The sequence below is a fragment of the Pecten maximus genome, chromosome 5 (genome assembly GCF_902652985.1).
Source record: "Pecten maximus chromosome 5, xPecMax1.1, whole genome shotgun sequence".
NCBI classification, from domain to species: Eukaryota; Metazoa; Mollusca; class Bivalvia; order Pectinida; family Pectinidae; genus Pecten; species Pecten maximus.
Genome location: NC_047019.1, coordinates 33756766 through 33900944, shown reverse-complemented (window position 1 = coordinate 33900944; position 144179 = coordinate 33756766). Strand labels below are relative to the sequence as shown.

At 38.2% G+C, this 144179-nt stretch overlaps 1 protein-coding gene and 1 long non-coding RNA gene across 2 annotated transcripts; one reads left to right on the top strand and one right to left on the bottom strand.

Moving 5' to 3' along the window:
• Nucleotides 1-32515: 32515 nt before the first annotated feature.
• On the bottom strand, nucleotides 32516-137576 carry LOC117327854 (metabotropic glutamate receptor 1-like). The gene is made up of 8 exons (XM_033885058.1): nucleotides 135592-137576; nucleotides 60652-60901; nucleotides 59626-59864; nucleotides 58530-58773; nucleotides 57642-57831; nucleotides 57266-57389; nucleotides 54105-54996; nucleotides 32516-34540 (listed from the first exon to the last, which is right to left on the bottom strand). The coding sequence occupies exons 1-8, from the start codon at nucleotides 136271-136273 to the stop codon at nucleotides 33127-33129; spliced, it is 4035 nt and encodes a 1344-aa protein (XP_033740949.1). The 5' UTR covers nucleotides 136274-137576; the 3' UTR covers nucleotides 32516-33126.
• Nucleotides 43617-49439, top strand: LOC117327855. Its single transcript, XR_004532741.1, has 2 exons — nucleotides 43617-43736; nucleotides 49026-49439. It is a non-coding gene; the product is annotated as an uncharacterized LOC117327855 (long non-coding RNA).
• Nucleotides 137577-144179: the final 6603 nt, after the last annotated feature.

Here is a 144179-nt window from a genome sequence, read left to right as displayed (position 1 = left end):
CCAATAATACTGTATGAAATTCATTGAAATTGTGCGTATCTGGTGTCATTCCAAAGTTGATGGATTTGAAAAGAATGCAGACAATTCATCAAATGCTACATACGATTAATGTGCAACCTTCGTTAATCACGTTACGCTGCATACTTTTGAAAAATACTGACAGGCAGACAGAGGAAATTCAAAATAATAGATTAATAGCACCGAACTTTAGTAAATGATTGAAATTCCCATCCTGGTAAACGTACAATGGCTTTAATATACGATGAACATTGTATTAACATGCATTTTAGTGCGGAATGTTAACGACTCATTAATGCAATCATTTTCAACACGATAGATGAAAAAAGGAAGGAAATGTGGTAGAAAGAGGATAGAAAGAAAGATATCAATTCTGTCTAGGACCATAACATAGCCTTAAGAACTACTTAAAGAATGTGTTACTTAACACAATTCTTTGTTAGATATATTATGTAGCCAGATATATTATGTAGCCAAGACGAAATGCAGCGAGAACCAATATGCTTCTCCCCGTAACATTGTATGGCGATAGATTAACTAAACCTTTCAGTCCTGTGCGATGAAGACAGTTTAACCTAAAACCCAAGGTTTTTACAGCGAATCTTTAACACGTGCGGGATAAGTAATCTACCTGTTGTATTGGGAATTAGAATATATCAAACCGATATGGTTAATAACTATATACAATGTATATTGAACCCCTGTCTCCCACTTTTTCAACTTATCTTTGATAAAATGCCTTTCCTACTGGCGATGCAGTTACCAAACTAGAACATATCCTTCTCGTAACAGGACACGAGCGTCTTCCATGTAGAAGTGCAAGTACATGCGTTAAGGTGTGCTGGCGACTGTTTTAAGTGTAATCACAAGGCAGGTGGGCTCCTCTCGGTTAACGTACGGGGGAAACCAATTACAGCAATATGCTAACGGTAAACATACGAGCGTGTTTATTCGGGAAACGTGACGATAAAGAAAGAATCAAGGCAGTGTTCTTTTAACTAAATTCACTACAAACACTGCCGGTCTGTATCCTTAGCAGTTTCATGTTCATTAGATTCTGTTTGTTACATTCGTTGGCTGACTAGGATACTAGGACCTAACTTTGTGTTTTCAATCGATTTGCTCTACTGATGTTTATACAATTGACTAGATCTTAAATGGAGCCCTGCTTTCCTAAAATAGATCCACGCACCTGTTTATGAGATCACGAATACTATAAAGTGCCCGGATTGAAATAACCCCAAACGTACCTAAATAAATCAGCCATGTTGTCATATCTGCCAATCAATTTTGAAAAATAGGATCCTATTTACGCACTTCATGTAGTAAATATTGTTTTGAATTGCTGTTTTATTTCAGAGAAGCTATTAGGAATTATTTAATGTCATAGTCCATTGTGTTTTGTCCTCTTGTAATCATATAACTATCATTTTAATTGATTTATATGTAAAACAAAAACATTATAATAATTACACATTGCATTTTTTTGATGAATTTAGTGGTAACGGTCGACAGATCGATTGACGTTGATAACAATCACTGTCCACGATTCCTAGCGTTACATTGCTGTTAACATTATCAGGCGCGTTTGCAAATTCTAATGAAATGCTTTGACTATGATTCAATATTCATGCCAACTCTACAGAATATGTTGGTTTCTGATTCAAGGAAGAATGCTTCTCGCACTGCCTATACTCTGTACAAAGTATGTTTTTGTATAATCATATAAGATATGGTAATAATAGATTTTTTTTAAATATCAACACCTATAATGACATAGTTATTGTGTTCAAATATTGAATTAAAATGATAGATCGAATGATAAAGTGAGCAGTTTCAATTCATGATAGACCTTTATGAAAGACGTTTCTGAAAAGAGTCTTTCTGGCTTAACAGAGTCAGTCTTCCTTTATCACCTGTGCTGATATCATTAGGTAGGTTATAAGATACTTATACTCAATGTGGATTCTATAAGATCTGATACTATAATTATTAAAGTATGTACATTGACTGGTCCAATTTACTATCGTACTATGTAATGAAGTTGTCTCTATGTGTAAAATCGTTTCAGGCGTACATTTTTCTCTATGGCCTTTATCTGATTTGATAATATTTTCATTAATGTAAAACTTTAAATAAGCAAGGAACAAATCATCGGTAGGGTTATTCGGGATTCAAATAACTTGTTGATGGATTTGTTGCCTATATAAATCATTTGATTTCCTCATGAATTTATATTACAGCTATTAAAATTTTTGATACTGAAATTGTGATGTTCAGAGCATGCTTATTACAACAAAATGGTGTTAAATTATAAGATTACACTAAATATACACACATGCAGTAAAAGAAGATACCTCTTCATCATCTTTATTACATTCCAGTGATTGGCCATGACCGATAACAACACCTCATCCTCTTCACTACATTCCAGTGATCGGCCATGACCGGTATAACCACCTCATCCTCTAAACTACATTCCAGTGATCGGCCATGACCGGTAACACCACCTCATTCTCTTCACTACATTCCAGTGATTGGCCATGACCGGTATAACCACCTCATCCTCTTCACTACATTCCAGTGTTTGGCCATGACCGGTAACAACACCTCATCCTATTCACTACATTCCAGTGATCGGCCATGACCGGTAACACCTCCTTTTCTTTTCCACTACATTCCAGTGATTGGCCATTTTGTATTTCAGGATCCATGTAATATGGCGTCACATAGGACAACGTTCTGTTTTGGATAAAAAATAAAACTGAAAAAAAGAGCAATACGATATATTGTAACGGTATATCCACGATTCTTTTTAGCGTCCTTGACCTTGATATTATTGCTTTGAATTGCTACACCCCTATTTCGTGTATCATCACGAAAGAGGTAGGGTCAACCCCGGTGGGGAATTAACATCAGACTTTGGCTCCGCTTAGAGTTTCAAAATAAGACAGATTCTGGGTGATATGGGTATGAGGGTCATAATCAGAAATAATTAATTTGGTAACTATTTCCCTGGTAAGTGAGGCCTCATTGGTAACGTCTATATGTTAAATGTAAATTGAAGATGCGAAAGTAGTTCCTATTTTTTTTTATCTAAATGCCAAACTTTGCTGCCACCAGCGTGTCAATTGCATTCCAAAATACTGCTTTGATACTAAATATAACACCTACGGAAGAAACTTATTGAATGCCTTATAAAGTAAATGGCGTTAAATCATTACAAATGTGAGTGATATATAGATAATCTACGTTATATTTGCTTAAAATGGGAAAATGAAAACTGGTTATTTAATTATTCAATAATTCTAATGAAAGCAATGGAATGGGCATTGTTTATTCCTGCTTTTGGGCTAAGTTTATTTCTCGAAAACCGAAACAACCCTTGTCTTGATATTAGATTGTTAAACTAATATTGATTTGACTTTTGAAATTATGTATTTGACGAGAATGATTTTATAGGTTGTGAGTCTCATATTGAAGGGTTTGAATTTTTTGTCGGACATATTATATTTTTTGTCAACATAATCCCCTTCAGTATCTATATACTTTTGCCAGCGGTGTTTAAGGGCCTCCATGCCACTTTTATAGAACTCCTTTTCTTAGCTGTTCAGAAAGTCATCCACTGCTCGTAGGGGTAGGGTTAGGGTGCCTGAAATAGCTGTTTTCAGTTTTGGAAATAGATGAAAGTCTGATTGAGCGAGAGGAGGTGAATAAGACGGATGCTCAATCAGTTTAAAGCCACAATCGTGGTCTTTCACCCTAACCCTACCCCTAGCCGATTTTGTCCATTTTGTAAAAGCTGCTTGTCTTGTTTACTTTAGAGTGCTACCTCGTCGAAATAAACTAACCAAATGAGACCAGTCCTTAGGTACACGGCCCTATATAGTCAAGGAATATTAGGACTTAGAAAGAGCATCCTTGAGTACCTCCTTCAATACGAAGCTTACAACTTATCAATCAGCCCTCGTATTCGTGTCTTGATAGAGGGATGGCTTGCATCGAAAATTCAACAAATTATTTCATTGATCATGTATCAATCTAATACGTATCAAGCGAACGTCTATTTGTTCTTGTTCGGACACAGTACCCCATAGTGGATGATCTAGTATCTATAAAAGAAGATCCAGTACAAAAGTACTTATAGTGGATTCAGTTCCTAAAATGGAGGATCAAGAACGTATAGTGAAGGATCTAGTACCTCTAGTGGAGGATCCAGTACCTATATTAGAGGATCATGTACATATAGTGGAGGATACAGTACCTATATTAGAGGATCATGTACATATAGTGGAGGATACAGTACCATATTAGAGGGTCATGTACATATAATGGAGGATCCAATATATATAAAGGAGGATCCAGTACCTTAAGTTGAGGATCTAGTACCTATAGTGGAGGATCCAGTACCTATATTAGATGATCCAGTACCTATATTAGATGATCCAGTTCCTATATTAGAGGATCCAGTACCTATATTAGAGGATCCAGTACCTATATTAGATGATCCAGTACCTATATTAGAGGATTCAGTACCTATATTAGATGTTCCAGTACCTAGAGTGGATGCTCCAGTTCCTACAGTGGAGGGTCCAGCACCTGTATTAGAGGATCCTGTACCTGTAGTGGAGAATACAGTTTATCCCATAACTACACTTGTTTCACAACTGATACGGCACGTGATAACATAGGTAACAGTGTGTTATTGTTTTTGTTTACACACCGCAGTGTGTTACCACTTTCTAAGCCTTCGATTGGTCATTTGTGACCCCCAACAAATCTGATTGGCTAACCTCTGGTGTTTGACAACAGACTATTTTTACTACTCTCACTTAGTCTTTTATTCTTTTTTTTTTTTTTTTTTGTCGCCTGTCTTCCAAAAGATCAACATTACATGGACACGTTTTGTGGATTTGTCGGTACTCAACATAACTGGGTGAGAAGGATGTCCTCATGTAAATGTCGATTAATCTGGGGTTTGAGTCGTACGAAATATAATTTGATGATGGTAAAATAGACGACGCACGGAGCGAGATATAACTTAGGCCTAGCGAACAAAAAATGACCTCCCCCTTGATTCTAGATATGCAGTGGACCCCGATAGTCATGAATGAGTTATCAAAACAATGAACAAATGTAATACAAATTGGTTAAATCGCTGTCTCTAATCGCAGTCACTTGGATGCCTAAGCCTAGAGCTTCCCTTTTAGTTTGGTGGCATTCGGTACGGATATTGTACCAACAGAAACAAAATCAACGAATAAACACTTTCTTATCATTCCACTTACCTTTATTACGAATATATTTATCCCAAACACAAAAATGTAAAAATCATCTTGGAACATTTGTCTCATATCAGTAAACTGGTGACATTTCGTGAAAACACACCGACCAACGTAAAATACATTATACATATTGCTCAAACCTCAAGCTCGGTTTCTGAAATATTTGTTGAAATGCACGATGTCTTGAATGAATAAAACTCAGAATGAACATTTACCATCGCAAAAGCCAGTGATAGCATACCTACGAAATCCAGGATAGGAACGATAATTGAATCTGACAATGATTAGTCTAATATATTCAGCGGTGACGTTCGACTTCGCGATGACGGTGTCGTCTTCGAATATTTTGAGCGGAGTCATTTCAACAAGTTACCCATTAATAAATCATACAGACACAAGGATTGTCAAACTAATATTTCGTTTTGTAAAACAATATAATTTACAAATATAGTACAGAAGATATGAGTCGTGCATCTAAAGATAATTGATAAGCTTTCGTTCATAACGACCTTTATTTTGTCGCATAGTGATTTGGTTCACGGAATTTAGTTGCTATGTTGGGAGAATTTGAACTTGACAAGCTTACATTTGTAAGTAAAGAAGTTGTGGGATAAACAAGTCCCCCTACTCGTGACGAATGTTTATCATTTTTATCCAACCTGAGTTAGTTAATTTTCTAATTTTGAAAAGACACTCGCTAAAGCTCGTGTCTTTTCAAATTTAGAAAATTAACTAACTCGAGTTGGATAAAACTGATAAACAATCTCCACTCGTTGGGGAACCACAATATCTATAATGGAGGATCCAGTACTTAAAGTGGATGATGCAGTACATGTTCTAGAGGATCCAGTACATAAAGTGAAGGATCCAGTTTCTTTAGTGGAGGATCCAGTACATAAAGTGAAGGATCCAGTACCTATATTGGAGGATCCAATACCTAAAGTGGAGGGTCCAGCACCTGTGCTTAAGGTCTAGTACCTATATTAGAGGATTCAGTACCTATATTGGAGGATCAAGTACAAACGTTAGAACATTAGGAAAAAACTACCACTCTATGATCTTGTAGATTTATGGATAAAATTAGGTGGTGAAGATTACATGTATATAAAATATAAGAAAAAAAATGATTTGCGGAAGAAACAATATCAAAATAAACATGGGGAAACGGCACTATCAAATAAAACACAGAGAAACATGAACATCAAAACAGGCACAGGGACACAACAATATCAAAATAAACATGGGGGAACAACAGTATCAAAATAAAGACAGGGAAAATCAATATCCAAATAAAAACAGGGAAACGACAATATCAAAATAAACATTGGGAATCAACAATATAAAAAAAACATTTGGAATCAACAATATCAAAATAAACACAGGAAAACATCAATTTCAAAATAAACATGGGGAAACAACAATATCAAAATAAACATGGGGAAACAACAATATCAAAATTAGCATTGGAAAACAACACTATTCATATCAAAATGGGGAAAAACAATATACAAATAAACATGGAGAAACATCAATAAAAAAAACATAGGGAAACAACAATATAAAAAACGGGGGAACAACAATAGCTTAATAAACATGGAGAAACAGCAATATCTTAATAAACACGGAGAAACAGCAATATCTTAATAAACATGGAGAAACAGCAATATCTTAATAAACATTGGGAACCACAAATTTCAAAATAAACATGGGGAAACAACAATATAAAAAACATAGGGAAACAACAACATCAAAATATACATGGGTAAATGACAATATCAAAATAAACATGGGGAAACAATAATACCAAAATAAACACGGGGAAATAATAATACCAAAAACTAACACGTGGAAACAATAATATAAAAAACATAGGTAAACAATAATATAAAAAACATAGGGAAACAATAATATAAAAAACATAGGTAAACAACATCAAAATATACATGGGGAAATGACAATATCAAAATAAACATGGGGAAACAATAATACCAAAGGAAACACGGAGAAACAACGATACCAAAATAAACATGGGAAACAACAACATAAAAAAACAGGGGGAAACAATAATATCAATTCAAACATGCAGAACCAACAAGTTATAAATAAACATGGAGAAACAACAATATCAAAATAAAAATGGAGAAATAACACTACCAAAATTAACACAGGTAGACTAAATATCAGTTAAAGTTATGCCAGAGGAACTGAGGACATGTATAAATAATGGACTGAAGAAACAAAAGTTAAGAAAGACATTAACATGAACCGCGTTTACATTAACATATTATAATAATTGAGACAAAATAACAGACACAATAATCTTTATTTGGGATTTTAAAGTAAGTTGGTTGAAAGTTTCTGTAAAAGGCTATTGAAAGAAGGAATTTGACACAACATATTCTATTACTACCAACAATATATTGAAGTCTATATGCCATATCGAAGATGATAGGTACATTTTCAGTTTGAAGATTTTTCTTAAAGATATACTGTTTATTTTAAGTTGTTAATCATTTTAATCGCTCAATTAGATATTGTCTATACAGATGGTATCCATGTGAAAACTGACCTGAACGTGCTATATAATGGCTACGAAAATGTACCTATCTAAACTTCTCATTTAGGAATAAATACAAAAACAAAAAGCAAAAACTATATATGAAATTGTCTTTGAGTATAAAACAGTAAAACAGTAAAAAGAGAGATCATCGACATGGAAACTTAAATTCAAAGTTGTTCAAACGAGGCAAACTTTTTAGGTGCAAACTTCACTCATTTTACAATAATTACGCATACATATACCAACTTAGATAAATCACTCTTGTCTGTCCGGATGGATGAAAGCTAGATTAACAATGAGAAGAATATTAGGTCTTCCTCCAGAATGTAAAGCAGCTTCGGCTTCATCAAGGCACCAATAATGTAATCCATAGAATATCCAGGTGATGCCAAAATCCCAAAATAAGAACCGGCACAAGAACAAGCATCAGATACCTTGTGGAGTCTTGATACCGCTGATAAAACTTTGTCTCCATTAACCGGTATCTCTCGATTGTACAAAAGATAATATAATATACAAGATATCAAACCATTTCAAAACAATTACAAATGAAGATACAGTCGAACAAAAAAAAAACTGCATAGATGTCTCGTCCTTTTTTGTCATCAGTCAACATCCACAACGCAGATCGTGATGTTGATAAGAAGACTTGATATACCCAATCATAAGGTTTTGTTAGCATTGAAGACTGTTATTAAAGGACTTGTGCAAGAGAAAGAAATGTATTATATTCATTGACATGCTAATAGTCTGGTAGAAGATCTGTCAAACTCAAAATGTTATGTTAAGCAGATCACGATACCATCATTGTCGGGATACCCCACATCAGCAATAGTTATATGTTTAGTTTCGAATAGGATTATCATTTAAAAGGAGATTGTTCTTATTCCAGTTGAACTATTAACTTATCGTTTCAACTGCATGAATACGCAAAAGTATTCTGCATGTATATTCTAGATTGAGATATTGACCCCACCTTCAGAAACGCTTAATTATGAGGAATTTCTCAAAACGAATCTATAAACAGAAATCATTTGGTACCTTAGCAATTTTTTTAACGCCAACCAACAAACGAACCCTATTTGATACTGTGCAAGATTGGCACTGACATCAGGGCAGTAAACAGTTACAACACTTGATGCCAATGGTACATGTATGTACTTACGTTTTATATATCCCATTTAAACAGTCAAATCACTAATTCACACTAAGTTAATAATTGTTTGCTACAAAACACTTTGCTACATCCTCCTATCGCTTCATTATCTATTTCGAGCAAAGCGGCTAAGGTTGCTAACAATGCGGAATGTACACCAAGCGGAAAAAATAACAAGTAAGAGGAAAATAGCGTTTCATTTGTTTTTGCGTTATATTCCTCTTTTTGTATTTATTAGACCGCCATTTTCAATCCAATGTTTACCTGATTAAGCCCAGAGATGTAAGTAATCGCGATTTTGTCTCTCAGATTGTTACTTATGTCGATTTTATCATAGATTTGTGAAAAAGAACTAATAACAAGACACTTTTGAATTTAACATGATGAAATTCCAAACTTAAAAAAAAAATGACAGTCTGTGTAGTGTTAATCCGACATAGGAAGTTAGAGTTGCAAGGCGCCCGTAGTAAGTTTCTCGCCGTGTAATCCTCTAACATTTTAGGAGCAATTTATTTGCTGCAATGTCAACTCATTATTGTTCTGATTTTGCTATTTCAATTCGCCATCCTGTAGTTTATTGCGTAATCATTATGTCGTGTTTATTTTTCATAATCATACTTTTGAGAATATAAGATCATTTGGTAGTTATTTTTAAACCTACCGAATGTGTTGTCTCAAAGGTTGCTACAAATAACACTTGGTTTTGCTCACATTGGTTTGCGGGTAAAATCCCATTGTTCTTGTATAAGGTCTCGTTTTCTCTAATAGTGTATTACGACAATATATAACTATATACAATATGCTAGATGTTTGCTGTGTGTCCCATGACAAAGGGAAAAATCACTACTCTCTTCCAAGATACCATTTTCAATGTGTAAGATACCATAAATGCTGCGAGCTTTGTTTGCTTCATGCACAGATAACAATGACACAGAATTATGGCACAATACTTGGGCTCACCTCTGTGGGTGACCTTAAGTATTCTTTATTAAAATGAACATAAAAACGCATAAATACCAATATACAAAGCGAAGGTGAGCGGCACAATTGCGTCAAAATGTTTGCTTGTTTTTCGTTTTTTAAAACAGTCAATTTAGTTAATTTTTTTCAAAAAATGTACTAATCAAAATTTTAAAGATGGCGACTGTGACATTTTTTTCTGATGAAGATATGGGCTCTAATAACCAATCAGGTTTAACCTTTAACCGCATACCCGTATGTTTTACCAAATAAGGGAATGTGGGCGGAGCCAAAGCTATGTATCCGAAAAATTAGTAACGCGAGCAAAAATGTGCCTGTAAACAAACTTTTATATTATATACATAGCTTAATAACAAAGGCATAACGAAAAGATTCCTTAAAATCTTTTTTCGAGCCCTTCTAAATCCCCATTCCCCAAATTTAAGCTATGCCTTGCGTTGTCATAAATGGAAATATAACAAGGCGTTTAATAAAGGTTTGGTTAAGCTACACACTGATAGGTAAACTGTAAATGGCATTACCAATAAATTACTGTATAATTGCATTCGTACTTGTATATATGTAGTGTTTATCATTCAGACTGGTTCGCTTTAATATTGCCATATGACTTATTAAGCTGTACATGCATTTTTCCATGCATGACATTTAGCTGATATGGAATTAATGCTCCCCAGGCTTCCTGAGCAGGGCTCGTTTTGGCTGTGACGTCTGCAAGACGTCTTCATATTCTGATAAAACTGCGTGCAGTAGAAATCACAACATGCACATCCAATGTATAGTGTATAAGGACAGCACAATCTAGATAGAATGAAGAAACGGGGTTGAATATTTTAAAGTGCAGAAACCTTTGGTTGATAAAAACTTTTGCATTTAGTGTGATGAACGTCAAAGTTTCAATTGAATCAAGCCTGGAATTTAATGGAAGATTGTGATTTTAATTGAACTAACTAAATCTCAAATGTATAATCCAATGTATTCAACATCACAAGATACGCGCGAGGAGTACTCGGAGCTGGTGTTCTGGTACGCGTACTGTATGCAATAAAATACATTGCCACAAGGTTTTCAATTTTGTAAAATAAAATAAACATATTGAGCAATTCAAAAACTATCCAAATATCAAATCCTAGAAAACGGCACCTGAATGATGCACATTTTATCCTTTGGTTACATTGTTTACGCATTGTTTAAAACAAAGTGACAAGTTATATACCAATCATTTGGTTCTCCTCTTATTTCATTTACAAAAGATGTTGTTATATCGTACTTCATCATTTATAATAAGACTCATGAAATAAAAACAAACATAGATTGATATAGCTGATATCAAAACAGACCATACGGAATGGGAAATGAAGGACGTCAACTGTACATACTGCACGTAAATTACATATGTATTTTTTTCTGTGAAGCTGTCAAACAGATGAAAAAATATTGACTGGATACTGGTCTAAAATATTTCTGTTTCATGACTGGTTTAAGAGTTCGATGTTAATTACTGGTCTATACGATTTCTATGTTAATAACTTGTCTGTATGGTTTCGATGTTAATTAATATATATACATATAATCAAATTTCCAGTAACTGAACAATGACCATGCTTACTTTGTTGTTGAATGATAAACGATATGTTAGGTGAAGGACGAAATATCAGTCAAGTGAAGGACGAAACATCTGTTTGGTGAAGGACGAAATATCAGTCAAGTGAAGGACGAACCAACTCTTTGGTGAAGGACGAACCAATTAGGTGAAGGACGAACTATGATGAACGAACCAAATGATTGGTGAAGGACGAACCAACTGTTAAATGAAGGACGAACCATCTGTTTGGTGAAGGACGAAACACATGTTAGGTGAAAGACTGGCCTTCTGTTAAGTGAAGGACAAAACATACGTCAGGTGAAGGACGAAACATGTTAGGTGAAGACTGGCCTTCTGTTAAGTGAAGGACGAAACATTTGCTAGGTACATAGAGATTACTCAACAAGTGGTTATTGTATACGATATATTTTTCTATCGAGTTAGTCATTTTTCAAAAAATACGAAAATCACGAGCTTTGTTATTTTCGAAAAAATAACTACCGAGTAAAAAATAAATCCATATAAACAGACCATGAGCTTCTTTGATCTGTTTCTGCCATAATAGAAAAGCTATTTTGAGTATGAATGACCTAAAGGTCCGTCGTCCGTCCGTAAACAATTTACATTTTCGACTTCTTCTCCAAAACCGCTTAACCAAATTCAATGAAATTGATCAGAAAACTTCTATGGCTGAGGGTAAACCAAAAATGTAAATTATATGGTTCCCATCCCCAGGGGCCTGAGGGGTGGCGCTAAAAAGGGTCAATTGACTAAAATTTCAAAAATCTTCTTCTCTACTCTCAGATATGGTAGATTCAAACACTCTTCATAGATGGAAGGGTCTTATATGGTGCTTTACCAAAATTGTGAATTTCATGTATGACCCTGTGGTCTCATGTTTGCCCCTGGGGAGGGGGTAAACTTTACTATAGTTTATATAGGGAAATCACATTTTTGACTATCATTTGTTGGATTTGTATTGGAATTCATTCTAACTTGGTTAACATTATCAGCATGTGATAACAGTTTGATGGTATACACATGTTGGCCCTGACAGACCCCCAGGGGCTGATTGGCGGGGCTAAAAAGGGTCAAATTGACTGAAATTTCAAATATCTTCTTCTCAATACCCATTTAAGATAGAATAAAATACTTTTCACAGATGGAAGGGTCTTATGGTGCTTTACCAAAATGTGAATTTCATGACCCTGGGATCTCACGTTTGCCCCTGGGGAGGAGGTAAACTTTACTATAGTTTATATAGGGAAATCACATTTTTGACTAATTAATATGCAAAACTGACAATTTCGAAGATGTGTGGAAATATTACAAATTATAACAAGCAATAAGCAAGTTACTGGTTTATTTTTAAAGCAATTAATTGATAAAAAGCTATATCTTTTTTAACAATCCCGGTCAAATATCCAACAGAGAATTTTTACTTTTTTTCTTATTCATTCTCATTGAATTACCTTATTCGACTTATCAAATGTTCAGCATGCGTTTTCATATGTTTTGGAGGCAAACACTGCCTATGACGTCAAAATTATAGGTGGCGTTGAACATGGGACTACCATTTCGGCTAATGGTAGTATGGCAAAAACAATGTTAAAATGATAATGATTGAGAACGTATGTTAAATTTACATATATCTGTATTAAAATGTATCGTATTCTTCTCTCACTTCCATAACAAAGAGTTTTGAACCATAAATGCCCTGCAAATCTCCGCACACGATGCAAATATTTTGACATGGTGTGCAATAGAGATTTAATTGCAAGTTTTAATCGGAATTTCGAAGTCACTTCTGTGGCCTATAGAAATATTACATGAGAGAAGCTTGATATTACAGATCTTAATCGACAAAAATATAATTTTCTTCATTGTAAAGAACGCAATATTTATGAAGAAGCAATTACAGATTTTAATCGGCAGAAAGCAGAAAATATGATTTTTTACATTCAAAAAGGGCACAATAGAAATTAGATCTTTACAAAACACAAGAACGATTAATTCCTCTGTTCATTTCATTTCTAACTTAAACTACATCATTAACTTTGCATAAAGACAAGAAAATATTAAAACTGAATTTTCAATTTGTCCACTTTAAAAAAGGTGTCGTATAACCTTAGAGTAGATTATGCTGATGCTGATGCTATGTTGTTGTTTTTTTTTTTTTTTTTTTTTAAATTGCGTCATTATTGTCATTCCTCTAAATTTCCGCTTTAAACAAGAAATAATGATACAGTAAATAACAAAAAGTGTCATGATTTTCCACTGCGCAAGGAAAGGAGATAAGCTTGTCTTCTCACACAAGTACACATACAATATAATTAGTAGGTGGAATCAGAGGTATGAGTTTTGTTGCCTTAAGCACAATCAGTGGTGCACTGATCACCCAGCTAATTATATGATCCGTCTATTAAGATAGCAGCCGCCTGTTAAAATACGTCTCATCAAACCCCTATTAATTGGTATCCATGAGGCAAATTTAAAATTACCAGGTTATATTAAGTGCACAGCAATGCGGTGACGCACTTTGATCCGACAAGATATTCCACAAATCCAATGATGTGAAATGCAAACTGGTTTTCTGACAGTGATACTGTTCTCTGTGTCATACTGGTAGCTTAATAATTCTGGATATTTTCTAATGATAACGAGTAATGATACCAACTTAACAATGCCTGACGTCACGTCAACATGTGTGACAGGGATAATATCATACAAAAATTATTAGATCGTCCTATCTACGGGGTAAGGTGGGTATTCCCATTGTCGGGGAGGGGTTTAATGTTACCAAACACTCGGGAATATACTTGCTTGCTTAGAATCTCCCATTCGAGTTGACAGCCCGTATTCTCATCACCTCCTCCCTAAGGGGTGACCGGTTTCATCAATCTTAAACTGGTAGTCAACTTTCCAAAACACGTCCTTAATATAGAGAATATATGACCTAGGCTGGCCACGCAAGGCATTTTAGTCTTTCCTTAGTAAAGTATATTAGCCCGGGTATTCGGTATATCTTCCTTCCTACGGTATGATTGCCCCTCTGTTGTATTTAATAACGTTGTTTTGTGTAGCAGAGTTTTTTGTTTTTACTTTTGATATCCCTAGCATGTCACTAAAAGACCTTAACTCTTGTCACAGCTTCAAGACCTTCACACGTGGCAAATGTGGACACGGTCGTATAATGACTCGCTATTGGTAAATTTAGGTTTGTATAAAATTTGCTTATTATTGAGCACATGTCGAAATGAATGAATAATCGTCAGTGGAATGGCAATTCACGTAATAATTTGTTTATCCTATATTTTCAAAAATATTCGTGAGAACAACATGTTCTGTAAAATATCTGCATTTTTTTCAGTTCTTTTGCATCGTCACAGTGATGTGATAATTACAACGTCTGTAGTGACAGTTCAGTCGGGTGTAATTATTATAACGTGTGTAGTGACAACTCAGTCAGGTGTAATCATTACAACGTCTGTAGTGACAACTCAGTCAGGTGTAATCATTACAACGTCTGTAGTGACAACTCAGTCGGGTGTAATCATTACAACGTCTGTAGTGACAACTCAGTCGGGTGTAATCATTACAACGTGTGTAGTGACAACTCAGTCGGGTGTAATCATTACAACGTCTGTAGTGACAACTCAGTCAGGTGTAATCATTACAACGTCTGTAGTGACAACTCAGTCAGGTGTAATCATTACAACGTCTGTAGTGACAACTCAGTCGGGTGTAATCATTACAACGTCTGTAGTGACAACTCGGTCGGGTGTAATTATTACAACGTCTGTAGTGACAACTCAGTCAAGTGTAATCATTATAACGTCTGTAGTGACAACTCAGTCAAGTGTAATCATTATAACGTCTGTAGTGACAACTCAGTCAAGTGTCCTATAACGCGTATCTTTAACACTTCTATATCAAAGAGTTATTATTTTTGGTTAAAATCTTGATTTAAATCTAAGATCAAAAGTTACATTTGGTGTTGGCAATGATAATAGATATTACAACCCAAGCACTCACTTATTGTCTGTATTTCTAGGTCGGCAATAGTTTAAACTGCTCTGGCTTGGACAGACTTTTACTCTACACACTTTTCACTGAGTATTCCTATCATCTCATTGGTGGTCACATTAACAACATAATACGTGTAAAATAGTTTGAAGGACAGCCGAAGACTTGTTACTTGTTATAACATTTGAATACTGAAGTCAACAACGTGACGTCATGCTCAAGTCAATGTTGCAGAGAATTCTAGATGTCATAAGGAAATTTACTAAATAAGGGTTTCAGAAATAGTGATATAATATGCATAAAAACAATGCAATTTAGACTGATTGTAGGAACCAAGTTCCTACAAGCATTAGAATCTAGTTATAAATTAGTATTACTAAACAACTGGTCACCACGGTGAATTCCAGTTTCCAGTCTACCATTGGACTAAATGGATCACGACAAGACCTCCTAATCACTGCATCGCTATCAAACCTCCATTCGGACTTCCTTGTAACCGGAACAATGACATTAACTCCCATCAATCAATCAGATATACACAGTTGCTAATGGGGTATTTGACTTGTAGTGTGTACTATACCACGATCTAGTGTTTTGACAGTTTTTTCGTGATTTTGTCGGTTCGTTCGTACGACGTCTTCGCTATAGTGTCTCTTCTGCTACCAGCTAGTGGACTTGTCCACGTTCCTTACTTTATATAATGATTGATAAACCCTTATACTGACTTCATTTCCACCGAAAAACATGTTAACATCCTCAAATACATACCTGTCTCGTGATGTAGATTCAGAGATTCAGACCCTTTCATTAAAATGTACAATATTCCTGTACATCCATGAACTTCACAGAGATGGCTGAGAATTCTCGATACTTGGATAGATAAGGAACAGGAAACTACCTAAGTCATTGTTTTGGCTACATCATGTGAAATCTGTCATGTTTTATTTTTGTAACGCCAAACCTTTTGTTCTCCGTGGCTGTGTGGAGGTTCAAAATACGTAGTTGTGTCCTTATTGCCTGTGATTGTGATGGAATGAACACGTAACTATTATAAGATTAAAGAATGAGGAATATACAATTACAACATCAGTGTATTATTGCCTCCTATGTCGGCCGATCGTTCACCTTTACCAATACCTAGTTACAATTTGACTTTTCTGGTTAGTACACATTTCTGTCCCAGTGACAGAAGTCTTTTGTTTAGTGGAATCCCAGGAGTATGGTAAAATGAGTATTATTGAATCCCCACGACGTTATGTTTCGTTGTGTGTATTTTTCTAATTTAATCACTGTGTTAGTTATGTTCTAGATCCTGAGATTGTCATTATGTAATTACCGCTATATGTAGTAGAAACATATTATTTATTATCGAAATGTTTCAACTCATCCTCGATTTCTTGTTATGAATCTTGATTTTCAAAAGGGCTTGAGATTTGCATTGGGTTCTTGATATATACATTTTGCACCGAATGATCGATCCTCCAGTCTGGTTTGTCAGGGAAAAGGAGTCGGTATTAATAAGATTTCATTGTTAAATAATAGAAAATATTGATATTTAATTTTTTGTCATTACGGGTTTAATCTTTTGAAAGGCACAATCTAACTTTCAACGTGAATCCGATACACTGAATCCTTACTACTGAGCACATTCTTACACGCAATAGCGTATGAGCAGAGACAACTCTACGCACATCCCGATTGGCGTGTGTGCTGTACTCGGAAGTGTGTTTGTAGTAAAACAACATTAAAGCGACGATTTATGTAACGTACCGTGATATAAATCAACACTATTACAGCAGTGTCTTTAGGGAGGATCTCTGTCCTTTTACCGAAGGTCGCGTGACCATTTCTTGTCACCATGGGCATATGTGTGCCTCATGAATGCGTGCCCGTCTCTGCCCCTTGTCTGATCCTCGTTGATATTATGAGACCCAGTGGGTCCATAAATATACTTCCATTTTGATGGAGTCCGTTGATTATAAAATGCCGTGCGACCGTAGATCGTATATCAGAAGATTTCAACACGGTTACCAACATATTTTAACATCTGTATAAGCATGCGGGAGTTTGTTATATGACAATTTTGCTATGTGTATAAATATGATGTATGCATGCCGGGAAATCATTACTGCTTTCAAAGATAAAATTGTATCTACACTTTTAAATAAAAGATTGCGTATTTTGTTGAAACATAAAGCGGTGTTTGTAAATATATGCATTTACTCTCGTTGTATATTATAAGGTACTGCCTCAGACACTCCTATGATAGTTGTTAGAGTACAAAAGGCGTTTGATTAATGGCCTTTTGGATAATTCCTCCTTAAATGATATACATATACATCATCTATCATCGGAACTTTTACGTAATTCCTCACTAAAGTACATGTTCTACATCAATTTTCTTAAATTATTGATTGTGGATATGAAATGGTATGTTTTCCACGTGTTTTGTTCATCATCGCCAATCATATCGAATGTGTATATGGTGTTACATTACCCACTATGTTCATCACAAATCGAGACTTCTCGGTATGTTACGTAATGTACTTTTACAAAAAGTAATTTGATTCACCGCATAGGAACACCTTGCTAGTATTTAAATGTGTCACAATCGTATGAACGATAAGTAAACATGATGTCTTCAGTGCAGGGTTGCCTTACTACAAAGCCCGAGGGTTCTATGTGTCTTCAGTGCAGGGTTGCCTTACTACAAAGCCCGAGGGTTCTATGTGTCTTCAGTGTAGGATGGTCTTACTACAAAACCCGAGGGTTCTATGTGTCTTCAGTGTAGGGTGGTCTTATTACAAAGCCCGAGGGTTCTATGTGTCTTCAGTATAAGGTTGTCTTACTACAAAACCCGAGGGTTCTAAGTGTCTTCAGTATAAGGTTGTCTTACTATAAAACCCGAGGGTTCTAAGTGTCTTCAGTGTAGGGTGGTCTTACTACAAAGCCCGAGGGTTCTATGTGTCTTCAGTGTAGGGTGGTCTTACTACAAAGCCCGAGGGTTCTAAGTGTCTTCAGTGTAGGGTGGTCTTACTACAAAGCCCGAGGGTTCTATGTGTCTTCAGTGTAGGTTGTCTTACTACAAAACCCGAGGGTTCTAAGTGTCTTCAGTGTAGGGTTGTCTTACTACAAAACCCGAGGGTTCTAAGTGTCTTCAGTGTAGGGTGGTCTTACTACAAAGCCCGAGGGTTCTATGTGTCTTCAGTGTAGGGTGGTCTTACTACAAAGCCCGAGGGTTCTAAGTGTCTTCAGTGTAAGGTGGTCTTACTACAAAGCCCGAGGGTTCTAAGTGTCTTCAGTGTAAGGTGGTCTTATTACAAAACCCCAGGGTTCTAAGTGTCTTCAGTGTAGGGTGGTCTTACTACAAAGCCCGAGGGTTCTAAGTGTCTTCAGTGTAAGGTGGTCTTACTACAAAGCCCGAGGGTTCTAAGTGTCTTCAGTGTAAGGTGGTCTTACTACAAAGCCCGAGGGTTCTAAGTGTCTTCAGTGTAGGGTGGTCTTACTACAAAACCCGAGGGTTCTAAGTGTCTTCAGTGTAGGGTGTCTTACTACAAAAGCCCGAGGGTTCTAAGTGTCTTCAGTGTAGGGTGGTCTTACTACAAAGCCCGAGGGTTCTAAGTGTCTTCAGTGTAAGGGTGGTCTTACTACAAAAGCCCGAGGGTTCTAAGTGTCTTCAGTGTAAGGTGGTCTTACTACAAACCCGAGGGTTCTAAGTGTCTTCAGTGTAAGGTGGCCTTACTACAAAGCCCGAGGGTTCTAAGTGTCTTCAGTGTAAGGTGGTCTTACTACAAAACCCGAGGGTTCTAAGTGTCTTCAGTGTAAGGTGGTCTTACTACAAAACCCGAGGGTTCTAAGTGTCTTCAGTGTAGGGTGGTCTTACTACAAAACCCGAGGGTTCTAAGTGTCTTCAGTGTAAGGTGGTCTTACTACAAACCCGAGGGTTCTAAGTGTCTTCAGTGTAAGGGTGTCTTACTACAAAGCCCGAGGGTTCTAAGTGTCTTCAGTGTAGGTGGTCTTACTACAAAAGCCCGAGGGTTCTAAGTGTCTTCAGTGTAAGGGTGGTCTTACTACAAAGCCCGAGGGTTCTAAGTGTCTTCAGTGTAGGGTGTCTTACTACAAAGCCCGAGGGTTCTAAGTGTCTTCAGTGTAAGGTGGTCTTACTACAAAGCCGAGGGTTCTAAGTGTCTTCAGTGTAAGGGTGGTCTTACTACAAAGCCCGAGGGTTCTAAGTGTCTTCAGTGTAGGGTGGTCTTACTACAAAGCCCGAGGGTTCTAAGTGTCTTCAGTGTAAGGTGGTCTTACTACAAAGCCCGAGGGTTCTAAGTGTCTTCAGTGTAAGGTGGTCTTACTACAAAACCCCAGGGTTCTAAGTGTCTTCAGTGTAGGGTGGTCTTACTACAAAGCCCGAGGGTTCTAATGTGTCTTCAGTGTAAGGTGGTCTTACTACAAAGCCCGAGGGTTCTAAGTGTCTTCAGTGTAGGGTGGTCTTACTACAAAGCCCGAGGGTTCTAAGTGTCTTCAGTGTAAGGGTGGTCTTACTACAAAACCCGAGGGTTCTAAGTGTCTTCAGTGTAGGGTGGTCTTACTTACAAAGCCCGAGGGTTCTAAGTGTCTTCAGTGTAGGGTGGTCTTACTACAAAACCCGAGGGTTCTAATGTGTCTTCAGTGTAGGGTGGTCCTTACTACAAAAGCCCGAGGGTTCTAAGTGTCTTCAGTGTAAGGGTTGTCTTACTACAAAACCCGAGGGTTCTAAGTGTCTTCAGTGTAGGGTTGTCTTACTACAAAACCCGAGGGTTCTAAGTGTCTTCAGTGTAGGGTGGTCTTACTACAAAACCCGAGGGTTCTAAGTGTCTTCAGTGTAAGGTGGTCTTACTACGAAACCCGAGGGTTCTAAGTGTCTTCAGTGTAAGGTGGCCTTACTACAAAGCCCGAGGGTTCTAAGTGTCTTCAGTGTAAGGTGGTCTTACTACAAAGCCCGAGGGTTCTAAGTGTCTTCAGTGTAAGGTGGTCTTACTACAAAGCCCGAGGGTTCTAAGTGTCTTCAGTGTAGGGTGGTCTTACTTACAAAGCCCGAGGGTTCTAAGTGTCTTCAGTGTAAGGTGGTCTTACTACAAAACCCGAGGGTTCTAAGTGTCTTCAGTGTAAGGTGGCCTTACTACAAAGCCCGAGGGTTCTAAGTGTCTTCAGTGTAGGGTGGTCTTACTACAAAGCCCGAGGGTTCTAAGTGTCTTCAGTGTAAGGTGGTCTTACTACAAAGCCTGAGGGTTCTAAGTGTCCTCAGTGTAGGGTGGTCTTACTACAAAGCCCGAGGGTTCTAAGTGTCTTCAATGTAAGGTTGTCTTACTACAAAGCCCGAGGGTTCTAAGTGTCTTCAGTGTAGGTTGGTCTTATTACAAAACCCGAGGGTTCTAAGTGTCTTCAGTGTAGGATGGTCTTACTACAAAGCCCGAGGGTTCTAAGTGTCTTCAGTGTAGGTGGTCTTACTACAAAAGCCCGAGGGTTCTATGTGTCTTCAGTGTAGGGTGGTCTTACTACAAAGCCCGAGGGTTCTAAGTGTCTTCAGTGTAGGGTGGTCTTACTACAAAACCCGAGGGTTCTAAGTGTCTTCAGTGTAGGTTGGTCTTACTACAAAACCCGAGGGTTCTAAGTGTCTTCAGTGTAGGTTGTCTTACTACAAAGCCCGAGGGTTCTAAGTGTCTTCAGTGTAGGGTGGTCTTATTACAAAACCCGAGGGTTCTAAGTGTCTTCAGTGTAGGGTGGTCTTACTACAAAACCCGAGGGTTCTAAGTGTCTTCAGTGTAGGGTGGTCTTACTACAAAACCCGAGGGTTCTAAGTGTCTTCAGTGTAGGGGGTCTTACTACAAAACCCGAGGGTTCTAAAGTGTCTTCAGTGTAGGGTGGTCTTACTACAAAACCCGAGGGTTCTAAGTGTCTTCAGTGTAAGGTGGTCTTACTACAAAGCCCGAGGGTTCTAAGTGTCTTCAGTGTAGGGTGGTCTTACTACAAAGCCCGAGGGTTCTAAGTGTCTTCAGTGTAGGGTGGTCTTACTACAAAACCCGAGGGTTCTAAGTGTCTTCAGTGTAGGGTGGTCTTACTACAAAGCCCGAGGGTTCTAAGTGTCTTCAGTGTAGGGTGGTCTTACTACAAAACCCGAGGGTTCTAAGTGTCTTCAGTGTAGGGTGGTCTTACTACAAAGCCCGAGGGTTCTAAGTGTCTTCAGTGTAAGGTGGTCTTACTACAAAGCCCGAGGGTTCTAAGTGTCTTCAGTGTAAGGTGGTCTTACTACAAAACCCCAGGGTTCTAAGTGTCTTCAGTGTAGGTGGTCTTACTACAAAAGCCCGAGGGTTCTAAGTGTCTTCAGTGTAGGTGGTCTTACTACAAAGCCCGAGGGTTCTAAGTGTCTTCAGTGTAGGTTGGTCTTACTACAAAGCCCGAGGGTTCTAAGTGTCTTCAGTGTAGGTGGTCTTACTACAAAGCCCGAGGGTTCTAAGTGTCTTCAGTGTAGGGTGGTCTTACTACAAAACCCGAGGGTTCTAAGTGTCTTCAGTGTAGGGTGGTCTTACTACAAAACCCGAGGGTTCTAAGTGTCTTCAGTGTAGAGTGATCTTACTACAAAGCCCGAGGGTTCTAAGTGTCTTCAGTGTAGGGTGATCTTACTACAAAACCCGAGGGTTCTAAGTGTCTTCAGTGTAGGGTGGTCTTACTACAAAGCCCGAGGGTTCTAAGTGTCTTCAGTGTAGGGTGGTCTTACTACAAAACCCGAGGGTTCTAAGTGTCTTCAGTGTAGGGTGGTCTTACTACAAAGCCCGAGGGTTCTAAGTGTCTTCAGTGTAGGGTGGTCTTACTACAAAGCCCGAGGGTTCTAAGTGTCTTCAGTGTAGGGTTGGTCTTACTACAAAGCCCGAGGGTTCTAAGTGTCTTCAGTGTAGGGTGGTCTTACTACAAAGCCCGAGGGTTCTAAGTGTCTTCAGTGTAGGGTGGTCTTACTACAAAAGCCCGAGAGTTCTAAGTGTCCTTCAGTGTAGGGTGGTCTTACTACAAAGCCCGAGGGTTCTAAGTGTCTTCAGTGTAAGGTTGGTCTTACTACAAAGCCCGAGGGTTCTAAGTGTCTTCAGTGTAGGGTGTCTTACTACAAAAGCCCGAGGGTTCTAAGTGTCTTCAGTGTAGGGTGGTCTTACTACAAAACCCCAGGGTTCTAAGTGTCTTCAGCGTAGGGTGGTCTTACTACAAAGCCCGAGGGTTCTAAGTGTCTTCAGTGTAGGGTGGTCTTACTACAAAACCCCGAGGGTTCTAAGTGTCTTCAGTGTAGGGTGGTCTTACTACAAAAGCCCGAGGGTTCTAAGTGTCTTCAGTGTAAGGTTGTCTTACTACAAAGCCCGAGGGTTCTAAGTGTCTTCAGTGTAGGGTGGTCTTACTACAAAACCCGAGGGTTCTAAGTGTCTTCAGTGTAGGGTGGTCTTACTACAAAGCCCGAGGGTTCTAAGTGTCTTCAGTGTAGGGTTGTCTTACTACAAAACCCGAGGGTTCTAAGTGTCTTCAGTGTAAGGTGGTCTTACTACAAAACCCGAGGGTTCTAAGTGTCTTCAGTGTAAGGTTGTCTTACTACAAAACCCGAGGGTTCTAAGTGTCTTCAGTGTAGGGTGGTCTTACTACAAAGCCCGAGGGTTCTAAGTGTCTTCAGTGTAGGGTGGTCTTACTACAAAGCCCGAGGGTTCTAAGTGTCTTCAGTGTAAGGTGGTCTTACTACAAAGCCCGAGGGTTCTAAGTGTCTTCAGTGTAGGGTTGTCTTACTACAAAGCCCGAGGGTTCTAAGTGTCTTCAGTGTAGGGTGGTCTTACTACAAAGCCCGAGGGTTCTAAGTGTCTTCAGTGTAAGGTTGTCTTACTACAAAACCCGAGGGTTCTAAGTGTCTTCAGTGTAAGGTGGTCTTACTACAAAGCCCGAAGGTTCTAAGTGTCTTCAGTGTAGGGTGGTCTTACCTACAAACCCGAGGGTTCTAAGTGTCTTCAGTGTAGGGTGGTCTTACTACAAAGCCCGAGGGTTCTAAGTGTCTTCAGTGTAAGGTGGTCTTATTACAAAACCCGAGGGTTCTAAGTGTCTTCAGTGTAGGGTTGTCTTACTACAAAGCCCGAGTGTTCTAAGTGTCTTCAGTGTAGGTGGCCTTACTACAAAGCCCGAGGGTTCTAAGTGTCTTCAGTGTAGGTTGGTCTTATTACAAAACCCGAGCGGTTCTAAGTGTCTTCAGTGTAGGATGGTCTTACTACAAAGCCCGAGGGTTCTAAGTGTCTTCAGTGTAGGATGGTCTTATTACAAAACCCGAGGGATCTACGTGTCTTCAGTGTAAGGTTGGTCTTACTACAAAACCCGAGGGTTCTATGTGTCTTCAGTGTAAGGTGGCCTTACTACAAAACCCGAGGGTTCTAAGTGTCTTCAGTGTAGGGTGGTCTTACTACACAGCCCGAGGGTTCTAAGTGTCTTCAGTGTAGGGTGGTCTTATTACAAAACCCGAGGGTTCTAAGTGTCTTCAGTGTATAGTGGTCTTACTTACAAAGCCCGAGGGTTCTAAGTGTCTTCAGTGTAGGGTTGTCTTACTACAAAGCCCGAGGGTTCTAAGTGTCTTCAGTGTAGGGTTGTCTTACTACAAAGCCCGAGGGTTCTAAGTGTCTTCAGTGTAGGGTTGTCTTACTACAAAGCTCGAGTGTTCTAAGTGTCTTCAGTGTAGGGTGTGTCTTACTACAAAGCCCGAGGGTTCTAAGTGTCTTCAGTGTAGGGTGGTCTTGCTACAAAGCCCGAGGGATCTAATGTCTTCAGTGTAAGGGTGGTCTTATTACAAAATCCGAGGGTTCTAAGTGTCTTCAGTGTAAGGTGGCTTTACTACAAAGCCCAAGGGTTCTAAGTGTCTTCAGTGTATGGTGGTCTTACTACAAAACCCGAGGGTTCTAAGTGCCTTCAGTGTAGGGTGGTCTTATTACAAAGCCCGAGGGTTCTAAGTGTCTTCAGTATAAGGTTGTCTTACTACAAAGCCCGAGGGTTCTAAGTGTCTTCAGTGTAGGGTGGTCTTACTACAAAGCCCGAGGGTTCTAAGTGTCTTCAGTGTAGGGTGGTCTTACTACAAAGCCCGAGGGTTCTAAGTGTCTTCAGTGTAAGGTGGTCTTACTACAAAGCCCGAGGGTTCTAAGTGTCTTCAGCGTAGGGTGGTCTTACTACAAATCCCGAGGGTTCTAAGTGTCTTCAGTGTAGGGAGGTCTTACTACAAAACCCGAGGGTTCTAAGTGTATTCAGTGTAAGGTGGTCTTATTACAAAACCCGAGGGTTCTAAGTGTCTTCAGTGTAAGGTTGTCTTACTACAAAGCCCGAGGGTTCTAAGTGTCTTCAGTGTAGGGTGGTCTTACTACAAAACCCGAGGGTTCTAGTGTCTTCAGTGTAGGGTTGTCTTACTACAAAGCCCGAGGGTTCTAAGTGTCTTTCAGTGTAGGGTGGTCTTACTACAAAACCCGAGGGTTCTAAGTGTCTTCAGTGTAAGGTTGCCTTACTACAAAGCCCGAGGGTTCTAAGTGTCTTCAGTATAGGGTGGTCTTACTACAAAGCCCGAGGGTTCTAAGTGCCTTCAGTGTAAGATTGTCTTACTACAAAGCCCGATGGTTCTAAGTGTCTTCAGTGTAAGGTTGTCTTACTACAAAGCCCGAGGGTTCTAAGTGTCTTCAGTGTAGGGTGGTCTTACTACAAAACCCGAGGGTTCTATGTGTCTTCAGTGTAGGGTGGTCCTTACTACAAAACCCGAGGGTTCTAAGTGTCTTCAGTGTAGGGTGGTCTTACTACAAAACCCGAGGGTTCTAAGTGTCTTCAGTGTAGGGTGATCTTACTACAAAACCCGAGGGTTCTAAGTGTCTTCAGTGTAGGGTGGTCTTACTACACAGCCCGAAGGTTCTAAGTGTCTTCAGTGTAGGGTGGTCTTATTACAAAACCCGAGGGTTCTAAGTGTCTTCAGTGTAGGGTGGTCTTACTACAAAGCCCGAGGGTTCTAAGTGTCTTCAGTGTAGGGTTGTCTTACTACAAAGCCCGAGGGTTCTAAGTGTCTTCAGTGTAGGGTTGTCTTACTACAAAGCCCGAGGGTTCTAAGTGTCTTCAGTGTAGGGTGGTCTTACTACAAAGCCCGAGGGTTCTAAGTGTCTTCAGTGTAGGGTGGTCTTACTACAAAACCCGAGAGTTCTAAGTGCCTTCAGTGTAGGGTGGTCTTACTACAAAGCCCGAGGGTTCTAAGTGTCTTCAGTGTAGGGTTGTCTTACTACAAAGCCCGAGGGTTCTAAGTGTCTTCGGTGTAGGGTGGTCTTACTACAAAACCCCAGGGTTCTAAGTGTCTTCAGCGTAGGGTGGTCTTACTACAAAGCCCGAGGGTTCTAAGTGTCTTCGGCGTAGGGTGGTCTTACTACAAAACCCCAGGGTTCTAAGTGTCTTCAGCGTAGGGTGGTCTTACTAAAAAGCCCGAGGGTTCTAAGTGTCTTCAGTATAAGGTTGTCTTACTACAAAGCCCGAGGGTTCTAAGTGTCTTCAGTGTAAGGTGGTCTTACTACAAAGCCCGAGGGTTCTAAGTGTCTTCAGCGTAGGGTGGTCTTACTACAAAGCCCGAGGGTTCTAAGTGTCTTCAGTGTAGGGAGGTCTTACTACAAAACCCGAGGGTTCTAAGTGTATTCAGTGTAAGGTGGTCTTACTACAAAACCCGAGGGTTCTAAGTGTCTTCAGTGTAAGGTTGTCTTACTACAAAGCCCGAGGGTTCTAAGTGTCTTCAGTGTAGGGTGGTCTTACTACAAAGCCCGAGGGTTCTAAGTGTCTTCAGTGTAGGGTGGTCTTACTACAAAGCTCGAGGGTTCTAAGTGTCTTCAGTGTAAGGTGGTCTTACTACAAAGCCCGAGGGTTCTAAGTGTCTTCAGTGTATGGTTGTCTTACTACAAAGCCCGAGGGTTCTAAGTGTCTTCAGTGTAGGGTGGTCTTACTACAAAGCCCTAGGGTTCTAAGTGCATTTAGTGTAAGGTTGTCTTACTACAAAACCCGAGGGTTCTAAGTGTCTTCAGTGTAAGGTTGTCTTACTACAAAACCCGAAGGTTCTAAGTGTCTTCAGTGTAGGGTGGTCTTACCACAAAACCCGAGGGTTCTAAGTGTCTTCAGTGTAGTGTGGTCTTACTACAAAGCCCGAGGGGTCTAAGTGTCTTCAGTGTAAGGTGGTCTTATTACAAAACCCGAGGGTTCTAAGTGTCCTCAGTGTAGGGTTGTCTTACTACAAAGCCCGAGTGTTCTAAGTGTCTTCAATGTAAGGTGGCCTTACTACAAAGCCCGAGGGTTCTAAGTGTCTTCAGTGTAGGTTGGTCTTATTACAAAACCCGAGGGTTCTAAGTGTCTTCAGTGTAGGATGGTCTTACTACAAAGCCCGAGGGTTCTAAGTGTCTTCAGTGTAGGATGGTCTTATTACAAAACCCGAGGGTTCTACGTGTCTTCAGTGTAGGGTGGTCTTACTACAAAACCCGAGGGTTCTATGTGTCTTCAGTGTAAGGTGGCCTTACTACAAAACCCGAGGGTTCTAAGTGTCTTCAGTGTAGGGTGGTCTTACTACACAGCCCGAAGGTTCTAAGTGTCTTCAGTGTAGGGTGGTCTTATTACAAAACCCGAGGGTTCTAAGTGTCTTCAGTGTATAGTGGTCTTACTACAAAGCCCGAGGGTTCTAAGTGTCTTCAGTGTAGGGTTGTCTTACTACAAAGCCCGAGGGTTCTAAGTGTCTTCAGTGTAGGGTTGTCTTACTACAAAGCCCGAGGGTTCTAAGTGTCTTCAGTGTAGGGTGGTCTTACTACAAAGCTCGAGTGTTCTAAGTGTCTTCAGTGTAGGGTGGTCTTACTACAAAGCCCGAGGGTTCTAAGTGTCTTCAGTGTAGGGTGGTCTTGCTACAAAGCCCGAGGGATCTAAATGTCTTCAGTGTAAGGTGGTCTTATTACAAAATCCGAGGGTTCTAAGTGTCTTCAGTGTAAGGTGGCTTTACTACAAAGCCCAAGGGTTCTAAGTGTCTTCAGTGTATGGTGGTCTTACTACAAAACCCGAGGGTTCTAAGTGCCTTCAGTGTAGGGTGGTCTTACTACAAAGCCCGAGGGTTCTAAGTGTCTTCAGTATAAGGTTGTCTTACTACAAAGCCCGAGGGTTCTAAGTGTCTTCAGTGTAAGGTGGTCTTACTACAAAGCCCGAGGGTTCTAAGTGTCTTCAGCGTAGGGTGGTCTTACTACAAATCCCGAGGGTTCTAAGTGTCTTCAGTGTAGGGAGGTCTTACTACAAAACCCGAGGGTTCTAAGTGTATTCAGTGTAAGGTGGTCTTATTACAAAACCCGAGGGTTCTAAGTGTCTTCAGTGTAAGGTTGTCTTACTACAAAGCCCGAGGGTTCTAAGTGTCTTCAGTGTAGGGTGGTCTTACTACAAAACCCGAGGGTTCTAAGTGTCTTCAGTGTAGGGTTGTCTTACTACAAAGCCCGAGGGTTCTAAGTGCCTTTAGTGTAAGGTTGTCTTACTACAAAACCCGAGGGTTCTAAGTGTCTTCAGTGTAAGGTTGTCTTACTACAAAGCCCGAGGGTTCTAAGTGTCTTCAGTATAGGGTTGTCTTACTACAAAGCCCGAGGGTTCTAAGTGCCTTCAGTGTAAGATTGTCTTACTACAAAGCCCGATGGTTCTAAGTGTCTTCAGTGTAAGGTTGTCTTACTACAAAGCCCGAGGGTTCTAAGTGTCTTCAGTGTAAGGTTGTCTTACTACAAAGCCCGAGGGTTCTAAGTGTCTTCAGTGTAGGGTTGTCTTACTACAAAACCCGAGGGTTCTAAGTGTCTTCAGTGTAGGGTTGTCTTACTACAAAGCCCGAGGGTTCTAAGTGTCTTCAGTGTAAGGTGGTCTTATTACAAAACCCGAGGGTTCTAAGTGTCCTCAGTGTAGGGTGGTCTTACTACAAAGCCCTAGGGTTCTAAGTGCCTTTAGTGTAAGGTTGTCTTACTACAAAACCCGAAGGTTCTAAGTGTCTTCAGTGTAGGGTGGTCTTACCACAAAACCCGAGGGTTCCAAGTGTCTTCAGCGTAGGGTGGTCTTACTACAAAGCCCGAGGGTTCTAAGTGTCTTCAGCGTAGGGTGGTCTTACCACAAAACCCGAGGGGTCTAAGTGTCTTCAGTGTAGGGTTGTCTTACTACAAAGCCCGAGGGTTCTAAGTGTCTTCAGCGTAGGGTGGTCTTACTACAAAACCCGAGGGTTCTAAGTGTCTTCAGTGTAGGGTGGTCTTATTACAAAACCCGAGGGTTCTAAGTGTCCTCAGTGTAGGGTTGTCTTACTACAAAGCCCGAGGATTCTAAGTGTCTTCAATGTAAGGTGGCCTTACTACAAAGCCCGAGGGTTCTTAGTGTCTTCAGTGTAGGTTGGTCTTATTACAAAGCCAGAGGGTTCTAAGTGTCTTCAGTGTAGGATGGTCTTACTACAAAGCCCGAGGGTTCTAAGTGTCTTCAGTGTAGGATGGTCTTATTACAAAACCCGAGGGTTCTACGTGTCTTCAGTGTAGGGTGGTCTTACTACAAAACCCGAGGGTTCTATGTGTCTTCAGTGTAAGGTGGCCTTACTACAAAACCCGAGGTTTCTAAGTGTCTTCAGTGTAGGGTGGTCTTACTTCACAGCCCGAAGGTTCTAAGTGTCTTCAGTGTAGGGTTGTCTTACTACAAAGCCCGAGGGTTCTAAGTGTCTTCAGTGTAGGGTGGTCTTACTACAAAGCCCGAGGGTTCTAAGTGTCTTCAGTGTAGGGTGGTCTTACTACAAAGCCCGAGGGATCTAAATGTCTTCAGTGTAAGGTGGTCTTATTACAAAATCCGAGGGTTCTAAGTGTCTTCAGTGTAAGGTGGCTTTACTACAAAGCCCAAGGGTTCTAAGTGTCTTCAGTGTATGGTGGTCTTATTACAAAGCCCGAGGGTTCTAAGTGTCTTCGGTGTAGGGTGGTCTTACTACAAAACCCGAGGGTTCTAAGTGCCTTCAGTGTAGGGTGGTCTTACTACAAAGCCCAAGGGTTCTAAGTGTCTTCAGTATAAGGTTGTCTTACTACAAAGCCTGAGGGTTCTACGTGTCTTCAGTGTAAGGTGGTCTTACTACAAAGCCCGAGGGTTCTAAGTGTCTTCAGCGTAGGGTGGTCTTACTACAAAGCCCGAGGGTTCTAAGTGTCTTCAGTGTAAGGTGGTCTTATTACAAAACCCGAGGGTTCTAAGTGTCTTCAGTGTAAGGTTGTCTTACTACAAAGCCCGAGGGTTCTAAGTGTCTTCAGTGTAGGGTGGTCTTACTACAAAGCTCGAGGGTTCTAAGTGTCTTCAGTGTAAGGTGGTCTTACTACAAAGCCCGAGGGTTCTAAGTGTCTTCAGTGTATGGTTGTCTTACTACAAAGCCCGAGGGTTCTAAGTGTCTTCAGTGTAGGGTTGTCTTACTATAAAGCCCTAGGGTTCTAAGTGCCTTTAGTGTAAGGTTGTCTTACTACAAAACCCTAGGGTTCTAAGTGTCTTCAGTGTAAGGTTGTCTTACTACAAAGCCCGAGGGTTCTAAGTGTCTTCAGTGTAAGGTTGTCTTACTACAAAGCCCGATGGTTCTAAGTGTCTTCAGTGTAAGGTGGTCTTACTACAAAGCCCGAGGGTTCTAAGTGTCTTCAGTGTAAGGTTGTCTTACTACAAAACCCGAGGGTTCTAAGTGTCTTCAGTGTAGGGTTGTCTTACTACAAAGCCCGAGGGTTCTAAGTGCCTTCAGTGTAAGGTTGTCTTACTACAAAGCCCGATGGTTCTAAGTGTCTTCAGTGTAAGGTTGTCTTACTACAAAGCCCGAGGGTTCTAAGTGTCTTCAGTGTAAGGTTGTCTTACTACAAAACCCGAGGGTTCTAAGTGTCTTCAGTGTAGGGTTGTCTTACTACAAAACCCGAGGGTTCTAAGTGTCTTCAGTGTAGGCTGGTCTTATTACAAAGCCGGATGGTTATAAGTTTGCAGCTTGCTCTGGTCAGTATTCATTATCTTATACAGATGTATCGTTTTTTGAATGTCCGCCCTGCAAGTACACGCTGTACATGCTACCCAAATTGATCGTAAGAGGCGTCTAAATATGGGATCTTATATATTCTCTTCTGTCTAAACATCTTTCTTCATCCTGATATCTCTCTTCACAATGCCTAACGTTTGACCTTTGGCGGAGTGTTTGCCACTGTGTGGAAGGCTTTGGGTCCTGTCCCCTGGCCGAGACATGTGTGGAAGGCTTTGGGTTCTGTCCCCTGGGGCCGAGACATACCAGAGTCTGAAGCATGGTAGTTGCTACTTTAGTCCCTCCCCCACCCCCCCCCCCCCCCCCCCCCCCTCCCCTTCCACCCACTAATCCCCAACTAAACAAAGAAAGAAAAAAATACATTTGGCGCATGCATCTCTGATTCTCTGATACAGGGGGAAGGCCGTCATTTTCAATGAGATTTTCAATAAAAACACGGGTTACCGCCACAGAATCATGCCTGTTTTGTTCAAAATTTGCTCATAATGTTTTAAATATGCAAAATTTACAATCAAAATAAATTTATAATTATCTATTAAACGATCCTATAAAGCGTCTTATTTGACAGTAGATTGGGCATAAAGCATTCGTGTCAAGTCCTTGTGTGTCGAAATGACGTCTTCTTCATAATCCATGTATACAAGGAAGTTCAATCGATCAAAAAGAACTAAACAATCGATAAAAAAAGCTTCACCTTTTCATCAGTTTAGAGCTCGTATCAAGGTCGGTCACATCCAACTCTGTAAAATACTTCGTAAATATAGCCGTTCACTTCGAATCGAAGCGGGAGACAACCGGATAATAGTCTAAGAATGTTTCTTCCGCACAGCTGGCTGACAAGTCGATATTTTAATCAAATAATGCTGTTTTTTTTATCAATATTGTTTTACGGCAAATGTGTTGCATAATCGTATTTTTGTCTTATTAATACTGTTTGGTCTTTTTAACACCAATCAGTAGACTTACACTAGTTCTAGTAAGTTAAGACCTATTGTACTTCTTCGCTTGCTAAGGGGAAATGCGAGTAAATTTAAATATAAAGATTTAATGCTGCTTTAGTCGATTTCATTGGGTGATGAATTGAGTTGCTCTTGAGACAAGTTCAACATTAACTGCTTCGCAACTCAATTAATCACCCCATGATATCGACCAAAGCAACAGCCAATCATTAACTATTTGTGGTTTGTTTTATTCATATGTGTCAGGACATCATATTTTGATCTTTAAACCGTTTTTTGTTGTTTGGCTTCCTGATATAGATGCTCTACAACTTGACCTAAATACTTTATCAGTACCAATGTACTCGGCTGAAATCCCTGCTACCATGAATACCTGCATATTTGTTGTAGTAGAAAACTTAGTTTTATTACAAAGCACTTGTTCCATGAGACTGATTGGCGCTCATGTTACTAGAGATTATTTTAAAATTATATCCGAACGATATCACAGGACGCCATAAACAGTAATCGTTATGTCCCAAAAGTCCAATAAAACGCTTTAGGACAAAATGGCTGATTACGAGGATCAGTGGAACGTCAAAGACTTTTTATTTCAAAGTAGCATGTCATTATCAATAAAATTGTGTTATATTCACTGCGTTATTATTCATTAATTAGTGTTAATACATTAAGTTAAGAAAAGACTGGTTCTGATTTTAGTTTTCTGTTTTCTGTATGTAACATATAACTACATAATCTTCGTATGCTTCAATAGTTTCTCGGATTGTTTATCACACCGATACATAATAAAAGGCGCTAAACGTGAATTTCAATCATATTTAGTGCAATATTTATAAATATAAAAAAAAACTACATTTAGGCACCACCAAGCAAACAATGACTTAAATGAAAAGGAAATACATTTTAATGGCACATTAAATTGATCACGACAACAAAAGGTATCGTTCACTACATACAAACAGGGAAGGCTTTCACATCCAGTCCTACAGCAACCTGCTTTACACTTAATAATCCGCTCATATTCTTTTGATTAAAACATTTGGATAATTGTAACGGGGAATCAATAAATACCAATGCACGCGTTCTCCTTCATTCAAGAAATGTGACTTTTTCTTGGAAATTAAACGAATGGGATTTTTTCCACGCGTTTCCTGTAAATCAATTTGTTACATTAAATCCCAGAATTTCTCCATCAACCTTGTTCTTGTCTCCTGAGGATTTGTAGAAATTCAGAAGTACTGTTTACAGTTGTTCTTTGTGACGTCACGAGCTAAAGTCTGTTCATGATACAAACCAGATTATTATCATTATATATTTCAATGTTTCTGGGTTCTGAAATGTGTTGAACAATAACTGGTACCCTGCTTTAGAAACTTATTGTTTCTCTCAGATAGACTACTTGTTAACTTTTAGATTTCGACAGAAAATCATCGTTAATTATCAACAAACAGAGAATCAGAAAATATCGAGAAAATTCAACTTCGTTACGAATTCATACGTCACTCGACTGTACCGAAGACATATCTAAGTCCACTCCGCGACTTTTTAGGTATGAATGAAATGATATCATGGAAACTTCCTCCTCCTCTAGTTTACTTAAACCTGTTGACATGGTACTATCGGGGGACTGGGAGGTATTTATGGGCCCACAGGAGTTCAAACTAGGTGCCCCTAGAGGGGTCTGAGTAAAGGCACTAGCTGGAACATGTTTTTCTGGTGGCAATGTGATGAGATCTGCATTACCGTCTGGGGTTAGAAGTCTACTATCTCTTAAACAGTCAACATGAGAAAAATAAACAGGAGAAGAATTGGAAATGTCTGAGGAGTGCCGTTCTAACAGTGGCTCACGAGCCTCGATCTGTGATCGGTCACACTTTGGAGCTGACCGACGGTTCGGTGTCGTGTTCCGCCTTTGTGACATGGGGACAACCGTGTCCGGGTTACTGATCTTAATCAGGGCACTGTTGTCACTATGACGACGTCCGTACAGGGAACTTTCATCCGGTTTCAGCTGATAGGTAGACCCTAAGGGTGCAGACACAGTTGCTGTTAAGAAAGGTCCATTTGAAAAACGTGGTTGGAATACTGGATCAGTGTAGTCCCTAACAGCTTTAGGGCTGGGATGAAGAAATGCGTTAGTGCTGCATTCAATGTGATGATCGTGTTTGGAATGTGCATTGTCATATAGTGTACTGTAAGGGCTAACACTTTTAACCCGCGGCGGTACATCTTGCCTTTGATACTCGGACATGATGGTGTGGCCGTACGGTTCTAGTGTCGCCACAAAACTGTTTCCGTAACATTTATCCGGAGTTTCGCTATCATTCAGAAGCGGACTCCTGTCGCCGTGGATTGGAGATGTTTTGTACATCCCGCGTCTCTCGTGAGCGTTATTGGGAGGCAGTGACAGAAAGATCTCATCACTATTTATAGAGCTGTCTGACCCACATCGTTGAGCTCCTTCAGAATTTTTCCCGGTCGATGCACGACTTCGGATTGAACTTCCGACCCTGTCGCTGCGAGAGCGCGCTAGGTATTCCTCAAACATGACATTATCGGTCTGACATTGCGAATCTTGTTTTTTGTTATTTCCACTTGCGGCGACACCCGATTTACGCCTGTCACTGCCATGGCTGTGTGACTCCTCCTTAGAACTGATGGTGCTTAGTCTGTCATCAGCGTCCTCTGAAGGAGAACGATCCTTAGTAGTCCACGGAAACTTCTGGTTGGAGTTGGATTTGGATTCAGAGGCTTGTACGTGCGTAGAGTTCTGACGGTTGAGGCGGATGTTTGGTGGCAAGGACATACTCTGATGACGGACCATGCTCTCTTTCGGTTTCTGTCGATTCTTTCCAAACAGAGATCGGCGTCGATAGGCATTTTTACCATCCATAGTTTTCTTATCCCTGAAGAGATACAAAATATGGACACTGTGTTATACATTGTGAGTACGCATATCTTAATAGAATGGTCATAGATATTAAATGTCAACCCTTCAAATGATAGTAGAGAAGTAGATCTGTTGGAAATTTACACAGCAAATGTGTTTTTTCCTGATTATTATTGACGTTCATTTTAACCATGCTTTGGAAGGATGAAATGCAACTTCAACTGAAAATAATTGTGACGTTTGGAACAAAAAAAAACTGGAGAATAAGCAATTTTCACAAATAACTGTTGAGATAGACATTACTTGCGTTGTTCTCCAATACATATCACTAGGGAATCATGATAACAGAAATATTTTACCAAATATGGGCATTTTTATTTCAGTCTCTTGGTGATATTGAAACCTCCGCGTCTTCTATTTTAATTTAGATATAAATCTTCTGTATATGCTTTCAGTTCTGAAATATATGGATGCGTATAAAACGCCTGCCAATGTTTGCGCCAAATACCATACGTCATAAACTGTTAGCTGTATTGTACTGCAGTTTTTTGCACGGTTAAAACCATTAACGCCTCCAGCATATCTCGACGACGACCATTGCCGCTACGTGTCCGTGGGAAACGCCATTGCGTTATCCAGTTTCTTTATCTTTCTCATCTTAATGGAGACAATGTCTATGTTGTTTTTTATCTATGTTTAGAATAATTAATAACATTACATATGGGATGAATATTAATACAGACAGAAAGCATTATCATGTTCCACCGGGACTCGCTTTAAATGAGTATTAATTCCTCTTTTTTCTGTTACGTCACACTCCCGCAAGTTCCCTACGTAAATGGACATATTTCATATTTCTAAAGTGCATTTGTCACTCCAGGAAATATTTTCTCAAATTCTTTGAAAACTTTAATTTTGTTTGGAAAACGATATGGCAAAAAAATATTACAACAAAACCAATTTTCATTTCTTCACGTCCTTTCCACATCGATGCTGAAATCGAAGAGATGTCTTCCTTATGACCAGTCCCTTTGTCATATAGATGTCAGTAAAATGTTTTTGAAATTGAAATTAGATTATTGATAGTTTTCAATTTATTAACATTTTTCTACCCGTATTTTCATTTCTAACAACTATAAGTATTACAGCTAGGCAGTTCTGTTATATATCCCCTCAACATTCTCATTCCTTGTGTAGATTCCATTTTAACTACATTGAGTGATGGATGTATTACTAACAGTGTAATTTTTAAGATAGAACAGACTTTTTGACGGTTAACTTTCTAACAAGTATACAGTCATTTAGATCACACTACTTCCTAGTTTGTTTATATTGTGGCTCGATGGATGCTCAGCCACACACTTAACGTGGGCTGTATGAAGGAAGACATTAAGAAGGAAAGACAAATTTAGAAAAGAGAGGAGAGATAAAGATCCCAGATTTAGTCGCCCCTTTAGAATTATACAATACAACTCTTACACCCTACCGGAGGGGAATAGAAATGGCAATACTTGGGCTATTGTATTCTTCCAAGACATTCAAATTCAAGTTACATTTTGAGTGTGTATCTATGCTATGATAAGAAATACAATTACATCTTTGTCTAATTCAGCGCCTATCAGAAAACATGACATAGATTATATCACTTTTGTGACGGCTACCTTGTCTTAAAATTACAAATAAGTCACTGTCATAGCTGATGCTTATGATATCTTAAGTTGAATCAATTGCTTGTTTAATTTGAAACTTTCATATGAAAAAAAATATCCACATAAGCACACATGCAACTTTTCACATTTTAACACAACACCTGCTGTTACTCGTTGTATGCGTGTTAGAGGCGACAAATGTGGAACCCCTGAAGAATTCGGGATTTTGCCAATGTGTCTTCTACTTAAGGACAAGATCAAGCGAGGAAGTCTGCATGTGTTGGCACCTGACCGAGCCATGCCTATGTCTATCGGTACTTGTTGTTCTCTGACTGACAGTAATTAAAATGGGTTGGTTGTAAGGACTGATAAGCCAATGTAAATTTAAAGTGATCGGTTGTGGGGACATTTCAGTTTGACGACACTATAAAACGTCCTTGGGTGGGCTTTCCATCCGTGGATACCGCCTTACATGTATATGACAGCAATGACCTAAACTCTGGAACAAACAAAAAGCAACAGGAGGAGGCCTTCAGAAGAGCGTGAACAGAGCATGGTTTGGTAGAAAGTAATACATGTTACTAATAACCAATGGAACGTGTCGAAACATCGGTCAAATTGTGCATTATGGCTATTGTTTTGTATCGTTTTGTCAAACCAGTATACTTTTATTTACATTTTAATAGAAATAAGAAAAAAATATCCAGTAAATGAGCTGAGAATGAGGTCAGGAACGAAGATAACACTGGACAAACCCCGTGACGAATTACTTCTGTACAGAGTAACTTTCCCCAGAGACGATACTAGCCAGACCTCAATCAAGACTCCATTGAAAACCTCTTATTACTTGGGAGGAATTCGAATCAGGCCATACTTTAAGCCCCTTGATGGGGATATTGGAGCTTCAATCTACTATCAATCTCATAACACAATTACGGAAATGACAACGACGATTTATCTTGTCTTCCGGGGGCAAGATTAAAACATCGGAATATTTCGACATAAAAATTACTCACGATTTCTAGCGAATAATTACATGATCTTGTATTGGGGTACACAACTGTTTGTAATTACATATCATCAACATTACAGGCCGAACGCTAGTAATTTACTTGTGAAAATGGACGTGATTTCTCAGCAATTTCAATCCAAAAATGGTACTTAAAACAATTGTTAGGAGACATTCAATTAAAGAGCGCCCGCCGTGGGGACAGAGGTATTAGTCTACTTGGAGATACCCCGCAACACGTGACAAGTTGACAGTCTGAGCCATCCTATTATTAAATCAAACCTAACCTATTATATTTTGTGTTACTGGAGCGAAATTAAACTCACGCGCGCTTTGTCGGACCCGGAAACAAAGCGACTACTCTATAAAATATCTAACGGTACGGGAATCCGGCGGCACTCGACTTTGCTTTGCCCTATCTTAAATTACAGCCCACATACAATTATCGTAACCAGATTACTTTGACTGAAAATGAAATTTATTTACACTCAATGAAAATCAAACACATACATTCATGTTATCGCTAGAAATAGAGCGATGCGACCGAATATTAAGGAGAACAACATGAAGACGCTTATCAGTTGTCTTTGCTGGCAACTTAATGATACTGCAGCGATCAATTCAAAATAGTGCTAACAATATTCACTCCCGACATAAATTTTCATTATCTCGAAACATGCAGTTATTTAAGTTTTGAAACACATGTTTAAAATTGTCCACAAGACTAATATAATTGTGCTGATATGACCATGGACATCGTCAAATGGAATGGTTAGTTCATCAGATAAATGTGTAAAATTAGTCTGCTAGACAGAGTTTTTCATTTATCTCCGTATAGTCATGTCGGCAAAGACGGTAATGGTGCCGAGAGAAGTTGAATGGGTTATTTAGATCATAGTCGAATTGTGATCATGGTTTTGTAAGATATTAAACCGATATGTTGTACATAGTAAACGGTCTGAAAAACCATGATATGGAAAATCTTTCTATTAACCCATATGCTATTCAAACCACTCGTGTTATCGTATACCAAATTAACAGAACATTTAGCGATAGTACCAACATACTATCAGAGCAAGAACAGTCCACTTTGGCCCATTACTCACTGTGAGGATAGGCCACACACGTCCGTTATATAGTGCAACTGCTAGGAGATGCCACGTTATGTCAGGAACTGTGTGGAAATAACGCACACGATAATGTGGAAATAGCGAACTCGATAATGTGGAATTCTACCATGTTTGCTATGTAACGCCGGTTTTGATTGGTTTAAAACCATGTATTATTTTCCAATAACCCTCGCTCGTGCCAATAATACACGGTCGTGAGTCACGGCTATCACAATTTTAAATATCTAATATTCACCCGTTTCATAAAAGGTTACTATAGCCGAGTGGGCTAATGGGTTAGTCTTTCAATATATTTTTATCACGACGCGAGTTCGAATCCTACGGAGGCCCCCCTTTTTTTCTTTTTCTTTTTTTTTTTTTTCTTTTTTCTTTTTTTTTTTTTTTTGCAAAATCAATGCCATATAATAGATGCTCTTGATCGTAGTACTGTATTGCCTGTATATTTCATCAACAAATAATACAATACTCAAGAAATAAGGTTTTCCCGGGGTTTCTTTGTTGTTTTTCTATTAGAAAGAGGTCGATCTCAGAACTAAACAGTACATGGTAGAATAGAAATAATCAACTTTGACTCGTGTATTGTTGCAGGATATACAACTCGGACTCGGATATTTTGCAATTTTAATTAATAACTCAGGCCTGCGGCCTTCGTTATTAATTTAATTGCAAAATATCCTCGTCCTCGTTGTATATCCTGCAATAATACACGAATCATCGTTAATTATTTCTTAAATAACGCATTCGATAATGTGGAAAAAGCGAACATGATAATGTTGAAATAGCGAACTCGATAATGTGGAAATAGCGACCTCGATAATGCGGAAATAACGAAGTCGATAATTGCGAAATAGCGCAATTTATAATGTGGAAAAAGCGCACTTGTTCACTCGAAAATGTGAGAATACCGCACTCAACAAGGCACCTTATCGTGAGACTACCGCACTCAACAAGGTACCTCATCGTGAGAATACTGCACTCAACAATGCACCTTATCGTGAGAATACTGCACTCAACAAGGCACCTTATCGTGAGAATACTGCACTCAACAAGGCACCTTATCGTGAGAATACCGCACTCAACAAGGCAACTTATCATGAGAATACCGTACACAACAAGGCACCTTATCGTGAGAATACCGCACTCAACAAGGCATCTTATCATGACAATACCGCACTCAACAAGGCACCTTACTGTGAGAATACCGCACTCAACCAGGCACCTTATCGTGAGAATACCGCACTCAACAAGGCACCGTATCGTGAAAATACCTCACTCAACAAGGCACCGTATCGTGAGAATACTGCACTCAACAAGGCACCTTACTGTGAGAATACCGCACTCAACCAGGCACCTTTATCGTGAAAATACCTCACTCAACAAGACACCTTATCATGAGAATACTGCACTCAACAAGGTACCTTATCGTGAGAATACCGCACTCAACAAGGCACCTTATCCTGAGAATACCGCACTCAATAAGGCACCTTATCGTGAGAATACTGCACTCAACAAGGTACCTTATCGTGAGAATACCGCACTCAACCAGGCACCTTATCGTGAGAATACCGCACTCAACAAGGCACCTTATCGTGAGAATACCGCACTCAATAAGGCACCTTATCGTGAGAATACTGCACTCAACAATGCACCTTATCGTGAGAATACCGCACTCAACAAGGCACCTTATCGTGAGAATACTGCACTCAACAAGGCACCTTATCGTGAGAATACCGCACTCAACAAGGCAACTTATCATGAGAATACCGTACACAACAAGGCACCTTATCGTGAGAATACCGCACTCAACAAGGCATCTTATCATGACAATACCGCACTCAACAAGGCACCTTACTGTGAGAATACCGCACTCAACCAGGCACCTTATCGTGAGAATACCGCACTCAACAAGGCACCGTATCGTGAAAATACCTCACTCAACAAGGCACCGTATCGTGAGAATACTGCACTCAACAAGGCACCTTACTGTGAGAATACCGCACTCAACCAGGCACCTTTATCGTGAAAATACCTCACTCAACAAGACACCTTATCATGAGAATACTGCACTCAACAAGGTACCTTATCGTGAGAATACCGCACTCAACAAGGCACCTTATCATGAGAATACCGCACTCAATAAGGCACCTTATCGTGAGAATACTGCACTCAACAAGGTACCTTATCGTGAGAATACCGCACTCAACCAGGCACCTTATCGTGAGAATACCGCACTCAACAAGGCACCTTATCGTGAGAATACCGCACTCAATAAGGCACCTTATCGTGAGAATACTGCACTCAACAAGGTACCTTATCGTGAGAATACCGCACTCAACAAAGCCTTATCTTGAGAATTCCGCACTTAACAAGGCACCTGATCATGAGAATACCGCACTCAACAAGGCACCTTATCGTGAGAATACCGCACTCAACAAGGCACCTTATCATGAGAATACCGCACTTAACAAGGCACCTTATCGTGAGAATACCGCACTCAACAAGGCACCTTACTGTGGGAATACCGCACTCAACAAGGCACCTTATCGTGAGAATATCGCACTTAACAAGGGACCGTATCGTGAGAATACCGCACTCAACAAGGCACCTTATCGTGAGAATACCGCACTCAACAAGGTACCTTATCGTGAGAATACCGCACTCAACAAGGGACCTTATCGTGAGAATACCGCACTCAACAAGGCACCTTATCGTGAGAATATCGCACTTAACAAGGGACCGTATCGTGAGAATACCGCACTCAACAAGGCACCTAATCGTGAGAATATCGCACTCAACAAGGTACCTTATCGTGAGAATACCGCACTCAACCAGGCACCTTATCGTGAGAATACCGCACTCAACAAGGCACCTTATCGTGAGAATACCGCACTCAATAAGGCACCTTATCGTGAGAATACTGCACTCAACAAGGTACCTTATCGTGAGAATACCGCACTCAACAAAGCCTTATCTTGAGAATTCCGCACTTAACAAGGCACCTGATCATGAGAATACCGCACTCAACAAGGCACCTTATCGTGAGAATACCGCACTCAACAAGGCACCTTATCATGAGAATACCGCACTTAACAAGGCACCTTATCGTGAGAATACCGCACTCAACAAGGCACCTTACTGTGGGAATACCGCACTCAACAAGGCACCTTATCGTGAGAATATCGCACTTAACAAGGGACCGTATCGTGAGAATACCGCACTCAACAAGGCACCTTATCGTGAGAATACCGCACTCAACAAGGTACCTTATCGTGAGAATACCGCACTCAACAAGGTACATTATCGTGAGAATACCGCACTCAACAAGGCACCTAATCGTGAGAATACCGCACTCAACAAGGCACCTTATCGTGAGAATACCGCACACAACAAGGTACATTATCGTGAGAATACCGCACTCAACAAGGCACCTTATCGTGAGAAGAAACCTGCAGAAACAGACGTGTTTCGGTGGATGATACCATAGGCGGTTAGACGACTTGGTATCAGCACAGAACAAATTGGTTATCACCAGATGATTGGTACCGAAGAACGTGAGAGTACAGCGGTCATAGCTTCCCGTCCAATTACATCCGTGTTGGAATAAAAACGTCACGCGGCCTAGCATCTCTTATGATATATGGCGGTGACGTAAATTATTTTTTGTCATAAATCTTTGGCCATTATTGACTTTCGCTGCCGACGACAGGCAGCATGTCGAATGGTTATAGTCTGGCCTACTGCAATATCTCCTACTTTTGCTGTTTTTACTTTATTCTAGTAATTAGACAGAGCACGCCAGCGTTCGCATTAGATGTTAACACAAAACAGCATGTCGTATACAGCAGGTATTACATACTATATATAGTGGCGACACCGATATAAACCCTGTATAATAATTATACGAGGCGGTTCCAACGTAGATACAGTGCTACTTACTCAAGAAATTAATTTTGTCGCAAAATCATTTTATATAACGTGTGACACGTTAGTTCAATAAAAACGGCCAGGTTCGTTATCTTTATTTGGTTAGATCGTTCATGTACTGTAATATCACGACGTTGGTTTTTTTTCAGATTTAAAAAGACATGTTTCAATGCGAGTATATTTTATTTGTCTCATCCCTCAGAAATTTAGAAATTCCCTGAACGTGGTAAAGTTTCAATATAACATGTATACAATTTATCACAGTTTCGCGATAATATTGAATTTGCCAGTTCTTACACGTCAGCTATATGTAACAATATTTATCTCAGTTTACTGATTATGTGTTGTTTACACGCGCATGTTTTCTAATAGAACATACACGTGCAACACTCTTCCTATTGCTATACACAGATATATTTCCCACAATTTTGGTAACCCTCCATAGACAGAATCCCGAGATGTGATTGGCGACAACACCAATTTCTAGACTAATCGAAGAATGTCAATCTTCATTCCATCGACCATCCACATTACTAGCGCATGCGCCGTAATCAAATAGAGGTTGACCAGGAGGTAATAGGCGTATAAACGAGATTCACTGGCGCGTGTGATCATTCTATCCAGATACGTCACATAATCAGCCGGAATTGGAGACTAATGTCTCAATTGTTAGCTACGTCCTGACCTATTAGATACGCTCGTCCGACAAGGTATCACTCGGGGGTATATATACAGACACAACGTTCTGTATAGCCAACGAAATCTTCTATCTTACATGTAGTTACTTATAGAATGATGGATGGTCTTACACAATTGTAATTCTAATATGGAAATTTAAACCGAGTTAAATAATCGATATGTTGATATATTGATAGTGGATATGTAGCATGCCTTTAACGGGGTCAAATAAGGATACACTGGCACCTGTGTGATGTTGTATCAATTATGTAAAGGTAAAATAAGCTTGCAATGACGCGAGTGTGATGTTGTATCAATTATGTAAAGGTAAAATAAGGATACACTGGCACCTGTGTGATGTTGTATCAATTATGTAAAGGTAAAATAAGGATACACTGGCACCTGTGTGATGTTGTATCAATTATGTAAAGGTAAAATAAGGATACACTGGCACCTATGTGATGTTGTATCAATTATGTAACGGTAAAATAAGCTTGCGCTCACGCGAGTGTGATGTTTTATCAATTATATAAAGGTAACATAAGCTTACACATACACGTGTGTGATGTATTAATTATATAAAGGTAACATAAGCTTGTAATGATGCGAGTGCGATGTTTTATCCATTATATAAACGTACATGTAAAATACGCGAAAAGTATCAACATTATTTTCCTATTTTTTTTTTATTCCTATGGCGTCTGCTCTATCTTTCAGTTGGTCTCTGTCTGCTTATGCATGTGGCCACAGGGGATACGTGCACATGTAGTTAAGTACGGCCATCATTTAAGAAAGGACTGATTTCACAGCGGAAGTTCTCAGGTATGATGTATTTACATGATGTACAAAGGTGTCACGTCAAAATTTCATCACATTTTACTATTGTTGGAATTTCGGTATTTTAATTAAGATTTTTTATATTGTAGAGTTACAAGGTGTACAGAACAGCAGGCGTGTCACTAATACATCACGAGCCCTATTTTTGGAGTTCCGGTATCTTTTTTTTTAATCTTGTACACAAGGCTCGACCTTCACAGCTGAACATGGAATTAAATGTTTCAAACATGTTTTTGTAGTGGAAACGCTCGAATACTGCGTCTGTGTGCTATGTAATAAATTGAACTAGTGTATTTTTAACTGTTCTGATATAAAAGGAAACACGATATCTTACCCGTATATACGCCAAAGTCTATTCGTGTATAATTACTTTTAGATGTCAAAGTGTTCACCTTGGCATTTAACAATGCTTATTTTTAGAAATAATCAATGACAATGTATTAAATTAGAAACTAGTATACTTTAAAGTCAGTTTAGGCATTCAAACCAAATGAAGATGCATATTTATACCTTTATCTTTAAAAATTCCAAATTGAAGGAGTTGATACTTTGACAGAACGTTTCTTTTGATAAAGAACACGTGATGATGTACAGACTACCAATCACGACTCACCTGTCTCGGAGTTCACTCTGCCAGTTTTCTGTCGAGAGACTTATTGTTTCTTTGTGTCGAGAGACTTATTGTTTCTTTGTGTCGAGAGACTTATTGTTTCTTTGTGTCGATAGACTTATTGTTTCTTTGTGTCGAGAGACTTATTGTTTTTTGTGTCGATAGACTTATTGTTTCTTTCTGTCGAGAGACTTATTGTTTCTTTGTGTCGACAGACTTATTGTTTCTATCTGTCGAGAGACTTATTGTTTTTTTCTGTCGAGACGCTTATTGTTTCTTTCTGTCGGGAGACTTATTGTTTCTTTCTGTCGAGAGACTTATTGTTTCTTTCTGTCGAGAGACTTATTGTTTCTTTCTGTCGAGAGACTTATTGTTTCTTTCTGTCGAGAGACTTATTGTTTCTTTGTGTCGATAGACTTATTGTTTCTTTGTGTGGATAGACTTATTGTTTCTTTCTGTCGAGAGACTTATTGTTTCTTTGTGTCGATAGACTTATTGTTTCTTTCTGTCGAGAAACTTATTGTTTCTTTGTGTCGACAGACTTATTGTTTCTATCTGTCGACAGACTTATTGTTTTTTTCTGTCGAGACGCTTATTGTTTCTTTCTGTTGAGAGACTTATTGTTTCTTTCTGTCGAGAGGCTTATTGCTTCTTTGTGTCGAGAGACGTTTTGTTTCTTTCTGTCGACAGACTTATTGTTTCTTTGTGTCGAGAGACTTATTGTTTCTTTCTGTCAAGATACTTATTGTTTCTTTGTGTCGAGAGACTTATTGTTTTTTTCTGTCAAGATACTTATTGTTTCTTTGTGTCGAGAGACTTATTGTTTCTTTCTGTCGAGAGACTTATTGTTTCTTTCTGTCGAGAGACTATTGTTTCTTTCTGTCAAGACGCTTATTGTTTCTTTGTGTCGATACACTTATTGTTTCTTTGTGTCGAGAGACTTATTGCTTCTTTCTGTCAAGATACTTATTGTTTCTTTGTGTCGATACACTTATTGTTTCTTTGTGTCGATACACTTATTGTTTCTTTGTGTCGAGAGAATTATGGTTTCTTTGTGTCGAGAGACTTATTGTTTCTTTCTGTCGAGAGACTTATTGTTTCTTTCTGTCAAGACGCTTATTGTTTCTTTGTGTCGATACACTTATTGTTTCTTTGTGTCGATACACTTATTGTTTCTTTGTGTCGAGAGACGTATTGTTTCTTTGTGTCGACAGATTTATTGTTTCTTTGTGTCGAGAGACTTATTGTTTCTTTCTGTCGAGAGACTTATTGTTTCTTTCTGTCAAGACGCTTATTGTTTCTTTCTGTCGGGAGACTTATTGTTTCTTTCTGTCGAGAGGCTTATTGTTTCTTTCTGTGGAGACGCTTATTGTTTCTTTCTGTCGGGAGACTTATTGCTTCTTTCTGTCGAGAGACTTATTGTTTCTTTCTGTCGAGACGCTTATTGCTTCTTTCTGTTGAGAGACTTATTGTTTCTTTGTGTCGAGAGACTTATTGTTTCTTTCTGTCGGAAGACTTATTGTTTCTCTCTGTCGAGAGACCTATTGTTTCTTTCTGCCGAGAGACTTATTGTTTCTTTCTGTCGAGAGACTTATTGTTTCTTTCTGTCGAGAGACTTATTGTTTCTTTCTGTCGAGAGACTTATTGTTTCTTTCTGTCGAGAAACTTATTGTTTCTTTGTGTCGAGAGACTTATTGTTTCTTTGTGTCGAGAGACTTATTGTTTCTTTGTGTCGAGAGACTTATTGTTTCTTTGTGTCGAGAGACTTATTGTTTCTTTGTGTCGAGAGACTTATTGTTTCTTTCTGTCGAGATACTTATTGTTTCTTTGTGTCGGGAGACTTATTGTTTCTCAAAAGTTAAATGATAACATAACTAGGCGAAATTAGAAATATAATCTTTTTTTTGATGCCATCTGACCTAGACATCTAGCGAAGTTTATTTTTTATTGTTGTTCTATACGCCAGTGCGAGGTCATGTACGCAAATACCGAGGTTATGTACGGACCAGTACCGAGGTTCTGTACGGACCAGTACCGATGTTCTGTACGGACCAGTACCGAAGTTCTGTAAGGACCAGTACCGTGGCTCTGTACGGACCAGTACCTAGGTTCTGTACGGACCAGTACCGATGTTCTGTACGGACCAGTACCGAGGTTCTGTACGGACTTGTACCGAGGTTCTGTACGGACCAGTACAGAAGTTCTGTACGGACCAGTACCGTGGCTCTGTACGGACCAGTACCGAGATTCTGTACGGACCAGTGCCGAGGTTCTGTACGGACTTGTACCGAGGTTCTGTACGAAACAGTGCCGAGGTTCTGTACGGACCAGTATCGAGGTTCTGTACGGACCAGTACCGAGGTTCTGTACGGACCAGTACCGAGGTTCTGTACGGACTAGTAACGAGGTTCTGTACGGACCAGTACCGAGGTTCTGTACGGACCAGTACCGAGGTTCTGTACGGACCAGTACCGATGTTCTGTACGGACTAGTACCAAGGTTCTGTACGGACCAGTACCGATGTTCTGTACGGACCAGTATCGAGGTTCTGTACGGACCAGTACCGAGGTTCTGTACGGACCAGTACCGAGGTTCTGTACGGACCAGTATCGTGGTTCTGTACGAAACGGTGCTGAGGTTATGTACGGACCAGTACCGAGGTTCTGTACGAAACAGTACCGAGGTTCTGTACGGACCAGTACCGAGGTTCTGTACGGACCAGTACCGAGGTTCTGTACGGACCAGTACCGAGGTTCTGTACGGACCAGTACCAAAGTTTGGTAAATGCTTTTACGCGATTGAATTGTAATATGGAATTCGTTAAACAAGTAAATAATTGATATATTGATATACTGATAGTTGATATGTCAAATAAGTATACACTGACATTAGTGTGATGTCAAATAAGTATACACTGACATTAGTGTGATGTCAAATAAGTATACACTGACATAAGTGTGATGTCAAATAAGTATACATTGACATTAGTGTGATGTCTTATTAAGTTTATATTACTATTTACGACAATGCTGTACAAAGCTATGATAACCTTCAGCTCTGTACGACAGACGAATGTCTGACGGTCGTGAGAGGATGGTAGGCAGGCTATTAATACCCGTTCTATGTTGTACACAGTTCTGAGGCGATAATATGATGGTGGCACGTATGCTAGCTTTGTATTTTTTTATCTTTTTTTTTAATTTTTTTTTTAATGAATTTTCAAATCTAAACCACTAACAACTCTTTTTATGAAATAAACTCAGATCTCGCTTGCAATATAATGCACAAAACGATACGGTATTAGGACTTCATTATCGGCGTATGCGGCCGACACAACTCTTCGTGAGTTATACTGTTTCCATTCAGAAGAAAATAGACAAACACGAATTTGACATTAAATCCCGTTCCTAAGCAACTGAAAATCGCTGCAGTATCTCACTAACGGCTGAGTGAAACAAAAATAAAATAGAGAGAAATCATATTTTTTCAAGGACAGATTGCCGGCGAGACAGTCACTTTTGAGAGGTGTTGTAAAACGTGACAATAAATGTTGTCACTGGGACGATACTAAATTGGTTCAGTGCCATGGCGACGTAAGGTAGGGCTTTATGATGTATTGTGGGACTCGTCAATCGAAAGTTCAATGTAGTTGTTCGGATTTACAAATTAGATAGATGTGTAAAGGTTCCCTTATATACATGTACATTTGTAGATATAAACATCATACATTGTATATACATGTAATTATATAAAACCTTATCTGTTTGTAGTCTAATAGATATTTATATATATATATATATATATATAATAAAAAAAAACCTCTATGTACATGTTGATAAATAAAACCCTATTAATACAATGTATGTAAATATATATGTATAAACACCTATATACAGGTAAAATTGTCAAGTTGTAATAACGACAGTACAGACAAGTATATATATATAAAACTCTATCTACATGTAGATATATAAAAGGTCATATAAACGTAGTGATTTAAAACCCTATATCTATATGAAGATGTATAAATCCTATATATCTGTATGGTTCGCCAAATGACCAATACTGGCATTTAAATTGAATGGATACATATGTGGACATACAAAATCCCTAGACTAGACAGGATTATACGTTTGCACAATGCTTATTAAAGTTAAACATAGACTATGTTTTCACTTTTATAATATAGAGGCGTGTGTTGGAATGGAAGCATCGCCGAACTAATTTAAGATGTTTATATATGTATTTTGAATCCAACATGTTTATTCATTTATATGACTTGTGAGGTCCAGCGCACTTTTTTTTTTTTTTTTTTTTTTTTGTTATAAGGATTTCATTGTTATTCCATTTATTCCGTCACTAAAAAAAGTATGATGAATTGTGGGGAAACACAAATTTGCATGAAACTCCTATAGGAGACGAACTTATTTGCACGGAATGAATCGCGAATTGACCCCACAAGTACATCTGCGTAAGTACAGACGGAAGGACATCGTGACTTCAACAGGCCACCCGCCATACGAGGTCAAAATTAAGCCTCGCCACACTGAAAACAAAACCTACAGAAACAAACAGATAGGCAAAATAAATAAATATATAGATACAAAATAAATAAATAAGAGTAAGCAAAAATTGATCTGTTAAACCCTCATTTTTATTTTCAGATCTTCTCAGAGAGAGAGTTATATCCCATAGGCCACAATGATTCCGGAAATACATTTGCTTAAGAAGGTTACACCAATTTCCTATGATGAATGGCCCCACTGGACACCGAGGAATAAGGTGGAATCGAACGCTATTTTGTTTGGTGGCAGATCCCATAATGGAATCAAGAATTACATTTATATGAGCTAACCACGGGGGACGGACATGTTCGCCGCTCCACACAGACCGATCAGGGCATCACCGGATCAAGGACTGTACGTATGACGTCACGCATTGATTGGGAAGCTATTTGCGGAGCTGGCGATCATGTGGTCATTTCCTCATAGACAGGGACGTATATTACTGGTGGTATCGGAGAGAACGATGCCACGATAGGTATTATTTTGGAAGTAAAGATGCTCTCATCACCATAACATTTCTTGGAATATTATTCCCATTACGAAACAAAGCCGGTTATTTGTGTCTATCTCACCAAGCCGGCCTACTCTCCCTGATTACTCAGACACTCTCCATCTGTTTTTCCCACAAGAGTACACGTGATATAGGAGCTGTCCGCTAATTTTAGACATCAATTCATATCATACAAAGATTCATATAGACATGTCATACAGAAAAAAATCTACAAACTCGACATATACACAAAGTTATATAAAACAACAGCCTACAAACATGACATATACACAAAGTCATTTAAAACAACAGTCGACAAACATGACATATACACAAAGTCATTTAAAACAACAGTCTACAAACTCGACATATACACAAAGTCATTTAAAACAACAGTCTACAAACTCGACATATACACAAAGTCATTTAAAACAACAGTCTACAAACTCGATATATACACAAAGTCATTTAAAACAACAGTCTACAAACTCGACATATACACAAAGTCATATAAAACAACAGTCTACAAACTCGACATACACACAACGTCATTTAAAACAACAGTCTACAAACTCGACATATACACAAAGTCATTTAAAACAACAGTCTACAAACTCGATATATACACAAAGTCATTTAAAACAACAGTCTACAGACTCGACATATACACAAAGTCATATAAAACAACAGTCTACAAACTCGACATACACACAAAGTCATATAAAACAACAGTCTACAAACTCGACATATGCACAAAGTCATATAAAACAACAGTCTACAAACTCGACATATACACAAAGTCATATAAAATACTATTTTTCAAACTCATCATATACTGTACACATTGAGTCATATGAAAATAGTCTACGTACTCAACACATACAAATGAACTAATTTGATAAAAAAAAAAAAAGCAATAATCAAAAAACAAAAAATAACAAGGACATAGTCGTCAAGATCCCCTGTCCATGCAAATATTGAATAACATGAAATTAAGACGGCAACATGCATAACACATGAAACACATGACATGGCATTTAGAATCATTACATGCATTTGTGTTCCTGTGAAAGTAATCAACATAATTAGTAACAAGTCTACCAAGCAACTTTCATCAAAATCCTATCATTCCTTCAAAAGATATCGTGCGGAAAGCAATCAGCCAATCAGATCGCAGTAGCCTCAAATCTAGCTGCAATATACCGCTCGGCTAGAGAAATCTCTTTAGCTCGATTGGTTAAAAGTAAGACTAGTAAGCCAGAGGTCCCGGGTTCGATCCCGAGCGGAGGCAGTGATTTAAATTTAAGCAATCATGCGCTCTGTTACGTTGGCTCCCATGCAGGGAGTCGGGAATGATGCTGCTTGCAAAGGCATCGCTGTTACCCATAGAAAACCCGAGGACGAGTTCTTTCCTGGAGGAGGAGTATATAAAAGATATCATGCGGAAAGCAATCAACCAACCAGATCACAGCAGCCTCATTAAATATGCGTTGAATATGACGATAATCGAGCTTGAGTGAGGGGTTTAGGTAATAAGTCTACCAAGCAAACTTCATCGAAATCCGATCATTCCTTCAAAAGATATCGTGCTGAAAGCAATCAGTCAACCAGATCACAGCAGCCTCATTAAATATGCGTGGAATATGCCGATAATCGAGCTTGAGCGAGGGGTTTAGGAAATTAAGTCTATCAAGCAAGTTTAATCAAATCATATCATTCCTTTAAAAAATATCATGTGGAAAGAGAATCCGAACGGACGGAAGACCGGACGGAAGCCATTTGTAAAACTTCGTTGGTCGGGGGATAAAACAAAAAACAAACAATCAATAGTCTATACACACCCAACATAGACACTTAAGTTATATCAAATAATGGTCTTCACATTCGACATATATAACTAAAACAATCACCTACAAACTCGACAAATACTGAAGGTCATGTATGAAATCATCATATGCAAACCTATAGTCTACAAACTCGACATAGACACAAAGTAATACAAATCCATAGTCTACAAACTCGACATAGACACAAAGTAATACAAATCCATAGTCTACAAACTCGATATTAGTATATCGTATAGATCAATGATGTTAGTTATATAGTTCTAGCAATGTTCATTAACAATTCTGGTGTTGTCTGAAACACACATAAAGGGTTGCAAAGAAAAGCAACTAAAACAAAACAATATGTAATTAGAAGTTAGCGAGGAAATTCCGGACAAATATGAAACAGGATGTTCTTGACATTACGACAAGCCGATACAAATGCTAACAACAAGAGTTACCGACAATGCAAATACTGGTGTCTGGTTTTAGTCCAAAACGGAAAGGTCAACAAGCAGTGTCATTTACATTGTGATAATTACTGACAAGCCAATTACAGAAAAAGTTACCAAGACAAATTACAAGAATACGGAAATCTTGATGCCCGTCAATTATAAATGCTTGGTACCAAATTCTGCTAACATTGTAACACACAGGTTACATGCACTGGCAGGTTTGAGACACCACAAAGCTGTACGGTACAAACACTGTTACTATGATGTTCATGTTCAGTGACAATACGAGGAGATGTGACCTAACAATGTAGTGCCTAATGACATTGTCTAACAAATGATGATTCATTTTAACAATGAAACTGATAACCTCTTACACTAAACTTGATTTCTATTGAAAAATAGACTTCCTTTACAACTGAATTAAGAAAGCGCGAAATCGACAACATAAAGCAAATACATCATGTGGGGGCCGGGTTTTTCAATTTACTACGAAGGCGAAATTTATTTAATAATCAATTGCTTTTTCTGTACTGTTTGAACGTTATCCTCGAAGTCTAGTGAGGGCATTCCGTGTATTTTGTAATGTGCCCTGAAAGTCAACTAAATCATCCGGGAAAACAGTTCAGACGAATAATGACGACATTGACCTGGCTCATCTTATACTGAAGAAAATGGTCCTGTCTATACATTCATCGTCACTAATGCGGTTTCCGAGAGAAATTCGTTAGGGCTACGACGAATAGATACTTCCCAAATATCTTCGAATTATTACTAATTCAAAGGCGTCAATCTGTCAGGTTAGGTGAGGTGTCCTGACTAACAAGTCGTTAATTGGCGAGTTAAGGATACTATCACTGCGTAAATTAAGAATCAATATCTAAGGCCATAGAGAGGCGTAGTAAATCGACGTTAATCGTTGTTTACATTTAAGGGTGAGCTTGGTTGGTAAAATCTGACAGTTCTTTATTGATCTGTCGTCGCGGTGTACTTAGTTGGTGTAAATCGACACATCCCATCGATCCCACCATCATATTGTCTCACTGTACTCAGAGTAATGGCACCAATAAATCAGTAAGAAATCCGATCAAGTAGCTCAATTTTGCAGTTGAAGAAAATTACTCTATAAGCACTCGGTATTACAGCGATTTAAACGTTAGCAATGACATGTTGTTTTTAAAATTGATTCTTCATGATTTATCAAAGAATTCCGATCGTCATCGCAGAACCATATATAACCGATAACAAATATTTCTGGTACGCCTTAATACTTCATCACATTTACCGGATTCACTGTCAATACATGCTTATATTGTTTTGTTTTCACTATATACGTATTATATATGAATTGACAATTACCTAATTTATACTAAAGCAGAATTAGAAATTCCAATAATAAATGTTACTCTACAGAAAAGAACAGGTTTCCTCTTAAAAACGTTTTTGAAAAAGATGTCTCGAACTATTGACGGAAATATATAGAAAGACGTCCTAAATAAATCTCTCGACAGTCCTGTTATGATAAACTGTGAGTGATGGAGCGATTGATCCCAGTATATGACCCATACCGTCCCCAGACCATCACGATGTATGGCTGCCATCACAAGAATAACACCTGTTACTCCCAGGGGACGTAGTCATCTTCTTACAACGGCCCCTGTCTTACAGTGTTTGGCGAAGAATTTATCTAACTTATCCAGACTAAGCTGAACTACATGTAGTACCAACTTGTGGAATTTTTTTTACTTGAACTTAATCTAGTGAATCATAAAACTGACATCCTGAACATTTTTTTTGTTTTCCAATGCTAATTCACATTTATTGAATGGTCAAAATTGCTGTTTTCACGAAGCAGGTAAAGCATGAAGAGGGCGAAAAGTATGCTGACATTCTAATCTACAGATATATAATTGGCGTCTAAGGTTTTCAAAGCTAAAAACGTGTCGTTGACACGTGCAAATGCATGCACAGCCAAAAAACCACACTGTGCCAACAATGGGTACAGAATAGAAGACTACGTACAATGGAGGCGAAACTAGGAGGTGTTATTGCCCACTTCCTCTTCCCCCGTCCCTCTAGAAAAGTAATAAATGACTAGTTTACAAATGTGTCGCAATGTTTGACGCGAACTTTTAGCAAATCAACTTGGATTCTGATTCTATTCCAAACACTTAGTTCGTGGAGCAATTATCATATTGCAATACAGGTGTAAGCAAACTGTTGAGTATTTATAGATACTATTGAAATAGTAGCTGAAATTGAAACATACACAAAAATGGTTTCAGAACGTCAACTATGGTGTGGTCTTCACTTAAAAACTAGTTGTTTCACAGAAAAGTGCAAGAGTAGGATGAAAAGTTCCCCGAACTTTTCTAGATGTACCACTTATGATGGTTGACTGCTGACTTACCTCATCATATCCACACTCTCTCCGGAGTGGAAGGAGATAGAGCCGATATGACATCGGACATCTTTGGATGTGGTGAAGGCGCTTCGTGTATTCTTCTCTGGAGCCCAGACGATCACGTAAATCTTGGGAAAGAACAACAGTACTAGGGAGACAGAGGCGCTAAGACTGATAGAAATAGACATCGTTAGCACCCTTGACTCACTGCCGAAATAAATGGCGAAAAATCCCAGCCATATTACACAGGTCGTGTACATGGTAAAACCTATAAACTTGGCCTCATTAAAGTTCTCCGGTAGGTTTCGGGTCTTGACAGCATACAGTGTACACATTAGGATTAGCACAAGATCAAACCCAAATGGGACCACGATCCCGAGAGGTGACGTGTTGCACACGAGTCGCACCCGTTTGTTTGTCGGGTAGTCCAGTTCAGAATCCGCTGGCTCTATGATTAACATTACCGTTATGATTGCGCACTCTATCCCAACTATGATGCAAGTGATGATGACTTGTGCGGATGCACTCATAAACCGCGGCTTCTTAGTGATAATCTTCTTGGTTCCTTCCAGAATCCGGGCAATTCTATTTGTCTTAGTTACTAAAGCTCCATATATCAATGAAAAAGACAATCCGGGCAGGATTCTAGTAAAATAGCAAGAGACGATAGTAGGTTTTGATACAAGGACAAAGTTGCAACAGAAGGCGGTGATTATCCCGAACATGATGATGTAGCTAAGTTCTCTTGTAGATGCCTTTACAACGGGTGTGTTATGATGGCGGATGAATATAACAGTGATCCAAAGTGTAACAAAGATTCCAACACACGCCAAGGAGATTGCTACAACGGCCTCGGTATCGAACCAGCTCAGATATTCTGTCTCTATCATCTTGCATGCTGGAAAAATAAGAAAACCAACGGATTTAGTCAAACCAATCATAGCATAAGATACGTAGGTTCACAAAGCTGTTTATTGGTCCATAATGCATCCGTGCAGACACTGTAGCTATTTGTGATTCGACATCGGATACTCTCCTTGAAATTTATATTTGGCATGGTTCACCTTACATATTTTGACTTCCTTTTGACTTTTTAAATTCCTAGGAAAACGTAATATTACTTTGTTTTTTAAGGCCATAAGGGACACCTGCTTTCTTTTCTGAATTATTAATAACAATAAAGAAAAACTTACAAACGTGCAAAGGTTGGTGAACTGTTCAAGATTAAAAGATAGGTTTGCGTAGAGTAGAGTGTTCTTTTCATAGACGGCTTAAAACTGCTTTCATTAAGTGATTAGCAATGTTTGACATCATTATTTTTTTATTTGTTAGTATTAATGAGTAATCGGTAATATATGTTTAAGTTCATTAGACTAACGAGTGGATATACTTAATTAAGTTAAACTATCCAATAATAGGAAACCCTAATAAAACGACCAAGTCGACTGGCGGCATTTGATTGGATGATGAGTAATCCGGGATACATTAATTATGCACTTGCTGTGATATGTACTATAAACTTGCATCTGCCTAGAACAACACGAGCTATAATGAGTATTATTGTGATCAAACATTTTATTGCATTTCTTTTCTGTTTCGTATAAAAGTTGCACGCAGCATACCAATTCAACAATGCAATTAATTCGCTCACATCTGATCCCATCCATATAAACAATTACTTCTGATTTTGTTGGTTTGTCAAAAGAAAATGAAATTATTATTCTGACAAGTCAAATGGATTTTGATTTGGCCCACATGTCACGGTTCCTCACCCCCACACATCGCAGCACACAAACAATCATAGCAGTGTACTTTACGATTTTAATTGGCATTTTTAATTGTAATTTATTAGTTTTCCATATATAGAACTCTGCAGTAAATTATGATTATAAACACCAGGTTTCTCCTATGAGTTTTACTGGATTCTTCAGACTACTCAAAATACCATCAATATGGTGGACTCACACGTTCTATTAGCGTTGTTGTGTCACCAGCCAACTGTGTTTGATATCATTCATTCACAATACTATGAAATGTTGATAACGCGTCTAATGTACGGTACAGATACTAGGGGAGATAACCCTATTGAAAACACTTAATGCGGTTAACTTTGTCTGCATATCACATGTAAGGGCATTTTCACTCGTGGGATCAATTATGACATTGGGATGACATGGACATATTAATTATAAATTTAATTAAACTGTACCAGATAGATTAAAGTTGTGTGTATACTTTAAAACACTATAATATTAGCCCTAAGACAAGAAACACCTGCCTCGCCCTAAACTAACTATTTTTTTCTCTAGATTGGTAGTTTGTCCAATTGAAATCATCACTACTAGGTGTTACGTCTACCACCGCGCGTGTACCAAATCTTGAAACTCCCTTTGGCTATATTAGAGAATTTCTCCGAACTGCTAAAATTACTCCACGTAGCTCCCCTGTTTATGATTTGCTAGGAAATGTGAAGCCGAGAATTGAATTATAGGTATGAAATGTGCTGACGAAAATTCAATTATCGATATTAAGTATCTTTTAATCAATTTCAAGTATTCTCGAAGGGCAAGCTAGAAATATAAGCTGCATTGTCATTGCTTGGGAACGTTTTAGCACACCGGGGGTCATTAGCTTTCATTAGGAATTTGTCCCAGTGTTAACAGTCCATCAGCCTGCTGTAACTCCAAACTCCGGGACAGAACCACCAATACTATCACGGGAAGTGCCACTTTAAGTGACATTCATATCAGTTAGGCATCGGTCCTTGACATAAATATGGCTTCCAACATTGTAAAATATAATCGCTCCTGGTACCATCATTTTAGGGAGTCCTGTTTAACAAGGCGGTGGATGCTCTTACTGTAGTCTTGTCTGGTGCTGACATAGACAGTTCAACAGAATCTTGACATATCAGAGAGCATTGGATGTTACTGGTAATGACATGTTGGAAGAGGGATGATGAATAGATATTATAAATATATATATATATCCACGGATCGGTTTTAAGGATGCATTCATCATTATTGAAAAGTCTCGAATCCAACAATACACATCACTGACAAACCTATTTCTGTAACAAATGATGATTAAGGGAAAATTTCTTCCACATTGAATTGGGCTACAACATCACACAATAACTTTATTAAGACCAATATATTGATAACTACCTGTCAGGTCCTCGTTTGGCCACCATCCTTTGCTGCATTCTTTACAAGTCTCCTCATCCATCATAAACTCATTTTCCTCACATGGGATGCAGGTCCAGCAACAACGGGTATTTCCCTCTATATTCTAAAGGAAAGTTTAATGATTTGATTCGGATAACAAATAAACTGATTCTTCTCGTTAGCAATGTGGAATTGTTTTCCTTCAACTATAATTTTAGAATGCCTTTCTGATATGATACTGAAAATAAAAAAAAGATAAATATTTTCTAATTGAGCCCTCAAAAACAAAATATGATTATTTAATACCCGTAGATATCAAACAACTATTATATTTATCTGTAAAATGAAAATATATGTTGGTATTAAATAAATCTACCTTTATGTTGCCCATTGGGCACGGCTGACTGCACACTGACATCGTATGTGTTTCTCCGCTTAAGCGATTTAGCCAGTAGATTTTGGAGTCATTCATGTCCAGTTGGCCTGTATTCCATTCACCAACTTTCACGTACCCATAAGTTACATTAGCACCTTCCCCAAACTTCTGGAAGTTCATTATGTCGTACCTGAAATAGAACAAATGTATCAACAACAACAACAAAATAAAATTAAAAAAAATACGCAAAAAACAAAAATGGAATTTTTTTTTTACAATAGACCAATAATTCAATCAACTTATTTTATTTTCAACGTCAAACACATGGTTATACTATGAACTATGTATGTTACTGCAAACGTCGGCCAAGTCCACCAACAGTGTATATCACCTGTTATCTCATAGGATTGTACAAAAGACATACAATATATCATAACCATTCATATAATTGAGGGTAAGATACTGTGAATTCAAAATCAATTAAATTGTATCATATCGTATGTTTAGGTCTCGTCAATAATGCTTCAGTAATCATATTAAGGAAACAACTGAGGAAACACGAAATAGGGAAAGGTATTGTCAAAATCTTTACTTGTGTGGGGGCGTAAGAGCCGAGTTATTGGATAAACGCATTTCATAATAATATTGGATTCAAAAGGAAGTCAATTACATGCATATATTCTGACCATGCTGAACTAAAACATGACATGCAGGTTACAGCATATGTTGGTGAATTAAGTCCCTTAGCTGTGCCTTCCAAAAAAAATGCTGTTGAACTTTATTTGACTATGTTTTTCATACATACAATATTCCAATAAATCGAATGGAAACTAGCCTTCTTAAGCTATATCATACAAAAGTGTGGATATTTTGGCACCGAGATTATACCTTGCTGGTGGATCGCCATTTTTGTCGAAGTGGAGATCGTCATTACTGTATGTTGTCAATGACACGTTGAGAAGGTATTCCTTGTATAAACGACCTTCTACGGGGATCATTTCCGGACAGAGGCCGGGATAATCCCCACAGATATCCTGATGCATGTTGTGGAGGGCTGTAGCCATCGTGTACATGGCATTCACAACGAATCCAAGCTTGGAATCCTGTACAAAGTCCCGGTGGATCTCTTTACCTAAACAGTAAAATGAGGATGAGGTCAATATTGTTAGTGTCATATTCCAGGTAAAAAATGAGCCATACTTGACTTACAATATCTGATCATGTTGTGGATACCTATCCGTCAAACACTATGTCGCATTCTGTTACATAATGTTCATGTATTCAGTGGAGTATGATTAATTACACAACCTTTATTTGGTTTAGTTTGATATTCCTTTACCTCATTTTAAACACAATGGGGTCATAACGACAATACCCACTAGTGTATTCACATTGAAACGCCGCGACACCTGGATTCGGTGGACTGATATCCCACAAGGTATCAGAAAATGGACCAACTAGCTCGTCAAACCGAGAATAATTCAAAACATATTGTTATTTTCTACAAAAGGGTACAGAACTTATAACCTTCAGCACAGAAGTGAAAACACTCACTAAAGGCTAAAGACACTTATCTATCATTGAGCCATTAAAAAGAAAAAGAAAATGTTTAGAACGAAGAAAAAAATATAATTCGTCGCTGCGAACGAATCATTTAAAAAGGAACAACGTGTATAGTTCTTATGGGATATGCAGTCCGCAGTAATGTAAATGTAATCTAAAATTCATTTCACAATAATTACAAGTTATACCATCTTATATTAATCACTTTTGTGCACGAGTTGTTTTAACAATGGGAGGTAACTAGCGTGCCCGAAGAAAACCGATGTGGTCGGGCAGGTGACTCATACTTTTGCACGTCAGATCGGTGAATCTCCGAGGTAAAGGGCAAAAGTGTAACTACTGTGCTACCCGACCACTCATAGAAACTCCCATTGTTAGAATATATCATATAACTGGTCTTTATGGAGTAAAGCCAGTTTACCTGTACATGTATTATTAACGAATTCTGGGTTAGCATCTTCGTCTCCTTGAATTGTACAACTAAATTTCTCCTGCCAGAATTCTTTGAACCACGGATTCCTCTCGTTGAAGAACGGATTCAAAGCTTTGAATTTCTTATCGAACGTTGGGATGATCGGGGAATGGAGCTTCATGGACAAGCCTCCTGCCGCAGCTTCTTCTATGGACTGCACCACATCAGGCCTGTCTGCCCATCCGTCACTGTTGACAGACGCAAAGGTTAATGTAATCTAATTTCGGTGTAATAGAATAGCATTGGCATATTTTATACCCTTAAAGTGCATTTAATTTTTTCTAATCTCTTTTGTCTAAAAACTTTTCACGTTTCTAATGCAACCTAAAATAATACATTCGTATTTGCTTTATAAACACGGCAACGTGAATAATTTTTTTTAGACTTTTTCGAATTTCACAAAAAAAAAAGTATGTTGGCGTCACAAAAATACGTTGCTTCGTTCTGTCCTAGTGATTCTATACATCAATTGCCTAGTAATAAACATAAAAAAGAGCGTTTTAGTCACAGTGCATTGTCAGTACGACATTGGGTTGAAGTATATATTTATGGTAAAATGATCGTGCCTTAGATACCTGTTTTGATTTCAGGCTCTAGACCATTCAGAAATCATTAACATTTGCCATACAGTGTGTCACATAGGAACATGTGGACATTAAGATAAGAGGGATACCTTTACATTTCATCGAACGGAATGTATAAAAAGTAAAGCATCGAAGAGGACAATGTTCCCTGATCGTCTAGCTCTATAACGACTTTTGAACATACGAATTATTGCCTTACATCAACGTATTAATGTGACATACATTCGATTTGATCTTTGCGCTGCCGCTTGATGTGTTGATATTGATATAAGAATGACGCCGATATGTTATACTTTGATAAGTGCACGTGATAAGTACACGTGATCGTGTGTTTCTACTAAATTACAAAAACATTGATTCTAAAATACAATATGGTAACATATGATTGTACCTTCCCAGAATAAGAAAATGTCCTTGTGCGCCCTTTACTCTTCTGGTGGCGTTGTACAGGGACGTGACAGTGGCGCCTTCACAAAAACAGACGATAACTCTGGCATTTGGTGTAATGAGCATGCGTCGAATCAGTCCATCAAACAAATGTGGATCTTGGCGTGAGGGGGCACTTTCAGAATTGGCGATGCAAACACTACTATTTCTGGCCAGATTCTTAAACTCCATAATCCCACGAGCTCCATAGTTACCTGTTAATATACAAATGTTGATAATGTTAAGGTCCCCAGTGCCATTGTATACCATCACTGTCGGCTGGTGCATGACGTAAAGATTTTAATGTTAATTTCTCTGGACATTTTTAAGAATACATTTTTACGTATTAGGTGAATATATTAGTTGCCCCAGAAGTGCATTTGTCATGATATATAATTATACTGTAATGTTTCTTCAAATCCCGTTGGTAATTGCGAATGGGAATCCCGGCAAAAAAGTCAATATTGCAAAAAACGAATTCTAAACTAATTAAGAAATGGTTAATGTCACATACATTGCCAGGTTTACATTTATTTAGACATGTGTGGTATCCTATTCACTCATCATTTCCCTTTTTGCCGGTTTATTTACTTCGCATGAACAAAATGTACAAAAATAGCAGTAAAATTCTTAATCCGATGCTCGTGTCCTGCTACCTAGCAAATTTGAACAAATAATATCTATCTAATGCTGGACGCTTTATGGACTAGACTCCCCGAAATAACCGCAATATGGTGTCTATATTAAGCGCCTCTGCCATCAGTGTCTTTGAATGGTAAATGTCTCGAGGTGTCCTGTAATGAAACCTTTCTTCAGGTTCCTATAAATAATGCCGAAATCACAGGAGACATAAAACACAATTTCTGGACAAGCTTCACTTTATATTGACGTTTACGCTTTTAATCTTTAACGATTTTGGTCGTTCATCTTGTCCATTCTATCATGGCGGTTTGCCATGTCAAAGGAACATGCAGCGACCGTTTCAGAGACGTGACTTTTATCTTGCCGGAGAAAAACATTTTGATATAAAACGGACTCTTGCCAGAGATAAACATTTGATATAAAACGGACTACGTCTACAGACTTGCCTAATCAATTCTTTATCACGAAAATACTCAACCAAAGAGAAAACGCCGTTTGTTACCGTAACAATACCTTACTGAAACATGGATCCTTGACTCCGACACTAATATAAAAACGTCATTATTTAGACTTTGGAAAAATTTGAAAGATTAAAAAGATGATGTAATAATAAAATCAGTTTTTGCTATTGGATATATGTACCATACTGAAGTGAAGACCTAGGCATATACACTTCAATCTAGCACAAGTGAAACATGGACTACATGTACTACCATAATTTGTAAACAGCCTCTACTCATGTTGACGAGGATTCTGTTGTATTAAGCTGACGGATCTTCTTGAATTTTGTCCGAAGAGACATGCACGCGCGTCCCATGGTATATATGCTTATTAGTAAATGATAAGTATAGTATGACGTATGTATTGGATTACAGATTACGATTCCACAGCATGCTTATATAGAGCCATAGTGCACTGGCTAGGATGAAAGCTTCATATATCAACTCCCGTTAAGGGTTATACATGAATTGCAGACCAACAATCAATAGCTAAATCGACACACTCGTACACGATAGGTAATAAGCGGTTGGGTGGTCAATAGTAAGACAATACATTCAGCAAGTGTAAGATAATTCCTTTTTTAGGCGTCATAAATCTTATAATTAAAATGAAATATTATAAGTGGACACACAAAATAAAAAAACAAACAAAAAACAAAAACGAAAAACAAAGAAAACAACAAATGTCAATTTGTTATTCAATATATGATTTATATCCCGGCTTTAGAACTTAAACAATCGAAAAACATTATATGAACGAATGAAAATAACAATTAATAACATGAAGATAAAACATCATATACTCACAACTTGTATTATAAATTTCGGAACCAATATACCATATATACAAGTAATAGGGTAGGATCATTGCTATATACCATGTCCAAAAAAAGTTTGTTTGTGGCTTGTTTTTAAGCGGTTGTTTTCATGATTATATTTTTTTAATTGTTAGTCTTAGTATTTACATTATGCCCGGAGTTACCGTCCTTGTCTTGGATTATCTAGGCTTTCTTGTAACTATAAATACATTATTATATTATCAATCGACTTATTGATGTAATTTGATATATTTCTTTTGTGAAAACCATTGTCAACACAAAATTGCTTGGTGGAAGTACAGTCTTTTCTTACTATATAATATAGGACATTACAAGGAGTATGTACAAATGCATTCAATGGTCACCCAGGCAAATAACGTCCGGCTCTTTTATCATCAACTAACATATTCAGAAGCCTTATATATAGTCCTATTAATACAATGACATCAGCGCCATTTTGAATTCCCTCTTTGTCCTCAGTTATGTATAGTATCACGTTTGTCACAAGGTCAACATTTTGCTAACGTTCGGTAGTCTCACAAAAGAATTGTTGTTATTGCGTAGTAAAGTACAGCGATTGACGAGTATTAAGTACGGGTCAATTCAATGTGTGTAAAATGCTATCGAATGGACAATATCAATATAACTGATAAGCGTCTTAACCGGCATTTTTAGAAAAACATGTTTCTATCTCCCCCTAATTATTAGCAAAATGTACTATATAATCGTTTCTATTACCTCATGGTTTTTTCAATCATACAGACAGGCGATTTCTAAAAACCTGTACCCAGTTTCCGTTTTATTATTTAATGTATTTGATGCAAATAAAATTCAAATAAAAGAAATCGAAACAACACTGTGCTCTTAGTAACGTATTGCTTCGACACACCAACATAAGGGTTCCGATGCCAATAGATTCAATGGAGTTGACGACTCCCAGCGGAACTCCTAAGATTTACAATGATGGAACCTGTAATTAACCCTGGTTTATCCCACCATGATATACTCAAGTGAATCAGATCCTGTATTGTTTGTGGCACACTTGGATCTAAAATGCCATCATCTTGTAATAAAGACTTAGTTTCTCACAGCATATAAAAATTGAGATCTTGGTGTTGAGGTACATGTATTCTATCTCGTCAATCACAAAATAAGATCAACGCTACATCTCCACAAACACAAAGTAAAATTAGCATGTCTACAAACACAAGGTAACACTAGTATGTCTACAAACACAAGGTAACACTGGTATGTCTACAAACACAAGGTAACACTAGTATGTCTGCAAACACAATGTAACACTAGTATGTCTACAAACACAAGGTAAAACTAGTATGTCTACAAACACAGAGTAACATTAATATTTCTACAAACACAAGATTACACTAGTATGTATACAAACACAGAGTAACATTAGTATGTCTACAAACACAAGGTAACACTAGTATGTCTACAAACACAAGGTAACACTAGTATGTCTACAAACACAAGGTAACACTAGTATGTCTACAAATAAAAAGTAAAACTAGTATATCTACAAACACAAGATAACACTAGTTTGTCTACAAACACAAAGTAACACTAGTATGTCTACAAACACAAGATAACACTAGTATGTCTACAAACACAAGGTAACACTAGTATGTCTACAAACACAAGGTAACATTAGTATGTCTACAAACACAAGATAACACGAGTATGTCTACAAACACAAAGTAAAACTAGTATGTCTACAAACACAAAGTAAAACTAGTATGTCTACAAACACAATGTAAAACTAGTATGTCTACAAACACAAGGTAAGATTAGTATGTCTACAAACACAAGATAACACTAGTATGTCTACAAACACAAAGTAACACTAGTATGTCTACAAACACAAAGTAAAACTAGTATGTCTACAAACACAAAGTAAAACTAGTATGTCTACAAACACAATTTAAAACTAGTATGTCTACAAACACAAGATAACACTAGTATGTCTACAAACACAAAGTAAAACTAGTACATGTATGTCTACAAACACAATGTAACACTAGTACGTCTACAAACACAAGGTAACACTAGTATGTCTACAAACACAAGGTAACACTAGTATGTCTTCAAACACAAGATAACACTAGTATGTCTACAAATACAAAGTATCACTGGTATGTCTACAAATACAATGTAACACTAGTATGTCTACAAACACAAGATAACACTAGTATGACTACAAACACAATGTAACACTAGTATGTATACAAACACAAAGTATCACTGGTATGTCTACAAACACAAGGTAACACTAGTATGTCTACAAACACAAGGTAACACTAGTATGTCTACAAACACAAAGTAAAACTAGTATGTCTACAAATACAAAGTAAAACTAGTATGTCTACAAACACAATGTAACACTAGTATGTCTACAAACACAAAGTAAAACTAGTATGTCTACAAACACAAGGTAACACTAGTATGTCTACAAACACTAGGTACCACTAGTATGTCTACAAACACAAGATAACACTAGTATGTCTACAAACACAAGGTAACACTAGCATGTCTACAAACACAAAGTATCACTGGTATGTCTTCAAACACAAAGTAACACTAGTATGTCTACAAACACAAAGTAACACTAGTATGTCTACAAACACAAAGTAACACTAGTATGTCTACAAACACAAGGTAACACTAGTATGTCTACAAACACAAAGTAAAACTAGTATGTCTACAAACACAAAGTAAAACTAGTATGTCTACAAACACAAAGTAACACTAGTATGTCCACAAACACAAGGTAACACTGGTATGTCCACAAACACAAGGTAAAACACTGTAAGTTACAAACCCGTGTTAGGCATCAAAAATAGTTACAAATATAATGTTTCTATGTATCGTAACTATTATTTACAACAGTAGAACCATACGATTGCTTGAGTTAGAAATGTTACGAGTCTCCAAAGCTGCTTTTCTTCTAAGCATACTGTTACGATATTTTCAAACAATTATTTATTGCCTTATGTTGTGTCGATTGCAATGTGGAGAACACTTAATCAAATATCTTGCACACATTTATTTCTTTTCATGCTGTATTTTGGAATATCAACATGAAATAGCTATGATAGACTGATAAAAATCGCTGGTAAAACATCTGCCCTCACTGGTACAAGGCATGAAATGTGCCCTATACCAGAATATGCAAACTGCATAATTTGTGCCATTATGCAAAGAAATGGGTAGTTATTTTGTTAAAATTCATGTTTATTGTTTTAAATATGATACCCGGGAGGTGTTTGTTTTATTTGGAAATCGCAAATAATCAAGCGATGTTCATCGTCATATAGCATGCTTCAAACAATGGATTATCGACATGTTCTAAAGCACATGGTAAACGCTAATTCTAATAAAACGTTTAAGGGCTGATCATGGACGTTCTTCTGCGTTTCTGTTGACTAAAATATATTTCTGAAAGTGTCAACTTACTATTCATCCATAGTCAAAGTATTTTAAGGAAATGAAAACCAATAATCAAAAGGTAAAGCAGTCTTATAAACAGACTCTTGTATTCGCCCTGATGCATACAAATCTACATATCTCCACCCAAAGTAAATGCAAAAACCGACGTCTTCTGTTAACACGTGTTCTCATAGATATCTAAAAATTTTCCTTCTATAATGAAGTTGAAGATAGATTGTGCCAACGCCCTGTATTGAATCACCGACCAGGATAATAGTAATGGCACACAAGATAAAAGAACCTTTCGAAACAAATAGAGAGTTAGATGCAGTAGGACCACCTTGAATTAAACTGCATCATGCAGTTGTTTCGTCCTTCGGCAGTTATCTAACTTGTTTTCAAGTATAGCACAGCAACGAGTTCAAACATCCCCGGTATTGGGTGATTACGTAATTAATTGTTAATATCATTATCATTTCAAAGTATTTTGAATTCCCAGAAACCCTACGTATAAAATATTGAAATAATAAGGTAAGTTGAATGTTAAGAGATGAAAAGTGGTAGAACTATCTCTCGGCGTGAATGACTGTTGTTGTTGTCGCCATAGGATGTCTGTTTTAACACCAATTATTTATTGATTATATTGTGTGCCTTGTTTTTTCCAGTTTTAATAGCATATGGATCCCGTAAGGGTACTCTGTACTTCTTATATATATCGATCCGATTGCCGCCATGGATAACAGTTTATGATATTAATACGTTCTTAATGATTTATTAGTTATCACTAAAATAACGTCAGATATACTGTAAAAGTGCATTTAAAAATAGAAGTGCGAAGATGGATTAGTAGAGTCACGGTATTTGTCATAGGAAACATTCAAAGCCATAATTAACACAGTGACAATTAAACACAGAAAACGGATAAATACTTTTTAAAAAGTTGTGTTCTTTTAATCGGAAATGTAAGATAAATAACACATACTTTTTTTTGTTTTTGCTGGACATGGACGACAGAGAAAGACAATTCGTAAAAAAAATTGTAAAAATTGCAAACATTTTTACAGCTTTTGTCATAACATTTCAATTCTAATTTGAAAATATGGAATAAATGGAATACCAAATATACTCGGAAAATATTAACTGCTTGGGACCCAATATTGATTGATAATTTTCAGCACTAAAACAACTTCAACCTGAAAAAAAATATCTGATGACGTACAGTATGTGGTTTAGCTAATTGCTCGGACATTTTATTGCGCAATAATTTCAAACGCGTTAGGGACATGCGCTTTAAATGTAGATGCGTGTGGCACTTTCAATCCTATCTATATACGACAGTAATATCAGCGCCTCACTTCCAGAACATTATTACCATTTTTACACCCGCGTGCATGCATGCCAACCCTTCGTGTGCGTCTAAATTTGCTTACAATTTTGCTTAAAAGTATATATATACAAATATATATATTTATGAGAGTTGTCTCAAGAATGTGATAACAGTGAAAATATGAAGTTATTTATTGCTGAGTGTTGACAGGTGCAGGCTAGCCAGAGTGTCGAGTCCCCACTTCCTGTTGTGTGTCAAAAGTGTTTACAGAAACCTTGATGATGGGGAGCGCTGGAAGGCAAAAGGAAATTAGCCTAGGGACGAGAACAGTCGTTCTCAGATGGCGAATAATATATGATGATTCTACATGTATTGTTTTGTTTCCTCATTAGGATAGTAGCTTTTCCAAAGAACCTAATCAGGTTATTAAATTAGGATGAGGGGCATTAATTCCAACTCGAATTTTGGCGGCGGAAGACATCTTTCCTGTGTTTGATTTGAACCCTCCAGATGTGTTTCATATTTGGCATAGTAATTACTTACTCTTACGAAGTACTTCGTTTCGATTTGATTTTAGGACGGCTTTTTTTCGTCTTGTGAGTTTTAGTGAATCTTCTTCTGGATGAACAAGCAGCAGCTTGAAAAATATTTGATGTAATTCATTAAGGTAAGCACACCCCTTCCATGTTTATTTCAAATTAAAAGTAAACGCGCACCATTGATATAGTAATTCATATAAAGGATGTATCGTTTTGTAGGCGCTTAGGTATAATTATAAACACAAAAACAAGCAACAATGAATAAGATCTATATATATTTACATTTGCATTGCAGTGATACTATATAGACTTAATGCCCGTTGCTGGACGAAGGACCATGGACCGAAATGAGTATGGATACGAACTTGAGATGATGTCGACAAACAATGAATGTCTAGAGTTGAAATGTGGTGGAACTTTTTCTCTAATCACATATCTACTGTGGCTTGAACACTACTGACCTGTGTTGTTTCCTGTGGTTAAATGTAATAATGGTCATTTATTGCTATTGTTGTTGTGTCACTATTTAAACGAAATCGAATGAACCTGTTTAAAAATTAAAAAGTAAGAGTTGTCAACAGGTACAAGGTTTCAATCACTCACTGTTCGCCAGGTCGCAGCCATCCTCATTTTCGGTATGTGAAATATCGTTTCAGTAGGCCTATAGCCTGAAATTATTTAGGAACCGTCACTAGCTGACACGACATACGTGTACTGGAGAAAGAGTATTCGTACTCCTATTAACAGTGTGGTCGACTAACAATATCATTTACTCAATTTCTCATCAAACTAACATGTTACAGCCGTATATTTCCAACAGCAACAACAACAAAAACCATATCTTCCATGGCGAATGCATTACTCAGTTTCAAAACTCTGCGAACTGGACTTAAACAGACGACGCGATTCATAATAACGACAATTATTCCCGGTGTGGTTCTACAGCACTATTAGAAAAGAACAGTGCAAAACAAGAAAAGGTTAAAACTGATTCATGATCAAATCCTTTTTATGCAAGCTTTATTTTTAAGTGTCCGTTCCAGGAGAAGGAAAGGGATCACGTGCGTACGGCTGTTCCGCCAATTCAACATTCAAGAGGCTGTTGGAAATACTTTCCATTATTGAGTCGTAATTATATATTTTTCGTAGGTAGGGGATCGAAGTGTAAATATAAGTATAAGAAAGCATTCTGTTTATGGTCATAGGCATACGAATAGCATGAACCGCACTAAATGCTCAAATGAATGCATGAGATACATAGTAGCATACTACACGTACAAAAATATCATTAATGCATGTTCCAAACGCAAAAAAAAAAACGTCCAAACAACAGGAACAATCCCCAATCTATCAAACTATAATCGATAAAATACCACAGATGGCATTGAAATGTTACTGCTTCTGGTTTTTTAACGAAAGGCCTTGGCCTGTCATTTCAAGGCTATTTCATCGAGCGAAATGAAATAAATCATCCTAATTCTCTCTCAGAAGTATGAAACCAGTGTCGATTCTTTGTAGCATGGACAGATTGTCTCATGTATAAAGGATATTTCACTTCACTGATAATAAAAAAAAAGCTTAGCTAGTGGGCTATTCTTTCTCCTTCACTACTCAACGGTATTCCTGTTTTACTTTAATGATAATGTTATCCAATCGAACCATCTCATCCCAAGTGTTGCTATAGTCTTTGCCTTGTTGTATATGCTTTCACTACTTTATTTAACATTCAATCCTTACATTTCTATAATTGCGTTGCTATATTTAGCGTCCCATCCCCTCGCGTTGCTATATTTAGCGTCCCATCCCCTCGCGTTGCTATATTTAGCGTCCCAACCCCTCGCGTTGCTATATTTAGCGTCCCATCCCCTCGCGTTGCTATATTTAGCGTCCCATCCCCTCGCCTTGCTATATTAAGCGTCCCATCCCCTCGCGTTGCTATATTTAGCGTCCCACCCTCTCGCGTTGCTGTTTTTAGCGTCTCATCCACTCGCGTTGCTATATTAAGCGTCTCATCCACTCGCGTTGCTATATCAATCGTCTCATTCCTGGATTGCTACATTAAGCGTCTTATCCCTTGACTTTGCTATATTCATCGTCTGATCCCTTCGCATTGATATCATTATCGTCTCATTCCCTGGTGTTGCACTATTTATCTTCTATTTCGCCTGCGTCAATTTGTTGTACACATGTGTCTCTATATATATGTTAAACATTCTCATCCCGCGAGAATTGAGTTCTATTTACGATTTAGTGTAGTGAAACCTGAATATTGTGATTAGTTTATCTTGTATACGTAATTAATACAAGGAAGACTTGACCACCCTAAAAATTGATTGTATTGGATTAAAAAAATTAGTTCTACTGTCTTAACACCGATACACTAAAATCTGAGAATTTTAATGTGGAAGTCTGGCACATCCCAATATCTGTCTTACAGAGGCGCAACTACACTTAACCTGTCAGCTGCCTGTCAATTACAGGAAAACATCCATTTAAAATGGTATTTTCAAGGCCAGGAAGAACCAAAATGAAAATCAGTTGAAGCATTTTTACGTCATGGGTGTAGTAATTTACCTAAAAACCTAGCCTTAATTTGCCATAAAACACTCCATCTATCCCTATATATGGTATCAATCATACGCATGAAATGAACATATCGAGTGATGTCTTATCGTTGAATCGTTTCATCATACACCATCATACATATCAAACAACCCGAATATAATAATAACACATGCCTTGATTGTAGAACATCTTGTCTTCTTTTAATCAAAGCTTACAGTAAGGGTTTGACCGAACAGAGCCTATGCAGTTTATTAGTTTAATCTCCCGCGTAGTCTCAGTCAATTAGAAGGGCGTGTACGTGGCACTTAATTGTCTCAAACGTGAAATAAGGTAGCTGGTGACCATGAACATTACAGGTTTATGATCCTAGGTTGAACATTCCCATCTATAATGAAAATGTAGGTTGCCCGGATGTTCGGAGGCTGACTGGACTCCGCAGGAATTAACGATTAATAGGTTGATTATTTGGAATCTTACTTACGTATCCCATTGTATAGGATTTGAATCTATATGACGCACTGACAGGAAATTGTGACAATTGTGTTACTGATTAGTTGTCTACACGAACGGAACAAAACATTGACAAGTTAAATTAATGTAACATAGGCCCTGATTGGCTATGTCTACAACATCAGTACGCAACCTTTGACTGGCTATATCCATGTTTTACTTATACTTATATCAGGTGACAAGCAGTCACTGATTGGCTACAACAATAATGAATAAGCACTGATAGGCTGCAACTACAACAAAGACAGGAACATACCAATTAGCAATACCTCCTTTAATCGGACGAATGGGTTGTGCAAGTATATTTATATTTGCTCTGCATTGTCACTAGATAACCATAAGAAAAGTATTAGAAAATTGTGAGATCATGATTTTCACATAACTCCCATTGGTGCAGTGAAAGAACAATTTTCAACGTCCCTTAATGAAATTGTTACTTTTGACGCAACGAAACATCGTACTACCGGATTAAAAAGGAGAATATTCTCACCTAGGACTTCTTTATAGAAAACGTTGAAATTAAATGGATGATTTCGTGATTATCTCCACGACCTATTCTCGTAACGTCACATGAACAGGTCCCATTGACAGCGGACAAATCTGATTTTGGAATATGATAACTCTATTATAGGTTGAATATTATCAAAAAAAATAAATGTAAATATAAGTGTTAAACTGCCTTCTTTGGGAAATTATTATCCTATAATTCTCAGAGGATTGGGGATATATTAAGCATAACACGCTTTATTCAATTTGTCTACGATGAAAAGTGTTGTTTCCGCATCACAGATGGGATCTATCATGAATTCCCCATCAAAACCATGGAAATATGAGGTCAAAATCATTTTGTGAGAAAATGTAAAAAATGAAAGATGATGTAATCGAGTTTTGTATCAGCAAAACCGGAGAACGAGCAGAATGCAAACATAGGTGAATTTATTAAGTCTATCCAGAAATAATGTTCGAGTCATTTCATTGGTTTTTGTAAAACAGTTCACGAGAAGATACGAAATTCCAATTTTAAAATTAAAGTTACACCATTGTACTTAAATATTTCCACGATATGTTGGTTTACACAATTGGAATCTATATTGGATTGACATATTAGTTTCACCAGACGAAATAGGAGACAGGGAGTTCCAAAAGGAGAATCTGTAAACATTTCTTAAAACAGAAACGGGATATAATATCTACGACACAGGAAAGTATATAGTCTTACTCAAATACCGCACGCTTTAATCATAATGTAACATTAAATTTCATTTGAAAATTTAAATAAACTGCCATTTTGCCATTCCTTATGGACTGCCGAATTGTGGCTATTTCAAAGCCAATAATAGTAAGCAGTAAAAACATGTTGACATACAAAACAAACCCGATATTCGGTATTATCGGTAGCTATAAGCTTCAATGTTCACTGCATCCAGTTAGTGAAACTCTTTTGTCGCGATGGTTACATGACGCCGAAGCATATATTTTGTCGCGATGGTTACACGACTCCCGAATATATATATATATTGTCGCTATGGTTACACGACTCCCGAATATATATATGTATTTTGTCGCTATAGTTACACGACTCCCGAATATATATATATATGTATTTTGTCGCTATGGTTACACGACTCCCGAATATATATATATGTATTTTGTCGCTATGGTTACACGACTCCCGAATATATATATGTATTTTGTCGCCATGGTTACACGACTCCCGAATATATATATGTATTTTGTCGCTATGGTTACACGACTCCCGAATATATATATGTATTTTGTCGCCATGGTTACGTGACGACCGATCATATCCTTTGTCACGATGGTTACATGCCGCTCCATGATATCTTCTTCCAGGATAGTTCGGAAAACCAGATGCATCAAGTGCATAATAGGTACTTAGTGCAAAACAATATCAAGGATGAAATGCAAGCGAGAGTCATTGAAGATGTAGAGAAAAAACTACGCCTTTTGCCGGGTAATGCCGAGTGCTTGGATGCATTCTGTTGAATCTCACAATGACTGACATGGGAATAATGGAATAAAGTAGTATTCTAGCAAATCGACTCGTTATTTTCATTGAATGGTGTCGATGTTCCTATCTAGCATCGGTGGAAGACAAAAAGTAAACGACATTAAACAATTAGTTGGGAAATAGTCACGAAGCGACATGCACCTCGTGTGCAGAGAACATCAAAATAAGATAGATCGGTACTGTCATAGTCACAGGGGATATCAATATCTGTAGTACGCGAACGGTTAATGCAGGGTTGATGTATATAAATGTTAATGAACTCGGTGGTTCATAGCATCAAAATCAACATTAAGAGGCTTAACACCTTATCTTAGGTTTAAGGGTCAATAACAAGTTAAAACAAGTTGTGAAGATTCCGAATTTATAAAGCAAACGCTGAATTAACAATTTCCTACAGGGAGATGCCATCTTCTACTGCATGTCAACATAGCCGTCAGATTGTGTCCCATTTGTTCTGGGTTTAAAGAAGAAGAAAAACAGAACGAGCAGACAAATAAGAAAAAGACAGAAAAGAAAGGATACCGATTTTAAAAATACTCCAAATTAAAACCTTATTCTGGTCGGATTCCAGGAACAACAATTAATGTAAGAGGTCAAACAGAAGGTATCCGCCCCATTAATAGATATTGTCTCCTGAACAGTCTTTTCAACTGGTTTGTTTTCAGGTTGAGTTCTTTTACGCCTTATTATTATTCAGTAACTAGTAAAATTTCGAACCCACAAGGGAAACATTTGCCTCCCTACCAAGCCATTGAAGACACAAGTGCTTATTTGTACCCTATCCGGCCACTGATATCACCTTAACCAGACTAATAGGGAACAACTGACACCTATCCGGCTATTTAAGTAACTGCTGTCCATTTGTCAAGACATATATAAAACAATTGTTACTCTAAACGGCCAAGAGATATTAGTTTCCATGTACATATATATACTACTTACCGTTTCTATATCTAGTCATTGTTTGGATCTACATAAACTGAACAAAAAGGCAAAATTTGTGCAATCTACTATAAAGAGATAAAGACAGTTCCAACCTCAGATGCAGAGTAAAACTCTGATAACAATTATGAATAGTAATGTGGAGATGTCAGTCTACTATTTAACGACAAAAAAAAGAATATTTCTTAAGTTCTGGTTATCTATCTATTTTGATGGAAGTGTGTTTGCGCAGAAATGAAAAAAATAATTAAATTTAAACGCAAAAAGAATTGTTATGGTGAATGAGATATGAATGTTATGTAAATATAACTCGATTGCCATTCAAGTTAGCTACAAGACAGTGAACATTCATAATGCAGATAAGATAGACACAGAAAACTAACAGATCTTTTTTACCATCTTCAGAAAGGCAGCGACGCAATCGATGCGTTTGGGATCTAAACATTTTACTATTTACGTAGAATACATCATTGTAAGTTACCACACGAGTTAAATAATGTATTGCTTTATTTGGTTCCAAATTAATGCCTAAGTGCAGAGCACTCCAGCGTTATATCTAGAACGTATTGTTGTCTTACGCAATTGACAAGTCTTTCCTCCCTAATCCTTCATCGGGTCTACGGCATTGTAGGCTGAATCCGGAGGCAGTCGGAGCCGGTAATCCATACCTACCGCTGGGACGCCGCGGGCCTCTCGGCAATTACTTTAAGGCACTTCGCAATAGACATAGTTCGCCTTAGGAAGAGAGTAATATCTGGCAATGACGTTTATATAAAGATACGGAACTGCAGTTTCAAATCCGCCACAACCCACGCGTGTTGATAAGCAACACTCTCTACAAAATGTAAAGAGGGCAATGAGATAGTGCGTGAATATGGAGCATGGTCTTATATTTCTTCTTATCTTTGACAATGCTAGAACTTCACATGCTTAATTACTAAACGGAAATTAATATATGAAAGATATGTGGTGACAGAGCGCGTCACGCGAGTTAACGTATACAATATATCAACGACTAACATTCCAATTATGTTGTCAAGATGAACGAACATCTGTATTTCTGTTGATGAATTAAATAAATTGCGATCTTTATGACATTGTTACAATATTATCGATTTCGTGAGAAGCTACAGTGAAAGAATCATAGATGTATAAGAAGAAAAATATGCAGAAAAATCATGTTAGCGCCACATATATACATCAATTCCAGTTGAATATCCATGTACAAAAATGATGCCAGATTGAAAATCAAAGCTAACTGGTTATACATTGATGATAACCATGAAGCCAGAGCGCTAACCTGAATTATTAGCTAGACATTTTCACCTAACTTAATAATTTTAACAACATATAAGTATTTCTGCTAAACTCTTCAACCAACGATTACACTCGATACGTGTTACTGGATATCCAATGAATATGATATCTGAATGAAAGTAGTAAGGTGATTCGTCTATTGTTGCCTCGGTCGCAACTGCCGTGCGTCCTCTCCACTGGGTATGCACGACAAAAAGCGCCAATCAACTCGCGGCCTTCTTGTGAAATTTCGACCACGCGCAATGCTCGTACGCACGTACGATGAACGTTGATCATCCCAAACAAACTCTACGATGTATGTCGAGCTGCCGAGGTAAGGGACATAACATGTACAAAACACTTCAGGCGGCAATATGATCATTGCATCAACATGAGCATTGAAAGTAAGAGAGACGTAGGGATAGCGCACGGCCGTCGCACTTTCGCTGAAAGGTCCTTACTCTCAGTGTCGTATGTGTGTTGTAAGACTGTCTCACTTCCATCTTACTGCCACTGCGAAGCACACATATACAAGATATCAGAAGTACGGCACACTTACGCTGTTCTTACTCCCAACTTAGGAATTGACTGCTTCTTTTCCTGTCTCCTCTGCCTCTACAATTCTAAGCTAGGACGACAAACGCAGAGGACGCACGTTTAAAAAATCCGTGTCTTTGGTTGTGAGCCTTCACTTATATATGAGAATGCTAAAATTGTCGGTTTTGAGACATACGAGGGCTAATTGTTAAGTTGTGAGCCTCGTATTGAAGGATTTGAATTTTGCCGGTTATATTGTATTACTTTTCAACATAATCCCCTGCAGTATCTATACACTTTTGCCAGCGGCGTTTAAGGGACTCAGTGCTTCTTTTAGAGAACTCCTTTTCCGGGCCAATTCAGAAAGTCATCCACTGCATGTTAGGGTTAGGGTTACGGTTACTGTTACGGTTAGGGATCGTGTGTCTGAAATAGCTGTATTCAGTTTTGGAAATAGACGAAAGTCTGATGGAGCGAGATCAGGAGAATAAAGCGGATGCTCAATCAATTTAAAGCCACAGCCGTGAATGGCAGCCATGGCAATGACAGACATTTTCACCTTAACCCTAACCGATTTTGTCCATTTTGCAAAAGCCGCTTGTCTTGTTTACTTTAGAGTGCTACCTCGTCAATATAAACTAACCGAATGAGACCAGTCCTTGGGTACATGGCCGTATATAGTCAGAGAATAGTAGGACTTAAAGAACATCCTTGAGTACCTCCTTCAATACGAGCCTCACAACTTATCAATCAGCCCTCGTATCCTCTATACCGGTTGTTTTGTCTGTGTTGGTAGTGTCAAATATGTCTATGCGAAACATGGGATAGGCATATGACATTAAATAAAGTACTAATTATCAATACTTAAATGTCAGAATGGCATCCGACGAGAGGGTGATTAATTGTCATGTCAATTGATATTTAACTTTCTGTGAGTAGTTAGTTTTGTACAGCACGTCTGTCTAATAACATTACCAACATCCGAAATTTTCATTTTTATTTCCGCGTCGGCAGATTCATGTTGTGTAAAATATTTGTCAGCAAGGACAACTATCCTTCTCCACTACACTACGTCGGCACTACCATCTCAACACTACGTCGGCATTACCATCTCGACACTACGTCGGCATTACCATCTCGATACTACGTCGGCATTACCATCTCAACACTACGTCGGCATTACCATCTCGACACTACGTCGGCATTGCCATCTCAACACTACGTCGGCATTACCATCTCGACACTACGTCGGCACTACCATCTCGACACTACGTCGTCATTACCATCTCGACACTACGTCGGCATTACCATCTCGACACTACGTCGGCTTTACCATCTCAACACTACGTCGGCATTACCATCTCGACACTACGTCGTCATTACCATCTCAACACTACGTCGGCACTACCATCTTAACACTACGTCGTCATTACCATCTCAACACTACGTCGTCATTACCATTCCAATAACGTCAATCAATTAGCAACTTTATCAACGAATTAACGGTAATGCATAACCAGTTCAGTTGTATGTTTTCAATAAACGACCGCTCAAGTACCTATTGTTCAGCATAATGCGGGCACTAGAATATATTGAGGAGAGACATACACCGTATATATCTATATTAATTCCCTTATGGTGCGAAGCATACGGTGACGATTAGTTTTCATTAAAGCTCTGTATTTCCATTATTACATAAAACATAATTTATCTGTCTGGGCTCTGCCAGGGAAGTATATATGGTAAACCAAATCTGACCTTTAACACTGAAGCATTTGACAAGCACAGGGCTGTGATGTTTTTACACACTTAACTACATTGTCAGTAGATACTAATTTTAGGTTAACCTATTACAGAAATCGCTATGAGTTACCTAATAACACTAACCGATATAATAGAATAGTACTTTCTTGAGATAGTTCTTGATACATTGTGTTAAAGACCTCAACCTGCTATGATGTTTTGTTTTGACATCCGAAATACACGTTACACCAAGGTTAATCACGTTAATATTGACTCGATCGTATATACTTACGATAAACGCAACGCACTAATTGGAAAATAAAAAGAAAGAATGAATGATGAATTTCAATATCAGACTTTAAATGGTATAATTAACATCACTGGTGAAATCATTTTCTTCTTTTATTTTTCGCGTTAACTGTTTCTGAAGGCAATAATTAATTGTGTTTTTGTAACGTGACATCCATTAACTTCTAGAGTCTGCGATTGAACCTGTTGTGATTGTAATTTGGAGAGTCTTGAAATGAAGCCGTCAGTTGTTGCTGAATTTGCTCTTAGTGAGCCAGACTTTGGTTGGAACATTTACTGTCGGCGTCATATTCACAGTTTATTGTCCGTATGCGTAATGAAACCAAATACAGACAGTTCTACTTTTCTTGTTAATGAAGACAGTCTTGTAATAGATTTCACATAAGATCAGGCATGGTTATAACACTTTCATTTTCAATACTCATTTTATAGAGAAAACTTCCTTAAAATGTTGATTCCATTGTCATATTTCAGCATACGTCTGCACCTTCTGATCAAGATTAAATTGTCTTTAGTTCATACTTAGTTATACTGTCAACTCAATACACCAGAAACATTATTTAGGAATATTGATCCAGTGATACACTATGTTCGTATGAGTATAGTCGTTGTTAGAGGTGCCGCAGTGGCCGAGTGGTTAAGGTGTCCCGACACTTTATCACTAGCCCTCCACCTCTGGGTTGCGAGTTCGAAACCGTAGGCTGGTGGTTTTGCTCCAGATACTCCGGCTTTCCTCCACCTCAAAAACCTTGCACGTAATAGGACGTTAAACAAAATAAACCTAAACCTTAGTCGTTTTTAGACTTTATCTGGCGTTTCGGATAATTTGTTCAGATCTGGTAAAAGAACAGCTTAGCAAATTATCAGAAATTCTGTCTGTTTCGTGACGCATGACATTGGGGTGTCCCTTGTATATGGTTTGTAGAAAGCAAACAACAAACTAAAGTACATTGGTCTTCTTTCATCTTATAGGAGTATTCTTCAACGTAACATAAATCTTATTTTATCAGGTCATTTCTACATTGATTCGATTTTTATTACGTTTGGTAACAATTCCGTGTGGTAGTGGTTTCACTAGCACCGTGTGTTGGACGGCTGTGTGTGGCAGTGTGTTGGTCGAGTCCGTGTGTTAGTATATTGGTCGTCTTCATCTGGCCGACTCTGTGTGGTAGTATGTTGGCCGACTCTGTGTGGTAGAATGCTGGCCGACTCTGTGTGGTAGTGTGTTGGCCGACTCTGTGTGGAAGAATGCTGGCCGACTCTGTGTGGTAGTGTGTTGGCCGACTCTGTGTGGAAGAATGCTGGCCGACTCTGTGTGGAAGAATGCTGGCCGACTCTGTGTGGTAGTGTGTTGGCCGACTCTGTGTGGAAGAATGCTGGCCGACTCTGTGTGGTAGTATGTTGGCCGACTCTATGTAGTAGAATGCTGGGCGACTCCGTTTGGTAGTTGTTGGCCGACTCTGTGTGGTAGAATGCTGTCCGACTCTGTGTGGTAGTGTGTTGGCCGACTCTGTGTGGTAGAATGCTGGCCGACTCGGTGTGGTAGTATGTTGGCCGACTCTATGTAGTAGAATGCTGGGCGACTCCGTTTGGTAGTTGTTGGCCGACTATGTGTGGTAGAATGCTGGCCGACTCTGTGTGGTAGTATATTGGCCGACTCCGTGTGGTAGTATTGGCCGACTCCTCCGTGTGGTAGTGTGTTGGCCGACTCCGTGTGGAAGTGTGTAAGCCGACTCCGTCTGGTAGTATTGGCCGCCTCCGTGTGGTAGTGTGTCGGCCGCCTCCATGTGGTAGTATGTTGGCCGACTCCGTGTGGTAGTATTGGCCGCCTCCGTGTGGTAGTGTGTTGGCCGACTGTTTGTGGTAATGTGTTGGCTGACCGTTTGTGGTAGTGTGTTGGCCAACTTCGATACTGGTATGTAAGAGTATGCATTGAGGTTGTTGTAGACATTTATCTTTAATACTAAATTATTTTGTAACCGACATCCTATCAATCACATGTGATTGGTAATCTGATATTCAAATAAAGGAGGCAATGATGACATACCGGACAGAAATAGGTCACAACACAGACGAACTTTCCTTCATTTACAGTCGAAAGACCTTCATGTAGCAAGCTCAGATTACCCTAGGGTGCTGAGATAAAGCATACGTCACTGTGTATTAAAGATGTAGACGGTCATATCACTTTCTAGACTGACCTTGACCTTGTCCGGTACAAAACAGACAAGATATAGCGTTGTACAGATCTGCAATAACGACTGTACTCACAAATGCTGTTCAGAGTGATATTTCTGCTCAATGAAGACTATCTAATGGGACAATAACTGGTGATCTTGTAAGAAGATTGTGTGTCTACATTAATTGTCCATGTAAACTAAATCGTCTTCTTGCACATACCACTGAGTGTGAGGTTCAACAGTTCTTGTGGATAAGATGGCGGCACTTACTGACTACTTAACAAATAAATTATATACTTACATGCATATTAAATATATATTGAAAAAAGCAAATTTGGCGCAGTTTACTATTTCGATGGTACAAATATCTTACCCACTCTACATTATATAATAGATAAGTAAATAGAGAGTAGTTGGTGTATATAGTATTTCTTTCACTCGAGTTAGTTATTTTTGCAACTTTTGAAAAATAACTAGTGAGAGAGGAAGAAATTCCATATACAATAACCCTGAATTTGTGTCACCTGTTTCTACCACAACAGAAAAAACAATTTTGAGAATGATGTGACCTGTTTTGTGTCAACGTGTGTTCAATATCAGATGTGGTGTAAGGATATGACCAAATTTGAAATTCCTCTAATTAATATGCAAAATAGACAATTTCGGAAATGTATGAAATTATTACAATTTATTACAAATCATCAAAAGTAATAATAAAAATCTGTATACATTTGTATATATTTACACGAATATAACAAAACAATTGCGAACTGCTTATTATGCGTTATCATTTCCAGGACATCGTGAAGCGGCATTAAAGTGTTAGCCAATCAAATTGCATTGAACCACGTGATTAAAAAATAGTCCCGGTCAAAGGTCACCGTGTCAACCAATCAAAACGCATTTAGAGTTTATTCCACGTGTGGTATAAATTAAATGTTATACAACAGATGTAATGATTATTTCATTTCTTAGGAGTTGAATAACACCCTCATATTGTAATAGAAATATATATTTATACTTACAATGTAGAACTATGTAAAGATTGTACATCAATTGATAAAAGTTGCCCGGGTAAGGGAGCCCTAGGTTCATAATAAGGAGAAAACTAAGTGATGCGGAAGGTAGTTAGGCCTATCTTAAGTACCATATAATATATAAAAAGGGTACAGATTTGGGAGCTGATGTCTACCAAAGAGGTCACATGACGATTATAAATGATCACACTGTTTTTTCAGTGATTGTCGTGAGAACAATTTTATCATCGTGAGCTCGTGAATGAGATCGAGGGGCCACCGCAGTTGACCACGAGATCTCATGCACGAGCGGAGTAATATATAGTGTTCAATGAATTTAATAAAACAAATCAAACACAATATGCATAACGCCAATTTACTCTAAATATGCATATTTATTACTGAAAATATGTTTTTGTTTCCAAATGATAAGCTTTTACTTAAAAAAAAAAATAAAGAAATCTAAACAGACTATGCTTTGGGCGGAGTAGTACAACTCAGTGTGCGTTTTACTGCTCACAGCTGACAAGATGGAAATGACGCCAATCAGCAAGCCGAAATCTGCTGGTAATTTACAAAAAGAAAATGGCATATTCACAGTACAATTGTATTTATTAAAACGTCAGATAATTTTCTCAAATTCTAATCTAGTCACTGCCACTGTCAATCAAACGAATTCGTCTTTTCGTCCGCAGAAACGTCACAGCATGTGCAATTTCACACCATAAGTTTTTCTCAAGTTCTTCTGATGCTGTTCTTAAGATGTTCTCGAGTTGTTTTCATTTTTATCGGAGGAAATAATGTATTTCTCATGTATTCAGTAGCTGGTATATTGTAATATATAGATGATAATCACCTTTATGACATCACTCTCTCTCTACTTTGAGACAGACAGCGCTTCAACGTCTGTCAAAATACCAATAACTGGTGTATGTCTCATCTCTGCTCTCGTTTGAAGTTTTCCACCCGTCGTGTCCCTGTTGACACTAACAGCGACTCCCAACGTACAAACCGAAAACAAAAACCGATTTCTACCAGTTATGAATGTGGCTTTATTTTGTATTTAATATCTTTAAATAGTTTTTGTATCGAAGAATATCCGAAAATGATACCAAAAGTGGGTAAGTATTCAATAGTCTTCAATACTTCAATGCTTCATATACATGGAATAAGAACCGTATATGTTGAATGTGTTATTGTGGAGTGTCATTTATTTTGATACTCGAGTTATCACAGCTTTACAGGTATCGAAATTGGTGCAATCGTTCGCAATCAGAAATGATGTAACAAACTTAACGTCCTGTATAATAAATCTAGGCAATAAGGAAGAATGAAGTGGCAGTAAAGGTTACCAATATGCATTGATATCAGTTTGATATATAACACGGGTTCATACAGTTCTCTACATGTTAGCGTTAAGTGTCGTTTATAAAGCCTGATTTTGAATACTCCCTGGAAGCCGAACACGGTTTACTGACAAACTGACGTAATTCTGTCGCCTCCCCGGCGTATCACTTGTCGGAGGCTATAACTCAGACGGTTAGCGTGAAGAGGTATCAACGCGTCCGTTCAAGGACAAGGAAGCAATGTTTGTCACGACACAGGGTCCTCCGTGTGTCGCCAAGTGCGACTACAGCTAAATCATGATTTACCGTGATTTATATGGCTTTATGTAGTCCTGAAACTCGGTATGTTAGCAGAGACTAGCAAGGACTCACTGGTTGGAATGATAGAAAACTCCTAGCTAAAAATAACGTTAATGAGAACGTCCGAAATGTGTTGTGTTGACGAAACCTGTATGGCGAACAGTAATGGTTGTAATACTACCCGAAATGTGACGACATATCACCCGGGTACCATTACTCTTTCTCCAGTGTTCGTGTATATATTTCCGCAACTCGTGTTAAAGATATCCACAAATATTGATTAAATCCTTCACACAAGCATGTGATGCACCGACTGTTTGCATCATAAATAACTTATTATTTGGTGAATAAAACATTTACTAACAAGTTATGGCGTTGACCTGCAAAAACATAATGATAATTACCGCTACATGCATACAGTATATACTGATTCAATAGCTATGCGAGGAAGATACGGAAGGTCATCAAGTTCAAGATGTGTGCAAAATACATCCAACATCTAGAAAAATATCAAATCACGAACCAGTTTGTTTGAAGTCCGGGATATAAATTGACCATGTGTGTTATGTATAATTAACAGTCATGCGACCGTGTGAAAGTTGGGCACTGCAGAGAAACTTTCCTACAAGGTCGTACAGATCCTAGATCAATGAGAAACATAGCAAACAAGGCACAGGTATAACGTCCTGTTTCTGGATTTTTCCTTCTTAGGACGAGTATCAACATGAAGGATATCGTATTACAAAAGCAATAGCATGAATATCAACATTTAGGACATCGTGTTACATAGGCGATTAATAGAATCTTTTATCACCTTGGGGGTGAGACAGGGAATCCCCTGTGATGATTATTTTTCTCTTACCCTGTTTACCCTCTTATGTATCTAATATTGACGTTATGTACATCAATGCAAGACGTGATTGAATTGTCGACGTGACGTCATTGTACTGCTGTCGTGACGTCATGGTATTGTTGACGTGACGAAATACAATTATTGAGAACGTGCACAGAGCACGTGTAGCTTGTCTTTTCCCTAGGGTGAGATAAGAAAATCTCACCCCGGTAAAACTGTGGTTTGGTTTGGTCTGGTTTGGTTTATTTTGTTTAACGTCCTATTAACAGCTAAGGTCATTTAAGGACGGCCTCCCGTGCGTGCGACAGGTATGCGTGTGGTGAGTGCGTATGTGTGTTTTGGGAGGCTGCGGTATGTTCGTGTTAAGTCTCCTTGTGATAGGCCGGAACTTTTGCCGATTTATAGTGCTACCTCACTGAAGCATACTGCCGGAGACACCCAGCAGCACACCCCATCCGGTCACATTATACTGAATCGAAGGTATTTTCACTCGAGATTTGTGTTTCAGAACGACAATTCAAACTGTCCCTGTCTAAATCCAAAATGTTTGTCTTCCGTCATATTGCAGCCAATAATGATCACTTTCTGCGCATTAAACCTATCCGCAAACTGGTTTTGAAGTTAAGTTTTAATTCTTTTGTAGCGATTTAAAACATACATATACAGCTGTCGTTGTAGGTGCATACTAAAAGAGTTGAAATGTTACACATGTCAATGTATTCATGATCGTATAACCGTAATAAGGAAATGAATACCAAAGAAAACATTCTCTTTTCACTGTGTGTTGTTGACATGTACTGGTGGCTAAGGATACCAATGTATACAACTGTTCCATTTACTTACTCGTTACATATTAATTGTTAACATCAATTTAATATACATAAAATTGATATTGATGTACAAATGTTAAATAAATCTCAATGTGTTTTGTCATATTTCACAATCTAAACAATAAAAACGCGGTGTTATGTGTTAGGTGTTACTTCTCTGTACCACAGGTTAACGTATTGATTCATTACCAAATATAGAATTATTGTTTTCCTTTACGACATAACATGTTTTGTTTTCTGTCAGATCCTCAACTGTTTGTATATAATACACTTATGCAATATGGTGACCTTTTTTTCATCCTACGTTGATATTTCCAAGCAAGTGTCTACACTAAATACATTTATCACACGGGAACTACTAATTCTAGTCAAAATGCATCCCGGACGTGGCTATTATTTAATTTAGAACATTCTGTACAATATCTGTAGTAACAGACACCAGAATTATAATGTCAATGACACCAGTCTCTATAAAAATGACTGAATACGTATACTGAAGTGCTTTCTTTTATGTCTATCATTATGTATAGAGTATATTTTAGTTGATGGATCGTAAATGTAACGTACCTGACCTTTTGATTACATGTATCAGTATATTAAAATGTACTTTTAACCAGAAAGCATAAAATATAAATTTTCTAAATGTTTGTTTTTTGTTCAAATCCAATTTGTACGAGAACCGTGTAAACTTAACTAAAGTTTACGGGTGAACAATTGTCTGGATATTGGAGACACATTTAACTGCTCATCAGTTTGTATTTAATTTGCTGTAAAGCTGCTCAGCACGATTACCAGAGGACCATGATCATAGCATGATTTTAGGTTTCCAGTACACACCTGAAAACGTAATACAAAACGATGATAAAACGAGAAATATGTGTTCTAATTTCAATGGAATTTAAACCAGGTTATGGCAGTTACAATGACGTAGTTTGGCACTGTTAGAGGTTGAAGTTTTCACAGTAATCTCACTAATTTTGTATTGTTTTGGTACCGATATTGTATCCATCTGCAGTAGAAATGTAAATATGTCTATGACTTCACTCAATAATTATGCTATCTAAATGGCTCGGTAACAATGGGGATGATAGCGAATTTCAGATAGGACAAGTATTTACGATGTATACATGGACCTCTTACGCGCTAAGCTGTTTTAACTATTTAGGTGATAAGTTGGTAAACCTTTTAGCCTAAATGATATATCATATTACTACGGTAATCGGACCGACGACATAATACACATCCCTTCTAAACTATTGTTACTTGGTTACAGTGGCTAATGATGTACCTTTAGTGTTGTAATTGTTTAACAAGGAGTTATTGTCCGTTGTCATGGGAGACATATGATTAATGGGTACAACGTCATAAAAACAGTTGACAATGATTGACATGTTAATGGTGTTGTTTCTAGAATGTAACTTGGAGGAATTGACCTGATTCCTGTATCTTTCCATGTCAAAGGAGTTATTTAATTCACAGCGTTGTGTCCTTGGAACTAGGGGGTATTTAAATTGGATTCTAAAAATGCCTATTAAAAGACACGAAGCAGAGAACGTAGTGAGTGATATCACCGATCACTTGTTTGGAAGTTAACGCATTTCCTAAAACACAAGCTGGTCGTATTCTGTCACGTGATATTATCTGAGGTATTTAGCTCTATATTGTATGAATCTAACCGAAATGAACCGTTTGTAAGCATATAAAATACCACACTAGCCTCCTTGTTGATACAACTTACCTGTTATATTATTTTCATTAGTAATGAATAAGTTGGTTTTTAAACAACAAGGGTGCCACCGAAAAATGCCCTTTAGTTGCTATACATGTATAGAACGGAGCTATAACACCGGAAGTCAGGTATGGAGTGCGTAAGGTACGATTTTAAATTGTGTTCATGCTATGTTGCCCATAACTACTTGCGAGACTATGTATTCCATAAGCATGAATTATAGATAATCCCTCGGCAGTCCTTTCCCTGTGAGGGTCATACTTTGATACTATCGTATATGACTTCCATTCATAATTCATGTACAAGATAGCCATACAGAAACTAGATTGTCACAAAACGCTAGAACATGGATACGGCAGAATACCTGCCCTGTGATTATAAGAAGCAGCCATAAAGACAGCCTAATTATACCACCAGTAATTACTTATTTACGAGTCAATATTAGATTCGACTTCTAAAATGACGTCACTACTTGTAAACGGGGGTTTTTTTTCGCTGAGAATACAGTATGTAAAAGCGACGCTATATATAAATACCGTTTACAGAGGCCTTAGTCAGAAGATGTAACGATGGGGCAAGTGTTGATCTGCATGAAAGAAACGAGATTAGAAGGCAGCATTATTCAGTCAGAATATATCGAGATTGTGTATGGATTCGCTTCAGGCTTCAACGCACCACTACACAAAAATGGCGAAGCGTCCAACAGCAACCCGTTATGTATGCGTTTAAGATAAGTTGCTTTGTTTTCTTGGTGAGGGCAATCACCCGATATATGACAGTCAACGGGTCCCTAGTACAATCATCTGTAATGACAATTAGCTTTGTACCAAGTACCCGATATATGTACTACTGTAATACAACATTACCTTACCGCTTTGCGATCAACTGTATCGTATAGCGTTCACTTGCTGTAAAGGGAATAATTTATGCCCTGGTTGATTGATACTACCTTGAAACACTGCTTACGTCTCACATATTTTATTGCTATTATATCAACTGGGACGTTATCGTAACGGAAATTCACCGTATAAAAAAAAACTTATTTTTCAGCTCAATTCATTTGCGAGTACATAGTCGCCACGACAAAAAGTCGCTGAAGGAACATGTCAACTTCCGGTTAGCACGCCGGAAGCCGCTTAGGCGCTCTAAAAGCACGATCTAATATCCGGTCCCCTGAGCAGCATGAATCTTGTCTTGTTCCCGTCTTTTGTGGCATATCACGCACTCTGGAGCTTAATGACAAAAGAAGTTAGGAATAATGTTATGCAATGTGTTACATGTTTGTTTATGTGTGGCTGTCAAAGGTGTCATCTGTTCAGATATCGAGGAGGAATAGGGTCTATCTTTAGGTTTGTCTGTGATTTCTTATGTTGCATTGAAAACAAAATGAGCTTACAATTTACCGTTCCTAAGACAGTGTTCTCATCGTTTATACTACTTTCTTTTTATGCATATAATACCACGAGTTTTCAAATTTCTGTTTCATTTTAAATACTATACACTATGCAATTCAAGAAAGCTGTAGCAAAAATGAGAACGTTGCTGACACATGCAGTATATCTATCAGGGGGAATCCATTTCACACAGTGTACACCTATGAAATATCATTGCCTATTTTGGACAACGGCTCTCTTTGAGATCGATAGTGACCCACATAATTTCCTGTATTTGACAGGAGACGAAGTGTACGACATGTACAGGAAATGCTCGCACTTCAGCGCCGTCTGGTGCCACCTCTCTCCAGAATTATCTGTGGAGTTCCTGATATCTTGATTACCGTCCTATCGTTTTTATGTCTTCTTTTTTTCCGCTTTCTATTCCAGTAGAATTATATTGAATTAACTTTATATAGTCACTAACACGTATTTCGAACACATGCATTTTTACGTTTAAATTTCAGATTTTTAATTGTGCAGAGAAAGGACACAATCAGTCTCATATGAAAGCTAATTCCAATATTTGACTGTATTACATATGGAAGTATCTCTCATCCTTTGCAGTAATAAATAGTAAAATAACGGAAAGGGTGACCTATAACCTGACTTGTCCAACAGCAAAGCTCAGTACAGAATAGATGCAACTGAACAGATCATAACATATTTTAATGCATATATTATACACCGTGCAATGCTGTTTTTGTTGGTGGAGCGCCCCGGTCGCGACAGATTATTTCTGCTTATGGAGAAATGGCAGTTATTGAAACATCCTAATGCGAAGAAAGCAGTGAGACAGCCGTGCTTTATTTGAACTTTGGTTACGAAATTGATCGTAGATAATAACGTAGATGCCACTTTGGATGTTTCGGTGTCTACCAGACCCGTCATGGCCGCCACGACGTTTACACGAGATAGCCCAGCCGGATATAAAGTGAGGACCAGACCGGAAGTTTCAGGTTGTTCGTACAAAGAGTAAAAGTTTCGGAGTGTTTCAATCATAAACGTCGAGTGTGTGACTAGATGTCACAATTTGTAAAAGCCTGATATGACCCTTTGTTTTATTTAACCAGGTATATCATAGATACGGTCTTCGGGATGAAATGCTTTGGAAAGGACACCAACAGTTCACAGGAATGTTCAATCACGAAATCTGGTCTTGTGGTTCCATCACGAAATCTGGTCTTCGTGAATTGTCCGTCTATTATATCACCAACTACTCTGACTATATCAATGGTAGTTACTTGTCATGCAAATTTGTCGACTAATGTACATTTCATTCTAAATAAAACCTTTTATGAATTGTTTACTGCACCATTTAGTGTAGTAGAAAATACGAAAATAACAACAAACACACCTTATGCTTAATTCCATTCTCAGATGTGATAATTTCAAACGTTTAGTCGACTTTGATATCCGACTTGGATCTGACTACGATTTTCACCGGCTAATAAAGTTTACCCTACTGTGAATTTTCCCGGAACATTTATTTCTTTTAAATGTGCAGTTGATGGGTTGCCGAATCGATTTGTAGTAAAGTAAATGTATTTATCCCGGATCTGGATATGACATGAACCACACAAAGGGTAGCGGCGATTGATGGGGACGGGTCGCCGGACCTATTAACACTGATGAAATTAAACTAAGAGTATCGGATGATTGTGTGCTCATAGTGTCATGGCTCGTGGTCAAGGTTTATTTGTAAAGCTTCACCTTTACTTAACTCTAGAACATCGGAATATTGAACTATAGCATGCATGCACCGCCTTTTCACTCTGACCAAACAGTCTGTATCTTGACGTTACGCTGACGGAATCTAAATTGAACTAAAAAGTCGACGGTCTATCGATCACGAATTATCATTGTTGAAGTTGAACGTTGAACAATACACAGAGGTCCCGTAGTTAGTACAAACACAGACAGACGCCGTGTCATTGTTAACATAGCTAGACCAGGTAGTAATGACGACTTAACTGGTATAACCAGGCGCTGAGGTTAGTCATTGTTAACACAGCTTGTAGTAATGACAACTTAACTGGTATAACCAGGCGCCGAGGTTAGTCATTGTTAACACAGCTTGTAGTAATGACAACTTAACTGGTATAACCAGGCGCCGAGGTTAGTCATTGTTAACACAGATTGTAGTAATGACAACTTAACTGGTATAACCAGGCGCCGAGGTTAGTCATTGTTAACACAGCTTGTAGTAATGACAACTTAACTGGTATAACCAGGCGCCGAGGTTAGTTATTGTTTACCAAGCTATATACGTCGTGGCAACGGCAACTTAACTGGTATAACTAGGCGTCGAGGTTAGTTAATGTTTACCAAGCTATACGTCGTGGTAACAACAACTTAACTGGTATAACCAGGCGCTGAGGTTAGTTATTGTTTACCAGGCTATACGTCGTGGTAACAACAAGTTAAAGGGTTTAACCAGGCGCCGAGGTTAGTTATTGTTTACCAAGCTATACATCGTGGTAACAACAAGTTAAAGGGTTTAACCAGGCGCTGAGGTTAGTTATTGTTTACCAAGCTATACGTCGTGGTAACAACAAGTTAAAGGGTTTAACCAGGCGCCGAGGTTAGTTATTGCTTACCAACAACTTAACGACAACTTTAAAGCTCATATAACTAGACACCGAAGATTGATAATTTAACCATTGTAACCGATCGGTATAATACGTTTGATTGTCCTGTGGCTTTTGCAGTTAATGCTAAGTTTTGCTTCTTGAACAACCAGAGGCCGAAGTTAATCTTGAGTTTTTAATGCAGATTGATCCGTATATCGCCTTGGTAACTAACGATGATGGCAAAACTCGTGCCACCCAATGGGTTAAAACAACATCACATTATCGGTCCTGAAAGAATTATCCATTTAATAAAATTAGTGCTGCTCATAAACGCTTCGGCGACACCACGGAAGATGATTTGACCGAGAATTACTTGAAAATATTTTTTCTAATCAATTACAGGTGTATAAGTGTTCAGCGGGATACATTCGTTACACAGTTTGTTAGTGACCGGATATGGAAAATATCGGGTCTATGAAAAAAAATGTGTGACGAGGCGATATTTTTCCGTATCAGGGTCACTAACAAACTATGTAATAAATGATGTCGGTGAACCTACGTAGGAAACATGTATGCTGTTCATAGGATTATAGATATCTCGACAGCGATTCTTGGAATAAAGGGTTCATGGCCATTAATCAAATTGTTGTTATCACACAGAAACACATAAATTGGGAAATCAAATTCGCAAAATTACGAAAATACAAATTTGATAATTTATTAGGAACCTAGCTTCCTTATCTCGATCCAAATACAGAGGTCATTAAATGTCTTCATTACAATATCAACATCAGACAAATCCACGTATCAACGCCGAAACATAAAAATGTAATTTCGGGCGCGCGCTTCTCCTAATGTCTTTACTGGCGAAATACACGCTTTCTTAACGGTGACACATATAATTGGTTTTACACTGTATGAGGTAGTAGTAATGGTCACACACAGATTAGGCGATGGACCCTTGATAAAACATTACTTGGTCTAGATTGGACCGTGCTAAATTCATCCTTCACGTCCTCTAGTAGAATAGTGTCACATATATAGTATGGAGCTATTACTTCATTAATGACAGAATGAGGTGAGGATTAAAAAGTAAGGTTAGAGCTACATAAATATCGATGGTGTACAGATAGACATAGATTGAATAGGAACAAATCGTAATGCTTTTGTCAACGGGGCTTTCTGAGTAGGCAACATCATGTTTGATTATACCGACACAGTGATGGATTAAAATGTGAACAGAAATGTGGACACAGCTGCAGTTTTACCCTGGGAGCCAGTGGGGAATTAGGTTGGTAAAGAGTGAATATTTCCATGTTTTAATCGGGATATATTATCAATAATGCTATGGATCAAAGTAGACGACATTGCATGAGTCTAAACGTCACATGGGTTTTATGAAACGAGTTTGAATTTTAGCTGGCCTCTGGTTCCATCAATCTCATATAAGTGGCGCGGATAAATGCCAAAAAATAACCTAAACATGCGCATTTAGATAACTAGGTAGAAATATTCTTTGGACCATGACGTAAAGATTTCAATATAGAGGAATCGTGAAAAAAAGATGGCAGCCATTTAGATGAGAAAACATAGGTAGAGGTAACAAAAATTATTTAAAACATTGTATTGTTTACATTGCCAAACACAATATTAATGAAATCGAATGTATGTTTGTGTATGTCGAATACAAATATTGCATGATCATTGGCAAGATTAACCGCTACAACTAGGTAATGAAACTATAACTAGTTCTATCTCTATGAAAGGCATACACTGTACCATCACTTAGCTGGTTTTCATAAAGATATAAAATATTGCTATAACAGTTCATCCTCAACAAGATAGAATCTCTCATTTCTGCTAGTGGGGTAGCTACTGTATACAGGTGTAAATGGTCTTCTAACGATGAACACCTTTACTATAGCCGAAATCTATACCATTTTCGAATTACTAATCTTTAATCAAAAATTTCAAGACACATATAACTTGAGACCCCCCCCCCCCCCCCCCCCAAAAAAAAAATGAAGAAGATTACAAACATCAAATAAATGAATGTTGCATAGAAAAAATGCCCTCAAACAATAAAAACAAAACATATGTTGACGTTCTCTTTTCAGATATCTCCGCCATGAAGGACATGACCAAGATTTGTCCCTGGACTGGTAAACGTATTGTATCTGTTTGCTATGTTACACCTCCCAGTGGGAATGCCTAAGAATGGTGGAATGATGGATCTTAGCAGACTTAATTTGATGTATCGGCATATGCCCACACATGAACGGGAAGGCTGACGAGAGAACCATTTACCAATGATATACCGCCGTTGTCTTACTTGCAACGTTCGGTAACTAGATTTTACTGTATTTCACATTCATCGGGAAATATTCGACTTCGTCTGGTCATATAAATTAGCAACAAACAGTTATAGAGCGATACCATAATGGGAAACTACTTTACCGACACAATGCATATCACATGATCTACTTCAATTACTCTGAGTGATATGTTTGTTTGCTCTGAAAAGTTTTGAATACAGATTCGGAAATGTAGGAGAAATTATTGTGTATTGGATGAAAACTGTTTTATAATATGCTGAAGTTAAAAACGGTAACAATTTGCCTTAACACGCAATTAATTTTACCGATAAACACTATGAGTAATGTGAATATGTATTGTATGAGATATCAGACAAACATCTGAACCTAATAACCGGAAGTTACGTCAGTATTATGTACTCGTTATATTGTAGGCTGGTAGCTTGGGTATTAGTTGTATTCTGAAATACCTTAATTATTCAGATATATTGAAATTCATATTGAGATGAAAACAAATAAAACATACGTTAGGAGTTGGTTTTAGGAAATGTCAGTAACCTTGGTTTACCAAACTGTTTGGATGTTTCATAAAAGTGATGGATCGTAGTTTTAACAACAACTTTATGAACCTCCAGTAAGGATATTCGATATAAGGACACATACTTATAACTAAGATCATGCCATATGGACGTTCCGGAGACATTTTGAATTTTAACTGAGCTTTGGTTTTTTAGGGAACTTTTTGATTTTTAAATAAGGTCTGGTGCTATGGAGAATGTTTGAATGTTCTAAGTAATGTGTGATGCTCTGGGGAATGTTTGGATTTTCTAAGTGGGGTGTGAGGTTCTGGTGAACGTTTGGATTTCTAAATGAGGCGTGGTTCTCTGGAGAACTTTCTTATTTCTAAATGAGGTGTGATTTGATTTCTCATTTGTTCTGTGATACTTGAAACATCTGTTGTGACATTTCCCGATATCGAAGACCAATGGAGAAAAAAAAACCAACAGAGAATAAGCCGGATATGATATACATTCAGGTGTAAGAAAATGCATTAGGTAGCTTGGCGATATTCTTAGATATACACTCAATACAGTTGCGGAATTGCAAAGAAAGTATCCGTACAAAGTCACAGTGTAGCACTCCAATCTAACACAGGTGATTACTTACAGGAACCAAATCAAGACAACGGAACCACTTGTTTCACTCAAGTTGCTTCTCCATCGATGAATCTTTTATCGATTCCACGATGTCATTTTTTCACAAAGGTAAAAGTGAATTCACCTGTACATGCTACAATACATCTCAATGACACAGTACACGGTGGTTGATGCTGGTGCTGGAGCATGGACCAAACCATTGTCATTTGCTAGTCATCTGAATCCATGACATTACGTATTAATACAGGTTCTCTGTTTGATCCAAAAAGGTATACATACTATCAACCACAGTGTGGTAAACAGACTAATAAGGAGTCTTATAAATTTAAATGTGGAAATTTGAAGAAAACAGATGTATTTTCCGCTTTTATTCGAAGCAATAATCCAACCCTTTGCACACATTTATGTTCCATTGTGTTATCAAGAAAACAACCAATCAGTTGCCAACTGGCCTATGCTATGTTGTAGACAGGGTGGGGTTACCGTTGGAACACTGCCTTGTATTCGAATATACCACAAAATGATGCCAATATACGTATGCATGTTTAGGAATTCTGTGTTCAGTAACGAATCCTCCATTGTCAAGCTGAAATATATTCCCTAAAACTGTTGTGACATTTGCCCTGTTCTTCGTCCAGCTCCTAGAAGAATGTACTCGTTATATGACGAATAGTATTTAGACAACAAAAAACAAATACGCAGATGTATCGCTTATTGAGGAGGAAAACAATGGTGAACATAAGGTGAAACATTCCTTATATATATGAAATGCATGGCAAACGCGACGAAGATGACGGATGGAAGCGGAAGTTAAATTCTTTCCTAGCAACATGATACTATATTCACAAAATACTTCGGGTTATATCTGACGCCATCGATCGGGGCTATAAACCTTTTGGGATAGCATTGTGGTACTTGGAACGCCATAGACGAATAGTTCGTATGTCGTATATTTTGTAGAAAAGCATGTTGCACGCAAATTTCTAATAACACAACAAGTTAAATGGCGAGAAAATAAAAACGTCATTCATCACCTTTACCACGTAATAGTGTGCTGTCACGTGACGGTTTGACAGACAGGAGGGCCATATTGGTCAGAACAGTGACTAGACACGGAAATATTCTATCGATCAGACACCCTCCCTCCTCATACAGGATAGAGTCCGTGATCTATGCCAATCTGATCTTTAACATTACTGTTAACACATATAGCATGGTAGCTAATGATAATATTCTATCGGAGAACATAAATTAACATTTGCATTAAGAGCACAAGTAAATGTTATCACAGCGGGTAAGATGTGTATACCAGGGAAGTCAATATGGCATTAGATAAATATCAACAGAGGTGATAAAATTCGTCCGGTTATAGAGACACTTCAGAAAGAACGTAAATAAATGGTTAAAAGTTGATTGTTTTATTTTATCAGTTACAAATTATTATTGGTGGACCAATTTGATGTTTACATTTACATAGTAGAAGGTGAGAACCGATAATTACTTTCGGCAATAAAAAGCTGTTTGTGACGACTGTTATTGTGCCCGTTTTAGATAAATCATTATAAGTTGTTGGTCAAATGTGTGTAGAACCCAAGTAAGGCGATTAATGTAAAGGCATAGATCATTTCACTGTAAAATAGTGCTTTGCTTCGAAACACTTTCCGCATTGTCTTTTCGGTTAAACCAGATCTGTTTGTAAACGAATGACTATGTACATCTACCATAGGACCCTTCTAAGATATAGATTGCATTTAACATACAGTGATTCAATTACTTTTCATATCACAATGTTTGGAATTCTTTAACGTTAAACAAAATCATTTCTACTCTTTCAATAAGTGGGAAATGTGGGACCTCTCGATTATATGATGGTTATCGTTCGGAATACTTCTGTTGTTTTTGTTTGAAAACCCTTCGCAAAGCTAATAGAAACACGTTGCGTCCTCGCTCAAACTGCCTATGCTATATGAAGGATACATTTTGAACACAAAGCAACCAGAACTAAAGTGTTACTAAAATTGCCACAACCTTGACACGTCAATTCGACAATCTACCCTGTCATGCCATTACGATAGTAAAATATGAGATGTACCACATAACACACCTTACTGCCGTTATGGAGGAAGCTGGATAATATAGGTCTCTGTTCTCCCAAGAAAGAAAACACTTTGATTTTGCTGAGAGTCAACGATAGCTACCTCTCCATTCGTTGGAAATAAACCATACAATAACATGTATCGGTAATCTTCCTACCAACTCAATAATAACAACCAACTGATCAGAACAGACGATCAAAGTACGAAATCAACCGGACTGTATGCACAAAGTTGTGTAAGGAAAAATATAAGAACGTGACATCCTGTCAAGACAGAAAATACAAATGCTACGACATAAAATTAATCATTTAACGGCTTCAATAGGCTTGGTTTGCATACTCTGTCAATTGTATCAACTTTCAGGATATAAATGTAATCTGAAGATTACGTTCATGTTGAATACGTAATTCACAAGGCAGTATGCGAATTGAATATACCTCGGGGTTAGTTATTCGATGCTTTGTGGTGTTATAGTCTCACAAAGGATGAGCACTATGGACCAGACAGTTGTCAACAGGTACGACAAAGATAGCATACAAATCTACCGCATCAACTCTCTACCATCGCCTCCCTTGACGCTGTTAAATCCATTGTCTTACTGAGATTGACTCGTTAGATACTTAAGTGTAACCCCGCTTGGTAATGAAACAATAAAGACGTGCGTTTATTAGATTCTGATAGATACCACGTGTGGTGTTGGAAACGACCTTCGAAATATCTTTGCCTCCGAATTTTTTCCCTTTTTGTTTTTGGAGAGAGGGGGGACGTTTGATTTTCTCGTCTTGTTTTAATGTCTCATTCTTCCGTTTATGGATTGTTGATGTAGTAAATTTGCGATTTGGTGTATACTACTGTAAATGTGTCGAACGTTTTTCATTGGTTACGCCAGTCAGAAATCAATTGAGTGATATGATATCAAAGACCATGACGCGACAACATAATTATGAGAAGCGCATCAAAATGGCTCCGCTTGTTTATGTTCTTCACATTTTGACGTAATAACCTGTCATAATGAAAGTTTTCTGAGTTATATGATAAGATATATCTTCAATTGGTTTTCATATTTTCATGAAACTAAAAAAAAATCTAAAACTGATTTCAAAAAAACTTTGGAGCAGTGGGGTATGCTTTATTCAGCAGAACCTACAATGTCCATGGTAAGATATACCTATTTGTTTCTACCAAAACCACTATTTCTTGGTTGGTGTGTCAGTCATGACAAAAACATCAATGGTTATATCATCAATTCGTTTATAAAGAAATTGTGTTTATTAAAATCTATTCTGGAAGAGGACGTGTTATCTTTTTGAAAACTATATCTGCAATTATTCAGTGTGTCTCCGATAATAAAAGTGACCATACCACAACCTGATCATGATTAGATAGTATATACATGGTACATGTGGATCCATATTATCACGTCCCCTATGACATGCTGCATATTGTAACAAGCAAAGAAATCGCCTAATCATCACTAACATTCAGTAAAATCAGTAAAATAATGATATCTACAAAACTAATCCTGCCAAAGGGAAAAGTCTTAAAGCTCTATACCAGTAAGCAACTCAACTTTATCAACGAAAAGCTTTTTGAATTCTATTAGCTTCGATATGCCCAAAAGTAAAATACGTTATTGTTGTCTGATTTAAGGATCGACACTGTCCATGAGCATTACACGACATTTCCTAAAACTAACTTAAACCCTATATTTGGAAGCTTTTGATATGTTTACGTTACTATGTTTAAAAACTCCAGTGCGAAGGAAATTAAAAGATAAGTGTTTCCTTATACATCGAATCATTTCCGACAGTGCCTGGCTTCCAGGCGAGGTTGGAAGATTGATAGTTGTCCCCGAAACAGCAGCTGCCAAGACATTACGTAATAGGATTTCAGAAGTTGAATAAACTGCTGTATGTGACGTACTTTAATAATGTTTGAAAATTTTAATTATGTAAATTATTTGAGTGTCTTCGACATATGTTATATGTTAATGTCAAATTATTAACTAAACGAAGATATGAAGTGACAAACGACAATGTTTTAGATTAACTTAAATAATCTCTGAGGCACGTTTTGGGTGAGATTTTGTTTCTGAAAGGATCGGTGTGCTTCAAAACTAAAGAATACACGTGTATAACTTGCTGAAGCATTTAAATTTGATATAGATAACCAAAACGGAATCGGTGACACCGTTAAGAAAAGCAACAAAATAAGTCAGATTTGAGGTGACCTAGATGTTACCAATGTACTTCGAAAGCAGATAGCTAGGATCTTAAGGCGTTAACTAGGTACCCCAGAAATCGCTAAACTTGTAATCCGGAAGTCGTTAACTAGGTACCCCAGATATCGCTAAACTTGTAATCCGGAAGTCGTTAACTAGGTACCCCAGAAATCGCTAAACTTGTAATCCGGAAGTCGTTAACTAGGTACCCCAGAAATCGCTAAACTTGTAATCTGGAAGTCGTTAACTAGGTTATCCGAAGGTCGTTAACTAATTTATCCGAATGCCGCTCACAAAGTTCTTTAACTAGTTGATCAGAAGTCTTTAAGTAGTTGATCTGAACACCCTCAATTCGTTACTTTAGGAAGACGTGAACAAGGTATCCCTCGGACATCGCTAACAATTTAGCGCATGTGTGGTACTCTTCAGGATGAGTAAGTTTCCTGCCAACACGTTAGCACTAATCAAAGTTACGCACAGAAGATTCAGATTCAAATTGTGATTGAAGAAAACTAAATGAATTTAGATGTGTTATTGTTTTTATAGTCATTAACGTTATTAGCACTTCGGGTTCCCTATAAATTCTACTCATTCGTCGTCAGTAGATACTGTATGACTTGTTATGTCTGGAGTAGCGGAATTCTCGTGTTGTTTATGGTTCAAAACTGGATTTAAAAATCCATGATATGCTCGGACTGCACAGTTTGCCTCTTCCTTACTGCCATGCTGTCTACATACCTCCGTTGAACAAGGCACCAGGGAACAGGAAAACTCTAACAGTACAAATAGTATGTCTAAGCGATACATGCTCAAAACATAAATACAATGATAACTCCCAACAGACAAATAATATGGAACAACGGTACCTCTCCTTGCCAAATTAAGTGATTTCTTGAGAATAACCATAGCTGAAATATATTATATAAAGAAAAAATGTATATTTAAGTCGCGATTGGATGAAATCATGGGACAACAGTCTGAAAAATGAAAAACTAATAGGACGATATTAATACAGAATTCACTAACAGGTCTGGTGATACACACATTGTGGCATAGAAAAAGCAAAACCATTATTCAAACTCAAAATCGATTAAACGAGGGCAAAATACAAACGAAAACATAGATTTGCTTGGAAACGGATGAAAAATTACAAGGGGACCAGATGTTCCGGGAGAGTTAGCGTCTTCTGTTTCATCGACGACACCCACATACAAATCTAGGTTAAATCAGAAATCCAGATCTCACAGCTAGGGTGGTGACAACGGAACCACCGGACTCATCAACAAGCATCAAACATGTCTGATTTCATACCGCATACGGATTTTTTTCCCCAGATGAGATAATGATAGCAACTCTAAAACCTTTCTATGGTATTCATAAACCCGCTTCTCTCGAAACCTTGTGTTGTTAATGTTTCCTCCAGTAGTTGACATCTGTCATAGTAATAGTGATAATGGATACAGAACCTCGAATTTCGAATCAACTGGGACATAGAAACACCTTTGGTAGTGAATCACAGGATGTTGCTATCTACGAAGGAAGATTAACAATTGGAAAATTAACATACAGCGTAGTTTGACTCTGGCCCTGTTGATTTCGTTGGAAGTAACGATCAGGGTAAGCATTTGATATTGAAGTGTCCTTGATTTCGAGTTATACAGGGTATGTCAGATCAACAAGTACTACACGTTTAACAATACAGTGTATACTCTGTGGCTGTTAACGATATTAATCATTAAAATGTCTCATACTTTCATAGTATGTTAACTACACTGAGCACTATATGGAACCGGTGCCGACTAGCGATAAAAGTCTTGAGTTCTCCGAAACATGTTTAAATGCAAAGAGAAACGCGTGGAAATTCTTAAAACGATCTTTATCGATACAACAAAGTAAATTCAACGCACATAATTTGGTTCGAACAAATTAACATACATGTAAAACCAATATTCAAATAAATCAATAACCATAATTAGTGGGTCGATACTTTTTCATCATATTCTCACATTTTATTTAGTGTTTGCATAGATGTAAGACATATCCACATCAGATCCATACTTTGAGTATTTTCTATTGCATATTTCTATTCGTCCACTTTATTACGACAAAAGCTCATCTGGCAATAATGGCACACTTATCCTCATCTGACAAACCGTATGTCATTACGTACAGGCAAACCCAATCTTCCAACAATCACAGCAGGAATACTTATTACATTATACGAATGTCATTGTAATAAATACTTGCTCTGTTGATACAGGATGTAGTAAAATTGCCCTCACGATAGGTTTGCATCTCATACAGAGCTGAACCAACTACATGTACATTGTATAACCATATAACGATGTCAAATCTGTCGTCAAAGTAGACATGTTTAGCGGATATTTCGTTGATATATTTACTCTGTTGGTTTTGGTTGTCCATTATTAATATAATTACTCTGTGGGTTTGGGTTGTCCATCATTAATATATATACTCTGTGGGTTTGGGTTGTCCATCATTAATATCATTACTCTGTGGGTTTGGGTTGTCAATCATTAATATAATTACTTTGTTGGTTTGGGTTGTCCATCATTTATATATGTTTACTCTGTTGGTTTGGGTTGTCCATCATTTATATAATTATGTACTCTGTTGGTTTGGGTTGTCCATCATTAATATAATTACTCTGTGGGTTTGGGTTCTCCATCGTAAATATAATTACTCTGGGTTTTGGTTGTCCATCATTAATATAATTACGTTGTGGGTTGGTTTGTCCATCGTTAACATAGGCCTGGTTACTCTGTTGGTTTGAATTGTCCATCATTAATAAACAACTTTTTGGGTTTGTTTGTCCATCGTTAATATGCTTACTCTTGGGGTTTGGTTTATCCATCATCAATATAATCACTTTATGGGTTGGTTTGTCCATAGTTAATATATATACTCTGTTGGATTGGGTTGTCCTTCATTAATATAACTACTTTGTTGATTTGGGTTGTCCATCATTAATATAATTACTATGTTAGTTTTGGCTGCCAATCATTGATAAAATTAATTTGTGGGTTTGTTTGTACATCGTTAATTTAGTTACGCTGTGTTTATGGGAAGTCCATCATTAATATAATTACTCGGCCAGTCTTGATTGTCAATCATTAATACATTTACTCAGTCAATCTTGGTTGTCCATCATTAATATAATTATGTATTCAGTCTTAGTTGTCTATCATTTATATAATTACTCAGTCAATCTTGGTTGTCCATCGTTAATATAATTCTATATTCATTCTTAGTTGTCCATTGCTAATATAAACATCACATCAATATCAATAATCCATCTAAAGAGACTCTTAATAGACAGTATGTAAATGAGCTATCTCAAACCAACGAAAACATAGATAATTAACTAAACATTGATTAGAGACAGAAAGTTCCTGTCTGTGGATCACACCTATCGCTGGTGTATACTATACATTGTGTTTATAATAAGATAGGTAACATATTAACTCGGGATATCAAATCAACGTCAATGTGTATCCACTAGAGATTTTACAAGAGTTTCCCTTTCTAAGATGACCTTTTGAATACAAAAGTTAAGTTCTGACGTTTTATTAACTTGAAGTGTTATATTAACGTGAGAATAGCCTCCGCAGTTCTGTATCCAAAGGAAACGTTCTTCATACCTGTCCGGTACATTTATATTGTGTAAACAATAAATAAGCACGGGTTGCTCTTCACCTCCAGAAATATTATCATTTCCTAAGTAACCGTTTCGACATCTATGAATTCATATTACCTGAAATTTTGTTGAAGCAATACCTATTTTGCTAACAGGTAACGATGTTAAACTTACCTCGGGAATTACATATCAACTAATTCGTCCCAATTGGCGAACATGTATGTCATAAAATTAAGCTCCTAATAACTGCTGTTGTGGTTCATTTAATACTTTATCAACAATAGAATGATTCTATATAGCATCGCCATAAGACTTGGGAAATATTATTTTAATTCTCTAAATAATTCAAAGTTAATTTTTAATGATTGTATCGTACATTTCTCTACCGTATCTTGTATCTGTTGACAGTTTGATTAAATAATGACAACATGATAATAATACCTTAACATACTAAACTTGCCCTTAAGTTCGTGTAGTAAATGCATTTTTATTTTCTTCTTTTTTTATGTGTTACGATCGTAGCATAATCTCTATTGACAATTACAAGCAACTCGTGATCCGCAATATCATGCCAAAGTCAATTTTTCATTACATATTACATGCTAAAGTGTTTTGCATAAACATATTGATGTCCTATTCGACTAATTTGATCAGGTTTGTTGTACATTATATGTAATAATAGACAGCCACGCGAGATATCCATGGAAAATTATCACGTTATGCTCAGAGCGCTATAAGCAAATCATAATTATAAGGTTTGGTTACAAGTGGCCATATGGAGAGATATTTCCAATTTCTCAGTCCATCAGGGATAGTCCGGTGACGTTAAATATCAATATAAAATCAGCAAGGCCATGTATCATTTGACCGAGGTAAACTGTAGGTGATCATTCTGCCGGCGAGACATCAAATAACCGAGGTCGTCATACAAGCACACATTTGGATTTTTTTATTCTGATTTTAAAAGTTTAAGTTAACTTGTGTGATTGTGTAATTCCTGTCTTTGAAAATAGCATTGTTGGTTGAAATTTTGTATGAATAACTGTAAAACAGTTAAGTGTTGTTATTAACATACAAAGTAAATGTTTCATAATTATGAGATCATTCAGGTCACGTATTTCGTTTATAAAGGTTTAGTGAAGAAGTCAAAATTATGTCGTTCAACTCCAATTTCATAAACACCTTTGAAACACTAAGAGTTATATCGATCACAATTATTCCCCTAAGTCGGATAGGTTTATTCCACTGTGACTATATATTTGCGGCACACTGCGTAACATGAGGTTTCTTCTGCAGTCTGCATGTGAGGACACTGAAGAATCCTAAGGATAGTCATATATAAATGAATAATTTGACGCATGCCATCCGTTGGGTTATGGGCGCGAATCAACAATCATGACATTAATGAAAGAGTCATTTTTCTTGGAACAAACTTGTTCCTTGTAAATCAAAGTCGCCTCATAACATAGCGTATGCAATAGTATTACTAATTGTATGTTGTAATTCAAAATTATGAATGATCTCGACACAAGTTGATCAATTAACCCGACGCAATTTTATCAATTATCTCTAAACAAGCTAATCAATTATCTCGAAATAAGATTATTAGTTATCGCGAAACAATAATATCACTTATTCCGAACCAATCTAATCATATTCTGCAAGCAGGGTGGGAAAAGGTTTACCTTTTGCCCCATTGCATGATCGTAAGAGGCGACTAAATTGGGATCTTATCTTTTCTCTTCTACTTAACAATTTTTTTCTTCCTACTGCCTCCCTTGACCCTGCCTAACTTTTGACCTTTAGTTTCGCCATGCCTCGTATTTGGCAATTTAAGAATCTCCTCTCTTTGGTTGAGATCCCCTGTCTCCCAAGGGGGTGAAAGATTATATTAATCATACTCAATGATTTTGTCTCGATTTGACCTCATGATTTCACATTCTATTATTACTGCCATGTATACAGTATGTGTAAATGTTTTGAAATTATTTTAAATATTAAAATCAAGATTGAAGACGCCATAAACTTATGGACATCAGCACATCTGATGAACTTAGATTGTCTTCGTGTGCTTGATTTGTGAGAATAAGTGTTCATGTGAAATTAACATCAATAAAGTCATTCTCAACAACTCATATATATATATATTAAAACACGTTTCAGACAATATGATATGTGACAAAGTCAATAAGTCAATGTGATGCATACTATGCTCAGATCGTGTAAAAACTTATCAAATTACACTATGTATTCCTTTTTTCAATATACCGGTTACATGCAATTATCCGACCAAAGTTTTTGTCGGGCGTTCATATTCCATTTGCTGCTTCGGTGTTTGCCTGTTGTCTGGCTTACAGTCATAATCACAATTCGAGGTCACAAATATACATTTAGGATTTTTTTAATCGGCGAAAGTTTGAAGAAACAAATCGCAATGGTGTCATTTGGGTTCAACTTTCAAATTTGGGTTATCTAACATCCATTATTTTGGGAACTATTATATATCCTTGTGCGAAGGAAAATCAAACATGTTCTATGATCGATGAAATTCCTTTTAGTTCCGTCGTCAAATCCTTAATTTCAATTTCAGGATGCGACTTAACCAATGTTTGACATATAATTGCATTGCGAGTGTCATCGATGAATCATCAAACACATATACCTTTTGTTTGTCGTCTTATTCGCCTTGTACGTTTGCATTTTATCATTTTTTATTAATTTTTATTAAGAATTGTGGTTTCGTTATTCAGTATTTCTAAGGTTGTTTTTATAATAAAATACATTAGTTTTTTTTTTATGGAATATCCAAATTCCGTTAATATACATATACACGTTTGTAGGACCATAAATTAGAACTACGGACATTATGCTCCATAAAGGATTTCAACAATTTATTAATGAACAAATTAATATGCTAACAGTCCTGGGTATTGTCAGATTACCATGAAACTATTGTACTAATAAAAATAGCATGCATAATGCTGCTCTAACCGGGGGCACGAGTTCCGTCCCCAATCTCATCAGCGGTGGCCGTTAATGGCCAAAATTCTATTAAGGCATGTGTAAATGACAATGTCCAGCGTATGAGATCCAAAATAAGAGTTATAGAGACGGCCATTCTTCGACTCGGGAAATCAAGCCGTCCAGTTGGTGATTACTGGTCATTATTTACAGCTCGGACAGTAGATTTACAGCCAAAGTGTCCATTTCTCGCAAATGACTACACTGGACAGTAATCTGACATCGGGGCATCTATCAGCAGGAGAGTCTCAATGACAGTAACTTACAATGTTTTATTGACTAGGAAATAACAAATTCTTTTGTTGATAACAATATCTTTTACTTTTTAGCCCTAACTTGCTTTGTTCTACGTCCTATCATTTATATTTTCTAACATATCTTATCTTTTACAGCTGACACATTGATTGGATGGGCATGAGTCGTCATAGAACGTCATTCACAAACACGAAAATAAATTGGATTGGTTCCCTAGTAACGTTACGTTGGTACGTATCGCGATTATTGACAGGTTTGAATCACAACATTGTAAATAGTGAGTCATATGACATTATATTCACTTTGTCGTAAAGTCATTTTGATTTGCATGGTTTAATGCGGAGCATTCTTTTCAGGGTTGTGATGAATAGTTTTTACTAGACAACAGCAAATGTAGAGTGCAAGTTGAATAAATACTAATATGATAAGTGTTTCTTCTTAGTGACGTCTGTGCTCAATGAATGGGTTATATTATGTTATATTACTATATAACCAAGTCTGACCCTACCAATCTGACTGGTATACCCCTTATATGTTAGATATATCACACAGATGTCATTGTAAATATAATATTCTTTACAAACATCATTTTACTCACACAATGTCGAACGTCTGTTTGTTTATCAGCAAGTTACCCTCGCAATTTACCGGAGGACGATTATGGAAGTCTCTATGGATTACAATCGAATAGTTGAACGAACATTCTAAAGATTAAAGCCGCAGTTGCTCATTATCAGAAAAATACATCTACGAAAATATCAAAGTTGACGTTTGATGTGTGAAAACGACCGAATGATGTCTCATTGTAGACAATTCGTATAGGTTATATAATTTCAGAAACATTCATGTCTTTAAAAAGATTGCTTCCTCTACGATGGGCTTGATCCAATGAAGGATTGACTTCATCTATCGAGATAGTAGCACCAACCATATTCCCCTATAAAGTTGTAATTAGTCAAGACATTATCTGACTACACCAGAAAATGTATACTCCATTAGGAGAATGGGTATACTCCTACGTACTTGACTCATGAGACAATGTTTCTCAAATCAGAACCAATTATTCCATTTGACTCTAATTATATTTTGGAAATTTATATGATATTATTCAATCAAAGTCGGTATATTTTTGGAATAACAACTTTTCCTATCATGTATTAATGTTGTGAGAATGTAGGTTTACATCATCGACGACATTCCACACAAAAATCCTGTTCAAACCCAGGAAATGCTACCTCCTCAAAATAAGTGTAAGGGTAGGGACAACGGAACAACTGACAGTATCGCTGGTCATATTTTTTATTTATTTATTATCTCTATCTATTTATTTACTTTTTTGTCTGTGTGTGTATGTGTGTGAACTTACAGAAAATAAAAGCTACACATTTAGGGTAGACGTAATTTCACTTGAGGATATCAGGTTGGAGGTTGCAGGAGGGGTCAATATACCATGGTAATGGTTTATTTCTGCAGTATGAAACATGAAAAGCGACAAGTCGCATGAACGAGTTAAAACAATCAGGGAATAGATCAGCTACAACACAAATCATCTGGAATTGTTAAGCAGAAACATCATCAAACGCTTATATGGGTTTTAAATCTGGCAGTCAATCGTTGTGGTGCTGTCATATTTTATGGGAGAGAAGACGAATTCTCGCTATGAGATCCGCTCACTCGATAAGACTGGCAAAAAATGTTACAAGACCGCCACAACAGACGCAATCAAAGCAGGCCGAGGCAGCATCTGTTCACACAGATCTGAAAGCCTGATAAACTATGTAGCAGTACATACATACATTTTCATATGTCGCCGATTTTATTTAAGAGATGAATTATATTGGCAATAAATATGCAGCGTTCGATTGATTTCGGTTTGTTAAGAGGCATATAAAAACTTACGGGCAGCCCATGGACACGACCTGTCAATATCAACATCTAAACATGATTAATTAATATGATATATTTCACATACAAACGTTAACACTCGATCATGTCCATACACGTATTCAAAAGAGTTTCGGTGTCACCAGCTGGAAACGTAATTGCTGAAACTAGGGTTTTAATTGTTTACATAACACATGTCGAATTTAATAAAATTCAAATGTTGGTTTAATTTAATTATGGCCAATGTTAAAAGATATTTATAGAAATAATTCATAAACCCACCAAATGGAACATATCAGAGTGATGATTTAACAATTCAATAGCAGAGGCAGATTTTCTCGGTTTCCTAATCTTTGAAATTTATTAATCTATGAATTATGGATTATTCTGTTCTATAAGAAGAAGACATTTTATTATTCCAGCATTTCTCATCTCGTTTAAGAAAGATGTAAAGAATCGATAACAATAACGAAAGTCTCTTAAATAATGACGTTTGTTTCAACACAATTCTCTCTCGTATGGTTTGGGACAGATAACGTACAGACTTTTATAACAAACTTGAAATATAAACAATACCAATAGATAGTGAACCTAATGCTGACATTCATACTTTCATTGACTTGATGTACCAATTCCTTAATAATCTAGGGAAAACTCACATAAATAATTTTCTTTTGTTATTAGATACACAATTTACTCTTATTGGAAATACAAAAGAATAAAACGGGCATTGATAAGAAAGAAATGAGCTAACGAGTGCTTTACAAATAACATTTATCCAGCCGTTTGAATATTATCAAAAAGGAGGGAAAAATCTTTTAGATTCAGAACATCTAGAACATCAAGTATTGTTTATCTAGCAGAATTAGAAATAACACCAGATTATTAATTAAAACTTTCATCTAAATATTTATTTACATCATGACAGTAATGGTGACAGTGACTAAATCGATTTTACGACCGTTAAATATCCATTCATTTAAAGTGGTATTCCGGTCTCTTCTGATTAGGACTTTCATATTTTTTACAGATTATTTGCTACTCCATTCATGAACTCTAAATTGTGTACCAGAATCTTTCTAACAGATCAGTTACGATCTACGTTGAGAAGTGTTACTTTCGTAATGGTGACCTAATTTTCAATGTACAGTGTATACAGTTCTGATTAATGTTGACCTACTTTCCTGGATTTTGTGAGGTCGCTATTTCCTCGTTTGGGGATGGTGTCTCTGCTATCGTTTGTTGGTATATTTTTCTCTCGGCTTGTCGTTGTTTAAAGATTTCTTCTCCATATTTCTCTTTTAATTATTACAGCTTTACATGACAAGATTTTCATATGATATAATAAGTTAATGCTAGGCAGATCTTTAATATTTAGATCTATAAAAAGATACCGGAAACCATTGACGTGTGCCACTATAACAGAAATATCCTTCTAATGTGTTTCTCTGTATACAAGATTTAGTCTATTTCAAATCTATTCTTATCCCATTAAATATTGAGAAACCCACTTCTATTTCTGTCTATACCCCGCCTCTAACACGCACACATATCCCGTAGCACGTTCCTACCCACAAACAATGTACTCTACATCACGGATAGTAACATACTAGGTCTCACTGACGAGTACTGGAAGGACGTAAATTGCTGTATGAAGTAAGTCATTTGGACTCTACAGTAGATAACTCTCAGTTGGTATTAAAAAGAACAAATATCGTTTGTGCATTTCATGCAATCCTTTGTTGTATGTATTACAGACTGTGAACCGTATATAGGACACTGTACACGTTTTACGTTTGCAACTCGTTGATATCATTCAAATTCTCGACTTTCCTCTAAAATATATATATACATAGGAACATATTATGTGTCGCATGACACCCTCAATTTGTATTTGCTGTGTAATTGTTCACTTATATACACATTATGTGTTATGTTAGTTGATAGGCTTCGTCATTTTATCATACATAATGTAAATGTCGAGCGTCTGAAGATCGGCTATTCTGTAACTTAAACATTATTCATGCATGTGGCCATGGTTTGTGTGAAAAGCATAAACCATACATGTTTAGTTAGACTGAAGGCAGGATACAAGGAACATTACCTCGTTGAAGGATCAAGGTTACACTTCTGTCTGACAGATAGTGATTCAACCATCTTCTATGAAAAGGTTGGTATCAATATTTCATATTTTCCAAAAACGTTGTCGAACAAATTTCCTAGACTGTCAGCGTTTGTAATGAGAACTAGGCGTGAACAAACGCAAATATGGCCTGGAGTAGACAGCTATGCAAACAATCAGATAAGCCCACACAAACCATAATTTTGTTGCCAATCCAAACCTAATTCATCATTGTCCTTCTTACTTTTTACTGAAAACAGAATTTCTAAATTGGTATTGCTTTTTCTAGCTAGGACGCTTCGGGAATTTGTACTTTAGCAATTTAAAAGAGAAAAAAATGTCCATGTCACTATCAGATTATTAAAAGGGAAAAATGGTTTTACTCGGTGTTTCAACGTTATTAATGGATTCTATTCTGAACCAATTTTTATTTCTTAACATGACATGAAACAACAATGCATAATTCACATTTGCACTCTACCACTTACAAACATCCACCTTGAGTATTGAAAACCTGTAAAAGGTTAATTTCACTTTGATTTCTTATGTTAGTTTGTTATTTTATGGAAATTGAAAGAATTTTTATTAACACTCCTATATTAAGGAATATGCCCATGATGACAAGTTTGATATTTGAAAATGACCTAAACATTTGGCGATGGTTATCTTGTCATACAATCCCTTGGTAAATGTATACCCAAATTCCAGATGACCTTCTATAAAATCAATATTGACCTTTCTCGGAAATCGCACATGACCTTTAAAACTTTGAAATGCTAACAGACTAAGTGAAATAATTCCTGTTATATACCTTACTACAGGGCGCTGAACTTTTTCCAATTCGATTTTATCATGGTATATACCGTGTAATTAGCCAGTAAGGATGGATGGCATTGTGGTGAGGCTAAGAACTCCCGACATACCTTCTCACGTGATATATGGAACAGGGCAGTGGAACAGAAGTCACGTGGGTAATGGAGGACGTCATGGTGACACATAACCTTTAGCAGGTTTAAGTTTCCACGTTTGATAGGTAGTGTGAGTTTCATACAATCAATGATTCCTACATTCTAGTATCGCCTGGAGGAAATCGTTAGACCGGTGGAAAAGTCAGTGCTGGTATAGTATATATATGGCATCAACCCTTATATGGGCTTTTGATAAATGGCCAAGGAAACTACAGTCCTAAGCTCTACAGAGAAACTCTTACAAAACAATTGCGTTACAAATTCACCCATGTAGACTCCTTTACCATAAAAATTGCTCTATAAACATTTAATACTTTAACATACATTGACCATAGCTGTCAATTGGCCGTAAAAACCAAAAAAAAAAAAAAAACTAACAAATTACCATAGTCGAAAAATTGAGGAAACTGGACACCATCTTCAAAGGTCAAATTTTCAAAATTTCATACCACTGTTAATATTAAAACATCTTTGTGGTCATACTCTATTCCCATTGGCACTTTTGTTAATGATTGATTGATTTGTGGTAAGGAGCAAGTTGACTGGACAATCTTACTGTATTTAAATAAACATTTAAAAACACTTCTTTTTGTAGAACATATAGTTTAGATGTTTGAATTAACTACTCGTCAATTTTATATATATTTTTTTTTTAATCAAACGAAATTTTACGTATGAGTGTTTGTGTGTGACATAAAAGTATTCACAAATAACTGCTATTACCATTTTGGTTTGTTTGTTTTTGTTTAACGTCCTATTAACAGCCAGGGTCATTTAAGGACGTGCCAGGTTTTGGAGGTGGAGGAAAGCCGGAGTACCCGGAGAAAAACCACCGGCCTACGGTCAGTACCTGGCAACTGCCCCACGTAGGTTTCGAACTCGCAACCCAGAGGTGGAGGGCTAGTGTTAAAGTGTCGGGACACCTTAACCACTCGGCCACCGCGGCCCCCTAAAGCTGCTATTACCAAAATAACATAAAACATACATACAAAGCTATATATACATTGCATACATTCAGCTGTTCAGGTTCTGGTTCATAATCAGCGGCGTCCATATGGCTATTACTGTTATCAAAGCCAACTGTATGATGGTGCCCAGGGTTATCTTGCAGAAAGTTATTCAAATGGGCCTGTCTCTATTACGTACGTAATAAGTATGGAGTTTATGACTTAATGCTATTGATTGTGTATTTCCATTATTGCTTTGGCCAGCATCTTTCACAAGCCACTGTATCCAGCCTCCGTATCTATACATCTGTACTGGGTATTCAAAGTATGACAAGCTTGGATAATACTTCTCTCATTACATATTTGGTTATTACAATCGGGAAACTCTACAAATATGTTTATCATGGTAATTACTTTCCATAATCATTTCCATACTTGTTTGGTAAACTATTCTAAATATTGGTTAATTCGTTGTGTTGATTTTTTATAGTTCGTCAAGTTAACCAAAACTTTGCGGAGAAGAACAGTATAGGTAATGATACATAGATAGACCTCTTTACTTACACATCCCATTACCAGTAATTTCCTTTTGAGAATCACAACAGCAATTACTTTGTTTCGCGCTGGTTAAACTTCTTGTTTATACCCGAGCCGGGCTGAGCAGACCATATCATGTCTTAGCCCGCCATTTCTGTGTTGAAGGTGACCCGCTAGTATATTGTTGAGACACTGGTATATCGGATATCGTCTTCTTTTGTCGATTAAGGTTACTTGTGCCAATAAACGGATATTAAATAGTCTAACTCCCATCCCAGACTACCTTTTGTCTGGAAGGCCACTAACCCCATATGTGTTCACATTCGGCCTGGCAATCTCAAAGATAACTACTTCTTCCTGGATATGTCTCCAGGTTCAAGGTTTAATTTATCCTTTTCAGATTTATTCTGATTCATTATTGATTTGTAGACTTTGGTTACTGTAGTAAGGACTTTTCTTATATGGGTTTTCTGTTGTTGTTAAGAGTTAGTATGAAGACCATCAGCGTCGCGATGAGAGTCTGATAACACTGAACCCTCTGGTAGTTAACACTCGTTTATATCAATATTTATACAAATAGCGAGAAATATGGAATTATACACATCGTGGAATACTTCATACCAAGCCAAGTGGAGTAGGGAACTATACGATCTGTAGATACGGGAGTATTTCTAATTAACCACCAGTAATAAGGAAAGTTTATCCCAATCACCCAAAGGGAATAATATAGTAATATGTTAGCGTCATTTAGCTGGTCACATATGCCAATTGACGTCCAACGCTTATTAAATATTGTATTGTACATGTAAGTGTTGGTATGTAACGTACAGTGGTAGTTTAGTTAAAAGGTAAAGATCACAATCGCTGGATTAATTTTGCTCTTAAATTATATCTGAAAAACTGCTCAATGGAAAAAACTGACAAACTGTGATTTCTAATATTAGGCCACTGAGATATCAACTAAATTCAGAAGTATCATTTTGCGACCAGTATGTAAGAAATCTTCAATTGAGTTTACGAATGGTCGCAGGATATCTTACTTGCTAAAAGCAGGAACTATAATTTTTGCATTCAATAGCTCAGTCACTCACACGTTCATCCTAGTCCAGCAGGGAAAACCAACAAAATAACGAAACCGTAATTCTGAATCAAACTCAATGAAAAGAGGGGAACATATTTTCAAAAAATAGATTTGAATGAAGACCATTGAAAACATACAAGAAGAATACGACCACGTGTTACGGAGGTTTAAGCGTCTTCAGACTGATCACTTTCTCAAAATGGGGGCGTGACAACTGATTTACTGTGACGAAGCAGGAGTCTTCACTTATGAGTGAATTTGTAATTTTATATTTTGATAATATACCTTTCTCGTCGTCATGGGTTCTTTAAAACATGTTTTCCTATTAATATCAACAATCGCTGATATTTTATTACACATATAGCCTTGACTCTATTGCTGTAAACACAAAGTGTTTTTGTTTCACTTCGAATTGCTTCACAGCTCTCACCGATAAAGAGGACAGGGATCGGTATCATTTTCCGACAGTATAGCCATTACAATAACAAAACAAAAAAGATAAAAAAAAAAAAAGATATTAACCACAAGATCCATTTAAACTGATCAGTATATTCTTATATATGACAAATAGCGAAACTAATCGGAATTTCATCAGAACGTTCATGTTTGTCCAATTCATGGAGTTTTATTTATTTTCAAGCTCGATTAAAAAGCATAGTAGCCAAACGAAATTCCTTTACAACTGCATTTCTTTAAATTTCATTTTACACTAACCCATACAATCGATATATCTACCACTATGATCACGATACAAGCAATGTTTATCTCGTTATTTTTTAATTTCTGTGGGAGCTGACGTTATTACAATCCAATTTCTCATGGTAGCTACGTGTGGTAATCTTTCTTATTTTTGTCGTTGTGTTACCATAGTGACAAAGAATAAACAGAGGCCGGACAAATACGACTAGATAAGGGAAAGGACACAGGATTGAGGGAAGGGCACTGAATAAGGGGAAGCAGACCGGATAAGGGGAAGGTGGCCGGATTATGGGGAAAGGACTGGGTTAGGGGAAAGAGAATGGATTTAGGGAAGAAGACTGGATTAGGGTAAAGGAGGGAGTATTCAAAAAAGGAGAAAGGAGTAGGGACAAGTCGATGGATTGAGAAAAGGAGACTGGATAAGGTAAGCCGAATGTATTCAGGAAAGGAAACAAGGATTAGGGTTAGGTCACTGGAGTATGGGGAGGAGAGTGGATTTGGAGAAGAGTGAGAGGATTAGCAGGGGAGAGTGGATGAGGGAATTAAGGGAAGCAAAAGTGAAAGTATTGCGTGTTTGAAGGAAAGTATGAATGGATTTGGGGTAAAAGACTGGATAAGGGCGAGGAGACTGGATTACAGTGATGACAGTGGATAAGGGTGAAGAGACACGTGTACATTGCAATTGATACCAATACATATATTTTGACTTCGTATCTCAATATGCATTCTCCATTCCTCTGTTTGGAAGTATTATATGTAATAGGTATGCAAAACCATGCAGAATGTTTGTGATGGCTATGTTTAAGGGTCTGGAACGTACTGAATTACACACATTGACATGTTCTTTCTATGTTTGGAGGGAAAGAGAAAGAAATAAGGTCGATGGATGTAAAGACATCTTATGTCATATAGTCTTATATTTCAATACGATAATCAGATAAAATCTAGAACTTACTCATATGGAAGTTAGTGACAATAATGTATGTACACAATTTATTTTTGTTTGTTATTTACATGACACTCCAGACATTATATCATCAAGCACATCAATAGATACATTATATGTTACATCGATTACACACACACTAATTATACAGCAGATTTTATGCTCGTTCATATGCCGGTAGTTATGTTGTGACTTTCCCAGTTTTACACTTACAATGTACATCAATTGTCAAATAACCTCAATATATAGAGGATATTGAATGGTTTCCCGTTTAATATAACATATATTCCACGAGTATGACAAAATATCGATATTTTCACGAGTGCGAAGCACGAGTAAAAAATATCGAAATATTCTGTCATACGAGTGAAATATATGTTATATTTAACGGGAAACCATTCAATTTTCTTTTTATTGCATTTCATATACTTAAAAACGAAATTTAAAACATCGAAAAATTAATAGTGTCAAAAAGTGCGGGAATCAGTAATGACGTCATCGCTTTGTGACGTTACTCCAAGTCAACTTGACGGCGCCATTTTGAAAGGACTGATCAACGCAATTTAAGCGTTTTCTGCTGTTATCGAAGAATCTGTGCATGAATAGCTAACGTCAAGTGAGTATTTTGTCAAAAACTGGTCAGAACATTTCAGAAATACAGCAAAATAACCAATTTAATTATCAATCTCCACTTCGATTGGAAAAATCGGCAGGTTTCAACAAGGTGAATACGAAGGTCCGCTCTCATTGGTGAAAAACGGAAAACTTATATTTTCACTGCAAAGTCTTATATTTTCACTGCTCATCGCTGCAGTGAAAATATAAGTTGTATTGGTTTGATAAATTTCTATATTTCACTGGCAAAAATGTAATAAAACCTTTTTTGAAGGCGCATGTATTTGATAATGCTGAAGACGCTTTTCATCCGGAACGCTTGGTATCATTATCCTTATTCTTTGTCCATGTGTATCCGAGAAATGTAATCAGTTGATCAAATTTTATTTAGAAATATGGTTTCGTATACACATCAATATTCTATTGCTGTTTCTGTTATGACTGCACGGGTTGAAAGCGACTTCTTGCTGTTTTGAAGGCATGGTCTTGTTTGTTGAATTACGATCATCTCGTTATTATTCGTTTATACATTGTATATAATATAATATAATATGGTAGGATTTGATCATGGACAATTTAAGATTACCCGTGATCACTCGAACATTCACTCGTTGCCAAGTGAACACCTCACTGGACATTGTTATTTCTGTAAAGACTAAGCCAATTATTGTAGGAGATAGGAAGCATGATCAGGAAGTCGAAACAATAAACTAATAAAAAAACCAATATCGTTTGACAGGGGTTCCACAAATATTTGGTTTTTCCCGGAAATTACTATTATTATACTGAGATATAGATAACGAAAACCGAAAAACAACACAGAATAGAAGCAACGTTTTTATTGGACGGGTCGATACTTCACAAATGCCACAGTATCGCTAATCATGAAGGGGATCTATATATCTCTCAATGACTTTAATACGAAAAATCTTTCGATACATGTTTCTATGGAATGACACGTCAGAGAATTCTGTCTTCGGGGTACGCATCACAATGTAGGCCATCGAGTTACTACCAATATCGCGATTGCCTCTGTCAGTGCGGTGTATACGTAAATCATTGTGGCATCATAAAGTCTTATTCCAACGTAATCTTATCAATGCTATACATCAATGTTTCAGCCTCGTTGATTGACTTATTTTTATTGCAGGTCACGTGGGATATCTTCGCCATTTTCCCGCCGATAACGTAAAATTGAGCGATGTAAAATCCTCAAATCTAATTCCCTCTTGAAATACATCTGTTCTTATTTGCTAGATCCACTACTATCACTCTTCGTCTAATCAGTGTAAACAGAACAACTGTAATTTATTTTATAGATGAAAAACGAAAATGATAGTGAAACTAATGTTTTTATTTTGTTCTTGATCTCCAGAGTAAGCGATAATTGTTACAAATGGTGTTCCACGGTGACGAGAAACTGGAGTAATGAAGATATAGCGACCTCGATGCATGACAAAATGAAAAGCATGCGACACCATCTAAACAGATGTTTATAAAAACATACACGGGGTTATCTAATTATTAACAAGTCATATCGCTGATGTAAAATTTCTACCTTAGACGAAAACTTTAGATTGCATCCTGTTAATATCAACGTTATTCGTAATATATCTATCATATTTAGACAAATTACTAATCGCAAAAACACAACTAAATACTAACCACTACTCATTACTGACGCACTTTGATGAACAATTAAATATCACTATCAAAAAGACTTCAAATACTATCAAATATACAGGTACATAAATGTACAATGTAAACGAATTAAACTCAAAAGTATAATGTTGATCTCCCATTCAGCTAAGCAACATGACTGAGATGTCGAAATTGGGGAAGAGAGACGTCCTGATTCACGCCTCTTTGCTGCATACAGAGATTTTAAATACCCCAACTGCATAATCCGATATGCCCAGATCACATACGAAATGGAGATGCTTAACAGTACAATAAGGATGTTTCTTCGTTCATAACCTGAACAATATGATGGTTTTTTTTTATTATTTTATATATCTTTTTAACAAGAGATGGCTTATACAATGGGGAGCAATAACTCTATTTCAAATTAGCCATTACATAATACATTCACGAAAGGTCATATTTGTATACGTGATGTCAACATGTTTTCTTCTGAATAAAAACTCGTCGGATACACAACATAAGGTCGACCAGGCTGAATATTCATGACGTTAAATATGTCACTCCTGGAGTAAAACTTGATATTTTCCTTGGAACAAGCCTCACGATAAACCGATGGAACTGTTAAAATATTGATGATCTGCTGTATAAAATATCGCACTATCTAACACAACGACCAGGCTAGTTATACAATCTGAAGCAGGTATCATATACATGTCATGCCAAGAAAAGGTGACACGCTGATGGATGGGAAACAGGAGAAATATTCACGTCATCAGCACATTTAGTAAAATATCGTCAAACATTAGCTCATTTACTGACAAACAGAGCTAGAAGTATTGCAATTTATAGATACATTAAAATTGACATTAATCTCAACCATGGATTTTAACCCCGCGTTTACTCATATCCCATCTATTGTTAACACACAGTAGTATGCTTTAACCACGAAATACATGTGATTTATAATAAACTGTTATGAAAACAGTTTATATAAGACAATAGGTTTAACCTTTGACTGCCTTCACATTACCATGTGAAACAACAGTTGGCCAAACTTGAGTGAAATGCATGTATAATGTCATATAGTGGAAAACGTATGAGACTTGTTGATACTATTATTTTAGCATAGACTATTGAAGACTATCATTTATTACATTTTTGTATCAAGTGTATATCAAAGAACGGTGTGTATACAGCACTCTTTCTATTCTCCATATTTCAGTTGAGAAGGGATATATCTTGACAACGAAGACAAGGTAGAGATAGTTTTAACCCTGTCGACGTCTGTGTATGTTTCAAAGATAGTGAAAGCTAGATAGGCGTTACCTAAGGCATTTCAATGTCTGTAAAACGACATCTATAGTGAGTGCGTGTCCTGTTTCATTTGTATATAATGAACGTGTCATTATTTATGAAGAATTGCAATGACTGCATCATTTTAGTGTTTCTCTAAGCCAACTTTTACAGTTAGGGAAGATCTCTAAGAAGAAACAAATCGTGTTTTACAGCCCGTAGACGTGAATTTAACCAGAACATTACATGTATTGCATACATTATAGAACAAGGCATCTTGGACGGTATAAACATGTTGGAATGAAGCAAAAAGGAGGCTATGTATAACGAGGCGTCTTCGGTGACATCAACATATCTACTTACATACACGTATTACTACACATCTCAAAGAATTCGGTTCGCTATTTCTTTCTCTTGAAGGTCTTAATGTTTCTCAAACGATTACCTAATCTCTCTTCTTCTTTTTTTTCTCTTTTTTCTTTTTCTGTGTTGACTCGTCATAGCTTTGAACGATCCAATCAATACAATAAGAGAAAGTGTTTAATTAAGACGCGAAATAAGGATTTTGATTATGATTTAGCAATATAGCAAAAAGGAATTATCTATATGTTTGAATATCTAATTAAATGATATTTTGTGGTTCGTGTAGGGATTTTGTCTGCAAGCAAATGTGGTATATACGGAAGAGCATTAGGGCCGTGAAGCAAAAAAAATAAATTCATTTTTTCGTGTTAATAACTCGAAATTTCGAGATAATAACTCGAAATTTTGACTTAATAACTCGAAATTTCAAGATAATAACTCGAAATTTCGACTTAATAACTCGAAATTTCGAGATAATAATTTCAGTTATGGAGATTGGTAATGCACTAGATTTAGTGAAAAAACATGTTTCTCTTAATGTCACACTACTGTAAATATCATGTTTTTGTCTGACAAATAGGACATGATATTAAGAGGAATGCACTGTATGTTTATGTATATATAGTTGAAAAATATAAATTCAACATGACAACTGTTGTGTTTTGTTAACGTTTTCAGGCCTAACGGCCATCTTCAGGCGATTTATTTATTCAACGTCTAGGTTACCACATTATGACGTGTATATGCAGGTACATGTGTGACCATCTTTCAACTTTTATGAAGTTTTAAGCAGAATTGTTAAATTCATTTAATCAAAGTCTTCGATAGCATCTGTACTTGTAATTCCGTGATTTGTCTAAGACTGAAAACATAGATGAAATGCCCCTCCTTATAGTCATTATTACCTCCACTATCAATTTACTATAAGCCTTCTTAGTTCTTGGCCCCTTTTAAGTGGCCTCCCACATACATATATACACACAAGAATGGGAAATCAACTTCATCTTCTCTATCAGTTTAGGTCAGGATGATTTATAGCCAATTCGTCTTAATAACCAAAAGCAAAATTAGTTTGCTTTCGTGGGATGCCCCTTTAAGTGAATATGATAGATTGTGTTGAATATACTTATGATTAACATAGAAACACAAATGATGAATAAAGACACTAAATCTAGAGCATTACCAATCTCCATAACTAAAATTATTATCTCGAAATTTCGAGTTATTAAGTCGAAATTTCGAGTTATTATCTCGAAATTTCGAGTTAGTAAGTCGAAATTTCGAGTTATTATCTCGAAATTTCGAGTTATTATCTCGAAATTTCGAGTTATTATCTCGAAATTTCGAATTATTATCTCGAAATATCGAGTTAGCAAGTCGAAATTTCGAGTTAATAAGTCGAAATTTCGAGTTATCTCGAAATTTCGAGTTATTATCTCGAAATTTCGAGTTACTTAGTCGAAATTTCGAGTTATTAACACGAAAAAATGAATTTATTTTTTTTTTTTGCTTCACGGCCCTAATGCTCTTCCGTATAAGTCATAATATGTTATAATTTTTATGACACTATTGGCATCCTCATCTATTCAGTCTTTACTATTAAGTCATAACCGTGTTATTCATGCCTCAAATATCTCCCCAGAACAGCCAGTTTAAGTGTTATTTAGTTACATAGATTCCTTTGTAGACATCATGTTGTGACTTTACTTTACATGTATTAACCTCAAAACCATTAAATCCAAAACAAACAATATAAATGATGATAAGCTATAATTCTTTAATAACTTAAAGGAAAACCGCTTTGCCGAATTACTTTAAGAAACGATACATTTCATTCTGAATTTCTAGGAACATTGTTCAGAATATGTCCTTTAAAAAACCAGTCGAATCTACTGGCGTCTTTAAATCGATCAGTTACCAAAACTATAGAGTGTACCCTCAAGCAAACGTTAACATGCTTCATATTGTGATTAAAGCAGCCAATCAAGAGTGTGGCTATTTTTGGAAGGCAACTTTTTCTAAACAATCGCCCGAAATAGCACAGAATCCGGGATTTAGCCTGAGAAGGACGTAGCCTGTAACCAGTTTGTTTTTAAAACACATTATACCGATAGTTTTTATAACAGTATACAAACACGTTGATACCCTGTTGAGAAATTTGATAACAAAATACAATCTCAGGATCTTCAAAATGTCACTTTTGCCGATGATTGAGATGTTGTCAGGAGCATGCTATCTATACCCGATGTCTTGGCACGTTTTCGATCCCAGACAATGCTTTTGTTTTTTAACCTGACTTATCGATATTACTTTTCAAAAACCTATCAAACTGAACTCTACCGTGAATACATTGAAATATGATTGTGACAGAGAAAAACGCCGACTTCGTGCAACTTGTGTTAGAATATGTAGCGTGTGTTTTTTAAACACTTCATATTGGACCATCATTAACGTGAACTTCAAAAGATTAGAGGTCATCAAGTACAGTTCATCAGTATCAATACGTGTTACAAGTGGAATAAAGACATGTTTGGCGCTGTTGTCGCACTCTCTAAACCCATATTCTTAGGTCAAATATACTACCAAGTTCACTCTTAATCATTTAAAGAGGTTGCATTAAACACATATGTAATCCAGAAAGAACATTGGCTATGCCCGCAAACTTCGTCTCTTTCCATTCGATACGGGTAATATTGTTATAAACAGAAGATCCACTGAAGGTTTATCTTCTCGGCCCTATCTGTATTGGCTGCTGGTGTCAGGTCATGTTTTCGTTTGTTAACTTCGCGTTGACACGATTTCTCTGCTTAATGATCTCCGTGTGTTTATGAGTTCGAAGGGGCTGAGACAGTTCATGACGATTTCTCCAAGTAATACCAGTAACGTATTAACATATCCTATCCAACTCCCCGTCTTCAAACTCGACAGCCTCTCAAGTAAATATCTTGGTAATGTTATCTTCGACAGCTGTCATTGAAGAGTACTCAACTTAAGTATCGATGATAGATTATTGGGACGTAACTTATTCGATTTTCTTTACTCCAGGATTTCGTAAATATGAGTGAGCTGAGTTGATTTTTCTCTTCAATTTTAGATGGATGTGAACACTATTCCTTCATTTGGCTGCCACTGTCATTCAGTTCAGTAATAAAGATAGTCTCTTGAGAAACTTTATTTATTTGACTCGCACTTGGTATGCGGCAAAAGACACACCAGCCTGAATATCGCCATTACTACATTTACATATCAGACTGCGCCAAGACCGTGGATATTCCGGTGGAGATATGACGGCATATATTACCAACACTGAATTTTGAAAACAGTAGATCTTCTACAATATAAATCAAATTTAGCAAAACAATATTTGCTAATTGAATGAAAATATCCCAAATCTAAATCAAACATCAAGCATGTCTGCAATTCAAAATAAAATTCAAACCCAACAGAACACTTTTCCTATTTAACTCACATGCAAAATGCACATTACATTTCGAACCAACATACATCCATATAAAGTATTAAGATATCGGTCAGTATGCCAAATTTATACATATATGGAAGAAAACAATATCTCCAAATTTGCAAAACAGTTTTACAATCGTAAATATCTAACAGAAAAATCAGAACTCGATTATCTATCGATTATCTTTTGAACTGAAAATTGAAAAGCATAATTATTCCATTATAAATGATTTATATACGTACAATATAAGGCGCAGTAAAGACTGCCTAGATTTCGGTAAGATATGTCATAGCGGTGTACATCAATATACTTCACACGTCGGTCGGCTTTATTCTCGGTGGAAAGTTAATTGGCAGCTCGTAGGATTTCATTACAAATCGATAGCTCACTGACTCATAAACATCGGCGTTATATAGGTATAACCACACATACATCTATTCCACCAGAATTATAGGCAAATTATTACAATTTCCATTTATCCTAGCTGGATTCTCCAGTGCTGACATCAGATCACTGGCACCGCTAGAGCAGTGAATCACATCGTCCTCCTGGTACACAAACATCTTTCTTTAAGATTCTGTTTGTATCTAATATCATTGTGATATATCTTAAAATAACAATTTACATTCACAATTACATTTTCAAAATAAAGACGGTATTACCATGTATACTAAACACACTTCTATCACTGACATTATTGGCGTTTTACGGTTCCGGTGTGGATCTTGTGTTATTGTCTGTTTTTATCTAGCTACAATTATCATATGGAACGAAAAAGAAAAGAAACATGGGAGGAAATAACATGTTTATGATTATGATCAAATTAATTAATTCGTGATTACTATCTTAATACCTTGATATGTTGATATGTAAGATGACGACAGTATTATTCACAACGTTATACTCGAACACCTAGATGCAGTAATGACTTAAGAATTCAACGAAAAATATTTTTCGAGACAATCATTATTATCTAACAATTAAGGTTATCTAAATTACCTTTATGAACAATATAGAATACCTAAATGCAATAATCCCAGGTTTATTTGGCATTTATTGTGGCTATTATCCGGAGTTTAAGTAAGTCAAGACATCATGTACGCTGTTATAAAGATATATTGCTCAAATATCAAAATAGTCCTCATCTTTATCAATAGGAAATACACAGATTTATGAAGTAAAAGTTATTTCTATTAATTTTTTTTTCCAAAACAAAAAGTCGATTACAGGTATTTTGTTTTATTTCGCGCCATTTACTATTTTTCGATATGTCTCTTATTTTTGCCACTTTCTGATTGGTCGAGATCTTTGTGAGAGGTTAACATCGTAAATTGATAGCATGGACTGAAAATAGTAACAAGGGAATTCCCGATTCTTCAGTATTGTTTACCAATCATTGCTGATCATCGGGCTGTAGCAATTGGAAAACAAAATGGTAGCCGAAACTATGGTCGGCCTTGATGAGAAAGTTTTTGGTTGTATTTCGGACACCGACCTATAAAATATTTTAGTAAAAATACATAGAAAAAAAACACCAAAATGAGACAAAGTTAAAGATATTCCGAGATTTTTTGACAAAAACGTTCATTACATTAACTTTACTACATCTAAATGGTAGATGCCTGAGCACTTTCTGTTAAGATAGGCCTTTGATGTAAATGTGCTATTGCAATTATCATTTTGCGTACCGATAAAATAATGTCAATAACTCTATTCTCACGCTTTTTATTTTTTTATTAGATGTAAATTTTCAAATAAATACGAATATTTATCTTAATTACTGTCGCGTTGACGTCAAAATTCAAATGTTGAAAAATGGTATTTTAAGGTATCGTTTCATTTAACAAAACAGTTATTATCTTAGTTTTTGTAAATAAAGATAAGTGTTAGCCTTTAAAGATGATATTTCCCTCGACAGTCGACCTCTGGCTTTGGGAAATATCACATCCTTTAGAATCCTTGTATTATATTTCAATGTCAATAACTATATATTATAACACCGAAGGTTGAAGACTTCCGTGTTACACCTCCAAGTTAGAGAAGACTCTAATTATTATCAATTAAACATACTATTCTTGTTTACACATTTAAACAAGTATTGCAATAGAAGACAATGTTGACGTGACGTGATGGATTTGTCGACGTGGCGTCATTGTAATATTGCCAGTATGTGTCATGTAATAGGGGTTGATAGAAAACATCTTAAAAATCTTGAACAGATAAAACGGCAGACAAATCTGAGATGATAAAATAATTGTCTAACTGTATCTTTCTCAACCTCGGTGTGCCTAACGAATGGATGCTGGATAGCACTTGTCTATATGACGATACTTTATTCCTGAACCCAGTTTACAAAACTGACTCGATATTGTTGACCCAGTGGCGTTTTTCCTGTATATGATTTGTGAGAGTATGGTTTATTACTGTACATATTTGTGCTTTGAATGTACAACTAATACAGTCAATAAGCAACTACCCTGGGGCAATCAGCACTGATGATCGCCGGAAAAGGGTCACAGTGTTACATGTAACATCCAATGGTAAACTTAATGTAATAACATAGCCATGAGTTAGCAGCTGACTTATCACTGGAGGGTAGATTTTGAGAAAACATATTTTGAATATTGGAAAAAATCAAAATATGTTTTGCCAACCTCGGGTGTCATGAAAAGGTAAATAAGACGCATTACAACAACAACATGTACAGTTATTAATGATAACTCAGACAGATAACATGATGAAGATATGAGAGGTGAGATAATGAGCATTATATATATATATATATATCCCGTGAGGAAATGTGCCATACCTTAACGAGTATCACCTTACTTCTACTTCTACTACGTAACGACCGGGACCACCCCCCGGACACAGGGACCACACAGGGACCGACACAGGCACCCCGGGCACCGGGACCGGACAAGGCACCCGGGCACAGGGACCGGGAAAGGCACCGACAAGGCGACCCACACCGGCGCCCCGGGCACCGGGCCCCAAACGACACCGGGGAAAGGGACGGACACCGGGACGGGGGACCGGGGGGCCCCGGGAAACCCGGGGACCGGACCCGGGCCCGGACCCGGGCGACCGGACACAGGGGAAAGGACAACCCGGGACCGGACACCGGGGACCGGGGACCGGCGACCGGACACCGGGCACGGCGACCGGGGCACGGACCGGACACCGGGGACCGACACCACACCGGAACCCCGACCGAACACACCACACGACACCACACCCACAAAAACACCCCACCGCACCTAACCTTCACCGAACATTTTTTCCCAACCCACACCTACCCGCCCAACCACACCCTTCTACTTTTTACCCCCTTTTCCTTGGTGTAACTCTAAGAACAAAACAACATGTTACAAACTTAACCGACCCTTCCAACCTACCACACCTGTTCCACTGTATTTACCTTGGCTCACTTAACGACCCGATAAACCAGGGGGAAGAACAACTGAACGGAATTAACCGAGCAAACTGATTTTAAAATAATGTTAAAAGGACTTACCCGGGGCCCCAAGGGAAACGGGCCATACCTTTCAAACGAGTAACCTTACCTTTACACTTTGCTTACCGTCTACCTACACCTTCCCTGGCTATTACCTTCTACCTGTAAAAATTCACCACACATTGCACCGACACGGGCACCGGGACCGGCCGGACAAAGGGGCCCGGAACAGAACCCCCTTACACCAAGACAACGGCGACGGAAGGACACCGGACCGAAGGGGACACAGTCAGGGAAAAACCGGAACGGCCGAACCGGGGACCGGAAACAGGACCGGAACGATTCCAAAAAAGTACCAAACAGGGACAACAAGGGACCGACAGGGGACGGAACAAGACGGACACCACACAACCGACAAAACGTAACCGGCGACCGAACACCGACAGGCGACCGAAAAGCACCTAACCGGACATGCGGACGTACACAGGTCGACCGACCGCGACTGACTGCGACCGGCACGAACCGGACACGGAACTGACACCGGCACGACACCGGACACGAGCGAACCTGACACAGCTACCGACACGTGCTGACGACACCGCGACCGGACACGCACCGACACTCGACCGGTACACAGCTACCGGTACCACAGGCGTACCTAGGACACCGGACGGACCAGGCAACACACGGAGACACCGGACACTGCTGACGCGTACACCGACGCGTACACCTGTACCGGAACACGCGACAGGCCTGTGCGACCGTACATAGGCGACCGGACACCGCGACCGACACCACAGATTCCGACACTCGAACCGACACCGGCACCACCGGACAAAGGATACCGGACACCGGACTACACGACACCGAGACACGCTGACGACACGGCTACCGACACCACTACCGGACCCGCACCGACCACGACCGTACACCGTACTACCGGCAACACAGGCGACTACACTGTCGTACCTGACACCGCACCGGACACCGAACCGTACACCGGACCACACGAACACGACGACCTGACACCGTACCACCTACACCTACCGTACACAGGACTCTACCTACACCGTCACGACACGTACCTCCACCTGTCTACCACAACACTTCACTACACCGGACCGGACACGTCGACCTACACCGTCACCGACACACCGTACCGGACACCGGCGACTACACACCGTTAACCGACACAGGCGACGTTCACCGACCAGACACTGACACACTCGAATCGGACACCGGACACCGAGGTCATCTGACCTCACACACCGACACTACACACTTACCTGACACACGACACCGCAACGGACACTCACGGACACATCACCGGGACACTTACCCATCTACCACCCCTACCCCCGGGTCGAGACCGAACGACAACAACGGCAAGGACCGGACACGGGCGACCGGACACCGGCACCGTGACAACTACGACCAACGGCAACCGACAACCACGGACGGCCGGACACGGCGACCGGACACCTGAACGGCGACCGGAACTCCCGGGACCGGACACCGTGGATCCGGACACCGCGTCACCGGACACCACCGACGGCACCGATCACCGGACCAGGCGACCTGACACCGCGACGGACACACGGACCAAACCGCTACCGGACCGGCACGGCACCCACCGGCGACCGGTAACCGTCGACCGACACGGACCGTACACCGGCGACCTGACACCGTACCGAACACCGGCTACCTTAACCGGCTACCGACTACCGCGACCTGACACCTTCACCGTACACCGAACCTACACGGCGACCGGACACATGCGACCGTACACAGGCACACAACGCACGGACACCGGTCACCGTACACAACCCGACCGGACAACCGTGCGACCTGACACGAACCGGACACCGCGCGACCGTACGGACACTACCCGACCGTACACGGCTACCGGACACCTGACGACCGGCACACAGGCGACCGGACAGCCCGGACGACGCTACGACACCGGTCGACACGGACACCGGACGAACCGGTGACCGCACCGGACACCGACACATGCGACCCCGTGACACGCGACCGGACACCGGCCCCTACCGTACAACGGCTACCGTACAACCGGCACCGTACACCGGCGAACACACCATTACACAGGACACCGGGACGACATCACGACCTAACACCTTACACCTTACAACCGACTACCTAACAGGCACCTGACACGCGTACTCACCTGACACGTTTACCTGGACACCTACACCGTACAGCACCACCGGACACCAGCACCGTACACCTTCGACCGAACCGTACACAGCGACCGACAAGGCACCGGACCGGCTTGAAAACCTCGATACCGAACACCGGACAACCTACACGGACCTACACATTCTACACCGACAACCTTCTACCTGACACCGCACCGTGACACCTACCTGACACCGGACCTTCTACCTACGACATGCTGACCGGTACCACATTGACGGAACCGTACCTACACTTCCACGTACACCTGGCGACCGACACCTTCTACCTGACATCGACCTACACTGACTACCATTCACCGTAAAGACCGGACGGACACGTCGACCGGACACGTGCACCTGTACCGGCGACCGGAACGGCCGACAGGGACACGGGACCGACACGGACACCCGACACCGACGGTACGGACACAGGCGACCTGACATCCGGCAGGAACGGACCGTGAACCGACAACGGCGACCGACACCGGACACGCGACACTGGACACCGGCGACTGTACACCAGCCGTGACACCACCGCGAACCGACCAACCACGGACCGGACACCGGCGACCGGACACATGGACCGCCGACGACCGGTTACCGGACACCGGCCCACCATTCGACCGGACCACCGGACACCGTACACCGAGCGACCGACCACCGGCTACGGACACCGGCAACACGGACAACAGGTACTGACACCGCACCGTACAACAGCACCTGACACAGGGCCTGAACCTACACCGGACACGGCGACCGGACATCACTCGGACACGCGACACCAGGCGACCTTACACACGAACAGGACACGGCGACCGGACTCCCTGCGACCGGAACCACCGGCGACCGACACTAACGGCGCCCCGGACACCAGTGACACCCGTACACCGGCGACCGGAACACACACCGTACACCGGCGACCGGACACAGTCGACCGGATCACCGTACCCTTACCTCGACACCTCGACCGTACACATGCGACCACACACGACCCTTACACCGGCGACCTGACACGGCGACCGGACACAGGCACCGGACACCGGCAGCCCCTAGGCACCGGACATCAGCGACCGTACACAGGCGACCGGACACCGCGACCGGACACCGGACACCGGCGACCTGACCCCGGCTACCGACACAGACCGGACACCGCGACCCGTACACCGGCGACCGGACCCCAGCGACCGGACACACGACCGGACACGGATCCCCGGGTCGGACCGGACATCAGGACGACACCGCGACCGGACACCTGGCGACCGGACACCAGGCGACCTGACACCACGCACCGGACACACAGGCGACCGACACCGCACCACCGGCACCAACAACCGTACACACCGTACAAAACCCGGACGACCTACACAGTCGACCTTACCCGCTACACTCCTGCTACCGGACACCACCTACCAGTAACACGACCTTACAACACTACCGACATCTCGTACACTCGGACCGGCACACTTTACCTTACACCTTGACACATTCACTACCTAACAAACACATACCCCCCAACACACCTTACACCATGACCGGACCTACACATGCACACTACACCCTACCTGACCCCACTACCTGACCACGTCTACCGTACACATGCTACCGGAACACACGGTACCTACCCACCGGACACCTGACCGTACACATCTACCGGACACAGTCTACCTGACACCACGACCACCGCTACCAACATGCGACCTGACACCTTCTACCGTACACGTTCTACCTTACACAGTCTACCTACACCTGCACCGTACACCTTCGCCCTTTACACCTGCTACCATGACACTACACCGACCGTACACATCTACCTACACTGGCCTACACTACACACCTTCTACCTACACGGCGACCTACGACCTTACATTTCTACCAACTGACACGACTCATTCACTAAAAGACGGAACATAGACGACTACAGAACGGAACCTGCAAGGACAAAAAACTTACACGGAAGATTACAACCGGACCGGACACCTACGACCGGAAACTTTGACGACAAGGCGAACGACACAGGCGACAGGACACATGCGACGGAAACATTTCTAAATGACCGGAACACCACGACATTCAGTCGACGGAACCTTCGACCTGACACCTGCCTACCGTACAAACCTACACTTCTACCTTACACCTTACACCTACTACCTTACACATTCTACCTTACACATTCTACCTTACACCTTACACCTTCTACCTTACACCTTCTACCTTACACCTTCTACCTTACACACTATATATTACACATTTTATCTTGCACATTGTAGCAACATCATTCACCTGTGCTTCAGGGAAACATTTTTTTGTTTTTTTTAAACACGTGCATTTCTAATAGCAACAAAAATACTATCCTTACATTGGTGGTTGGGTGATATGGGTTGTCGGAAGCGGATATCACATATGAGGGCTTCGTCCTAGGAGTATAGAATGATTTCCGGTTAATCTATCTCATCAGAAAAATAAAGAGTTGATAGGTTAATGTCATGTTTAGATATGTCAATAAATAGTACACTTCATGTGGATTCAGTGTTTTACTGCATTGTTACTGAGAGTATGAAACGTTTCGCAGTGAAGATAAAGCTTATGTTATTTTGATGCTGCAAATAACCCTTGTTTTAGTCAGATTAGGCAATTCACTGGACTGTTTCGAAATTGGAAATAAAAAGGATCTGTTTTAGACTTATTTTAACCAGCATACGTTACGTCAGAAAAGTGTATTATATTTACGTGTACTTGTATTGTGACAGTTGACAGCATATGTCCCTTGTATATTTCATCGCCCTGTATATACATGTATAGTACACCTCTTAATAAGTATAATATTACATTTTGTATATATGTGTGTATGTGGGTAAAGGTTTGTTAGTTTATTTTAAAACTATCAATTCTGTTAAAGTGCCTTTTTGGTTTGTTGAATTTTTAATTGAAAAAGATTATTTTCTGAAATATATTCAATATTGCTCGTGATAAATCAGTTAAAATCATTAATATAGAAGATATAATCAGGAGCATACATGTCACCAGTGAATAAAACGGAAATACTATTATGTCTAAATATACACTAGAGCCAAATTTACGACAAATATCAAGAAAATACTGTGTTATGAATATAGATGCATGTATACACCGCCAACTAACCCTAAAGAACGGATTCATTCTGACATAATTCCGTTTTTTTACTTGGTTGGATGATTTCCATTCTCTCGATTACATATCTTGGATTTATTACATAAATTGCTTTAATTACGCGCATTTAAAATTATTGATTTATTTCAGACGTGACTGAGTTTAGTGTGAAGGTGTCATTTGCCATATTAAACTAATATCACTTTTATCAATTTTATATTCACTATTAAAATTATAGCAACACGCAGCACCATGAGTCAGATGACTTTTAACATCTGGCGATGTAACAGCATTCTTGTTGTTTCCCAACTTCAATGTTTGCGTCAAACCGGAAGCGTATCATGCATTTCATAAAGCAATTATTGTGTGAGTATTATTATTACATTGTTACCCTGAGCTTGTGTGTACTCCTTGGTAAGACTTGGTTGAATATAATGTCCAAAGTATGAACGGCATTCATATCTGTGTTGTCATGCACAGGGAACGCTTACGTAACTTATCAACACAGAACAGCTCCCACACTCAAACCTATACACAGACCAGGACGTAATTAGCGTGGCCACTTGTATGTTGCTTATATGAATGTACGTGTCATCGGGTGCAGGTTGATACATTTATTGCTCAGGACCTTCTACATACAAATGTACTACAATAAAGATGGGGGCACAGTCGAATGATCAACGAAATTGGAATTGATTTTAGGATATAATTACACGTTTAATTAACAAATATTGATAACGGCTACAACTCATCAAATCTACATACGGTGATTCTACCAATATCATTAAGGACCATTCCGGGCGGTCGCGATACCGACGGCGATTCCGGAGATTAGAATTACAAGATTGGTTCCGGTAATGCGCATCCTATGCGAGGTTCATACACCAGAACCACTTTTAATCTGATCTGCGGTGAATCTTGTAATATACAGGATGTCCCTCGTCATTAAAATGCAGCTTTTTCGTTTTGTCTAGAAATCAGTGACCAATTGTTGTTTGATAGCATCTACTGAGAACAAATTAGTCTCCATCGGTTATCTTCTTATAGGTCTATTCCAAATCAAAATGTTCTATCGCAATAAACAATATAGTGATATTAATTGTTTCTGAACATGTCGTCTATCGATCACCGTACCTGAAAATACATGTAATATTAAAAATGAACCCAAAGCAATTATGACCAACAACACTTGGAATTTTAAAATGATATGTCTGATATCATGTTTATAAGAAAGTGTTGTGAAATCAGACAGAATAATTTATATTTTATCATTCTCTTTGGGTATACGTTCATATCTGTATTGCATACAATAGCAAGCACATACATGCATGCATATCACCATCGTTACAGAGTATTTGATATGTTATCGAGTCACTCCGCTCCGCGAACTCTATCTACAGTAACATAGCAGAAGGCCGTGTTTCGAAGTTTTGCTGCCCGAATACAAAAAACCACTATCAGAGTTTGATCTCTGCTCGATTCTTTTCTTTGTGTTTAGAAAGACAGATCGCTTAATAAATCAGAGATTGATATTGATGTAGCATGAATACATCATATCATTTTGATGAGACAGTGATTGACAATGACGAATACAACGTACATTTGGGACTTCAAAGTACTCGACCGAATAGTATATCTGTTGAGATTTCGGACTTTGGCCGACTTTTGGTGTAGTGGCTATTCGGGCTATATTAAGTAGGAGTGTGTTGTGTATTATACTTGTATATAACATGCCCAGTAGGATATGTTTGTACAGGTATCACTGACATTACTACTATGTACACAGACAAATTATCTGATATCATTATCGGTAAGACATACAGTGAGTTCCTTGACCCCGTCCTGTTTGGTAGTCAATGACTTCTGTCACACTGCCTGTTACCGAACTGTTTAACATACAGATATTGTGGTTCAGAGCCTGGAGTGGTATGTTGGTATCTGATAAGGTTTATAATCCTTTTCCTACGGAGGACTCGGGGAGCAGCAGTCTTCCTTTATCATGCTTCTTCAAAATAATTTATTTGATATCGATGCTTTTCAGCTTGTTTTTAAACTGGGGAAACTCGTCATTAAACCTCTATAATGTTCCTCGTATCAGCAATGACATGAAACCGACGGATGTTGTCTCATTACTGTTAATATCAATAACCAAATAAAACCTCATGTGACTTAAAAACTTACTTCCGGTTTTGAGGGATTTTTATTGCCCGTCCTTTTAATTTGGCGATCTGTGTCATTCGTAGAATTTGTTTCTAATAATCTTTTGTTGTTGTTGTTTTTCTAATATCTTTAGTTCTCTTCAACACACTAGGATAAAGTTACAGATCGCTGCTAACCTAATTATATACGTAGACTTAGACTTAAAGCCGAGATGTTTGATGAACAAGTGTTTTTACTATAACCATGCTGTCGCTTGGCAGCACATGTCGTTACAAATAAGCCATCATCCCACCAATCATAACCCAGACTACACTACATCTGTTTATATATAAATACACGACCCTTCTGGGAAATCGAGACGTAATTTTAGCATTCACTTCTCTGTAGAAATGACATATCAAATACAAATCTCTACAGACCGCTAAAATAGACACACACTGCAGAATATCAGCAAATTCAATGGTTTGTACGGATTCACAAATCTGTATGTATCATCAAACCTTGTCAACTTCCTCGTCATCGTATCGTATCGTTTACATACTGTTTTACAGACATGTGACTTTTATTATCTTCACTAACTGACCCATTGTATCTTATCGATGCTATGTCTTATCAGCCCAGTTAATTACACCTTTAACCGAGTACATTCGGACATATATGTACAGTCACTGTGTTTGCTTCGGCTTGCTAAACTTCGGTTTTCAGCGGCAGCGTTAAAAATTGCTAAAATTGAGAAAATCAAGAATGATTTATGACGTAAGTGTTTGACTTATAGGTGTCCTGATACCGAAAATCAAACACAACATATTAAGTGGGAATCAATACTCGAGTAACCAATAAAGCTCACATTCAATTATCCTGTATTTCATTGTACCTTATCTGGACCATTTCAGGATTGTGTAGGAGGTGCGTTTCACTCAGAAACATATTTATTTAATACAAAAATATTCTACTACAAACAGAATGCTGGTTTCTTTGTTTTTAAATTTTGTATGAATGGTGTAATATTATTTAAAGATATCGTATATTATTTTACATCGATTTGAAGACACCAGCAAATAGTTTTCACGACTAGTTAATACACAGGGAAGAGAACGAAAAATCTTTGACGAATTTAGTACCTTGGAGAAAAATCGATTAAGCTGATGCTTTATTTCGTATTTGTAACAGCTTACAAATATACAGTAATATTCATGCATAATGGAGATCTCTTTTGTTTGTTTTATTAACAGTAGTTAAGATAAATATATAATTAGAGGATTTCTCCATCACCTGAAATCTGAGACCTATAGTTTAAACATATTTATTGTCAAAATATATACACGGGATTAGGCACAAGTTACAACAACTTATCAACGCCTTCTCCCAATATATATACAGTGTATTACAAGGCATAGTTACATTTACATGGATGATGACAAAAATGATATAATATACGGTTTACCAAATAAACTGATCAACTACAAAATGCAAAACCTATTACAGGATTTGATAAAACATTGCACATATCTAAAGATATCTCTATTAAGGTCAACGGAAAGTTAAGAGTTTCCATTTAACATAACTTCTAAAGTTATTGTAACATTCTGAGACCTATCATCAGGACAGTGTTATTTTGTAACTGCTGTTGTCTATCACATACTTTTGTAGAAAATTAGACACAAGTTGTAGAAAATGTCTTTTGGTCTCCATGCAAATCTGGATTATTATGTATACTTCGTCCTCGTTTTACCGATTTTAAATTAGAACTACGATTTTGTCTTGGTGTAGATGTTTTCAATTAATTTTTATTTTTAGGGCTATACGCAAATTTTGATATTTTTTAAATACCTTTATAACTACGCGACCTTTATTAAACAAGGATGATTGTAGTCCACTTGTACCCTGTGGAAGTGTGTTGTTCAAGAGGTTTCCTTGGTTAACAGCAGTTAATGATTTATTCTGTGAAACTTTGACGAGTTATAGCATTGTTACAGAACACAGTACAAAGGCTGTGTTGGTTATATTCCCTGTTGAGTACTGCGATGTGTAATCGCCGGAATCCTTAATGCCAAGCCCTGGAGTAAGTGTTTTGACGAATTTATAGTTCTGTTAAATCAGCATGCTTGTGTGCACTGTTATGCATATATACTTCCAATGTGAACGTGTAAACACACACATAGCGTCTACAGTTATAGATAACGGATAAACGGACACCGGTAGGTTAAAAACACGCGAGCTTATTTTACTTTCTCGTGATGTCATCTCAAGGTCGGGAACTTGAATTGTTATTATATTAAATGTAATGTGTTTCACGTTGTGGGGATATATCAACGATTCACAAACAAATCGAAATATAAATCACAGTTCTAGAGAGAAAAAAGAATTATGAGAGTTAGGCAAACAGTGTCAAGTAACCTTCATGTCTAGACTAAGACATACAAGGCCTTCCGACCTATTGTCCTACCACTTTAGCTCTGATCAAACAAACCACATCCTGTCTTTCCTCACATAAAACGTCAGCCAGTATATACTTGTTGAGTACAGCGTTAAATAATTTATGTGTGTATGGTAAGATGATATTTTCTTTTCAAATTACAAATGAAAAAAAATTATGGAAAAGGATATTTTTGAGGTTTTGCTGTAAATTCCTCTGTTTGAGTGACGTATAGACATGCGTTTGGTTCTGCAGACAAACACTCGCATGTTAAAGTCACATATATCTGTTACATACCTTTACCCCTAAACCCTTTCTACGACACTCCGTAATTACGTAATAATAACCATCTCCGCGATACCGCCAGCCTAGGTGCTGAAGTACATACACAGCAGTCGAGTAAGTCATGATATTACTGACGTAAGTAGGAAGTTAAGCTTTTTCCCAGACAGAGAATATCTCCGAAATTACATACATGGCCATCCCAAGGAAATGTTTTTGACGTTTATAGATTCACCAGCTTCTAAAGACAGATATTTTGTAAGACTATTCGTTTTTCCAGGAGAGTTCCGTACATTCACGACCAACGCCTAGTGTCGCGCACCAATCCTAACTTATGAAAGTCACGAGTTTCGACTCATTTATGATAATGTATGTCATTAGTTGGACAACATTTTGTACGAGTGTTTTAAGATCTATTTAATATATTTTTCATTTGAATATGTATGTCACTCACCGGGGAATGATTTAAATATCTGGACGAGTACAATGGAATGATAATGAAATATGTTTGACTTACCATCGGTGTGTACTGTTGAAATATATGTCCAGTTATATCTAATGACGATGTCCAGCATGGCCTGAGCCTGGTATTTGTCAGAGGGCACGACCCTCAGAAAGTAGCCATATAGGTTCTTATTGCTGAGTTCCATACTTGTGGCCGAGAATCCTATCTGAGGAATATGAAATATCTGGAGCAAGTTCTGAACTTGTATGGTATTGTGAGAGGACCCAGGCCCAATTAGACCAACAATTGGTTTCCGGTTCTCTGTTTTACAGTCTCCTTTTCGTGATGAGTTATTTTCACGATCTGCCTGGGCATCTAGATTCGCCAAGGAATCTTTTATAAAGTCAATGCTCTGTTCTAGTGCTATTGGCGAATACCAACAGGAGTCTCGGATATCGTACCCGACTGTCACGTTTGGAAGAATATCGGGACTTGCATTTATTTTATCAAGAGTTTCCAAAAATATTTCTAGTCTGTGAATTCCGTACTGCTCCCAAATAACCCCACAGGAGCGTGTGTAGACAGTCGTTTCCGGGGGTTTCTTGTGCATTGGGAGCAACGCCCCAAAAATGACGTCCCCTTCTTTACGGGCGATACGACGGGTGCCTAAACCCGCTGTCAGTGTCGCCGATTGGGTATCTTCCTCACACAGGACAGAATGAAGTAAAATCCACAGACTTACATAGGCGTACATGGTTTGGTTTGTGTAATACAGATCATGCAACGTAACATTTGAGTATGCTAGTAAATATTCCACTCATCGATCACGTTAAAAATCACACAGAAGGAGAAAGAAACCATTATATATATATGAAAGTTGATAAGCACAAAAGTCTCAAACGTCGTCGGTCTGTGAACAGTGACACAAATCATAAACTGCAGCTCAGGTAGAAATGATATAAAATTATAAAATTTATATTGAACAAACCCAGGCAATAAATTAAATGTACGTAATTAGTTTCATCAATTAAACATTAGCATCCCACATGTTTCACTCTTGCGCCAGATAGACAATGCAAAAAGTCGTGCTTCATAAAACACACAAAACATGTGCTTTCCCGCCGAGGTTAGCCTATCCCACCGAGAAATGTCAACACACAGCCCGAGTACGGCTGTCGACTCCTACCTTCATCATACCAATGTGGCAAATCTAATGGTTCCACATCAGCGACAAAGATATAACAAGATATCCACGCTCCATTGGATTCAACAAAGCTCCGTCAGTACACGACAATAACACGCGAGTTGTATCCTACACACTCTCGTTAACACCACAGTAACTTCTCACCACGAAGGGATCAGTTTAAAGTAGAAATTCCTTCCGGGCCGATGTGACCTCAGCGATAACGGTATTTGGTATTATTTACATTTTACAAAATAGCTCTTTTTCTTTCACCTGTCAGCATACACACCTGAAACGCATGTCCCAGTTGTGTAAATATTTCACAACGATAATGGTTCACACGGCAAAGCGAAACTAGATGCGTCCCACAGTTTTAACACTCGTCGCTTAAATGATTAATACACACACCCTTGAAATAATATGTACTCACTGCACAGTACATACTAGAAATTGTCATCAAGCAATTTACTCTGGATACAAAGTACCTACTGAAATCCTCACCGAGACTACATACTACCGCATTAGTGACACTGACAACCATACATTGCTTTCACATTGTGGCCAGGCTTGTCACAAACCGAATCATCTAAGAACGTCTCTGATTGGTCGATAGGTCGGCTTTGGCACCTGCCGCTTGCTACATCCATGGGTTCTGTTATTGACCAAATGGATGGTCTTCTGAGACTCTATGACCCTCTCAGGAGATGGATTTCGTCGATAGCACATCTACTTTGAATACCGAGGTGTAGTATAAATTTTCTCGTCCTATTGTTTCGAAACCTCTCGCTTCCATCGATTGTGTTCAATAAGTCTCGGTCGTGCTCTCTGCAATAGCGAGTGAATGACTATAAGGGTTAGTCGAGGATAGAGTACATACGTCTAGCTAGTGTTACATACAATAGCGAGTGAATGACTATAAGGGATAGTCGAGGATAGAGTACATACGCCTAGCTAGTGTTACATACAATAGCGAGTGAATGACTATAAGGGATAGTCGAGGATAGAGTACATACGCCTAGCTAGTGTTACATACAATACGGGTATTCTTGGCATTGACGATCACACACAATAAGTCGTTAGTGAACACGTGCGTGTAATTGATGTGTACCTGTACGCCGTCCACCGACACCTTTCTTTACAATGTTAGATAGATTATTGTCAGGCTTCCTGTTAGTTTCCGATTGGTTTGATTAACAGTGGTGCTGTAGCTACCTGTACACATATTTATATCGGCCATATTGATATACAGTATAAACAAGTACCTGGACTGCAGAGTGTTCGGTTTAGACAGGTTACCCTTAATAGTATAGTATGGTTGTCAAGTCTGAAAATTTCATTAACAATACATTGTAGGTATATAGCTTTAAATACAAATTACCATATAATTATTATAGTCCATCGACCCTGTCTTTAAATATATGCATTGCAACATACACTCACAAATCTGTATGTACCATAGTTTTATGTACAAATAGACATACAGTACCGTGATCTTGTGTACAAATTGCCATACACTAGCATCATTTTATGGACTTACACTTCAAACGTCATCGAACTTTGTGAACTTTGTGACATGGTTATTACAATCTAGTGTTCCTTCCCGCACTGTGGCGGGTCACTAACGACATTAGATACATAGTTAGATATTCAGAAAAACTGTTCATTGATGTCGTATTTCGTTACGATGTCGTAAAACAATAACAACATTGATTTGATTTTATCTAAATAACATCAAATTGATATAGTTATTGTGATACTTGAACTGACATTAAAGTGAATCCACGATGTAGTTCATCGAGATTCAACAAAGACAGCGTCATTGGTTGATATGGCTACGTAACAGGGTTAATCGCACGCTATGTCCTGTAACGTATCAACCGTAACAGGGTTAATCGTACGCCATGTCCTGTAACACATTAACCGTAACAGAGTTAATCGTATGCCATGCCCTGTAACACGTTAACCGTAACGGGGTTAATCGTACGCCATGCCCTGTAACACGTTAACCGTAACGGGGTTAATCGTACGCCATGCCCTGTAACACGTTAACCGTAACAGGGTTAATCGTACGCCATGCCCTGTAACGTATCAACCGTAACAGGGTTAATCGTACGCCATGCCCTGTAACGTATTAACCGTAACAGGGTTAATCGTACGCCATGCCCTGTAACGTATTAACCGTAACAGGGTTAATCGTACGCCATGCCCTGTAACACGTTAACCGTAACGGGGTTAATCGTACGCCATGCCCTGTAACACGTTAACCGTAACAGGGTTAATCGTACGCCATGCCCTGTAACGTATCAACCGTAACGGGGTTAATCGTACGCCATGCCCTGTAACACGTTAACCGTAACAGGGTTAATCGTACGCCATGCCCTGTAACGTATCAACCGTAACGGGGTTAATCGTACGCTATGCCCTGTAACGTATCAACCGTAACAGGGTTAATCGTACGCCATGCCCTGTAACGTAACCGTAACAGGGTTAATCGTACGCCATGCCCTGTAACGTATTAACCGTAACGGGGTTAATCGTACGCCATGCCCTGTAACACGTTAACCGTAACGGGGTTAATCGTACGACATGCCCTGTAACGTATTAACTGTAACATGGTTAATCGTACGACATGCCCTGTAACGTATTAACTGTAACATGGTTAATCGTACGCCATGCCCTGTAACGTATTAACCGTAACAGGGTTAATCGTACGCCATGCCCTGTAACGTATTAACCGTAACAGGGTTAATCGTACGCCATGCCCTGTAACGTAACCGTAACAGGGTTAATCGTACGCCATGCCCTGTAACGTATTAACCGTAACAGGGTTAATCGTACGCCATGCCCTGTAACACGTTAACCGTAACAGGTTTAATCGTACGCCATGCCCTGTAACGTATCAACCGTAACAGGGTTAATCGTACGCCATGCCCTGTAACGTATTAACCGTAACATTAACCGTCCCGTTATGTGTTAATTGCCCTGTAACTCATCATTAGATTGCAATAGATGACAACTACAATAGAATGCCTATTTTTCCCTTCAATATAAAACTACCACAAGGAAATTTGGTGATAAAATTGTCGAGTGCTTAAACTGACTCTGACCTCTCAGTTTAAATTGAATGTTATTTATAATAGTGTTTTATTGTAATTTTGTAATTTAAGACACAATTTGTAAAATACAATAGGTTTTTTAGACGTTAGAGTTAGTATTGATATCGTTTCACCTTTTCAATGTATCATTTAAGTTCCGAATGTCAAATTGTTATCCATTTCTGTACTCTGACCAATTCCCTACCTGCTATTGTATAACAACTCATTTAATTGTCCATTATGTTACGCAACATGGTCCGCTTGGTCAGTTTGCTACTGACCTCAAGCTTTTGACATCTATAGTTAGGTGACACCTGTCGCTAAAAATAGATTATAAGTATAGGTTGTTCGTGGTTTTCGAGTAATAGGGGAGTGACGAGAAATCCTGCAATAACTGACTTATCGCAGACTTCTCACCTCAAACAATCACTTTGTCAGTCCCCATATCCTATTTCTTCAATGTTTTCTGTAAAATTTACCTGAACGAGTATTTCTCAGTACCAGGGACTTTTGCTCAATACTAACAACACGGTCTGTTATTATGCATCTTAATGGACACAAAGATATTTTTATATGGAGTGAATTTCTGTCTTTGGTAGTATTTCAACATGAAATAAAACGAGAGGTTTGTGAAAATATGAAACTTTTGGATTATTATCTAGACCGGTGTAAGGAAAGGTAAGGATTGTCTGTTGAACAATGAAAACAAAATACCGGAAACAATGTGTTAAGAAGTTCTGGAGAGGCAGAAAAAAAAGGTCATCAGTGTAGTGTGTCTTTACATTTTTATAAAGAGATTCTGTTTGCCTTATTATTATTATTTGGGTTTTTTTCAACCATTTTAGTTTTTAGAAAAAAAAAAAATAAAATCTAGATAAACATTCGGTTGCCAGGTAGGCCGTGAACTGGTGAAAATGTCAGTGAATAAATGGAAATAACCCACTAAGATGTATGTTTCCGTTAGTTGTCAAGTCTAAGTGGCCGTCCAGCTGTGGTTGTTCTGAGACAATACTCTTTACGGAAGCATTCAGTGAAGTATACGTCATTGTCTTCCTATATATTCAGCGCACGTCGTTTTCTGTCTGTTTGTATCACTAGCTGTGTACACGTATAATGTCCCGTATTCTAAAGTAAAAGTCTGTACCTGAAGGATTTTGAATTGTTTAAAAAATTTACAGAAATACCATACTACGTCATTAGCAGTTTTCTATAATCCCCGAGTATGTCTGCATCCACGAGGATTTCTTTGTTGTGCAAATGGATATTTTTTTTATCACAACGTTCTGTCGTTTTCCAGATGTTGTGTTTATCTCGAGTGCCAATCCTAACTCGTTAAAACAAATCCTTTATATGCTAGAAAATTCCTAGATGCGTTCTGTTCTACATTTTTTATGTGTATATAATTTGTAAAGGTTTTTTTGTCTTTGTTTGCATTGTGCTTCACTGCTGTAATTTTTTTTTTCAAAATCCCCTGTCTTTCAATTAGTTTTGCCAAACCCATTTTCTTTTTAATGACTTATTCCAGGGAGGAGTGGTTAGTCGTTAATGTTCACTGCCTTACCAACATAATACTTATCATAATGCCACTTGAATGATGACTTCCTCGGGCTTCGTAAAGATACAGATCTCTCGAATGTCATGACATGTCGTATGCGTATATACATGTCATCTCTTCCGGTCTATTATAATCACACCGGAATGGCCGCTATAACCGCCCTTGCAGCAGCGAATTTACTCAAATGTAATCGGAACAGCACAATGTCATAGAGTTCTTACGCTCAATATGCAGGACTGTCAGTGAAGTGACCCGTGGCAAAGCATGCAGGACTGTCAGTGAAGTGACCCGTGGCAAAGCATGCAGGACTGTCAGTGAAGTGACCCGTGGCGAAACATGCAGGGTTATCAGTGAAGTGACCCGTGCCATGCCTGCAGGACTGTCAGTGAAGTGACCCGTGGCGAAACATGCAGGGTTATCAGTGAAGTGACCCGTGCCATGCCTGCAGGGTTGTCAGTGAAGTGACCCGTGGCGAAACCTGCAGGTCTGTCAGTGAAGTGACCCGTAGCATAACATGCAGGACTGTCAGTGAAGTGACCTGTGGCAAAAGCATTTCTAGACACATAGAATTCAAATTCCCTTTTCCGGTTTAGCTTCACTTCTAAGCAAAAATTAGATATGCATATAGCCGCCGCTGGGTATACTTCATATACATAACTTAGTTTTTCAAGGATCGTGGGCAAGGTTTGACGATTACTTTATACCCAGTCTGTGGTGGTCTCAGGACGACCAGCCTCAACACTTCAAACCCGCCGGCTCCAAATATTCACGCAAAAATACGTACAAACCGAAAAGTGTTTACCGACTATTACGACCTGTGCGTCTGATCGATTACAGCAGCATGGGTTCTTAAACAACACAGCAATACAAAGTAATACAAGAAACACATATTTTTATAAATATTTCATCTGTGTGTTAATGGCTACCAAGTTAGATTTAAAAAAAAAGAAAGAAATAAGATAGTTACAAATAAAACTGGAGATTCTTTGAGTAATTTACGACGACACAAGTAATAATATGATAGGGCGTTAACCCGTCAAACTAACCGTGACGTCAAACTTGGCACTCCTCACGTTTAATGCAGGTTTTCAATTATCCATATCATTCCATTTTATAACTTCCATTTTTAGAACTGCTGCCTACTTACGCTCTCTCGTCTCTGAGCTACAACTGAATGAGGAAAATACTGGGTAACCGACAAACTTCTCTACCTAACGACCTTTGTAACCGACAAACTTCTCTACCTAACGACGTTTGTAACCGACAAATTTCTCTACCTTACGACGTTTGTAACCGACAAACTTCTCTACCTTACGACGTTTGTAACCGACAAATTTCTCTACCTTACGACGTTTGTAACCGACAAACTACCTTACGACGTTTTTTAGTTCCCCTATAATGTCGTCTAGTCCGTAGACAAAGTACATGTACTAATGTGTACTCTAGTCGTAGGCTAAACAAACTTTACATATGGGGATTGAATTGATTTTCTATCATCGATGCCCTAATGAACGCAAATATCTTCATGTTGGAAGAAAGCCGCCCTGTTACGAGACTGATTTCCCTTAGTATACCGTATTGGTTAGCCAATACACTGCACAGTAATACACTTTCTTACATTTACATATTGATGATGTGAGGTCAAACAAAAACAATTAGCATGTTAAAGATTTCCCTGTCGTGTTTCTTTCATTTTTGGTTAAACTATCTCTGATTCCACAACCTATGATGTTTGAATTATCCACTGTTGACTGTAAAAAACAACCGACGGCGTTTAGGATTCGAGATATCGACTGCTAACTAGTATATCTGGATTATTTGAGATATCCACTGCTGGCTGGTATATCTGGATTATATATAACAACCTACTATGTTAAGAGTTTGAGATATCCAATGCTGGCTGGTATATCTGGATTATATATAACAACCTACTATGTTAAGAGTTTGAGATATCCAATGCTGGCTGGTATATCTGGATTATATACATTGTATAACAACCTACTATGTTAAGAGTTTGAGATATCTAATGCTGGCTGGTATATCTGGATTATATATAACAACCTACTATGTTAAGAGTTTGCTATATCCAATGCTGGCTGGTATATCTTGATTATATACAACAACCTACTATGTTAAGAGTTTGAGATATCCAATGCCGGCTGGTATATCTGGATTATATATAACAACCTACTATGTTAAGAGTTTGCTATATCCAATGCTGGCTGGTATATCTTGATTATATACAACAACCTACTATGTTAAGAGTTTGAGATATCCAATGCTTGCTGGTTTATCTGGATTATATATAACAACCTACTATGTTAAGAGTTTGAGATATCCAATGCTGGCTGGTATATCTGGATTATATATAGCAACCTTCTATGTTAAGAGTTTGAGATATCCAATGCTGGGTGGTATATCTGGATTATATATAACAACCTACTATGTTAAGAGTTTGAGATATCTAATGCTGGCTGGTATATCTGGATTATATATAACAACCTACTATGTTAAGAGTTTGATATATCCACTGCTGGCTGGTATATCTGGATTATATATAACAACCTACGATGTTAAGAGTTTGAGATATCCAATGCTGGCTGGTATATCTGGATTATATATAACAACCTACTATGTTAAGAGTTTGAGATACCCAATGCTGGCTGGTATATCTGGATTATATATAACAACCTACTATGTTAAGAGTTTGAGATATCCAATGCTGGGTGGTATATCTTGATCAACCTATGGTGTTTAGGGTTTGAGGTCGACCGCTGACTTGTATGCCTGGATTATACAAAAACAACTTACGGTGTTAAGGGTTTGA

Coding starts and splice junctions, on each gene's coding strand:
- LOC117327854 (XM_033885058.1), bottom strand. CDS start 136,273: ATGTACGCCTATGTAAGTCTGTGGATTTTACTTCATTCTGTCCTGTGT. Junction 54,997..57,265: donor GCCAAACGAGGACCTGACAG/GTAGTTATCAAT, acceptor TTATTTTTCCAG/CATGCAAGATGATAGAGACA. Junction 34,541..54,104: donor GAGAGTGTGGATATGATGAG/GTAAGTCAGCAG, acceptor GTATCTCTTCAG/GGATAAGAAAACTATGGATG.